The sequence below is a fragment of the Python bivittatus genome, unplaced genomic scaffold, assembly GCF_059951505.1.
Source record: "Python bivittatus isolate LINGU-HERP-01145 unplaced genomic scaffold, Pbiv_v1 ctg000160_np1212, whole genome shotgun sequence".
Classification (NCBI taxonomy): Eukaryota; Metazoa; Chordata; class Lepidosauria; order Squamata; family Pythonidae; genus Python; species Python bivittatus.
In genome coordinates, this window is record NW_028277076.1 from 3,583,345 (window position 1) to 3,694,211 (window position 110,867).

Sequence of the window (110,867 nt, forward strand, 5' to 3'; positions counted from 1 at the left end):
GCCATGTCACTATAGAGAACTCTTTGTGGCAGAAGCACTCTTGAGTTCCATCCAAACAAAATTGTGAAAAATAGGACTTTTGCTATTTTCTGCTTTTACAAAGCAGGAAAAAATTGCTGGAAAAAAAATCAGTAATGGTTACCAACCAACTGAAGTCATATTTCTGATTGATGAATTGCCAAGGCCACTCTCTTTTGCTTGAGAAAAGGCCTTTCTCAAGAGTGCTATTGATTTTTTTGGATGACCTTTGAGAGGTTCATCTTTTTAATTAGAAGAGAGATGGGGAATTCTAACTTCCTAAAAGGAAATGAAGAGAGGCCCCCACATTCATCTCCTCCCCCTTTTTCCATCCAAGTGGGATTCCACACAAGATTTATCTGTTCAGTTGGCTCAGATGTTGGCATCTCAGATATTTCTGAGCAGTGCAGGGGGTGGGGGCTGCTCAGTGGTAGAGGGTCTGCTTTGTATTTAAAATGTCTAAGGTTCAATCCTGGATATCTGGAAGCCTTGGAAAGATGCCACCAATCTATATAGGTCTGCCCATGGCCCTCCAGTAGTTGTTGAACTACAGTTCCCATCAGCACTAACTACAATATCTGAGGATGAAAAATGTAGGAAACCATCTCGCAACATCTGAAGGTCCATCTAGGCAACACTGAGATACATGCAACAAGAGTCTTCCTCTGTTGTAATGTAAATCACTTGGTTACTATAGTAAGCTTCTTCCTCTTCAGCTTCATTTCCTCACCTCTGTGAACCAGTTAAGAGGGAAAGGTTGGGTGCCAATAGAAAAAGCTAAAATAGAAGAAAAGAAGACGAGAATTAAAGCCACAGAAACTAGGAGGATGCAGAGAAAGTGGGTAGCCTTTCCCACCTGCCAGCTGTCTCCCAGAAGCTTGACATAAAATGATCTATCCACCTCTAATGGCATCACAATTGGTGCAGCGTTCCTGATTAGCTACTGTAGGATCATTCAGGGAGGGAAAGGGTACCACTGAAGCAGTCGTGGAGCTGAAAGTTTAGAGCTCATTCTTCTACTGTAGGTCCCTGAAGGAATGTCCACGGTGTTTTTGTTTTGCTTCGTTTGTAAACCAATTGGATATACTGAGGAATATAAAGTGGTGACCCTGCTTTCACTTTGTAAGGTCTGTCTGTCTGTCTGTCTCTCATCTTTTACAGCATGCAAGATAGACAAGCTTCAACTGAAAACCAGTGAAGAGGAGGAAAGTTTTCCATTCATTTAGAGACGGTCCCATCTCTAAACAAGAAGCATTCAATGGTCTTCCCCCCTCCCGCCCCTTCCTTTGGCAAAATCCACATTAGATGATCTCACCCTTGGCCAGTTTCCATTGCACATCAAAATGAGAACCAAAAAAAAAAAAAAAAAAAGCTAATTAATCATTAAAGGGCTTCCGCAAAACCTCATCTGCTAACAGAACATTTGGTGGCCATTTGCCTTTCTCTGCAGAAGGGCCTGAAAGCTGTTTTATTTCTCTCTCTGGCACACTTGTGAAATGGACAAACATGAGATCTACTGTTCCACTTCATTCGAGTCTCTTTTCCTTCATTGTTAACGTACTTATAAACAGGGGAAAGATTTCTCAGTCCAGCAAAATGGCCTGCATTCCCCTCCTAAGGTTGGGTTCTCTTTAGACTTTTTGAAAATTCACCGCGCCAGTTCCGTTGGGCACTTGACTGGCCTTGGGTTACATCACTGCTTTGCTTTATTACAGGATTAGGGTTAGGATGAGATTCTGGGTGCTTCTTCTAAAGGGCTCTACCTCTGGTGACCAAAATGTCTAGCTATTCTTCTTCTCTCCCTTCTCAACCAGGAGAACAAAACCGAAGTCTTGATAGTAGAACAAAGAAGGTATTTTCAAGAGACCATCCAGGTGTGTCTGACATGCATTTCCAGACACTGGGGGGGAGCAGAGAGAGGAGTGATCAACTCTATGGAAACAGCTGACATAACCATTGGCTCAGTTCCCTGTGGATTGACTGTTATTGTCTTTTCAGTTACCACAGTGATAATGAGCCCAATCCAATGGATTGTTAAAGGGGAAATGTATCCACCATAACCTTGCTTCAGGGAAGATATTGAGATGCACCAATTTACTTTTTCACAAGTAGGTTTCTAGCTGTAAAGATGACAGGTGGTTGCATGGGTGCGGGAGGGGAAAAGTCTGAAACTCATGATTCTTACGGCTGGGGTGGATTTTGTGATTCTGGATTACATATTTCTATCAAGTACCCTAGCCCACCCTTTCCAGTTTGTCAACTTGGTCCTGACACATCTTTGGATTTTGTGATGCAATCTGATATAAACTAGAGAAGGGGTTGGCTCAGCTCGAAATCTGGTGGGAATGAAATTGCAGCCAATCAACCCTTGCCTCATTTCATCCCTAGACGATTAAGTGGCTTGCTGTAGTTTCTTGTTAAAATAATCTGAATTTTCAGCATATTTGGATCATAAGGTAAAAAGAAAAACATAGCGGATGCCATGGTTGATCAGCAGTCCCTATTTTGGGATGTCTCCAGAGATCAGAGAAAACCCAAAAAACAGTGGTTTACCACTCCCGTACAAGCTGCAGTGGAGGAGGTCAGACATCCTTGTAGCTACAAGGCTACCCAAAGGAAATGATTGGGCTTATTGATTTAAGAGATGCCTTCAAAGAGGTTTGCCTGCAATCCTCGTCAATGCTAAGAAGGAGCCAGAGTCTTGATCTAGCCCACACAGAAGACTTCATTCTTCTCCCATGTTGCTGACTCACCAATTGCAACTCAAGGGGTTTAACCAATGAGAACTTTGATAGAGGGACTTTGAGTATCACAGAATCATTCAGCACATGTGCCTGGTGGTAGGGCTTCAATTGCATGGTTGCAACCATCTTCTTATTGATCTTATTTGATCTCCTGGGGATGCCCCGTCTCAGTCCACTGGGGAAAATGTCTGTTGGCTAATCACTTGGGATGCGGAACCCTCCCCAGCTCAGAGTTTCCCATTCAACTCCAAAGAGTACCAGCAGTTCTCCATTGGTAGGGCTCTCGAGATTAAATAGGATGGCAGTTGCAACACAAGGAGACCTATAAAGAGAAGAAGGCCTTGATGTCGCCCCCCATTTGTAGTCTATCTAAAGTTTTGGGGTAGCCCCAGTTTCTGTATCCCTGAAACAGCCACGTAAGCCTATGCACAAATGTTACACCAATCTGTGCCTTCTTTGGTCCTCTTTTCAGGTCACTGCATTTTATCTTTCTGTGCCCATCAGACCCTCTCATAGCTACCAGTGAAATTGCTCAGAAGTCCTTTCTTTCTGATTCTGCCTTTACAGACCTCAGCTCAGCTTGGATATTGGCACAGATCAGACATTTCAGGCCCATTAGCTCATCTGTTTAAATTCAAAAGCCCCAACAAATGTGATTAAAAAGCTGCTAACCTATAACTAGGGGTGGGGGAAGTTGTGGTTGGAGGCTTGGCATCCTGAGAGCAATCTTGGGGGAATGGGAGATTAGCTTCTAAGGCAGCTGAAAAGCTCACTGAGTTGTTACCGGCCATAGTTTCAAGCAATGACACTTTGGCACAAAAATGGCCATTTGATTGCCTCTTCCAAGTTTGGCCATTCCTCTAGAAGATGAAACTTTTTTTTTTCAGGCCGAAGGCCATACTTGAGTTTGAGTGATGTGCTCAAGCCTCACTCCAAAACGTAGGCTGGTCCAGTACATACAGAAGTGTCCAGAACCATAGCAAAAAAGGTGAAATGTGATCTTCATTGTAGCACTGATTTGAATGTAGTGAGCACAGTCACACCCAGTTTCACCCTGAATAGCTGAACCATCCAAGATCCAACTTGAACTGGAGTCTTTGCAAACCACAGAAAGGGGGTTAAAGGGCTATATGATTCTGGCATAAGGCATCTTCCTGTATTTCAGGAAGCGCGTGGATGTGAAAAAGCACAAAAAGACCTCACATTTTGTGTTTCAGCCCCCTGTCTTCAAGAAAGGTTAGATTTTTCAGATGTTCGTCCTTTCTTTGAAACAATGATCTTTACGTCAAGCGACCAGATCCACAGACATGAGCCGTGATGGCATAAACACACACGGCTGAGCTATGAATGTTATTAAGAGCTGCCGAGATTGCTGTGGAAACATCTCCATTCAGTCTGCTCTGCGCTGTTGGGCCAACATGTTCCTATAAAAGGATGTAATTTATTAGCTGGGATATTGAAAAATATGCGTGCTAGAATCCAGATCTTGCTTCACATTGTAGTTAATAAAATGACTTTGGTGCAATTGCGTCCGCAGCAATTACTTGGCTTCACCTTTGCACAGGCTCAAATTTCTACATTAAACACTTGAACAGACACACGTTTGAGAATTCATTGGGGGGAAAAGCATGTTCAGCTGCTTTCACTTACCTTCAGTGGAGTCAGCACATGGCCCAATGTAATTAGCTAGCCAATATTGCAGTGGCTGCTTGAACCTGGATAGTTTGTAATTACCGTTATGGCTAATCCAAAGGAGGTCTTTTCCAGGATATTAACATGCTAATGTAACAAAAGGGCTGCTTATAAATGCATGGGCACTGAAGCATGGCCAAGTGTACCCCAAACCCTTATATAAATTAAGCTTTTGTATGTAAATTTCACCCCAGACTTTGGGATTTGAGAGGAAAGGCAGAGATTTGCTCACTTGCAAAAGGTCTCAGTGGTGTTCTTCTCAACTCTACATGCATCCTTATTCTTCCTCCGTGACTCCCATGATCATATCTCAAATACACTAAGTCATTCTGATCTTCCGCCTATAAAAGGGAATGAAAGTCTATAAACAGTTTTATGATCTAGTGACTAAGTTCTACAATGCATGGGTCTTTGACAAAGAAAGGGTTGGAAAGGGGTATTGATGTGTCATGCATTCCATAACATTAAAATCATATAGGGCTGAAAGCTTGGCTGTTGGATAAATCCATTTTTTTCCTCCATGAGAACTTTGAAATGTGAATTCATTGAGCAATGCTTTGGGAAATGACATAGTGGCCTCATATGGCCTCATGATCATCCAGATATTCTATGACTGTCTCACATAGGAAACTTGGGGAGGGGAGAGGAGAGGAGAGGAGAGAAGAGAAGAGAAGAGAAGAGAAGAGAAGAGAAGAGAAGAGAAGAGAAGAGAAGAGAAGAGAAGAGAAGAGAAGAGAAGAGAAGAGAAGAGAAGAGAAATCAGGGCTCAGTTTTGAGGCTGAGTTGTGAAAGCAGGTGACAGATTATCCTTCTGGTGGTGATCAAGTGGCAGCAATAAATCTTAGTTCAGTTTTCTATAACCTTGACGTTTTCCAGTTGTGTGGACTTCAACTCCCATAATTCTCAGCAATGGCCAGGCGGTCAGTAGAACTCTGGTACTTAAGCTCCATTCATCTGGAGTTGGCTCAAGCTGGGAAAATGGAGTTTGTGAGTCTTATGAACATCTTACTGCTCCTATAAAGATGAACCCTACTTCATCACTGGAGCTTCTTCTCTCCTTGGACCAAGAAGCGAATTTTGAGAGGGCGGGCATAGAAAACATAGGCATTTAGAATCTTGCTTTTCTCCCCAGTCAGTAAATATACATTCCTGTATTTTAGCTGGGATTTCAGAAAGAATGTGTTTGGAGGGGACCAGGTTGGGAAGATTAGATATTACTTCCATTCAGCTCATTGAATTCTAGTTCAATTCTCTTCTAAGGACATTCCTCCATCTGCCTTTATTACAGCATGATACATACACTACAGCAGTTGCTGTGGGGGAAGTTAGTGGAAGAACTGCTACAAACACCATGTTCAGGTTCTGGAAGAAAGGCAGGATATAAATCTAGCAAACAAATTGTTTAAAATATGTCTCATCTTACAGATCATTATTACCCTCCGTTTCCTTCTTTAGATCGGAACAATATCTTTGAAGTCTCTGCTCATTCTTTCTGCTTGCTTCGTAATTTAAATCAAGAAATCTATTCCTGGAGAGATTCAAACTCAAGAAAATTCATTTTCCAGCTCTGATTTTTCATCAGTGTCAGGAATTCAATTTGCTCAGGCTGTGGCTGGAAAGAATATGTGTGTGTGTTTGCGTGTGTGTGTGTATGTATGTCCAGGTTTATGGGATTACGTCTGACATCACTTTGCAAGTTTGGGATAAGGTATCAAATTTGTCCATTTGCAGTCACTGGGAAGGAATTTGCTTTATTTACTTAGACTCAAGATATATATAAACAAAGTAGAAACTTACTGAACTTAGGGTTTTTCTAAAGAAGTATTATGTACTCTGGATGATAACCATTTTCCTGGGTCACAGAAAATGGTCCTCTTTAGGGATTCTGGTGAAATTTTCCCAATTAAAATCTTTTCCTGGATTTTTCTGGTTTTCATCTGAGTCTTCCTTCTGAAGTAAAACAGGTATATCATATTCTTCCTAAGAACAACATGAAGGCCAACTGTATCAGCCAAGTCTGAGTGAAATTAACTTGGAAGTGTGGCTGGATCTGATTTCAAACCATAACAGGATTGACTGTCTCAGGAAATGTGTGGTGAATGAATTCTTGGCCCTTGAGGATAGAGATGAGTAGAATGGAGAATCTCTTACAAATGTTGAAGGTCAGAAACAAACAAATATATGCAGGTGCACCCAAGGCTGGATAGATGTCATTTCTGAACCTGCCAGCTCTTGATAGCAACCACTTTGGTATGTAGGAAAGTGCCTTATGTTGACTCAGCTCAGGACTGTCTGCATCTGCAGTGGTCTTTAGATGTTGCTAAAGTACATCTCCCCAAGTTCCAGCTGGCCGGTGGTGACGAATGCTGAACATTGTTTGGCTCTGATCAGTAAATTAGATCAACCGGTAGTTCTCCAGATTTACAGAGAAGCCTACAGTACTTGTGCTCCAAATGCTAACAGATGTCTAACTTATAACCTGAAAGGAATGAATATTAAACTATCTTTCCAACATTGATCTTCATGTCACCAATGAACAGGACCTATTTTCCCTTCTCTTTTTCCTTGTCACTTTAGGTGGAGACAGGTTCAGCTTCAGTATTTGCTTCAAGGATTATTCCTTACAATGTTTTGTATACCACCCCAATTTTCTGATTCTGAGCAGTTGACAGCCTAAATAAAAAGGTAATATAAACGGGCAAATAGCAAACTAAACTAAACTCCTAAAATGGCAGCCCAGATCACCCGTAGCCTTCAAAAGTCTGCTGAAATGTTTCAGCAGCCTTGTAGAAGGCCAGCAGTGAAGACTGGGTGTATCTCTCAGGGCAGGATGTTCCAAAGCATTGGGGCTACCATGGGGAAAAGCAGCCTTTGGGCCCAGTACTTCTGAAAATATTGTTTTGACCCTGAGCTCTCTAAATCCCATCAAGTCTAAACTTCAGAGGATTATAGGGTCATGAAGAAAGAAGAAGTGTGTAAGCAGCTATTCCAAGTTCAAAACAGGATGTTCTGTCCTTGCCGGAATTGTTCTGACAACGTTCTGATGTTATCACAAATGCTCTGCATTTGGAACACTTTGCACACCTTTCAACTTTACTTATGAGTAGGACATTATTTTTTCAGGAGGATTTCTTTTTAACTTCTTTGGACAGGCACTTCTTTACTTCACAGCCAACTGAACTTCTATCTTCTGATGTTGGTGCTCTTTGGGAATGAATGGCAGAGGAGGGTCCTTCTCCTCTTCCTCTGCCTTCTTGTCATCCTCCTCCTCTTCCTCCCCTTCTCCTCCTCTTCCTTCCTCTTTCTTCTCTGCCAGAAATGAGACCAAAGGTCTGAACTGAGCACTTGCGGAGACCTTTTAGCTGAGAGTCATGACCCTCCGCATTATGTTTGCTCCTGATTTACAGCCGCCACTCATTGTTTAGCCAGTCATATTTACAAAACTTCTGGAGCTGTGAACATAAACCCAGGGTAGCTAATTGTAGGGGGACGCGGTGGCGCAGTGGCTTAATGACGCTGAAAGTTGCCGGCCAGAAATGGCTGACGCTTCGGCGGTTCGAGTCCAGCCTTCGCGCTAAACAGGGTGAAACAGCTCCTGTTTCCTCCCCAGTTCCTGTCAACGCAACAGGTCGAAAACTCACGTGAGTAGATAAATGGGTACTCTCACTCCGGTGGGAGGAAAAATGTTGGCGGCGCCTTGCAAAAAGGAGTTGGGAGCAGTTGCTGGTAAGCGCGAAAAACTGCGCGCGCCTGAAAAGGGTGCGAAGCAACGGAAACCCCGCCTCCTGCGCTCGCCAGCTGGGCTCTGCTCTAGGAAGGAGGCTCTGGCAAACCACTTCCGAAACAATTGCCTTGAAAACTGCAAGGACTCATCCAAGCAGTCACTGCAGGGTCAGTAATGACTGAGCGCAGACAAAAAAAAAAAGCTAATTTTATTAAAAAGATGTCCTATAAGGATATTGGTTTAAGCAGTCATACCAAGTGTTGGTCCTTGTTAGGGCCTGGTGAGCAACTTCTTAAGCAGCAGAAGAGGAAAGTTTAAAAATTGGAAAGGAGAGATCTAGCCAACAAATGTTCCCTTGTGACTTTGCCCCAGACAGAACTTTGGACAGAAAAGTGAATAGGTGTCGTGTCGATGAGAGGAGCCAACAAGCAAGCTACGTGTGAGTTGTCTGATGTATTACAGCAGCTATGTGGGACTGGGCCTCTGTTGTACCCTCCCATCCCTCTCTTCTCAGAATGTTGTGTTTAACTGAGTGTTACCTGACTTTGATGTTCTCCATGTGGCTTTGGCATTCTGTTGTTTATATGTCCTGACAAGGAGAAAACAGATCTGTTCAGCATCTTCTGCCTTTCTCTGCAGACACTTGAAAAGATAACATCACCAGTCACCTTCACTGTGGCTTTAAGGACCAGCCAGATAATTAACACTATGAAAGATGGCTAGTGTAGCTAATGTAGTAGTGGCCACTTCTTAGATTTAGACAGCCCTTGCCCTTTCCACCCCCAACCCTTCCAGATTGCAAGTCACTTTTTGTAACCAGCTAGGACCCAAGATGCAGACATGTCATGGAACAAATAAAAAGAATGTCAACCTCTGGCCTTCATCTGTACATGCTAAACCCTAAACCTGGGATAACAAAAGGCAGTGGCTGTATTCATATAACATGCTAAAACAAGTAGACCCTTTTATGGCTTAATGTGATGGTCTGATTCATATCACAGGCAAAAGCAATGACTAGGTTTCTACAGATTTCTGAATGATAATTTACTCAGCCCCCTTTAAACCAATCTCCCTCTTTGTCTAGATTAATGGGTTGATGGATAAACCAAGAATGGACTACATGTCTTTGAAATCTTGGGAGACAACAAAGACAATGCAGAAATTATGTTCTCCTGAACATTTTTCTCTCCTTTTCAAGCTGGTTTGTTTTTTAGAATGTGCTCAGATTCCATCTTTTTCTCCCAGGAACCTCATGGGATAACCTTCTCCAATATTATCCCCACTTTCACCTTGGTCTGACCAGTCCTAGCTGTCCCAGAGCTATTGAATGAGCCTCATGGCTGAGGATGGACTTAAATCTGTGTCTCTCCCATCCTAGTTCAATACCTGAACCACTACATTACATCTGCCAAGTTAAACAAGCTTCCTCGAAGTAACAGTTTTGCTTCAGACAAATAGAGCAGATATCAAGAAATCTCTTGGTGAACTTTCCAGTTCTGGATAACTCTCCCTCCACAACAGATTGCCTCCTGACCTGATATCATAGATCACATTCTCACCTTCAATGTACGTACGTCTAGCTTTGGTGCAATTGGAAAACTTTCGTCATACATTGTGGCCAAAGACGACAGAGACTTGCGGGGGGGAGGACGAAGCCCAGCTTGAGGAATTCAGATTTGAGCCTACTCACAGCTGAACTCCTTTTGCTGGCATCTCTTTTGCTTGGAAGAGAGAGCTCAGATTCTTGAGGAATGAGATCACCTGCCTCTTGCACTGAAAGATGATTTCAGGAAACTACTGAAGCTTCTGCTTCCATTGTGAGTCAGGGAATTCTTACAGTAGTCAATTGTGTGTCTCCAGTGTATTCCCTCAAACACGGACATGAGGAAGGTATTGGGGGAGGGGGGAGCAGTCAACTCAGTTTTGCAAGCCAGAGAATGCAAAAAAGCAAAGAGGCTTTTTCTCCTCAGAGAGCTGAGTGGTTGGGATCAACAATGATTCAGTTGTGGTCACATCAAAGATGTGTTGCAGTACATCTTGGCCAGACTGCGTGGATGTGGACCAGACCAAAGTTTAATTGAAAACATTTGAAAAGGGTGAAAGATTGCATTTACCAAATTGGGGTTGTGCATTTCTTAAGTGAATGATGGCAGAGGTGTTATCTGACCCCATACTGTTTGGAATGCCTCAATAACTTTAGCACAAGTGGGGCAACCGGAGTTCATGCCAAATGCTCTATGCTCAAGACTTTGGTATTATTTGCTGACTTCATGGCCTCTGGTGTTTGGTGGTTACTCACGTATTCTCACAGTGGTTCCAAAGCAAAGTAACATGTGAACTTACCATGATGTGCACACATGAACAGCAAAAGAGTGTTCATATCCCCATCTTCCCAGACTGGTTTAGGAATAGGGAACGTGATGTGCAAGAAAGAGCTGAGAGGTGCAGGGACGATGTGCTCTTACCCTTTCCATGAATGGGAAAGAGAAACAGCTACTTAGTGGGAAGGCGATATGTGTTCTCATGTATCATACAAATGACTCTATCTTCAGATCCCATCCATATAGCTGATTCACCCCTTTCCCCCCGCCAGTTTACTATATATGTTTGTTTAAAGGCATCATTTTCTGCCATGATTAGAGACCCCTCCCTTTTCTGTTTCAGTGTCTCTTGGAGTGTGTGTGTGTGGGTGCGTTTAGCTTACATGATTATTGGAGGTGCAGTGTTGCTGGTTTTTGGCTATACCCCTTTCCATCTCCTCGGAGACCCAGTCTTCCCAATTTAATGAGGTTCATGGCAGGAATTCCCTTGGGAATTAATGAATGCATGGGAAGGCCGGGAGATCACAGAGTGTTGGAGAGAGGATTGTGCAATGAAATCAGGACCTTCCCACACAACCCTTGGTCATCTTGCCTGCAAATAAGTGCAAGGAGACCACGCTCCATCCAAACTTTCTCTTCCTTTGAAATAAATTGGGGTAAAATGTAGAATTTCTCCACGTGGCACTCTTCTGGATGTGGTCACTCTATTCCAGTAAAGGGTTTCAATATTTGTTCTGAAGAAACAAATACCTTCTAGGATCATGACAAGGAATTGCTCCTTCCCTTCCCTTCCCTTCCCTTCCCTTCCCTTCCCTTCCCTTCCCTTCCCTTCCCTTCCCTTCCCTTCCCTTCCCTTCCCTTCCCTATAATATTGATTTCCACCCAGCAAATGAAGTTTTAACTTCTCCTTTTAATATGCATTTTTCCAACTGCTCTTTATTTATCTTCCAGATGTTGCATTTAGCTTTGCCTTGTTCAGTATCTTCTCTGTTCCTTGGAAGGAAAAATTCTCTGGCCTCAGCATCTTCCCTTCCCTTCCCTTCCCTTCCCTTCCCTTCCCTTCCCTTCCCTTCCCTTCCCTTCCCTTCCCTTCCCTTCCCTTCCCTTCCCTATTAGAGCTGTAACCCTAGGCTTGCATTATAAGAAAGCTTTCCTCCTTGGTCTTGCTGTGAGTTTCTTGAACGTGTCTGTTTAATTTAGTGGCAAGGTGTGAAGAATTTATCATTCATTTTTATGGACATGTTCAGGTTCACTAGATTGTCTGATTTATTTAAAACACCAGTAGACCTCTGACTGATGGTACAGCTACCTACCGCTTTTGATGATAGATTTCCAATCCACCAAAGCAGTAAATCAACAGCTTACACAGAAGATTATCAATAATTCGGAAAAGTTCTCCACAGAATGTGCTGCTGGCTTACCTCCACCTCCATGTTCTATAAATATATTTTGTTCTAATGCCAGATGTAATTCAGCCAGATCCAGAAATTCTTTATCTGAGCTTTGTTTGATTCCTTATTATGACAATAATACAAAGCTTTGAGACAAAACTCTAACCCAGCAAAGAAGAAAGGAACAAGGGGAAAGGAAGTCATGAGCATGGGATCTGAAATTATTTTGAAAGAAAAGGATACAAAAACAAAGGGAAAATCATATGACATCTAAAAAAAGAATGGGGAGATTAAAAGGAATAAAAGGAGGGGAAACATTAGCCCTAAAAATTATACCCATTGTCAAACATGTAGAAGACTATGCCAAGTCTGGAAATAGTACTAGATTAGTATAGAGGCCTGTGTTATAAACGGGAATTACAAACTGGCCTATGATAGATAGATAGATAGATAGATAGATAGATAGATAGATAGATAGATAGATAGATAGATAGATAGATAGATAGATCATATATGAGTCTGTGTGATTAAGAACTTTCTACAGATCAGGTTAGAATGTTTTGAACTATGATGTGTAACCGAAGCAAAGAAAATTCCATCACGCTTGCACTGGAATGAAAAGAAGAAGGCATTTCTGGCAACCCTTCCAAAAGCTGCCATGATTTCAGCAAATCCGTCAGTGAGTCATATTAACACAGGAACGTTGTATGTTGCCTTCTATGGAGACTTCTCCCTGGGCAACGCTGACTGGCAATCACTCTTTGCTAGGTAGGCATTTTTCAAAGGTTGAACCTGAAGCCTGCAAAGCAGGGTCTCTCTCTGAGCTATGAACCCTCTGCCTTTTTGCAGCAGGGCAGGAAAGTTGGAGGAGGCAGCTGGGAGGAATCCGCAGGCATTGGGACCAAGGGGACATCAGCCTGACAGTGTATCCTAGCAACAACAGGCACACCTGGAGGCCTGAGTAATAGCAGGTAAGACCTGATCAAATGCTGAAGGAAGGAGTGACGAAACGGAGGGATGTTTTGAAGGAATGGGAGATGGTCAGGAGAACCAAGGAGATACAGTTGAGAGTGGTGAATCTCAAAAGAATGATTTATCACTGACTCCTTTCTGAATCTCTAAGCTGGAGACCCTGCCCATCTTTGATTATACTCAATGCCTTGGGTATATATTTTCTATCCCTTCTCGGTGGGAGTTCATTTGATGGAGAGAGCCAACTGGTAAGTAAGTTTCTGGGGCTGGGTGTGGGAAATGGAATGGTTGACTGTATGACAGATGCATTATTCTTTAACTACTTTTCACCAAAGCATTTTTATTCTCAGGAACTTAAGAAGAGATATTAATTCAGACCAGATACAACAAAACCCATGATGCAGCATATTCCCAAGGAAACATGCATGTACACAAATATTTAACACCTTCATATCTTGCTTTTGCATGTGGATAAAAGCCACCTGGAGTCATTTTGTAGTGTCTGATGTGATACACTTTAAAGAGCTTTGCTATTTGACTTTGGAGATTTCTTAGAACCTGTTTGGAATCTATCTTCAGATTGAAGCACAGCCTTATTGAGGCCTTCAGACTGACACAAAGATTCAAAAGGTTCACATATCCCAATTTTTTTTCTGGACTTTGAATAGAAGAATTAAATCAACTTGATTTGATGCTTCTAACTGGGGTTGAACTGAACCGACCCAGCTTCTGAAATTCTGAATAAATCTGTGCGTCCTTATTATTTCATACTTCAGTGGGAAACTTTACATGAATTGAAGGAAACTCCAGATTAATGTGGAAAGGAGAAATCTGAGATTTGAAATCCTTGCAGTGGTAGCAGTATGGGACCAGGTGGACTATAGGCATAGTATATTTCTAGGGCTAAATAAATTCTGATGTTCTCTGCATGGACAATGAAGTAGCAATGATTTGTTTTGTTTTTTTAAAGAAGAAATAGCTGAAGAGTTAAAACTTACCATGACAGTTGGGTGCTTGCACTAAGTAAGGGATGGTTATCTCTTACCCCAGGTATCACTGTTATGCATGATCTGCCAGCGGAGATCATCTTGTACCCACGTACCATCTGGTTTCCCTCGTAATGCTGTGAATTTAAGGTGCATCTATGGCAGGTCACTGAGGGCCAGCCATGTTTTACACTAGCAGTCATCTTCCCCATAAGGTGCTGGAATAAAAGAAAAGTTGTGTTCCCACTGTGTACTTCAACTCAATGGGGGAGAGGGCATCTGCTATTACTTCAATGCTTCCCAGCTCTTCAAATAAGATGTCAACTTTCTCTCATGTCCAAAGACAATGCAAAAATCATTTTGTATGGAGGATTGTATGTCAAATCTCACCATTCCTTCTTCTTGTTTAGCCAAAGGGGCTCAGTGAAATATTTTGTTGTACCTTATTACACTTAGGTTTGCCTTGATGGACACATTGACTGATTCAAGCTTTTGACTGGATTTCATTACTAGAGTACCTGTCCCAGGTAATGAGATGGTCTGGCACTGCAGGCAAAGGAGAAGTTTTTGGTTTTTGGAATTTCTCCCTAACCCTTTCCTTTGAGGGTAGATAAACCGATGACAGCTTAATTCAGAGATGCCAAAACTTTCCCCTCATCCACCCATCTTCGCATTCATAACTTAGCCGATGGAGCAAGTTTGGGATATAATTTCACACGGATGCAATTGTGGGGCTCGAATCTCCTGGAAGAGAATTAGGATGGCAGCTGCCTTAAATTGGTGGGGAGAGGAATCAGCCACATAGAAAGTAATCCCATCTGCTTGGAGGTTTCCTTTGGTCCCCAGAGAAGACCAAGTAGGATATGAGTAGAGATGTGTATACTGCTATGGTGGAAATGTTGAAAGAAACACCAGCACTTATATCTTCCTGTGCTCTCTTTGCTGGCCAAGAGTAAGCTTACCAGCAGTGGCCTCTCACCATAATAAAAGTTACTGGAGAACCATGCATAATCCAGGAAAAGGAATCCATAGGAGATGGTATATTTCTGTTGAGTGATCAGGAAGTTTCCACTGTTCTTAATATGCCAAGTGTGTGTATATATGCTTCTTTCCAAGGATATCTTATTCCCATTCAAATTATTAGCAGCAAGTACAGGAGCTCTCAAAGGCATTTCTTTATATAACTTCCAACATGGCCGTGTATTTAAAATGTTTCGCCCTATGAAATGAATCCCCAAAATGCTGTAGCTAAAAATTAAATTAGGCCTCTGTTTTCCCTATGAGCAAAAATATTGAACTGATAATCCGTTTCTACATCTAGATTATTCAGAAGTCGTTCATAATGTACTTAAGGCTGTCTCTAGAAATCTGCTTGGGTAATATTGCCTAAATCACTCATCCGTGTATGCATCTGTGTCAGTGTATGCATATTTATGTTTGTACGTACGCACACATAGAAAGTAGACAGAAATGAGAAATACGTATCTGTCTCTTGTCCATGAATGTTCAACTCTTCTGTACATTCATGAAAAAGCATACAACATGGAAACCATGGTTAAGGCAAATTCTTAGCAAACCACTACCTCTAAGAGCTGAATTAGGCCCTATTGTTGAAGCAACACCTGTATATCACCGGAGCTCTCCCTGGTCCTGTAAGATGTGCTGCTTCTCTCCTATCAGAGATCCTGCCATTAAATGATTCTAGCTAATATGGGCTAAAATACGTCCTGCAGTTTCCCAACATTTTGGGAATAACACCCCTTATTGCTGGGGTGCTTTTTGAATCTCTTCTGGGCTTTTTTAGGAGGTATCTTCATACTTGCGAGGTGGTAGAAGGTAGACATCCCCTTCCCTCTGCAACTTGTCTGGATGTCTCATTATTATTATTATTATTATTATTATTATTATTATTATTGGAGGAAGGGTCCCCAGAGGATTTGTCTCCTTACTTCCCTTGAAACTTCATTGAAGCCCAGAAAGCAGGAAAGTCGCAGACTATCTGAGAGTTTATTAAACAAGGCCAAATAGACACTGACGCACATTCCTTATAAATAAAGGTATACAAGTAATCTCTTATGAGAATTTGATTCTCAGAAAATAGACTTAATCATTCCACTTCAATAATTTTCCAAGGGTAGTAACCCCCACCTACACACACAGACACATGCATAAATCATGAGCCCAAACTAGTCCTTTGCTAAGCTAATGACTCCAAGATGTGTTCATAAGATGGAAAGGAGAGCTGTACATAAAACTATCCACTGCCTCTGCTTTGAGAGTGAGCCCTTCGTTTGAACTGTGGGGCAGTTTAAAAAGTTTCTGGGTGGCTTATTATTATATTTTGATCTGTTGAAGGCTAGTTGAAGGAGTGCAAAGGCAACTGAGCTGCGTACAGAGGGCTGATTTCAAACAAGGACAGAGTGTGAGAGAAATTTGAAAGTAGAGGCCAAGGTTAACGATGGAACACAGAAAGTGGCTTTACCAATAGTCTATTAAACTCAGTATTATTGACCCTGACTATAGCAGCTGTCCTTGAGTTTTTCTCAGCCCTTCCTGAAGACCTGGGGGTGAAATCTGGGACCTTCTGCATGTAGATCATGTGATCTAAGCTATACCTCTGTGTTTGGAGGCCAGATACATCCAAATTAGCTGGAGATTGTCTTCTCCAATGTAACATTGAATTTCTTATCCAGGGGATAGGGACTATCTCAGGAACATCTTCAGAAAAAACATGAATTCTCATCTGTTTTAACTCAGTGCTACTTGGAACTTAGATAGGCCAGCAAATTGGGGTATTTGGACCTTACATTGGATGCAATTTGATGGAGCCTTGTGCCCAGAGAAAGGAAAGCAATTATTAGCAGCCAGGATGTCAAAACAGCCACACACAGCACTGTCCCAACTGCCCATCAATCAATGCTGAAGGAAGAGATTCATCCCATCCCAATATGTTAATTTATACCTTCAAAAGATGTCTTCTAACAATGCAGACAGCTAGCTTCCTGCTCAGGGATGTCTGAAAAGTACATTCCTTTTCACCAGCCCAGTCACAAACACTGAATTTGTATCTTTTCATCTTCCAAAGAGAAAAAGGTCCCGTTTGGTTCTGAAACTTCAGCATCCAAAATCCGGTTTGGTTCCACTACGCATCCAGAATGATGAAAGCACAGAGGCCATTTTAATATATTTTTACACTTTAAAGGTGCATTAATGAAATCCGGGTGAAGATTCAACTCAGTAGTTCGATCTCAAGCCGGTTTGCATTTCCAGATTGCCCTAACTTTCCAGTTTAGATTAGATTAAATTGGATGGGATGCAGCAGATCGATTCCAAACATGAAATGGATGTGATTTTCAGAATCAAAATACTGGTTCAAATCTAATACATTCGAAGATCCCAAGCACACCTATCCAGCTGCTTCTAGAAGCCAACAAGTCTTGTGAAGCCCTTTGAAGACTTTGCACAGATTCTGCTGTTAAGTCTGCCGAAATGGAAGTGTCTGTCCAGTGTTGTCTGAACTGAGAAGCTAAGCAGGGTCTGATGGATTAGCATTTGGAGGAGAAGCCACCAGAGAACCCCAGGGATGTAGCCTAGCCTGGGAGTTTGAAAAATCATCTCAGAACAAGGGAACCCACTTCTGCGTGTTCATTAAGAAGCAACATGAATGCTTTCATCAAGAGTTCAAGCATTGCTCAAAAGAGACTTTATCTTTTAACTGTTAGGTAGATGCATCGGAAGAATGCAAGAATTCCATCAAAGTGACGAAATGAATATCACAGCACCACAGTGCAAACTCCGCCCCTTTTGTAGGTACACACAGCATCACGATGGACATACAAGAGGGGCCGAGCTTGGGTTGGAGTGGCATGGTTGTTTTTTCATCATGTCAGTTCATAAGCTGAGTCCCTTGAGTGTGCCCAGTGTGGTCAAGTGACATATCATGACATCCTGAAGCATCTTCCTCCTCTTCCTCCTAACAGATTTCGTCTTAAGCTCAACATACTTCTCCACCAGGGCTGTCAAATAGCTACTCAATAAAAAGAGCGATTCTGCATCTCTTTTCACAATGCCTCAACCAGCAGGCAGGAAAATGCTGCTTGTCACAAACATGGAACAAGACAGAAAAGATGGGATGGAATTTTTGATCAGTAGGATAAACAAAAGAGGCATGGGGGAGGGAAAAAAGGACACATGTGTAACACATGTGGATAGTGGAGTTGATCGGAAGGTGTTGGCGTATCCCCGCAGCTGAGAAATCCTGCATGTCTTTGGTGGGAAGAAACGTAAATGTTCAAAACTTGAACTATGCTGTGTTCGGTGGAGAACCACCCACTGCTAAAACTCTGGGGGAAATCCTTCCTCCTCCCCCTTGAGTCATTTGCAAACTTGAAGTGACTTTCCTATTCGCACATGCCTCGGTGCAGCAGGAAAAAAAAAGGGGGAGGTGGTCATTCCTCCTTCTGGCCATAAACTACATGCAAATGCTCTTGGGTGTCTAGTCCTATATATATAAGCATGTGCCTGTGTAATTTCAGAGGGAAGCTGTGTCTTTAATTTACTGACAGTCTGTGCCTCAAAGGCATCCCATTACAGTGGAATGAGCTAAGAAGGATCTAGATTCAGCTATATAAACCAACAGAAGCTGGGAGCTTTAACTGCATTCGTGCTACTCCCAAACTCTCTCCTTTCTTGCTTCCTGACCTACAAGTATACCTAGATGGGGCAACTCAGCTGACTTAAAGAGCAACAAGAATCATAACATTCCATGGAGATTTGACCAAGTGGGAAGAACAAATAGATAAAGAAGGCAAGGAGGTAAATCTCTCTTTCTTCCTCCCTCTTTCCCCCTCCCTCCTCCTCCCACAAGGCTGTGAGTTTTGGGAGTGGGGAAAATGGGGATTATTCTGTACCAATGTTCCTTTTGAAAAACGGATCGGAATCATCGAAAACCTATGCGATTCAGGTTTCACTTTGGTGAGGTTTAAAGTCTGGGAGAGTCAGGGACACGTTATTCCAATTCTGTTTCGTTTTCTCATGTTGGATGGAATTAGACCTCGGTTGCCAGGTTGCTGCTGGGGATGCATGAATGAGCCACGGGATGAAAGGAAGAGCCACCCAAATTAATATAGCAAAGCAAACAGTGAGGGTTGGTGCTGAAATTAAGAGGGGGGATTGTGTGAGTCCATCCGGCTGTCCTGACTTGGGTGCCTTTCTCAGTCTTTTAGAAAGGGTGGTGATGTGATATCAGGGGAAGTTTAGCCCCCAAAGTGCCAGTCTGACTTGTTGTACAAAGTTGCCTTTCTGTAGCCACTTTCTGTCCTGTGCTTGGATGGACATCAGCTTCTTCTCAAAAGCGAAGAAAAAGCCCGTCCGCCTTGCAGACTGAGAAATTGGAACAGGCAACTCAGCCCATATCTTTCATTTTTCCTATTCTTTTTTCCAATTAAAACCAGAGGATGGTTTCTCACACAACTAAAACACATGCACACACACACACACACACACACACACACTTGCAAATGCAGAATAGGAACAAGCTGCTAGATCCTCTCTGAGCAGTGTGCCATTCCTGTGCTTTATTTGGTCCCACGTGTGCTTTTTTGCACCCTGACTGGTTGAATGGTTTGTCTGTGCAAATGTGACAAGGCAGGGGAGATGAGCTGAATGAAAAAAGAGCCAGCTCTGTAGCATTTGGCTTCGCTTCTAAACTCGCCTGACATGTGTTTTGTGCTTCTGTGGCAGATTGTGGATTGTATCTACAGAACATTTCCATTTCTTTCAAGGAACTTCTTACAATGTGACATTATATAGTCCAGCTTTGCAGTAAGGGTGTCTGATTCTGAGGATGTACAAATAAGCTCCCGCCAAATCCAATAGGGCTTGTTCTTGAGTAAACCTTTGTAGCCTTAAGTCTTTAATTTAGAGTGGACAAATGCAGTTCAATAGTCTTAGGTGTCATCCACTTTGGGAAAGGCCACCAGATTGTGCCTCTGTGAAGTTTGAAGGTTACTTGTTCTTGCAAATATGTCAGGAAAGATGAATGGATGTTTGGTAAGTCACTGCCTTTTGCTCTTCAGGGAATAAAAGGAATGCTAGGCATATTAAAGATCTTCTTAAAGATCCAAAATATGTATCCTTCTAGAAGTTATCTGATTACAACTCCCATCTGTCCCAGCCAACAGTCAAGGCTGATGGGATCAGGAATCCAACATCTGAAGGACTCCATTTTGGTCACCCTTCCTGATGGAAGAGTTTTGTAGCCTGTTCATTAGAATTCCCAATCGGAATAAGGTGGGAAGTTAGCTCCCCTTATTCTTACCTAAGTCTGCCAGCACAGAAACATAAGACTTACCTATTTCTGTATAATTCATATAGAGTGAGCTTGTCACTATTTCTTCAGTGGTTTCTGAGAATGCCTGAATAAAAATCTGCCATGAAGACAATTAAGTTGTAGCTCTGTTGCATTTTTTTTTTACTCAGAAATAACTCCCATTGAATATGAGTAGGCAAGTGGGGAGTGGAACTGTCAAGAAACTCTTAAATGTGGAAGGAAGTGAGGCTGCTACTTATTCTCCCATCCCTCCTTGATCAACTAAATCCTGATCTCTCCCTCCAAGACAGTTGCTGACATGGCTTCCGAAACCCTTTGTCTGAAGCGGGCAACTAGTAATTTATTTATGACGCACACTTAGATCCATCGGATGCCTTGAAAAACAAGGGGTTCTGTTTGCATTGGTGAAAATGCAGCCCTGAATGTTCTACTGTGCAACTAAGGAGTCGAGAGAGGAGTTCTGGAGCTGTCTTGCAATTGACCCACTGACTCTAAATACCCCCTAGAGATGACTAGCAGTGGCAGGATATAAGCATAAAAAGGAAGCAACCCTTCTATTCATTAGATGCGTTGAACAGAAGCACTGCATCTGTCCTCTGTTAGGATAACCCTAGTCTGACCCCAGTCAAATCTTAGGAGAAAGACCTGTAGGCATATATATGATGATCAAAACATCGTGTGTAGGCATTCTTCTTGTGATCCCCTAGAAACTAGGAGGCCATGAGTTCTAGTCCTTCCTTAGACACAGTAGCCAGCTGAGAGATTTGGGGCCAGTCACTCTCTCACACAGCCCGATCCACCTCACTTAGTTGCTGTTGGGAATATAGGAGGACGGAGCATTATGTATGCCATCTTGAGTTATAAAAAAAGAAAGGTAGGGTAGAAATCTAATAAATAAATAGTTAGGAACATGGATCAGTTTATAACATATATTTTGTAGAGCCCAGTGGCAAAGCCTGCCTTGTGTGTTGTGCCATATGAGAGGGTAAGTTGGGTGAATATGCATGTTTGATTAATCTTCCCACAATAACATGTGTACAGATTCTTCCTTACAGAAAATTAGAACATCATGGAGGTTAGGATAAACATCATTGCCATGCCAAAGTTTTGGTGGGCATAGACATAGAACAGCACTAGACGTAGCACAGGATGGTACAATCTAATGAAGACAATCTGTGAAGTATTAGGTTGGAAAGGGCTGAAAAAGACCACTCTGGGTCTAGAACCAGGATGAGGAATGTGTGATCCTTCAGATGTTTCAGAACTACAGCCCCCAGCATCCTTCATTATTATCCATAAGGAGGAGTTGAAGTTTAGCAATATTTGGAGGGCATCCAGAAGTCAATCACATCTGGCGTAAAGAATTTGTAGAATTGTCAGTAGAATTTGAAGCTCACTTCTAGAACTAAAAGTTCTTTCCTATACAGTTTGACCAGCATGATGGTTAACTAGCTTCCATGAACTTTCCGAGAAGGTTGAAGACATGGGAGAGAAATGAGAGGACAAAGCATAAAATTTAGGATCTGAGCTTCATCAGGAATTCTGGAGATGAATATGCACAAGAAATATAGCCAGAGGCAGGATTAATTTGAGCCAAGGGGTTGATTTTCCCCAGCCCCCTTCTTACTCTCCTCAAGATCAAATAGATTACCATATTTGGAGTCTGGAAGGAGTTTTTCTTACTTGCTGGAATTTTATTTATTTATTTATTTGTTAGTTCACTTTATATAGCTGCCTGCTTGACATACAACTCAGGGCAGCATACATCATCAATGAACAGCAACTGACTCTTTGGGGCGGGGGGGGGAGAACAACAAAACAGTGAACAAATAAAAACAAAACATGAAAACCTAAGGGCATAAAGTGCCAGAAAAAATTCATTCAAAGGGACCATATCACTCTCTATCCCAGTACCTGGGGAAAAGAACCAGATCTTTAATGCCTTTTAAAGGCAGGCAGGGTTGGGCCAACCAAATCTCAGGTAGGTAGGGGATGTTGTTCCAAAGAGCAACAGAGAAAGCACATCTCTTGGGTCCTGCCAGATGACATTGCTTAAGTGATGGCAGCCAGACCATGCTGACTCCCTCAGATTTTACTGGACAGGTAGAAATAATTCGAGATAGACAATCTCACATGTAATCCAGACCTGTGCTAGGAAGAGTTGCCTATCAAGTGCCTTTCAGTACCGCAGCTCCATTTCACTCATAGCTCTTGACAACAGACTTGATTTCATAGGATGGATGGAGATGGACTTGACTTCAGAGGATGGTTGGACCAAATGGGGACTGGGGACTTCCAACTCCACAGGATCTTATTTCAAAGTGGTCTCCCTCTTTCCACTTACAAATAATATGTACCAATTCTCCCTTCCAAAGTTGCTCTTGCCCTGAGACGAGGATTCTGTTTTTCCACCTCATTTCCTCAATTGGCCATTGTGCCAGACAACTGGTTTGAGATAGTGTTTTGAGCTATCTTTGTTCATGTGGGCAAAGCAATCATTCCTGGGGTAGCTTTCTTCTTATTCTTCTCTCCATCTTTCCATAGCCTCCTTGGCTGCACCTGCTTCCCACTTAGCGAAAGCCCCGGGGAAATTTCCATCCTGAGGACTTTCCTTGGGGTTGAGTGGAAGTGTGGGAGGTGTGCAGACCCCTGGAATTATTATTTCCTCCATCTTTCTACCTTCTGGTGTCCTCGGATGACAAATCTTGAGATTGAATAGAAATGTGGGAAGCCAAGGAGGCTGCAGACAGCTGGAGACATGGTTACTTAATGAGGGACAGGACACTCACCACCTTCCTTGGCCCCTTAAAATAAGTAAAAGGCAACCTATCTATGAGAACTCCACCTTTCTCTCTCTCTTTCTCTCTCCTCCACTTAAGGAGGGTTTTCTCTCTCCCTCCTTTTTTATGAGACTGCATGAGAAAAGGGGACAGGGACAAGGAACATGATTACATGTCCAGCACAGGACTACCTCCTGTAGTTCACAACACAAATGGAAAGGCACTATGAATCGAGGATGGGAAGACGGAGAACGATTCAGAGTGAGCAAGCAAAGAATCCCATTGAGGTAATCTTTGGGTTTCCCCTTGCCAACAGAAGAGATGGAGAAGGAAAGAGCCTTTTTTTTTTTAATGTATTCAAGGAAACTTTCAGTCTGGCTGCTGCATTTTCTTCCTCTCAGACACTCCTTGTCCAGGGTGAATTTGTTCCACATGTGGGAAAAATTAAACCCGGGCATCCGTCCAAGAAACGGTGAATCTGCCCCCACTTTCCCAAGTATGATGTAAATAAGCAGAGAGTGGGGCGTTCCTTTCCTTGACAAGGGGGTGTCTGTCTAGCTAATAGGATGCACAAGGAAAAACAGGCTCCCCCCTCCCTATTTGTCTTGTTAGAAATTGAAAGAAAGCTTGACATATCCTAAGCTGTTATGGGCAGTCCAACCCATCCATCTAATTAAGATTAAAATATACATTCTATTATGAAGAAACTCCACCTCTCTTTCTCATGAGAATGTTTCTTCCTTCATTAGAAAACCCTACGTAGCTTTTCTTAAAAGATAACACCCCCCTCCCGCCATAAAATCCAACTGGGGAAAAGAAATTTGAAATCCTCTGTGTGAATAGAGTTGAGTCGCTCCATGGCAGGTTCAGGTATATCCTGATGAAGTTTCATTTAAAGTTCAGCTCAAACCATCTGAACTTTCCATGTGGCAAAGGGCTATTAGCCAATATCTTTTGCGGTTAAGTTTATGAGGCCTGATTGGCAGGACACCATTATAAAGGCATATTTGCTGCAGCCATTCAGGAAGGAAGGAAGGAAGGAAGGACGGAAGGAAGGAAGGAAGGAAGGAAGGAAGGAAGGAAGGAAGGAAGGAAGGAAGGAAGGAAGGAAGGAAGGAAGGAAGGAAGGAAGGAAGGAAGACAGACAGACAGACAGACAGACAGACAGACAGACAGACAGACAGACATCATGGTAACATGGTGACATGGCAGTGACAAGAATTGTGCCCCTTCTGTGTGTTTCATTGAACAGATCTGTGGGGGGGAGGGAATAAACATTATGTGTGTTTGTAGCATCTGGGTCAAATTTCCTATCATGTCCTTGGGTCAGCATGTCAAAACAACCCTAGGCATTGTTGACCTTGGAAATAAATGTAATTGACAGTCAGGTCCTAAGCCCTGTAATTCATAGGGTTTTTATTTTTTTCCCCTATCCTGTATCTTTCCCCATGCATTCCTTTGTGAAGCATCGGTATCTAACCAGAGGTGCAATTCTGTTGCTCCTAAATACCTATTCAAGGTATTGGGCATAACACCAACAACAAAATGTTCCAGTACAGAAAAGCTCTTGTCATTTCACATTTCCAAAATTAAGAGTAGTGTTCAGGAAGAGTGCATCTGTAAATGCAAACAACTCTCCCTTTGTAACAGCAGGGTTGTCCTGCACACTTTTTCTCTGAATACGCTCCACCAAATTATTTATGGACAGCTGCTGTGTCTACTTGCCCATGCTATAAAACAGATCATTGTGAGGAAAATGCAAACTGTGGATTTGAGAGACAATCGAACTGTGATGGTCTTGGTACCTGCAGTGGACACAGAACGAACAAAAATGGGAATTGTATAGACAAAGGAGGTGCACTACTGTCACAGTAGTGTGAGAGTCCCACTCCTGAAAAACTCTCCTTTCCTCTTTAGTGAAAGAGTTTACCCACAAATAAGTGGAGAATGTTGAGAACGTTCAACCACAGTTTCTTGCCTTAGTCATGATATGCAGAATGGACCATTTCTCCTCCCTCTCATTTTTACCCACATCCTTTTTAAATATGAGCTGCCAACACACCCCTTCGCTACAATTTCTTGGCTAGTGATGCTCAAAGAATCCCATCTAGTCATCCCAGAGTGCTTCTCTGAATCCATTCCAACTTGTCAATTCACAAACAGGAGATACTGATCAAAATAAAATCTTTGATGCTGAGTAAGACGACGACCTGACTTCTGCTGCTGAGGTACTTAGGTACTTATTCATATATTGTCCAAACCATATTTTACATCAGCAGTTCTCTGAATCTAACCAATCTGGCTCAACCGATGTTAATGAGTAGGGCTTATAAATCCCCCCCTTAGTTTGATTTCTTCCAACTTAGTTGCTCTCATTTCTTCATTTTTAAGAGGAGTGGAAGAAATAAAAGACACTGTTGCTAAGAGTATGTAGAACAGCTGTTACTTGGGTAGAAGAGTCTTCTTCCCTGTTGGTTCCTTCAAGAATTCGAGATCATAATTCCTCATCACCCTATAAATCCTGGGATCAGGAATGATGGATACTATAAGCTATCATATCTGGAAAGCTCTATTTTGAGGGAGATTGGATCCAGGATATATCTCTGATATCTGTTTTTTAAAAGCCTCTGAATTCTAAAACATGACAACCTGACACCATATGTTTCTGTACAGTCTAGATTTAATGTGAAGCTTAAGGATTGAATACAAATATATATTACCTGTAATTATTAAAGGGATCTCTTTTTTGTGAATTAGATAGTTGCATTTAGTTTATTTTAATCACTATAATATGTTTAGGTTTTCTTTCTTTCCTCTCAGTGCTGGTTTTTTTTAAAAAAAAATTCACCCATAAATACATTTTTAAAAAAGAGGTTTTATGAGTTTAATTTCTGGCTCATTTTTTTTTTCCTAGCATCAGTGTATGTGCAGAAAGGGTAAGGCACCATACAATACCATCCCTTTTTGTTGGTTCATTTCATCACTGGATACCTCAGGATATATTTTGAACTGTTAATAATGTATTAGATGGTTATATGATCCATCCCAGCAGGGAGCAACTACTGGCTGATCCTGTCTGGGTTCAGAAGATAAATGTGATCAGGCCTGGTTTGTTCTCATCTGGGAAAGCGCCAGAAAATTGCAGGAAAAGTAAAATATTGCCCTGACTGCAGGCAACACACTTCCTTCCTCTTTGTAAGACATTATGAGCTTGAGGGAGAGTTCACCTTTATAAAATGCAATCTGAGTTTTTGGAGTAGAATAGAGCTGTTAATGGAGTAGGGAAACCATCATGTGGGGCTTTCTCCCCATCTTGTCTTCCCTAAATCTAACTCCCTTTATGCTCTTTTTTTTAAAAAAATCTTCTACCCCTGCTTCTCTTTCTGAGAGAATACAATCTGGCTTAGATATGGTACTACTGAGACTGAGTTTGCCCCAGTGTAATTTGGTGATTTTCTCACATTTTGTGGGATAGAAGGAAATAAGACCTTTCTGTTCCTCAGAGAAATGGCTGAATTTCCATTCCTCCTTCAAAAAAGAAGGTAAGATCTTGATTTCACAATATCTGACAGAAGTAGGTCAGTCAGCCATCAAACTGTGACGCCTGAGGGAGATACTAACATGAAGCCATTTAGGAAATATCTCAGTGGCCTCATGATAGCTGGAAAAAAAAGAGTGCCCTTTCAAATTTTAAATATGTTAAGACCAAGGACAGAGGAGATTTGAGTAGTGATGGGGATTATTTAGCCAGAAGAGAAATTTCTCTTGAGGAGAACTTTATTCAGACCTCTTGGAAACATATAATAGGGGAGGGAGTACATTTCATGCAATAGATATCTAAAAGCATCATCTCAGGTGCCAGATGGTGCTTTGGGGAGAAATAGACTAATTTGCAACAACTCTACTCAACTCTATTTTGCACTGAACATTGGGCAGTACAACAGCATTTCCTTGTTGAACGCTTCTAACTGAATACCAAAGTGTGTTAATTATTCTCTTGAGTTGCAATTAAGTGAAGGAGGACTTCATTGTCTGGGCAGCCTGCCAAAGGATCCCTCACTTATGTTATTTTTCAAGGGAAACAGGAGTATAGAATGAGGGTGGATTTCCATGAGCGGCAGAAACAGTGACAGAGCTCCAACAATGAATCCACCAGGTCAGGTGGCCGATGGGAGCAAGAAAGCTGGAGAAATGATGATGCTAGACCACTCTGATATCTAGTTTTAAGGAAGGCAGGAAGTTATTTAGATGCTATTTTATTTGAAATGGCCTCCCTTCCACTTACAAACTTACCATCCACATTATCACTTCCGTCCTCTAGTTTTTATCTATTCATAGATTAATAACAATAGACAAATAAATTAATTCCATGTTTTGGGACTAAAATAATAAGACTCCTTTATTATAGTGACTGTTCCATAACATTGGATGGATGAAAAGTAATAAATAAATGAAGAGGGGGAAACCATATGGCATTACTTTAAAGCAGTGTTCCTCAACCTTGGCGACTTTAAGACGTGTGGACTTCAACTCCCAGAGTTCCCCAGACAGCCTGACTGGCTGGGGAATTCTGGGAGTTGAAGTCCACACATCTTAAAGCCACCAAGGTTGAGGAACACATCTTTAAAGGACCTATTATACAGTGCTGTTGATCGTGTGAGATAGACCCAGAAGATGGATACTAAAGACCATTTCTACATTGAAAGGTTGACATGAGTTCACCATTCAGATACCAGAAGAGCTATTGGGTAGAGAAAGGCTCACATGTTATAGAAAGTTAGATATTTGTGGAACATTAGAATAAACTTCTTCATGGCCAAGACTGGTCAAGATGGTACCATAATTTAGAAATTTAGGGGCTCCCCTTTTCTGGAGGTCTGTAAAGAGTGGACAGCCATCTTCTGGGGGTGCTGTAGCTGCTGATGTCCTATAGGGAGTAGGTGAGTGGAATAGATGGCCTCCACCAGGTTACATGCTTTGAATTTAGAAAAATCAAAGAAAAAATCTAGCCCCACCTTCTCTCCGCTGTGCAAACTCTGAAGGCAGAAACTTTCATGCTTTCGTTGGAAGAGTGTATCCTTTTCCTTCTCTATGTGAGTTTTTGGGGTTTTTTGGCATGCTTTCCACTAGAGAAAATTCAGTGTTTTCCTCTTTGTGTGTGTGTGTATGTGCCTACCCCACCTCACTCAGAATGTTTATTTCCATGTACATTTTCCCATTCCTTTATGCAGTTGTATGCCTGTTCTGAGAACACTGCAACACTGTTAACAGCTCTGAAAGAAGTTGGCATCTTGGTGTGCATGTGTGTTTCTGGGGCATTATTTGGCAGATCCGAAATAGGCATTCTCGGGGTTTTAGGGGTCCCCCCTCCCAAAAAAGGTCTGCAGTTTCATATGATGCATTAGGAATTGTGTTAGTTTTTCTGGGGTGCAACAAGCAACTCCCCACCCCACCTCTTCTACTATACAATATACAACTCCAGGTCATGGTATAACCTAATAAATGCATTCACACAACAAAATAAGTTCCTTCTCCTTCTCCTTTTAGTGCTTTATGCAAACCCAGCCAATTTGATTAGTTTATGACTTAATGTTAAGTAATGATCATGCAACTTATTTCTCCATGCCTGTAACATTGGGATAAAAACATTATTCCTGACATCCTTCTAATCAAGTCCTGGAAACTGTTTTAGGACCATCCTGTGAATTGTATAGAATGAAAAAAATTCTCCAAGTGGTCATGGATGCAATCACACTACTTACTTCCCACTTTTTTAACATATAAAATAAAAACCTGCTAGATTCACATTATTATTGGCCAGTATCCATCCCATTTCCCCCTTTCAGGATTGCCAAATATAGGCCTTATATCTGTAATTAATCGAGACTTTTTCCATTTCTCTTTGGCTGCAAACTGCAGACAGTGTCTCTATTGACCCTATAAAGAAGCCAAATGAGTTTTATACAGTGGAACAGCCATTCAATAACAAAGAAGGTTTAATAGATTTAAAAAAAAAAAAAAAAATCTTTTCCAGAAAGGGCTATTCTGAATTGAAGCTTAAGTATTTTTGGCAAAACCCTGAAAGATCCTGGAAATGAACAGCAGCCTTATGTTTAAATTTTACATTCATTGCTCTGATTTATTTGAGGGAGGAGATGGAGTGAAAGAATTACAAGCTCTGTAAGTATGTAACAGAGGCCCTAACAGCTTTGGCCTGATCCACTGTGAAGTCATTGCAAATAAAAAAAAGTGAGTTCCCAACCATGTGTAACTTGGCAGTAGGACTTTCTGAAAGCGAAAGTTTTCAAAGTCATTGATATTTGCCAGCAAGACATATGTCTTCTCTAAAGAAGCTGGGGTGGGGGATAGGGAACCATGGGAATCTACACAGAGGGTTATGGTGCTAGCAATGCTGATTTGGATCTCCTTCCTGAGCCATGTGCAAAGTTCATGGGGAGAACATAGGCGCTCTCTGCCTGTTTCAGGTGACTAGATGACGGTGGGGAAACCCTGGAAGGCCAGTCAGCATGTAAATCTGCTATAACAGTTATGGTGTTTGTCCAGAACCAGAAATAACCAGCTTCTGCCACAGAACCCATGCTGGGCTGAGAAAGACTGAGCCACGGCTATAAGATTGGCGGAGAAATATTAGATCAGCTGCTCTAAGTTCTTGGAATAAATGGTTGTAACCATTCATCTCAACTTGATGAGACATATGTTCTCAGTCTGAAAACGTTCAATGTTCCTGGGTTAAGAAGATCTTGAAGAGAATCAGCTGAGCTTAAGATCTACCATCAATGAGCCCTGATTGGGGGAAAAAAAAAATTCTGGAAGTGTTCAGCATTCCATGCTGAGTTTCCATAGAGTAGCCAGCAAGAGCAGAACATAAATTTCAATTAAAAAGTCATCTCTCTCTTACTTTCCAGGAGTCATTTCCAGTGGCCTATTGCCCCAGCTCCATTTCCATTTTTAGATTTTCAATCTGTGGCTTTTGTCTAAAGCAAGATCTATCTGGTGCCTTTTGGGGGAAGCTCCTAGAAACAGCAATGAAATGAGAGAGATTATCTGGATGAGGAAGAAAAAACTGTGCGTCTCCATGCTTTATTTGTGTTTTGGAAAAAAAAAATCAATCCATTATTGTAAAATCACAATAAAAGCTTTATTTAGATTATTGGGGGGGGGGGTAGGAACTGTGCCACAAAAGAGAAAGAAATTGTTTTATGATATCCCAGTTTCAATACTACACTGGGGCTGGCACAGGATGCAACCTCCTTCTTCCAGCCAGGGCCTGATTTTCCAGCTTTTGGACATCAAATTAGTTCACCCATCATTTGTTTGCTATCATTTCCTGGTTCCACAGCTGAAAGTTCTGGTGATGACTTGGACTCAACCTACCAAAGAAAAATGCTTTTTCCAACTCTTTCATTACAATCTTGGAGGTTGTGTCATAATGCAAACAGATCGCTTCCCGATTCATCTCTGATCCCTTCCTGCAGGTCAGCACGGTGTTGTGGTATTGATTTCACAGCAAATTAACTGACTCCATGTAATTTTAATTGTTGCAGGACCAAAAGCAGAGGCAGACCTGAAGCTCATTGTCGCATCTGAGTGGGATCTCTTCTTTTAAACATAAAGCAGCCCTTTGTCTATAAAGAGTGCTCTGAAGGAACTGAAGCTCAATATGGGTCTCTCTATGTGGGCCGTGGCCTTGGTGACCATCTTTTTGTTCCATCAAGATGCTAGTGGTGGACTCATCAAGAGAATTATTCGGCAGAAGAGGGAAACAGGGATCAATGTGACATTGCCAGAGGATAACCAACCTGTGGTCTTCAACCATGTCTACAATATTAATGTCCCAGTAGGCTCCCTTTGCTCTGTGGACTTAGACCCCTCCAGTGGTGACTCAGAACTCAAGTTTCCATCTGAGCCAGGCAAGCACTATCAGGAGCATACATTGAATGAAGAAAATCAGATTGTTTTCACTCATCGGATAAATATCCCACGACGAGCTTGTGGTTGTGCAGCGGCCCCTGACATCAAGGAACTACTCAACAGACTTGAGGAACTAGAAGGACTGGTATCTTCTCTGCAGGAACAGTGCAGTAGTGGTTCAGGTTGCTGCTCCAGTGGTCAAACAGTGGAAGGTAAGTCAGGGAAACCCGAAGCAAGGTGGAATGGAATAGAATGAAGGAACTAGAATTCCCAAACAGGAGTATTTTCCACTTAAACCCCATTGTAGACCCCATTTTGTTCATGTCTAAGTTGTATTTAAACTGCCTCCCTGAAACTCTCATTATCTTCAAGGATGAAACGTAAGTAAGTAATATGCAGAGCAACCGCTGTTTTGCTGCCACAAGACACTTAAAACCAGCTGACTTTCAGTAAGTTCCTGTGCTGCTAGGGATGCGAAAATTTTCTCCAGTGACATTTCAGTCATGAGCTTAAAGGAACTATTGACATACAAGAAGTGGCATTTAAAAAGCATGGAAAGATTGTCCAGGGCAGCTAATGTAGTTTGAAAATCTCTGTGGTATCTTCACTGGTACATTATTTTGTGTGCATTTGATAGCTAATATATATATATATATTTCTAGATGTTGAATTCTTTATACATTTTGTACACTGAATTCAACAATAGGCACTTGGGCAATTATTCAGAACTATATTATATATATATATATATTATATATAATAAAATGAACATATTGTTTAGCTTCAGACAGGCAAATTTGTTATAGCCAGAGGGCTGCACTCGATTATTAAAGTTTTTTAAGAGGAAGAAACCAAATACCATAGTGATGTGATAATACCATTACAGAGGCATGGTGAACGTCTAAAAAAGTTTTTAAAGTAAAGTAGATCAAATTTGTCTATTGCTTAATATCATGTATTTCTTATTTTGCCCCAAATGTCCCCGTATCATTGCTATCTTTACAATTTGCCACCAAGGCTATGAAAAGGGGAGTTTTTCTCCTTCTTTCATATCATTATGCCCAGCCCCACATATCCACTGCATTCCTTACAGAGATGAATAAAGGTTTTCTTGATTTCCTGACCAAGAACCATAGAATGAGAGGTAGGTCTTATAGGTTGTATGTGGCCTATTGACCAACCATCTCCTATAGGATTTGGTGATGCCCACAAGGCAAAGGATGTAAAAAATGAAAGCTGTGAGGCAGGTCTAGAACACATTGTTTCAGGACCTTGGACAGCACTACAGGTATTGGTCTGGAGGTTCCTGACTGACGTTCAGTACCATGGCTAGCAATTTTGCAACTAAGGTTCTAAGCAAACTGCCATATGTGGCCCCCCAAACTTGCTTCTTTTGGGCCCCAGTTGATTGCCCTGCTGAAATATGGTAGCAAACCAAGACACTGTAGAAAGAGGCGGGGGGTCATATTTAAGTCCTCTGGATTGGCTTCACTCACCTAAAAAATCAAATACGACCAATTTAAAAAAAAACCTCTAGGGTTTCAATAAGTTCTCCATGGCTGCATTGTCTTATGGAAAAGAACTTCACTAATAGTACATTGATATTTGCATCCGTAGTGTGCTCGTATTTCTTTCCCTTCATTGTTATTGTCATTACATTTATATTCTGCCTTTCCTTTTGGAGCTCAAGGCCATTTTCACAGGGATGTCTATTTTAATCCCACAACAATAATCCTAAAACAGAGTTATGAATTGGCCCAAAGTCACCCAGGTGTGCTCCATAGTTGAATGGGGACTTGGACTTTGGTGTCCCAGGTCAAGTTGAATTCTTCATCCGCTTCAGTACAATGATAATCATTTGCATTTTGAGGGTCCAATTTTTCAGTTACGAAATAAAATGCTAAGAATTCTCTGTGTAATTAGACAAATCTATCAGTTTTACTTTCTCACACTTTGGCGGGGGTGGGGACAATCTCCAGTTATTTCTTACCTGTTTATGGTGGAATTTCTAATTTAGTAAGGCCCGTGTAAAAAAATTAATTTCACCCATAATTTTCTGTGCCCAGCTATCATTCTCTGTTGTGCTGAGTTTGTGCACATTTACTAATGTGATTTGTACCTTATGAAAAGCCTTATAGGGAAATAAATGGTTCACCTGGTTATAAATACAAGAAGGGGGTGGGTGGATAGCAAATGCTCAGTGCATTGTTACAAGTTTCCTAATATTTTTGAGATGGGAATCTGTAAGACATTTTAGTGTAAACCTTCATAGAGCATTATGGCTTGTAAAAACAATGACACCCATTATATATCCCCTAGAACAAGGGGGGGAAACACAGAATCTTGATCCCACCCACTTCCCAGCTTCATCCCCATCTGCTGGGCCACCAGCCTCCCCAAAACATAAAATCTAGCCCCAGAAGACAAGAAATTCCTCACTTGAGTCTGTGTGGGGAAAAAAGTGTCCTTCCAGTTCAGCTCAGTTCCTTGTGATTCCATAGAGACTTCCAGGTGGTTTTATTGGTAAAAATAGTCTTCTATCTCCTTCTTCCAATAGTTTTTTTTTTTTTTCAACTTTCTAATCTAGCGCATAGCCCAAGGATTCCCTGGTGATCTCCTGTCCAAGAATAAGCCAGATCTAGCCCTGCTTTCTCAGCCCAGTGAAGGATGGCCAGATGTTGCCCCCTGCTGAGATGGCTATATAACAGGTTTAATTGTCATATTTAATAATCCCATTTTCTGGGTTTGCAAACATCATTGAATTATAATCTAGTTTAAAAGGCTGGGTTTGCCCCACAAATAGTCAGCATTAACACTAGCCAACATAGCTGTATAAAGTTGGTTAGGCAATTGTTGGGTCTTTCCCTGAGCTGATCAATGACGCATGTTCTCAGGAAGATGGAGTACAAAGGCCACTGGAAAATCGAAACAGAGGAAAGGGTCGTTCTTTGACCCACACATTCTTTGGCACTCTTTGGAGATAACATGCTTCCCTGCTTTATTCGGACAGGTCCCGTTGATGCTACCCCCTACTGCAGTGGACGAGGCAACTACAGCAATGATATCTGTGGCTGCATCTGTGAACGCGGCTGGAAAGGACCAAATTGCTCCGAACCAGAATGCCCACAGAACTGCAATGACAGGGGCCAGTGCATCAATGGCCAGTGTGTCTGTGATTATGGTTACACTGGCAATGATTGTGGGGAGCTGGCATGTCCTGGGGATTGCAACGATCAAGGCAAATGTGTCGATGGGAAATGTGTGTGCTTTGATGGTTATGCTGGGGATGACTGCAGCCTTGAGGTCTGTTTGGTGCCCTGCAGTGAGCATGGGAAGTGTGTGAATGGGCAATGTATCTGCATGGATGGTTTCACTGGGGTGGACTGCAGCCAATCCCTTTGCCTTAACAACTGCAATAATCGGGGGCGCTGTGTAGAAGAAGAGTGTGTGTGTGATGAAGGCTACACCGGTGAAGACTGTGGTGAGCTCATTTGCCCCAATGATTGCTATGACCGGGGTCGTTGCATCAATGGCACCTGCTACTGTGAAACTGGGTTCACTGGTGAGGACTGTGGGGACCTGTCCTGTCCAAATGATTGTCACCATAATGGTAGCTGTGAGAATGGTGTGTGTGTGTGCAATGAAGGGTTCACTGGAGATGACTGCTCTTTACGGAGGTGTCCCAATGATTGTCACAAACAGGGACGCTGCATTGATGGGCAATGTTTGTGCAATGAAGGTTTCATGGGGCCAGACTGTGGGGAAGTGAGGTGTCTCAATGACTGCCACAATCAGGGGCAGTGTGTGAATGGCCAGTGTGTGTGTGATGAAGCTTTCATGGGGGAGGACTGTAGTGAACTAAGATGCCCCAAAGACTGCAATAACCATGGCCGGTGTGTTCATGGGAAATGTGAATGTGATGAAGGTTACATGGGGGAGGATTGTGGAGATCTAAAATGCCTCCATGACTGTCACAATCAGGGCCGGTGCATCAATGGGCAATGTATATGTGATGAAGGCTTTGTGGGTGAGGATTGTGGCAAGCGCAGGTGTCCCAATGATTGCCACAATCGGGGCAAATGTGTTGATGGCCAGTGTGTATGTGATGAAGCTTTCACTGGGGTTGATTGCAATGAACTGCGGTGCCCCAATGACTGTAATGGCCATGGACGCTGCATTGATGGGCAATGTGTATGTGATGAAGGCTACACAGCTGAAGACTGTTCTGAACAGACTTGTCCCCAGGACTGCAACCAACGTGGCCGCTGTGTCAATGGGGTCTGTGAATGCAACGAAGGCTTCCTTGGTGAGGATTGTGGGGAACTAGCTTGCATCAACAACTGCAACAACCAAGGCCGTTGTGTGAATGGACAGTGTGTATGCGATGAGGGATTCACCGGCGTGGACTGTGGCCAAAGGAAATGCCCCGACGACTGCAACAATAGAGGACAATGCATTGACGGGGTGTGTCTGTGTGATGAAGGATATCAAGGCCCTGCCTGTGGTGAACAGTCCTGCCCCAACAACTGCAATGATCTTGGTCGCTGTGTAGATGGGCGATGTGTCTGTGAAGAAGGCTACGTAGGTGCCGACTGTTCAGATGGTAAGTTTACTGAATCACAGAGTTGAAAGGGGGCATTGAGAATCTTGAGGCTAATCCCTTGTGTAGATCCTATCATCTTCACCCAATATGTTGATACTGGCTTGAGAATAATGTGAGTTGTAGACAAATGCATGACATTGGGGATAAGAAGACTCTTCAAAAATATAACTCTCCATCTGTAGCTCCAACTGGTATATTTCATGATTTTGCTGGATATGTAGATCAGTCTTTCATAAGACAAAGTGGGGTTGTAGTTCTACAAAAGCATGTCCTTTGCTTCTTGGATTTCTTAGATTATTTCTTCTTCTTCTTCTTCTTCTTCTTCTTCTTCTTCTTCTTCTTCTTCTTCTTCTTCTTCTTCTTCTTCTTCTTCTTCTTCTTCTTCTTCTTCTCAATAGTATCCCCTCCTAAGGATTTGATGGTTACTGAAGTGACAGATAAGACCATAAACTTGGAATGGGCGAACGAATATGCAGTCAATGAATATCTCATCACCTACATTCCGACTAGCGTTGGTGGCTTAGAATTGCAGTTCCGGGTGCCTGGAAACAAAACATCAGCCACCATCCGGGAGCTGGAACCTGGTGTGGAATATTTCATCCGTGTTTTTGCCATCCTGAAGAACAAAAAAAGCATCCCGATTAATGCCCGGATTGCTACTTGTAAGTACTTTATTTATTTATTTATTTATTTATTTTTATTTATTTATTATTAAATTTAGATGCTGCCTCATCTCCCCCAGGGATGACTTTAAAGGCCAAACAAGTCTTTTTTGCTGTTCAATGAGCTATATTTATGGAAAAAAACATACTGCATCAGTTAGCCTATAAGTTTTTGTGTAGCCTGAGGTAGCTGGTGATAGAAGAGATTGAACAGCTCAAAAATTGACATCCAATACATGCTATGCTTAAACTGTCTCCGAGTTTTGGTCATAGTTCCTGTTGACCATCTTCTCATAATTTCATTTAACCATGGTTTACCAAATTACCCCCATTATGAATGGGTGAAAAAAAAAATCATTCAGATCTGTGCTGAAATAATGCTCTTTCCTTCTGCCTGTGCTTTTCAGATTTGCCTGCCCCAGATGGCTTGAAGTTCAAATTAATTAAAGAGACTTCTGTGGACGTTGAGTGGGACCCCTTGGATTTCCCATTCCATGGGTGGGAGATTATCTTTAGAAGCATGGTAAGAAGGATTCTGCCTAGAAAGCTTGCACTGTGGTCCTGCTTTCCCTTCTTCCTACTTTCCTACTTTCACATTTCAATGGTTTGCATTGCAGAAAGAGGAAGATAACGGGGCTATCAGAAGCAGTCTGAAGAGTCCTCAGACATCATACCTGCAACAAGGCCTTGCACCAGGACAGCAGTATAATGTATCTCTTATTATCTTGAAGAACCAAACCAGAGGACCTGCTGTGTCAAGAATCGTAACCACAAGTAAGTAGCCATTGAAGGATGTCAACCAAGCAAAGATAGTGAGAAAAAACATAGCTCCATCTTTTGCCTGTAGTGTCTGTCAGAGATAATCACTGCATCTGTCACTTGAAGGCTTTTAATCATATCAAGGAGGATTCTCCTGTTTTTAGAATGATTAAGAGTATCAGGGCATGGCATAATGGATCTTTTTCTAGGAAGGGACCAATCAGTTCCTGATTTGGATGGAGATTGTTGATCAAATCTGATTCAACAATTTACATCCATTCCGAAATGAACTTGATTGGACATTTCAGTTCAAAGCATTGCATTGGGACAATTCAAATTTTTTTTAATTGATTCAGGAGAACACTTTTGGGCATGCGTGACAGACCTTCCCATCAATTCAGAGTCATCCCATTCAATTCTGCAAGTCTGATATTCTGATCCCGTCTGGAGCAACAATTCAGTTCAGAGATGCAATCAAATTGGCTTGAAATTTGCAGAGCCCTCATTTTCTTTGTATTTTATAGATAGGACAATGTATAATTTGGGGAAGAAAACCGTTTATTAACTATTGAAAAGGGAAGAGAAGAAAACATGGAAAAATGTAAAGTAGGGTTCTCCAAAGTGGTTGCTATTGACCCCCAAGGGTCAATGAGACTATCCAAGGGGTTGTCGTTATTCATAGTACTGTTAGTTAAAGTAGTATTTATTAAATTATTTTCATATAATAAATGTTTGTATTCAGATACATTAAATCCTTGCCTTGTCCTTTTTTTAAAAAAAAATTTTCTGTGCCAGGACTAGATGCCCCCAGCCAGATCGAAGCAAAGGATGTTACAGACACTACTGTACTCATTACATGGTTCAGACCCTTAGCTGAGATTGATGGAGTTGAGCTGACTTATGGGCCCAAGGATACCCCAGGGGATCGCACGTCCATTGACCTCGCAGAAGATGAAAGCCAGTATTCCATTGGAAATCTGAAGCCACACACTGAATATGAAGTGACACTAGTGTCTCGGCGTGGAATTATGGAAAGTGACTCCGTCACTGAAACATTTGTCACAGGTATGAAATGTTTTTTATTTTGCTGTGTTTTTAAGTGTGTTACTACTCTGTTCCAATTCTCTGGTTTTCAAACTCCCTATCCTTGGAGAACTACCTTGATTATTTATATGGTTGACTATTAAAAACCTGCTTTAGAAACCTGGCACTTTGTGGATCATTCTGGGTCATTTTAGGGAGTGTATTTAGTTAAGTTTTCTGGATATTACGTTTCTTTACATGATCTGCAATTAATTCTTGCTTCAGTTATTTCTACGGATGCTCCCAATCTGATATTAGGGGACAAGAGCATTCAGGAAGTCCATACCAACTTTTAAAACTGATAGCTGATATAGTGATATAGTTTTCTGCCATATGGAAACATAGGTGTTGTAGAGAGTAAGGAAGATGACTTTGATGGAGATACGCAAGCTCCATTGTCTAGGCAACAAGAGGTAAAACATTTTCTTAAGTCCAGAATGTCCAGATAACGTTTGGAAGAGGCTCAGGCAGACACTGCCTTGATTCACTGGAGTATAAGAGGAGGTCCGGCACAACCAGACTTGCAAGGTTCTATTATTATAGCCAGCCTCAATAAAAGTAGTTTTAGCATTCCTGTGGAGCTTATTTTGTGGTCTGGTCTGCCAAGTGGGGCTGACAGGTATTCATCTGTGTTCCTAATTTTTGTTAACAGAGAACATTAGATTTCTTTTTCTCTTTCTCCCCAGATCTGGATGCTCCCCAAGATCTGAAACGCATCTCTCAGACAGACCGCACCATCACTCTGGAATGGAAAAACAGTCAAGCAATGCCAGATGTTTATAGAATCAAATATGCCCCCCTCTCTGGTGGAGATCATGCTGAGGTCACAGTGCCCAGAAGCACCCAGGCTACATCCAAAGTTACACTCTCTGGTAGGATGCTGGAAGGCTCTGAAGTTGTTGCCCAACTGACGCCAATCTAAATTCATTCATGATATTGAGGGCAGGCAGTTGAGTGGTATTTCTTTGATCACATGATAGAAGGTTCCTGTATCAACCTGTCCATTCAATGAGATCAGAAGGAGTTTCTGTCCCTTTCTTTCTGGGAGAAGGGTTAATTTACCCACCACCACACAGGGCCTTCTCTGGGGTGGTGCTTGCTTTTTGGAATAACCTCCCAAGAGAGATACAGCTGTCATGGGCATTATGCTCTCTTTGGGGCCAGGTTAAAACCTTATTTTCATAAACACGTATAGTTACTTCTCCTGTTTTAAATTTATTTTAAATCCAGGCGATACTAGACTTTAGCATCTTGTTCTGGTGCATTTTTGTATTCTTGTATTTAATTACATTGTTAATATTGGAACTCACTCAAATGATGTCAGCAAATTTGAAGATGGAATGAATATGAATGAATGATGGTTTATTAGTAGCAATATTAATAATTACCAACTCTTTAAGGCCTGAGACCCGGAACAGAATACGGCATTGGAGTAACTTCAGTGAAAGAGGACAAAGAGAGCGTTCCTTCCACCATCAATGCTGGAACTGGTAAGCAAGTATTATTCTTCATTACACAAGGAGGAAGGGAGGGAGGAACCCCCTGTGAAGGATTCTGAGGCTGGTTTAACAAGCTACAATAGACTTTGGACTGTAGGCACAGAAAAGAATATTAGACTGCAATACAGGGATCAATGGTTGGCTAACAGGATGGTTTTCCTTTGCTTAACCAGTGCAGGCATTAATGCTAAGAACCTGGCCTTGAGATGTCTAAGCTTCCACTTCCCAACCTAACACATTGGTACCACTGTTTATAAGGTGGAGAACATGTTCTCCAGACCTAAATTCAAACATAGTTCCTTACAGTCTTTATCTGCTGTATAGAATGGGGAATATCGATGACGGATCCTCATCCCAAGGTCTAAGCAAGAAAGGTAGTTTCCAAAGTGGGGTTCTTTCAGTAGGGCTTGAAGATAATTAAATGTGCATTTATCCTCTTTCTCTGCTCTGGTTAATGTCTGTTCTCAAGTCTTGGCAGAAGGAGCAAAGATCAGTTTGCTCCACAGCTGTGTGGGCAAATGAATGATGGCTCTATGTTTTTCATTAAGGTTATCCAAAGAGCCCCCCTCCTTTTTTTTTTCTTTGATATAATTCACAGAACTGGCCCAGAGGTTCCAACTCAGATTGAAAGATAACTTTCTGACTGGTCAAAAGATAATTATAGGGGAAACTGCATTAGACTCTTCAAAGAAGTGAGCCAAACCAATGAAGCTGGTGGAAACACAGAGAGAAAGAGGGAGGTCTTGATAGAGCTGCATTTCTGAGCCAGAGTTAAGCCTGAACATGCAGTTTAGTCCACCCAGCGTCCTTTTCCCTGACATCAGCTTTTTTCTAATTTGGCATAGAGCGGGAAGGGAAAGAGGGAATTGGGACAAGAACAGGACATGCATTTCTAGCTCATCTCCTTCCCACTTAAGACAGCCTCTAACAGTATGTTGGGTTGGGCTAAATGCCACTGGTTCAGTTGCGGCTAACCATTGACTGTCCATTTTGAGCCATGGGCTTTCATCTGCTCGCTTACCGCTGCATCTTACGTAAAGAAACATGTTCCCCATGGTGCGTATGATCGGGAACCAAATTAAAGGATCTCTCTGGGTTTCCTGATGGATTTCTTTTTCCTGGGCAACCTGTTCCATTACACTGCCATAAAGCCAAAAAGCAACTTTCTTCTCACACACAGATCTGGATAGCCCCAAGGATTTGGAGATCACTGACCCTACGGAAACTGCTTTTACTTTACGCTGGAAACGACCCCTGGCCAAAATTGATCGTTACCGCCTTATTTACGTAACCCCGCTGGGGAAGAAGAATGAAATTGAGATTCCAGCAGAGAGCACATCTCACATCCTCAGGTCGCTAGAGGCTGGAACAAAATACACCATCACCCTTGTGGCTGAAAAAGGCAGGCACAAGAGTAAGCCTACTAGTGTTACTGGTTCTACAGGTATGTGAGAAGGTTTATCCCCAGCCATATCTGCTGACCGATCTGTTAATCACCTACTTTTCTTGTCTGCCACTGTGGGGAATTTGTCTACTCTAGGTGCATTAAGGAGTAGGGAGATACCTTCCCAAGCATTCTTCCTCAACCTTGGCCTCCTCCAGATGGGTAAACTTCTACATCCATATTTCCCCTTGCAGAGAATTCTAGCAGTTGAAGTCCCAAACATCTGGTCGGGGGAATCCTATTGAAAAAAAGTGATTTTCTAAAGGGGGATATCTCCATTGCAACGCCTTTCATGCTAATTCATCTTGCAAGCCAATTCTAGAAAGCAACTTTCTAAGTATTCTGCCACCTCCTAATCATTTTGTGTACATTTTTTTAGATTTGTCAAATCGAAACACGTAATGAAGTGGGGAACAATCCTGCTGTAAAGGGCTGGCTTCAAACGTCATTTTTAGTTTCAGAAATACCTCTAGCTATCTTATCGTTCTCATGGGCACTTTTAGAAAATAAAATAGAAAAGTGAGCAATATCCAGGGCTTGGAGATGAACCAGCCTGTCCATGAGAAGGACAGACTAAGATAAGATGTTGGGGAACAATAGTTCTAGGAGGAAGAGAAGAGTCATGTTAGTCTCTGGTAGCCCCAAAACAGGATGAGACTAGTAGCCCCTTTTCAGACTAACATTTTTTTTATTTAAAAGGCATAAGATTTTGGGAACTGTACCTCATTTCATCTGATGCCTTGTCCCTTCCTCATCCCAATTCAAATCCTACATCAGTTTAACCGCTCCATGCCTGTAACGAAGCTCAGAAAAGCTTGTGTCTCTCAATAAACATTGTTAGTCTGAAAAAGGACTACCAGTCTGCTTCCAATCCTGGCTGAGAAAGTAGAGCCAAACTACCATAAAACTGCAAGTTAAAAAAAAAAAAGACTTCTTTTTTGGGGGGAAATCAACAACATTCTGAGCTAATCATGTAACAGTCCATTGTTTGGGACATAAAATGTCAGAATCACCTGATTCTAGTTATAATCTACATGAGATAGCAAAGCTATGCAGAAGAAAAAAATCTGCTACTCCAGGACCTTAGTTCCAGTTTTAGTAGTCTGCGTAGTTGAAGGGGAAAGAACATCAAAATTTCACTCTGTACAATTTACGAGCTGTGTGTTAACATGCAAATTAACATCTAGCCATTAATTCCTTCCCCCTCACATCCTTTATGTTATATGTTTTAGCAAACTACGTATATACATAAGTACTGTATGTCTGTAAAAAGTGATCATTTGAATGGGTGCATTAGAGGAACCCCCCACATTCACATCTGGTTTCTGGAACTGAGTAACTAACCCAAAACTGAGTAATACTCATTTCTCCCCCTTGAAAATTAGCATATACACCACACCCAAACTAAACCTAGGTTTTTAGTCCAGGCGTCCAGGTCCACTCTGTGTGATACAAACCATCAAGAAAGAAGCGTTTCCTTTGATGATTTTCCCAGACCAAAATCCAAAATGGCATATTCCATAAAATCTAGATGAAAGAAAGATTCGGGTACGTGGAGAAAGCTTGTAGCCAAGGGAGGTGCTTGGGGAAGAAAACATATGAGCCATTATAACCACACACATAGATGGCTGTCAGAGGGCGATACGTGTTCCTTATTTTCCATCTCTTTTTCACTCCAAGCGTGTCCCTTTTAGGTGAGGAAGATCCAGGTTATTTTTTAAAACATGCGTGAACTTTTAAAAAGCTTGCCTACTTTCTAGAAGGAAAAAGAAAGCAGAAGGCAGACGTTAGCCTATCCTACAGAGAGTTCTAATGTTTACAGAAGCATCCACTTCTCCACAAAAAAAACGACGCTAATGTTGGGGGCTAGCTGCAGAAGAACTGACTTCTATTTCCTTTACACAGTCAAGGACCTCAGCTGACTATTTTCTTTTTCCTATGAAGCAAAGAGCTTGACAAAGAAGAAAAAATATTTCCCACTTTTGTTCCCACTTGGGAAGCTGAGATGCACTTAGGAGCTAGTAGCCAACAGCTATGAAAATAGTCTATACCAGTGTTTCTCAACCTTGGCAATGTGTGGACTTCAACTCGCAGAATTCCACACATCTTAAAGTTGCCAAGGTTGAGAAACATTGGTCTACACCCATAAGAGCAAGTAATGCATTTAAATCACCTTCAGTTAATACATGGGGCAGAATGGGACAGAATGGAACTTGTAGAACTTCTCCTTCTCCTTCTCCTTCTCCTTCTCCTTCTCCTTCTCCTTCTCCTTCTCCTTCTCCTTCTCCTTCTCCTTCTCCTTCTCCTTCTCCTCCTCCTCCTCCTCCCCTTCCCCATATCTCTTCTCCTTCTCCTTCTCCTTCTCCTTCTCCTTCTCCTTCTCCTTCTCCTTCTCCTTCTCCTTCCCCTTCCCCATATCTCTTCTCCTTCTCCTTCTCCTTCTCCTTCTCCTTCTCCTTCTCCTTCTCCTTCTCCTTCTCCTTCTCCTTCTCCTTCTCCTCCTTATTATTATTATTATTATTATTATTATTATTATTATTATTACTATTTTGCCAAAGCAAAACACCGCATCCTTTTGGTCTGAAGAGAACTCTATTGTGCACTTTCCCCCAAATTGCTTGGCCCAGCTTTTTCATTGAGGAGAGAAACCAGTAGAACGAAGCTCAAGTTCAGCCAACTGCCAGCATTTTTCTGCTTTCTTTCCTCATAATATTTCTTACTGCCAAGCTTAGTGTGTGGGATTGGGCAGGAATCCCTGATGGCTTTCAGACCTTCAGTATGGATGATGTGCACCATATATAGAAATATCAGGGAGGGTGCTTTACTGAGACTGAAGTATAATAAATAGAGGAATTCCAGTTGAGGAGGGCATGTTTATAACTCTGCATCTGTGGTCTATCCCAGAAGCTCTCAACGGCAGTCTTTATTTATTTGTATTAATCTACCTGCTATGTTTGGCTGCCAACCACATGTCTCAGTTCTCCTCATTCTCGTATTTATGAGATTTCTCTCCTGTTCTTCAAGAGAGTCAGACTACATGACTGCTTGGTTTCGGTAGTGCTGTTGAGAGCACAGGTTACAGGGAACCAAGGTGCCAAGCTACATCTTCCTCTCGAAACTGAGAAATGCTTTGGCTAGCTGAGGATCAATTCTCCCATCTTCCCTAACATCTCAGTCATCAGAAGGATGCTATTCCAGTCATATGGTCAACAGAACAAGAATTTTAAAATAACATGGTTACCTTTTGCAGCAGCAAGCTAGCCAAAAAATCCAGGAACAATCACATTCATCACAAGCCCACCGGACCAATCTCTCTGCTCCTAGAAACAGGAATCTCAGCTAATTTTGTTGCTAAGATTCATGGTTCCTTGGTCTCTCTCCAGCTGTGTGCTTAGGAGATAACTGGATTACATGCATTTCTTTTGAAATCCAGGCGTTTTTCCACAGAGGTTGCATTATGCTCCTTTCCCTGAATGTTGTCAGCTCCAGTTTGGTCTTCTGCAAACAGAAAGACCGGTCCTACCATTAGATAAAGGAAGCTGTACATGCTAGAAGATAGCAGCAAGGAGGAGATAGCTATATGCCAAACAGCCTATCCTGGGTCTCCTAGGTTAACCTGCTGCTCTGTCCAGATACTGTCCTAACAGCTGGATTAAATAAAGAGGTAATTGCTGCTCTATCTGACTTTTCTAGATAGAACAGGAAGAACCCCTAGACTTAAGATAAAAGAATTTTCTGGCTAGATCTGTGCAGTAAGGGATTGACCAGACATGCAATGGGGGAAAAAAAGGTGATTGTGCTTCCAAGAAAAATCCCAGGGGTATCATGCATATTAAAGGTTTGTCCATCCCTCATTGAACTTGCTCATTATAACAATACTATAATCATTTGGAAAAAGCAAGCATTGAATGGTTAACAACTGCCCAAAAGCAGTGGTGAAACCCCCTAAAAGATCTCACAAAGTGTAATGAGGGCTTGTAAAAACAGCTTTGGCAGAAGCCAAGTCTCCCAATTGCTTTACTGGTGCTGCAACTTAATATCAGGGTTATGTTTGCTTTCTCAGCCATGTTGCCAAGGAGTCATGGGGAAATCTGATGCTCGGTGCTCTCTTTGAGAGCAAATGTACATGGCCTTGTGTTTGGGTAACTGGAAGAGAGATGTGTTTATAAATAGGCAAGCAGAGCTCATTCTCAAGAGTACCATGGTGCTTTGCCAGTCCTTGGTTACTTGGATCGTTAAGAATTGATTATCCAGTTGGCTTCTTTGTTCTTATTTAGAAGAGGAACCTGAGCTGGGGAATTTATCAATCACAAAAGTCCACTGGGACGGATTCTACCTCACCTGGACAGCCGCAGACGGGGCCTATGAGACTTTTGTCATACAGGTGCGGGAGTCCAACCAGCCAGAAGATACACGGAATCTCACCCTTCTAGGGACACAGCGGTCCATAGATCTTGCCGGCCTCTTGCCAAATACTCTTTACACAATCACCCTCTATGGGATAACTCGGGGCTACCAAACAAAACCCATCTTTGTTGAATCCACCACAGGTACTCTTCTCACGTTTATTCTTCCAACTCAAGCTCCTTCTTTGCTTTATTCATTCTTTTTCAGAAAAATCGACATCCATTTTCAATCCTGCACCAGATTTTCCTCTGCCCCCTCCTTTAGCACTCAGCAAATTTCCTGCAGCTTGAATGTTGCATCTTATGGTAATTTTTGGCAACGAGCAAAAGCTTGCTGGGGGGCAGAGAAGCGGTATCAATTGATATGTGACTTGCTCCCTTGAAGAGGAGGAAGTGGAACAGAAAGAAAAGGAAAATCATGGGGTGTATGTCCTAGGTATTTTCATTTGAAGAGGGTTGTCTATGGAGGAAAAATAATGGCTTCTAACCTGAAAGTTCTCATCTTGAATCTATAAAGACTGAGCTCAAAGTCATCCTCCTTTTTATTTGTTCAATTAATTTTATTTAGAACCAGCTTCCATGGCCACCTATATGCTTTTTGCTTGGCTCCACCTATCCTCCATATTAACAGTTCTATGGGTTCAATAGCTTAAAAGATGGTGACCCACACGGACCATTCAGCTTCATCGCTGAATGAGGAGTTGAATTTAATTCCACTACTTCATGTTGCCTTTCCTTGATTTCTTATTTTAGAATTGTCATTAAAAGAAATGGAGAGGCAGTTTGGTGTAGTGGTTAAGGCGTCAGGCTAGAAACTGGGGGACCATGAGTTCTAGTCCTGCCTGAGGCACAAAACCAGCTGGGTGATCTTGTGCCAGTCAGACTCTCTCAGCCCTAAGAAGCCCAAACCATTTCTGAAATCTTGCCAAGAAAACTGCAGGGACTTGTCCAGGTGGTCTCCAGGAGTCAACATAGACTCAAAGGCCCCAAAACTAAAAAAATAAAAAGTTTGCCATTCAGATGTTTTTTAATATAATTTCTTTCTTGCTTCTAACCATTGAGCATGCTAGCCTGAGCTTAAAGCTTCAACCCTAGTTATCTCTGCAATTAACTTGATGGTTCTGCTTTCCATCCCACTTTTTTTGTTATTCATTTCTGAGACACTCTTGCGACATTAACATGCAGCACTAATCCTAGGATGCAGATAAAAGATTTCACATCAAGAAGCAACATTCCCTCCTTCCTGCTATACACTATTCTGACTTCTTCTTCTGCCTTCTTTCCTCTTTGAGAAGAAACCAGGAAATGGTGCTTCTGCTGCAGTGCTCCAGTGCTGAAATGCTGCTTCTAGTAACCACTGCTTTGTCCTCAGCTTGCCTCTTTCTGCTTGAGAGTCCATCTACATTTGCATTTTCCACTTGGGCACTCCTTAAAAACACAGGTTGCCATCCCCCATCTTACCACAATGACCCTTGGAATTATCCAACTTTTCCTTCTTTCCAACCCCAAGAAAGGAGATCTGCCTACATCAGCCCTCCACCTTTTTTTCCTTCTTCTTATTCTTCTTAATGTGTATTTAAGCTTGGCATTGGCAGTTTTGGTTTGCCTTTGCTTCAATGCTTGCTTGAGGTCATCTCTCACCATGCAAACGGGGATGTTGACATTAAACAGAAGTTTTACAGGTATCAAGCTCTGATTAAAATCACTGTAAATGTTGTTTGTTTTCCCAGCGACAAAACCAGAAGTTGGAAACCTTACCATTTGGGGCATCACCCCAGAAAGCTTCAACCTCTCCTGGACGACCACTAAAGGAGACTTCGAGATCTTTACCTTTGAAATTATTGATTCTAACAGGTTGCTGGAGCCCATGGAATACAACATTTCAGGCAATTTAAGGACTGCTCGTATCTCAGGGCTGTCCCCTCAAACCAATTTCATTATCTACCTCTACGGAGTCACTCGTGGCCTCCGTACTCAGGCGTTAAGCGCAACTGCTACAACAGGTACATTATGATCCTCATATGTTAACATGCATTTTCTTAATTTTCAATCTTCTTTTGCAGCCTTGCCACCCCATGTTTCCTTCTTCTCCTTGAACAAGCTGTTGCTTTCTGATCTAGACCTTCTCACAACAGCTCCTAGCATGGATTTCCATGCAGACTTGAAAAAGTAGCTGTTTTTTTCCGGCTTAAGCTTTGGAAAATGAGAAAACGTAACTGGCAAATGTTATTCATTCCTTCTGATCCATATTGGCAACTTCAGGAGATGTGTGTATGAGTTTTATGATAATATAAAAGCTAGTTAGCTTCCAGAAAGTCTATTTTTAGCTGCGATTGGTTGAGTTTTCAAGTTACCCACTAATGGTTGGTTTTTCTGAGGTGGTCAGTGTGGTGCTGGACTATCTCATTTTGAACTAACTGGAAGGGCTCACATTATAAAATACTACCCTCCACACAAACAGAAATGCAGTTACATCACTGCACATGGACATCTATTATGTTAGGAAAAAGCTTGAGAAACACTTTTTTCCCCAAATAGCTTTCTCTCTGCAATAAGCACTTCAGTACACTTAAAAACATTTAATGGAATTCTGCTTCCAAACACCCTCATTGTTCAGATTTATACCTTTCCTTTTCTCCAGAAGCTCAAAGCTCCTCTGTTTTCTCCCCATGAAGACACTTTTGAGTTAGGATGAGTTAGTGTCTCAGGGAGTTTCCATGAGGATAACTTCTACTGAGGTTTCCTTACTCTGAATTGACACTTAACATCACTCTGATGGTCTTCCCTGTAGATGTAGATGTAGATGTAGATGTAGATGTAGATGTAGATGTAGATGTAGAAAACCCTACTCTGGGTTTTCCCCAAAACATTTCTCCCCACAGTCTAATGTACCCAACTTTTGAAATGTTTACTCAATGTTTATTCCTATTTGTATGAATCAAGGGTGTGGGTGTGGATATATGTTCCTTCTTCCTTGTAAACTCTGCATTTCTCCTTAGCAAACTGTTTCTGCTGTGGGAAACCCATTTTGCCCTTTTCTCATAGACAATAATAACACCAATACCCAGTTTGTGGTCTCTCAGCTGCACACTGTTCCTGAGGGCATGTGAAGATTTGTTCTCTCTAATATAAGTTCAGGTGTAATTATAATGTTCAGTCTCATGGCCGGGTGGATGGGCAAACTCAACAGACCTTGCCAATTCCAACTTTCAGAAGTGTATCATCACCATCACTTGCTTTTTCAGTGATTCCTTTTGCTTTATAATCTAGTCTTCTAAGACCATCTCTTCTAGTTCCTGTTCTCTTGGGGAATTCAGAAATCTAGGAACCTGAGCGAGCGTATAAGGCAAGATAACAGAATCACGATGCTTGCGTTCCCACAATTAGGGCAGTTTGATGAATGGAGCTTTTGTCCTTTTACAAATGGACATGTTTCAATCAACATACAATTCGATTTTTTTCTGTGTGCATATTTAGATACATATATCTAGAAGTGTTATGTGCAACATAATGCCTAGGAAAATATATGTATCAATACTTGTTCTACTTGGCATCTCTGAGGAACATGCCTGGACCTGATTCACAGCATCCATTCTACTTCTATCTTGATTTTCTTTTCTCGTTGCCTGCCTTGGTTTTCCTCATCATGAAGTCTGGCTCTCCCGGTGATCTTGACTTTCTAGGAAATGGTTCTTTGCATGTGATGGTCTCTCTGCTTTGTGTAAGAACCAAAGATCTGCTCCAAAGTGTAGAAGAACGTTGCATTTTCAATGTTGCAGTGCATCAAGCAAAAACTTGCATGCATCTTCCAAGCATCTTCTCTGTCTGAACTCTCTGCATATATTTGGATACTAGATCAGTATCCAGAACAGAAAAACCAAATCTATCTCTTCCTTAAGACTTCTACTGTTGCCTTGTAAACTATCAGTGGATTGTGACACAAGTTCAGAGGGATTCCGGACAATTTTGTGGTCATCGGTATCTCTGGGAGATTTTCTCATATCCAGCTGCATGTAAGAACCTTTGAGACCCAAGGATTATGCCTGATCTGAATGCAAAAGCATGCTTTGAACAAAGCTGTAAGGAGTATGAATACTGAGAAAGCAACGTTCAAACTGCATGTAAGTCTGATGGAAACATAAATTTTATCTATCCACTATGTGTTCTTTCACTTTTAAGGAACCTAGCCATCTCGCTGAACTCATGCTTCCATAGATTTTGAACATTACAGCAGGAAACCTTTACCGGCTGGCCCTGCTTGTCACTTTCTGACAACTTGAATACAGTTCTCGCATGAGTCCTTAACGGAGGCCACTCCAGCATTCTTCACCCAAAACAGGCACGTCTTTTTGTAATGCTAAACCTTTCTTACACTGGTCTCCTTCTCCTTCCCCAAGTCAAATGCCTGACCTTAGGAAAGGAAAAGGACTATCTCCATGAGTAAACCAAGCATCTGGAGGTCACCATGAAATCGTGTTTGGATTCTGGCATAATAAGCCATGAAACCACTCCGTTTCAATCCTAACCCAACGCTGCCTACATGATTGGTGATCACAGCCCAGCAGCACATCAAAGAGTGACTTGTCACAATTGTATAGGGCACTTCCTTCATCAACTTGCCAGCCAGATCTCCACCAATAATGGTTGTCTTTTCCCCCTTTATGTCCCTTCTCTCTTCAGAGCTAAAGCTACAGCTGGGCACATTCACACTCACAAATGCTAATTTCAACGAGTTCTCCTGGACTACAAGAGAGGAAGCTTTTGCACACTTGACAGTCAATGTTAGAGATACTCACCTACCTCAGAAGCCTCTGAAGTTGGCAGTCTCAGAGGAGGTTCACGACACCCTCATCTCAGGCATGGTAGATTATATGGATTATGAGGTTAACATTCAGGGCACAACTACAGATGGGGACCACGGGGATCCCCTCCTCTCTTTGATGCTGACAGGTATCCTTGCAAAAATAATGGGTGGTTTGGTTTTGTTCCATTTTTTGCATGAGTCCCCCCGCCCTTTCCCAAATGAAAGGATTGATAAGAACTTACAAGAAAGAACTTATCATAAAATCTTAGCACTTATTCTTTCGACCAACCAGCAGTGTTGAATTGTCTATTGTTAAAAGCAGGAGTTGCCATTAGTATGCATACAGTGATTTATTTCAAACATAAATGCCTCCATGGATGTCTTCAAGCAACCCTACAAAGGAACCCAATTCTAAAATCGGGCCACTTTGTGAATGGCGTATTAGCAGCAGCGTCTTATTGGTCACTCTCATTTGTACTGATTGTAAGCTCTTCAGATTGAGGTTTTACCTCCTTCCATTTTCAGCAGGGCGAAGGTACAATTCCTTGCAGAATTCTGCTGAGAGAGAATGCAGAAAGCCCAATTCAAAGTCCACTGAGAATTATCAACCCCACGCATGTCTACTCAAAAGACCAGATGCACCCGGGTTTAATACTCAGACCATTCTGCATTAGGCATGCAACTGAAGGTATTTCTAGAATCCACAGAGATCCTCCTTGATTTGAATGTTGGCTAGTCCCCTTGCTTCAGCCAGCCACCACCCAGTCTTACACACACACAACTGTGAAAAAACCTCTTACATTCACTGAAAACTAATGCTATAGGACTGCTCTGCTAAGTGACAAACTTAGATCTATTTGCCCATTTTTTTCCCCCGTATCCTGCTTTTCTACTAAAAAGCAGTCCATCAGATTTCCACCCACTTACTCTGATTTGGAACCCCCCAGATGAACTGGGACTTGAAATCCTAGAATTCCTTGAACAGGAATTCTAGGCATTAACAATCCCAACACAATAGAAGCAAATATGTGTAGCTCAGGGTTGAACTGTGGAGTATTTGGAGTTCTCTGAGCTCGGTTGTTTTCTTGCAAACATCTCATTACCCAGCTAGATAATGTTTTCAATGCACTGAAGATGTTACCTGGCCAGGTAATGAAATGTTTGAAGAAAACAGCCAAGCTCAGAGAACCCCAAGGACTCCACAATCCCAGCACATTTGAAGGGCATCAGGCTGCTATACTGAGATTAATGATCCTGGAACTTCATAGTAGCATTTGCAATATATGCTTACTCTGGCCACCAAATTAGCCCATTTGGGGATTTACGTAATATATTGAACCATAAGCTGGCCAAAGGTCTGGGTTAACACAACATGCTAAGCTACCCAAACGTAGCCAAGAGTAACATGAACAAAACTTTGTGTACAGCCACTACACAAAACTCCTAATTATAGTCAGCGGGCTTGATGGAGGCTGTAGTGTGCTATTCCCATACTCGGTGAGCCACAAAGATAGCAAGGGACATTCATGCATGCCCAGTAAATGATCTTTTCATAGCTAATCCCACAGCATATTATTATTTTTATTTATCCCTTCTTTTTGGGAGACCTGTGGTTTGTATCAAATGGCACACACGACTCTGTCTAACTCAGCACTTCTTACCCCCCTTCCCTTTTTGCAGAAGCATTGCCCCCACTGGAAAACCTCACAGTTTCCAGCATTAATCCGCATGGGTTTACAGTGTCCTGGATGGCATCAGAGAATGCCTTTGACAGCTTTCTGGTCATCGTGGTGGATTCTGGCAAACTGCTAGATCCCCAGGAATTCCTTCTTTCTGGAGGCCAGCGCCAGTTAACCCTTAGAGGTCTCATAACAGGCATTGGGTATGAAGTCCTTCTTTTCGGCTTTCTCCATGGCCGCCAAACAAGACCCTTAAGCATTGTTGCCTTAACAGGTATTTTTTTTTAAAAAAAAAATGAAACTGGAATGCTCTTCCTTTCTCTCCCATTGCCTTCCTTCTCTGGAAGGTCTTTCATGTCCTCTCCGTTCACCATGCAACCATGGCTTCCTTCATCCACCACTTACTGACCCTTTCACTAACATATCTCCTTTATCATCTCTTTCTCTATTTCCTTCCTGTCTCTCAATGGACCAACATTTAAAAGAACAACAGAATGTGGAGATGCATCAAATGATTCAGGTATCTTTGCCATCCTAACAAAAGAGTAAAATCATATTTTATCATTCCTGAAATTTAATATATTTATCTCTCAACTCTGTCTTTGAAGAAACAATTTCTAGAAAAAGAAGATGGTATAATCCAGAACGATCAAGCTGATGTTTAGGTTAGCTCCTAGACTTCTATACCATTGCATTAGATAGCTGGCCAAACATGAAAAGCAGAGACGTGCTTCCAAAATTCAGTACTCCATCTTTCAAACAACCTTGAGATCCATCGTCATGTGATCTTAATTTAGCATTATTGTTTTAAATATAAAACAAGCTCACTATCATCTAAAGCTGAGCATGACTCAAAAGGAGACTTTACTTCTGGGGGCAGCCTTTGATTGACCTTGTTCCAAAGGAGGATTTACTTTTGGAAAGCTTTAGTTTACTTCATTATACCATCTCAGTCTGTCTAGTTTAGCACTGTCTTCTCTGATCTACAACAACTCTTCTATCATGTGGCATTCCCAAGCAACTTAGAGGCTGAAGATGGGACCTCAAATGCTTCACCACAGAGCCTCAATCCTATAGTTTATTCTGACCATCCTACTTAAAATTAGGCACTGTACACGTTAAGAAGCTCCATCAAGACATTAATGATCAATCATCATGGGTTTACGTACCATCCTTCGATTCCAGTTGGAGCTTTATTGGATTGGAGGTGTATCCTAGCTGAGGGTGCATATATGCATTTATTGCTTTCTCAAGCACAAGGACCAAAATCCACACTTTCAGAGATGGTTGGCATTTCCAAAACTCTGCAGAACACGGTGCATTGCGCAAGGAAATTGGAGCAAACATATGCATCTTAAGGCAATGTATGCCCTCATATGCATATCCTTAGGAAAAACAGCATGCAACAATCATACACCTGAAGAAAAATGGTGGGTGGGGATATATTAGGAAATATGACCTGGTTTTGATCTTGGTGTTGGCATGCACATCAAATTCCTAAAGTGGGAAATTGCACCACAGCAAAATTGACACAGGAATATACTCTAGCTCAGACTACAGTCTAAGCCAGGTAAGAATTTGCACCTTCAAGATAGTGCCCAACTTGGAATATAGTTGACTGTTGTGAGTTTGGCAAATGCACATTGTGTACCAGGTTGTTCTGATTTGGGTGCCCCGGGTAACTTAGTTGTATAAAGTCAAGCAACAGAAGCTTACCTGGAAAATGAACTTCCAGTGGCATCGCTCGTGGTTTTCTACAAGAAACTGGCTCCCCTCGCCAAAAATAAATGAATAAATAAATAAATAACAGCAAAAATATAAGTGACTCCGATGAAAGACAGAGAATGAATGAGCATCACTCTTACTACCAGCATGTTTAATTTTGCATGGTAGGGGAAAGTGTGGTTTTATATATCAGTGCAACTTTGGATTCTATGAAGATTGGCCATGCCACCTACGTCTTTGGTTTGGAATGTATCTTTCTATTAATCACTGAATGCCTTTTCCTCCCCACTTTGAAATAGCAGAGCGTTTATTTCCATCCCTTTGGACTTGCGGTCGGAATGTTCACTTCTTAAGCTAACTTGAGCTAGAGTCTATTGGATTTTTTTTACTTTTAAAAAAGGACATTAAAACCCTTCTTTGCAATTTCAGAAGCAGAACCTGAAGTGGACCATCTTTTGGTGTCAGACGCTACCCCAGATGGTTTCCGTCTGTCTTGGACAGCAGACGATGGAGCCTTTGACAGTTTTGTTCTTAAAATCAGGGATTCCAACAGGCTTTTAGACCCTCTGGAGTTAATCATACCAGGTCATCAACGCACCCAAGATATAAAAGGGCTGAAAGAAGGCACCGAATATTATGTAGATATCTATGGAGTTATCAATGGACGGCGTTCCCAGCCTGTAAATTCAATTGCTATGACAGGTATCTTGGTCTGCCTCTAGCTTGCCAAAGAAAACAACCACACAGTTTGTCCACATGCATGCATATGTGTGTGTCTGTGTTTGCATTTGTGTGTGTGTGTGTGTGTGTTGTATATATTTTTCCAACCAATAACGTTGAGCACAATCCTCAGATCAGCTCTCATATGCAGGCCCATTGAAAACAATGATAAACACAGACTCATAGGATTGTGGAGTGTTAGCTGGGCCCCCCTTTTGGGGGGGGCAAATTGTCCTACTCTCTGGTTCAGGAGAATCTATTTTTCACACCCAACTCCTCTAAACTTCACTCTATGTGTGCTATGTTTAGATAGTCAAAACAGCACTACCCACAAACTGGAAGACCTGGCATGTCTCCCATTGTTTTCAACAAGACTTCTGTGTAGGAAACTCTGTTGTATTGTGCTCATGGTGACTGATAATCCAACTGCTGCAGATTTCTTCTTTCTAAGGTCCCTTTACTTCTCTCTCTCTCTCTCTCTCTCTCTCTCTGACTCTTGACTGAACTAATCCTTCTTAGTCTTCTATATTTCAATTTTTTTCTAACATCATTTCCTTTTTTTCCATCCTACAGAATATGAGTGCCAAACAGGATCCTTGTACAGCCCAAGTGGCATACATAGAAACGCTAGTTTAGGAGAACCTCCGGGAATAACTTAGGGGAAAATCCACCCACCCTCCCAAAGAGTGTGTTTATTATGACTGAAATCAGTGGTCTTGGAAAGCTTATTTCCTGTAGAGGTGGGAAATAGAAATTTTGGAGATGGAATAGGGAGAGGTTGGAATCTTGATAGTTTTGTGCATATCCAACTTGTTCTTTAAAGGTCATAAATGAGTTTGAAATCTGAATTATAGAATGGTATGCTGGGGATTTCAGACCTGCTAAGACTTTTAAAAGAAACTGCAATGCAGGGTCTATAATCTGTAATAAGAGGCAATGTAAATGGACACAGATTATTCCTCCCTGTCTCAATTTCCCTCTTGCCTTGCAAAACATAAAAAGTAACTCTTGATTTGGAGGAGAGGAAATTTAAGGTATAGAAGATAAGGGGGTGCATAAGAGGAGCTGTGTTTTTTCTCAGGTCCAATCCTCAACATCAAGGTGAATCTTTGTTCGGGTCTTAACCCTTCAAACTGCATACTCGATGCTCCACAGGGTGTCCCTATTCTTATCAAGAGAAAGAGTCTTGTTGCTGCTGAGTGAAGGTGAAAGATCCACAATTCTTTGAATGCTGAATCTGAATTCCCAGATGCCCTCTTCATTGGCCACAATGGCTGGAACTACTGGAAATTATAGTTGTGCCGTTTCTGGAAGATTGTGGGTTCCCCATTCTGCCATGAACAACTAAAAAAATATACAAATAAATGCCAGATTGGTATCTGGTCCCCTTATGTAAAATAACCCTATAATTTTAGTTAGTTGTCTTGTCTTCCACATAGGAGAGGAAAACATTAAGCTGTCTCTAGTTATGCAACATCTCCTTCTTCCCTGTCCTGTCCCCCCATCCCCCCCATCTCAACTCATAGAAAATGTATAGCAAGACTTCTTAGAAACCCCTGTTTTTCATTGTCTTATTCCCCAATGACAAAGTCTTAGCTGGCCTTTTCCAGAGAAGATTTAGGAGCCCAAAAATCAGTCTAAGATTGAATTGATAATAGAACAAAGCCCATCAATATTCTTGACAAATAGATCAGATAAGGAAACACATAACTCCCAGGAGAGAGAAACATAATTAGCTTTTTAATTTAGTGCCTTCTGGCTGCCTAAGACTTCCCCCCGCCCCACTTCTTTGATAGTAAAAAATGCTTTGTGAAGTCGAAGTAGGAAGATGGGACTGGATTTTATTGTGTACAAAACTTACCAAAGATAAACTTTTATTCTCATAAAAGCATGGAAAGATGGCAAGAAGGAAGAAAAAGCTGAGCTACCAAATAACTCCCTCCCCGCAGAGACATTTCTTTGCTATTACAGATATGGATATACCAGATGTGAAGTTTGCAGAGGTGCATCACAGCAGACAGACCAATAATAGCATCATCTTTTGAAGTTCATCTTCAAAAATGTTATCCTTGACAGCTTGATTTCAGCAGATAATTAAGAGAAGGCAGTTCTGAAGAACAAGTTTGGAACTTGTTCGTTTGGATGTAGGTTTTTCAGACTTATTCTTCCTGATGAATTTTTGAGTAATCAAGACATTAACATTTGAAGGCAAATATCTCCAAATCAAGGATTTTACATCTTGATCTTCCTCTCTGTCTCTCTGTCTGTCAAACCCCTTCAATAACTTTCATCTTTGGGGATGTTGAAAGAAAATCACAATTTGCATTTAGAAGCAGACACGTTAAGACAGTTCCACCTCTGCCCAAACTTTTAATCACGCTTTATATGGCACACTCACTGACTTTTAATGTGGTTTCTGATGTTTGGGTCTCATTTGCTAATGGGCATTCTCTGGGTCAGCAGTTATTTCACAAACAGATTTTTAAAAAGAAAAAGAAATGGTTGCTTACACTGGACACTCTTCTAAGAAAAGGCTGAGTATAAACTCTGGAATGTCAGATTTCTGGGACTTTCTGGGAACTTTTTTGTTGTTGCTGTTCCTTGCATATTTCCCTTTGCAAACTGTTTAAACCTTGCTTTAAAAGGTGTAAGCTTGACTACCTTTGATCTGCATGTGATTTTTATCCAGAACTAAAATAAATTAAATAGTCATGCACTTTTAAAGAAAAAGGAGACCACCCCATTCACAAAGTAGAGAGATTCAACTCTATCACATTTTAACAAAGTGTGTGTGTGTGTGTATTTATGCATTCAGTTACTTGAAGCCATGAATCCCTGTTCTTTAACCTGAAAAGATAGTAGAATAGCTTACAGAACGACAAATACAGGCTACTCCTGCTCTCTGATTTATAGTCTGATAAGAAGCAACATGAATGGAAAAAAATGATGAAGGGTAGAAGATATCTAAAAATATCCAAGCACCATATTTTTAAAATTTCTGAATTCCTAAAATGTACAGTCATGATGATTAAGCTCCCTATGTACTTGGGGGGAGGGGGGTGACATAATGTCCAAAACAGAGATTATTCATTGTCCGAAATAGAGATTTTTCATTTATGCAGCGTTTATTTTGCTATTTTCCCTGCCAAAAGGTTTAATATCAAAATTAAAAGCTTGGCAGTCAAGAGAATTGTTTGCAAGCAGCAACAAAGGCCTTTTTTTTTTATGAAACTTTCCATTCTAGTCATAACACTGGCTCAAATCTTCACTGTAGCTCCGTCTCCCAAGACATTATCTGTGAGTTTTCCCCAGCCCACCAAGTTGCTGAAAGTGTGCATTAACTTCTTCTCTTTGTTTCTATTCCTGTCACTCTCTGTAAACAGCCGTGGGATCACCAAAGGAAATTGCTTTCTCAGAAATAACTGAAAATTCAGCGGTGGTGAGTTGGAAGGCTCCACTGACCCGGGTCAACAGCTTCCGAATTTCCTACGCTCCAGAAACTGGAGGTGAGAAACAGGGTTGGCTCCCTACATTGGCTGATCATAGATCCTAGTTTGAAGCATACGTTGGTTAAACCAAATACAGAATGCATTACATTAAAGGAAGCGGCTTGTAAAAAGTTAAAACCTTAAGGAATGCTGTGTACAAGAAAGTGTGTATGATTGTCAAAGGCACAACATACTGGAAAAATGTCTTGGCAAACAGATCTTGGGGGGGACGTATTTGCCACCTGTGTGAATTGAGAAAAATGCATTCCAGCATTTTTGAATGACGGTGGTGGTTGGTTCTGTTCTGTTTTGTTTTTTAAGAAGGAAGCTTACACACAACTGAAAGAATGAGAAATTTAAGGCAAAAATCTCTGTGAAAGCCCAGACTGACAGTTCTGTTCATCTTCCGTTCCAGATGGCCCTAAATCTGTGACAGTTGATGGAAGCAAAAATAGAATCAAGCTAGTAGAGCTGGTCCCTGGGATCCAATATATTGTCACTGTTGTTGCTGTCAAAGGGTTTGAAGAAAGTGATCCCATCTCCGGATCTCTGATTACAGGTATGTACAGGGAGGAAATTACTGTGGTTTATCTACCAAGAGGTAGGGAATTTTTACAAAGCAAAAGAGGTCCAGAAAAAACAAAAAAAAAGTCCAAGATAAGATCAGCATGAAATGTCTTTGAATTCACCTCTAGATAAGATTTAAATCTCAGCTGGATCAGAGTTGCCTATACTTTGAAGAATGACACAATTAGCCTGATTATTGAATTAACTGAACGTATGGGTTTGTACTTATCGAGAAAATCTACCTATGTGGTTGCTAAGAGTCGACAGCAACTGGATGGCACATAACCAATCAATCAATGGGTTTACACTATGCATTGAATCGTGATCTAATCAAAGGGTTGGGTGCAGACAACACGTAAGCGACAGAACAAAACAAAGCTCTAACCAAGTTTAAAACCAAGCTTAGGGTGTTGTGTGAACACAATTGCTAGATTTGTAACTGATCTGGTATTGGGTTGAAGACAAGCAGAAAAACACAGCACTCATGGGGTTCATCTGCTTGACTGTCCACTCTCAGAAAGTAACCCCTGTGCAAATGGGTTGAAATGAAAAGAGTTGAACTTCTTACATGTCTATCCATTTGCACAAGGGTTACTTTCTGAGAGTGGACAGCCAAGCAGATGTGGAATGGTTTAAGTAATGAGTTAAGCTGGTCCCTTGGCAATGAGGTAATAATTCAATTCATTGCCAAACCGATTCCGCCTGAACCAGACACAATTTCGCCAGTTTTAATGCAAAGTATGACAGCTCCTTTGATTAAGCACCAAGGAGGCTGAGAGATGATGAAAAATCGCCACTGGTTTTATGCCTTCTGTGCAACCCTTCCCACGCCATCTCCAATCTCTGTTTTGTTTTCTCCAAGAAATGGCTTGGGCTTGGAAAGACAAACAGGGGAGCTGTCAACAAAGACAGATTGATGCATTCAGGCTGAACTCTTTAAGCCAGAGGCCTCTCTTTACGATGGAATATAATCCATGCTGCTTTGTTTCAACATGTTTTTTAAAGCCACCCGTCCATTGTGGCCTCCTATTCCAGTGGAACTCTTTATTCCTGTATTTTTGACTTGGGCTGCATGCCCACACACTTCCTCCTCTTAAACTTCACACATTCGGGGGCAGCCAAGAGAAATTGGAGGGTTTAGGTGGGTCTCTCTATCTTCTTTAGTGGAAATTTGGCCACTGTCAATTGGATGGCAATCAAATGAATCAGCCGCATGCAACATAGTTGATCAACTAATCATTTCAGCTTATTCTGGACAAAGAAAGTGAAGATTAGACTTGGAGTATGCCTCAGAAGAATTCTCTGTTAATTTGTCTATCTTCTTATAAATGATTTTCAGAAAGCTTCATGCATCTGAAAGGCAGGATTGATTCCCAGATGTTTTCAAAGCAAGTACGGTTCTATGCCTATATCCAGATTTATAATTGCCAGGGTTTTACAAAGCCGCTCTCAAATTAAAAACGGATATATTAAGAAAAATGCGTGTCCCAGAATGCATATATTAGGGAAAATATTTGAGGGAAAAAAATTGTATTTAGTGGAAAATGCTTGCAAAAACACACGGACAGAAAATCCATACGTCCAAGATAAATGTGCCTATTAAAAACTTCTACAAACTGGTGTTAAAATGGGTCAAACGTGCCCTAATTTGGGCAAGGGAAAAAAGGAATAAATCTGAAATTCAACATTCACCCCACCTTGTCTCCAGTAAGCCTTCAGAAGATGGCAACTTTAATGCACTTGTAGTGGGAAGGCTTGCCAATTTAATCAACAAAAGTAGAACTGGATGATTTATTTAGCCTACGCTCTGCCTCATGCTGTCTTCCAAACTCCTGCTCTTGTACTGGGCTCCTATGTTTCTTTCCCCTCCACCCCAAACTTGAGGCCAAAAACAAAGAATGGCAGTGGGAGATTTAGATTAGAAAATGGTAGACAGGATTAAGTTGCCCTTCCTCTAAATCAAAGCAACAATATAGGTACAATATAGAGAATCTTATTTAACAGCAGGTCATATGTATTGGTCATCTCACAGTGGCAATGAGTGCACCACTGGGAGACTTGAAAGAACTGGTTAGGGATAGACTGTCATGGAGAAAATCTACCTACTTGGCCGCTAGGAGTTGAAAATGACTTGATGACACTTAATCAATCATTCATATCGGCCATATTGGCCCCAGAGTTCTGCATATCTCTAGGACTTTATTTATTGACGATATTTGTCCAACCCACCAAAGAATATGTGCATTGGGGTCAGAACTGGCAGCCATGTGCTCAACCCGGAAGCTGTTATTTATTGTAATAATATTGCTCGGTCTCTCTTTCTAGAATTGGATAGTCCATCTGGGCTGAGGGTAGTGAACATCACAGATTCCAAAGCCTTAGCTGTTTGGCAACCAGCCCTCGCTGCAGTGGATGAATACCTGATTTCCTACATTGCAGAGGGAGGTAAGTTCTGGTTCCTCTGGAGCAAGGCTATGGCTATTCCCAGTTGCCCAGCGACTCTGTGAAGCAGTCCTGGGAATGGGGTATCCAGTGAAAACTGAGGATCAGATCAAATCAGGTAACTTTATTATAGCCATAATGCCAGAAAACAATGATATAAAGCTGAAAAAGTAAGTGAATATAAATATGCATATATAAGTTAATATAAATATGCATACATATATGGACTTTGTCAGCATCCACAACCACACCAAAATGCTTGCCTCTTAGAATAAGCAAAGCAGGAGGAACAATTCACGCTTCGCTCAGTTATCACAGATTTATCCTTCTTGGTCATTTAGAGACAGAAGTGATGCAGAGGGTGTCCGGCAACACAGTGGAGTACAATCTCCTTGGCCTTCGACCAGCGACTGAATATACCCTCGGGATCCAAGCCATCAAAGGCCTACAGAAAAGCAGGACCCTTTCTACCAAATTCACTACAGGTAACCTGACTGGTCTTTGTCCCACTTACTAACTTCCAGAGATCCCTGTGGTTGGATCAAGTTATGATATCTAATCCAGTTTTCCATGTCCCACATTAGCTTCCTATTCAGGAAGCTCCCAGACAAGTAAAGAAAGATATAAATGGAATGCAGACACTTTCAGGAAGCCAAAAAGCTCCAGGTCTTCTGATGGAAACTTCCTAGACAGTCTGCAAAACTCACCGTTTCATTAGGAAGAAAGTATTACAAGAAGATTGCAGTATGGGGTCAGGCATTGTCTTCTACTTTAGAACCTCTCATCAATTTGGAGGGCTTTCAAAGTAGCAAGACCCTAGCACGTTAGCAAAACTGCAAGGAAGTAACACTTGCCACAGCATCTCTATTTCACCAAATCTTGATGAAACATTTCCAGCTAGATTAGTACTGATGGCATTCCATCGATCTGACTCCTGTATTCCATCTCACCATATTAGGTCTTGATGCTCCAAAAGCCCTGACTGCTTCTGATGTCCAGTTTGAAACAGCCCTGCTCACGTGGAAGCCACCCCAGGCCTCTGTCACAGGCTACCTCCTGATCTATGAATCCGCTGATGGCAAAGTCAAGGTAAGGGTTTAGACCCAGAATTGGTCCTCTGTTTACATGCGGAAGGATTCCTGATCTATCTCCAGCATTTAAAGGACCTTTTCCTTACTCTTCCTCTTCCCAGTGGCTAGACTGGGAAGTAGAATAAAAACAGGCTGCAAGAAGCCAATGACACTTCCATAACACTGCCACGAAAAGCTGCATAGATGCAATCAATGGAAGTTGAACTCAGCTCAAGGGCATCTTTATTTTGGAAGGACTTGTAAGAGGTTACAGTCTGCTGGAAAACAGTCCATCTGTTGATTCAACGCAGTCATCTTCGTAGGGGTGCATCTATGTATTTGATTAGCTTCAAACATGCCATGCTTCTAAGTGACTATATCAGGCACACCAGAGGCATTTTAGACACGGTATCTGCATGTGAAATTTTTGAACCAGCACTGTTCCAGTTCCAAAACTGGGCGTGAAGCAAAGCTGGGAGAAAATTACAACCCTGATTTCATCAGTGTTTGAAACTGTTTTCTTAAAGTAGTATGAATTATTTAGCAAGGGTGTCCAACTGCAGTCTTTCATGGCCTTCTATTTTCAATTCTCTTGCAGGAAGTGGTCCTGGGGCCTGAGTCCACCTCTTACAGCCTGGTGGACCTGAGCTCATCCACTCAATACAAGGCAAAGCTGCAGGCATTGCACCAAACGCTAAAGAGCAACTTTATCCAAACCATGTTCACCACAAGTAAGGGAGACGTATTTCCAAAGAAGCGCTTATCCATATTCCCCTCAATGTAGTTACAGGGGTGGCTGCATGGGGAACGTGCAGAGCTTCCAGTAGAGGTCAACTCTGTTTGACCATATCCTTTTGCGGTGTAAATTGAAAACCGAAAAGGAAGAAAAGAGATAAAAAATGATGAAATGAAATGAAATTGCTTTTTCACAAAGCACTGACAGGATATGAAGAAGAGGGATGTGGGGGGGTGGGGGTTATAGGGACCATGATTTTGTGGCCGTAGGAGATAGAGACAGACATTATGCAATGCAATTCCTCTCATTTCCCCATTGGGACAGACCTGGAACGATAGAGCGTTGTTTGCAAAAAGACAACGAAGCATAACACAATCTTGCAAAAGGCCAGAGGGTGCTTGGAGAAGAGTCAAAGAAACCAGAATAGTTGGGAGAGACAGAATACCATTCCACACCCACACATTGGACTGCAGCCCCCATGTCTAGCTTTCTAAAAAAAAAAAAATTAAAAACCCTCACACCCTAACAGTATTAATCCCCCCCCCCCAAAAAAAAAAGTGTGAAGGGAGCAGAGCCGCATTCAGGAGGAAAAGGAGATCATGGTGATGATAATGGTGGTGATGGTGATGATGATGACGGTGCAGATTTGCATCTTTGCAACATGTCCTGACCTTCCTTCCCTTCTTTGCAGCTGGACTTCTCTACCCTTACCCCAAAGACTGCTCCCAAGCCCTGCTGAATGGAGAAACTGCTTCTGGACTCTATTCAATTTATTTCAACGGCAATCAGTCTCAGCCCGCTGAAGTGTATTGCGACATGACTTCTGATGGAGGCGGATGGATTGTACATATTTCTCTTTTTGCCTTTTCTTCCCTTCTTAACGTTCCTGTGCGTGGAGAGCCTAAGAAATGCCAGAAGCTTCTCCCATGCTTCAGAGGAACTCCTGCTATTCTTTAGTTGCTCTAAATGCGGTGTATGAAACCTGCATAGTAGAGTGTTTATGTAGGACTGGGTTTTCTGCTCACCACTGGGCTGGGAGGGTTGACTCTGGAAAGCTGACCAATAAATTTCGGGGTGCTTTGCCCCTGTTTCCCATGCAAACAAGGCTTAGCCTCACTACCTAGTGAAACTATGTACCTAATTTGTAAGAGCACTCTCAGCGCTCTACTTGCCAGCAGTTTGGAACAGTCCCCTTAGCAACCTGGCCAGTGAACCTGTCAGTGCCTGGCACCTGTTTTCCATGCAAAAAGGTCTTTGTTCACTTTTCGGCATCGTGAATTAGAAATGCTGGAAATTATTCCTTTCTGCATGACCAGGGAGCTGCCCCCATTCAGCATGGAAGAGGATGGGGGATGCAGAACCTTTTTTCCAGATGTGGTCAGACTCCAACTCCTATCATCTCCGATCATTGTGGTCAATACTCAGTGATGATGGGTTTTATAGTCCCACAATATAAAGCTTTCTATCCCTAGAGAGACCATATGAAGTGATGAGTTAACTCCATTCATAATGGGTTCTTTTCATGACCAGTTCCAAGTAAGCTTTCTATAGGGTTGAAAGGAGATTTAGCATGGGGGAGGTCTTCTTCTGATCCACAGTATCTCCAGTTAAAGGAAAGTGTCTTGGGTGTCTTTCCCAATCACCCACAAGGCTTTAGAGGGCAAATCATGTTAAGGAAGGATAAGTAACTTGTGCTTGCCAGTGTCCTGTTCAGAAATGACAATCCTCTAAAATGACCATGCTTTCATTGGCATTTCCCCAGGTGTTTTTGAGAAGGCAGAATGGCAAAGTAGACTTCTACCAGAATTGGAGAACTTATGAGAATGGTTTTGGAGATCCCAACAATGAATTCTGGCTAGGTAGGTGGTTACAAAGTTTATTTAGTTAACCAAGATTCATTGGTTCCTCTAAATGAATGTACAGCACTTCAGACTGCTGAGCACTTCACTAGAAGGGTAACATCCAGTATGATTTTCCACCATGGTGTCACTTTCCCAAGCCTTACTTTGTGCTAGGTTAATGATGTTATCCAGATATGTTTCCAAAGTCACATTGCCAGCCTTTTCAGTTGAGGGTGGGGCTGTTTCACTGATCTCTGACCTATGGCTGTGCAGACTAGAATCCATAACACATAAAGTTGAAAACATTGGCGGGCCCCTTATAAACTGCGAAAAAGTTCCGTTGGTCTGTCTGAACCAGCTTCGATGAAGATCAATGGACAGAGATGCAACGTTTGTTAAATGTTATGCACTTAAACACAAAAATTATTCCATGGTTTTTCATGCATTTCATCGGTGGAAGTAGGGAAAGTCAGTCCATTCGGATGTAGATTTTGCATTTTTTTTAAAAACTGTCTGATATTTGAATGTTTGAATTGAACGTGTTTTCCTAAAACCCTTTCAGCATTATGGCTGAAGACAAGAGACGTAAAGATGACTAGCAGACAATCCACCCATTTATTGGATTGCTCTTTGTCTTTGCAGGGCTGGAGAAGCTTCACAAAATCACCTCCCAAGGCCAGTATGAGTTGAGGGTGGACCTGCGTGATCACGGAGAGACTGCTTATGCGCTCTACGATAAGTTTACTGTGGGCGATGCCAGGACGCGCTATCGGATGAAAGTAGATGGTTACAGTGGCACTGCAGGTAGATCAGTTTGTTAATTTTGTGAAAAGAAGGATTAGCAGCTACGTACTTCTCTCTCTTGTTCTGAAAATAATCACCCTAATTGTATGACTCTTGTCATTTATACCCTGCCTTTTCTCAAACGTCGGCTAATTATTAAGAATTGCACTATGGATGATCAATAATGAATTTTATGAACAATTAATAATGAGAGAGTAGCAAGTGTAAATAATGAACATTTCTAATTTGCAATTCAATTCACAATCAATTTGATTCAAATTGTCCCATCAGTTTCATTTAAACAGTAAATTCCAATGATCAAATCCATTCAATGGAAGTTTGGAGAAACGTCCACTGGTTCTCTGAATCAATTCAAAGTGCCCCATTTGATCTGAGACCTCTCAGATTAATTTGGCAAACCAATTGAAAGGGACGGTTCATTTCCTTTGGATTTAAGCTTCGTCGCCTTAAGGGTTATCCTTTGGGGAATGGTCTTTCTTCCTCTCCCACCAGCAAAGACTCAAGTGTGTCAAGAATGATTGAAGGACTTCTCCCATCTCCTCTTTCCATCACATAGGTGATTCCATGACTTACCACAATGGACGAGCCTTCTCAACCTTTGACAAGGACAATGACTCAGCCATCACAAACTGTGCCTTATCATACAAAGGGGCATTCTGGTACAAAAACTGTCATCGAGTCAACCTTATGGGTCGGTATGGGGACAACAGCCATAGCCAGGTAAACCTGATTACATCCATTACTTTTATTATGTAATTCAGCCATTTTTTACATAGTTGTCCTGGAACAAGTTCTTAAAGTGGTTGCCAAACTCAATATTAACATATCTGTCCATGTGGTAGAGTGGGGAAGCATTGTTTTGGGGGTGATAAAATAAAGGGAGCCCCCCTACTGGAGACAAATTCATACTTCATGAATCAATGAATGAGTTAGGGTGCAAATATTCTTTGCTTTTTGCCACCCTTCTGTGTACTGTAATTCTCTGCTCCAAAAATATGTACCAAGAAACAAAGACATTTAAGGAAGCTGCTTCCTGAAAGGGAATATATTAATGAGCATTGTATACAAGCTTGGGGAAATGAGTGTCAAAATGTATATAAATATGCTGGACGCTGGTTTCCCACCATGCTCCTGTTGTACAGAGTGCAGCAATACTCCCAGGAAATCTTGCCCAGGAAAAAATACACATCAGCATGAGAGATTTACAGAATGCAATGTCCATATCTTGTTCTCCAAAGAAATCCAGCCAGAAAATATATACTATCTGGTGCTTATTGATAAAAATGCAAAACTCCATAAAATACAAGTTTCATACAAAATATAGGAAAAAACACTTCTTCTCGTGTATTTTAGCATCCAAGACTTATCTCCTATACAAGCTTAACAAAGTCTCTAGCCAAAAACTCTCAGGGAAGAGGTACACTACCTGGTTATTAGTTACAACTACATAACCCATAAAACTAACTACATGGTGGCTAAAATTCTACTGAGAGGCTGGGCATATAGTCCTCCCGTTATATTGCCACTCCTTGAGTAACTAGCATACACACGCCAATAGGTGGCAGTAAATAGCAGTATACGTGCTAACACACAAATCACACGGTTTCTCTAGACTAAACATTGTTGTGAAGATAATGAGATGAACTTCTTCCCATGAGAAACTCCTGACAGCTCCTAGTCTGTCCTACCATCACTTCCCCTCACTTCATCATTTGTATTTTGCAGGGAGTCAACTGGTTCCACTGGAAAGGACATGAACACTCCATTCAGTTTGCAGAGATGAAGATCAGGCCCTACAGTTTTAGGAATTTTGAAGGAAGGCGGAAGAGGGCATAAAGGATCTCCTCTGGAACTGGCAGAGAAAACAGAACAAAAAGGGTGGAAAGATAGCATTTCTCCCTCAGAAAATTGAGAAGGGAGATTGGCGATGAAGCTGGGAATGTGTACCAAAGCATCAGTGTTGTTTGAGCTTATGTAGGCTCCTTTGACCAGTTTCTATTTTTTGTGGGGTGGGGTGGGTGGTAGGGGTGGGGAAGCCTTATTCAAAACGTAGCATGCTCAGTGGAGCATTTTTTCTTGTCCATAGCTGGCTTTCTTTGCACCAAAGAAGACAATCTCGGGAGGGGGGGAAGGGGGGATATATTTCTATACAGGCCTTTTTTTTCCCAATGGGCTTTTGTTGACTTGAATCTTTTGTTGGTGGCTCAGAGGAACTGAAGCTGAGGCTGGGGAAATGGAAGGACTTCCTTTTTTTTCTTTTCTTTTTCCTTGTTTAGCAAACCAGCCACATATGTTTTGACACAAACAGACAAAAAAATCATTTGCATGTCCATTGCAAACCATTTGCTCACCCTCTGGAATCTCTCGTCAACCTATATCTATCTATCCATCCATCCATCCATTTCTCAGTATCATGAAGGAAAGTGGGTGTGGAAGTAAACAGTTCAGCCTAAAAATTAATATTATTAATATAAATGAAAAAGGAAGATTATAATAATAAGCTAAATTTGTGTCATTTTTTTTTAAATAGAAGCCCATGCTTTCTGAAACACAGCAGGACGGTGTCTGATTGTAATTTTTTTTTTAATAAATAAATAAAAGCACAAGTTTACTTTTACAGAAATTTCTTGTTTTTTCCCCCAGTGCTGTACTCCTTGTGTGCAAAGCCATTGTGCCTGAATGTGAGTGCAATTGTATGTTTGTGTGTGTGTATGTCAAATGGATGCAGATCAGGTTTGATTCAAAATCGCTGATTTCACTTAGAATGTCAAGTTGATCCAATCTAAATCCATCTGATTTATTCAAGCCAATTGAGTTGATTCAGATGTCTGAATGAAATCACCAAATCAAGTTGAGCAGTTCAGATCAGTTACTCATCCTCATGGAGAAAAGGGTCAGAAAGCCTGTATGACTGGGAGATTCATCTGAAGTATCGATGGATCAATTATCCAGTTCAGATTTGGGGTCATCTTCTAGATCTATTTGAGAGGTCTGCAAAGAAATCATTCAGTAGTAGAATACATACAGCTCCTGTCTAGAGATTTTTCCAGTTTGAATTCCTAGCAGGAGAACTTAAGATGTTGCTGATCAAGGTACACACATTGCTTGGAGTGATTGTCTATGGTCTTCACCTGATGAAGCAGCTTCAGATCTTTTGCTGGAAATCAACCAAAACCTTGCTGGACATGCCCTGCCTTCCAACCCTTTTGAGCAACTCACTGTACTGATCTCCAGCACGGATCGCCTATGACTGTATATATACAAAAGCGATTCTTCCTGGTTCTCTGGCTGTGTGGCTGTCCATGAAATGGGCCATTTATTCCCAAGAGAGTTTTTACACTTCCCTTTAAACACACACACCTGTGCACACACATAGAGCAACAGCTGGGGAGTGGCTTCTTCTACTTCTGTGATTTTTCTTTCTTTCTTTCTTTAATTCGCCTGCCTGATTAAACAGGACAAAGAAAAGGGGGTGGGGTGGGAGAAAGAAAGAGAAGAAAAAGCAGCTGTTGTTTTTTTTAACTTACTGGAAGAAGTTGGGCTATTTCCAACAATCAGAGTTTTCTTTGTCTTTCTCTCTGCCTTGTCAACACTTCTTTTTAACAGGAGGTGGCAGTCAAGCCCCACTTTAGTGGACAAAGAAAGGAGGCAAGCAGCACGCTCAGCCTCCACCAAGTCTTCTTTGGCTTCTTGGAGCTCTCTAAAAACTGTAGCCTTCCTTGTAGGCAATGGTATGGCACAGGTTTCCCAGACTTCAACTCATAGGCTGAAACAAACTCTTTTTCTTTTCTTTTTTTCATTCGTTCAGTTGTGTCCGATTCTCAGAAACTGCTCAGAAATCCCTGCAGTTTGCTTGGCAAGGTTTTTCAGAAGGGGTTTGCCCTTGACTCCTTCCTAGGGCTGAGAGAAAGTGACTGGCCCAAGGCCACCCAGCTGGCTTTGTGCCTAAGGCAGGACTAGAACTCCCAGTCTCCTGGTTTCTAGCTTGATGCCTTAACCCCTACACCAAACTGGCTCTCTACCCTTGCTGAAATCTTATAGACCTATCTGGGGAAGAACAATGAAACTGGGTGAAACTGTAATGGATACAGTTAACCATTATGAAAACTAAGGGTGAGCTGATTTAAACCACAAGACGCTGGGCAGGAAGGAGGGGAAAGTAGGCTATATACAAGAAGAAGACTCATGAATCATCTGAATTACTAGCACCCTTGGGAATATGAAATACAACCTATGGAGGAAAGCATTAAGAAGTTGCAGAATGAAGGATAACTTAAGCCATCTTTTCCCAGGAGTGCTGGGACTACTGTGAGACTAGGCTGAAGCTGCAGAGATGAAGCAGGCAGGTAAGCAGAGAGGACAGGAAACTTGTCTATGAGATCCCTTGGGGAGGTAGATAAGGAGGAAGCAAGTCATTAAGGAAACAAAGGACCTGAACCAGACAAAAGAAGTTGGGCCTGAGCACATGGAAACCCTCAACCCAATCCCATCAACTTGTAAATCAACCAAGCAAGGACTTTTGGGGATAAAAGGAGTCCCAAAGCCTGCCGGCTCTGAGTCATCTGAGTCATCTTTGGATCCAGACGTGGTGGTGACTTCCATCCCTCTAGCTAGTGCCTGGCAGCCTAGTTGGGAAGGACGTGCCTAAGTGTGGATGAGCATGTGTGTGTGTGTGTGTGTGTATGTGAAAGAGCAAATGTATCTTGCAACCAGTAAAGTTTTGCTGTTACTTTAAATTCACTGGGTCTCCGTGTATTCCAAAGAACCTCTTGTGCCTCAGTGTTCAGTTGGAAGTGATTTGTGTGCCTCCCTAATTATTTCCCGGCTGTTGACCAGGGCTGCGTGTCTTGTCTGCTCCAGCCGCACCTATTTGGAAAACCCAGGTAGAAAGCAAGGGGGCTGACAAGATCCACGTGCCTCAACAGGCTGTGAGAGTGTGAGTGAGTGACCGTAAGCTGAACCTGGGAGCAGCGTGTGTAACACTACAACACCAAGAGTATGCAATTTAGGACTAGGGTATGAAAGTTTGGAGTACAGAGGCTATTCTCATCCTTTGAGTGGGGTGCTAGGGAGGATTACAGCAAGAGCATGAGCAGAATCTGGGGTAAAACTAAAGAGACTATAATGTATTTTATCTCTTATTAAATAAGTGTCCCATGGCTATAAAGGTAGAGGTTTCATCAATCTAATGAAGAAATAAATATTTCATCATTTTTCCCTTCTGTCACATTAGCGTTTACAATTTGTTGACAACTCTGAAACCGGCGTCCAATGTTTTCCTGGCTAGCAGCTTCAGATTGGATTGCTCTGATCAAGGCTGCAGAATTGTTCAGGGAATTGTAAGAGTTGAAGCTGATGAGATGGGAATCTTTGTTTTTCATGCCAAAGAAAGCCACTTTGTAAAGAAGGGCTGGATGGCGGGAACCGTTAAGGTCAGAAAGCAAGCAGCTACACAGCCATTGAATCAAAAGGATAGACTACAGTAGTGGGAGTCAACTGAAAGCCAGCGTGGTGTACAAATTACCACCTTGGAGTAGGACGAAGGAGACCCCACATCAGCCATGGATGCTCACCAAGTGATTCCAAACTAGTCATTATTTCACAGTCCAACTCGATGTTCGGGTGCTGAAAAGAGAGGATGGAATACAACAGATAGGAAGAGATTAATCAATTTAACTTTCTCATTATCTCATGGGGAACCTTTGACCTTCATTAGTCAGACTCAGTTGCAAGCTGTCAGATGACATTTTACAGTTTACTTCTGCATCAAGGCCCCTTTTTTAAAAAAGAAGTGACATAATTAGCTATTCAAAGAGCTTTGCTGGAAATTGTAAACCCTTCAGGAACTGATGAATCAGTAAGGATAAATTCATGCACAGGTCTTGCACAAATAGTTGTACCTTCCAATTTTCCAGAAGCTTTCTTTCCTTCCGCATGAATCTTCTACTGTAGTCTATCATAGTCTACCGCATTGTGAAATTCTACTAAGCCTTTCTACCCTATTCTCATGACAATTTAAGATTCTGAAATTACTTTTGATGGTTGTTTTGAGTACAAGATACTTTGTTTTCTGCTTTTCCCAATTTCAGACATGGCCAGATATTTCTTCATAACTCTGAAGCTTCTCTGGCTGCTCCATTTCCTAATATAAATATAAACAAACAATCCTATAAGAAGAGTTTTCTTGTGGGATCTACTAATGGGATAAGTTAAAAGAAGCCAGGGAAGATGCAGATCCCTGAAGATATGATTTCCTCTTCCACCTGTTTCTAATCCTCTGCAGATTCCCTGGGTGCTCCCACTTCCCTATCTCAAAAAGTCCCCCAGGAAGATTTCTCTCCTGCTTATTTTTCTTGGGATTGAATGGAAGTGGCAGAAGCCAGGGAGACTCACTGAGCTGCTCTCACTTGGGTTTGAATTGGCCAGGACAGACAACAGCCTCGCTGCAATTCAAACACAGTGCTTTCACCCAAGCCAGTTCACACCTTATCAAAACAACAATGGAGGCACTTTTAAACTAAGTCAGGTCAGGACCTAAAGGATGAGCGTGCATAAGATGGTTTGACTTTGGTTTGACTGTGGAGTTATTTTGGTGTAGCTTAATATTCCTAGGATGCATCACCAATCTCCAAAACGGTTTAAAAAAAAAAAAAACCAATGTTGTGCTGCTGTTGATTTGTTTCCCAGAGGCACTTTGTCCTTAAAAATCTAAACAAAATTGGCAAATGTGTTTGGTCCCAGCCCCCCCGGTGAAATCACTTCATTACCGGACAGTCATATCCGGCTGTTCCGAAAGCCGGAAACTAAGTTGCAAATGTCCATCATTTCCTTTCCAAGAAGAGATTAAGGGAACTGGGCGTGTTTGGCCTGAGAAAGAAAGATCAAGGGGTATCACCCAGAAGAAAGCCTCTGTTGTTGCAAAGGACATGGCTTGACATAATGGATTTCTTACAGAAAAGCTGATTGCACTTGGCTGTTAACTTCCTGTCAGAGAGCTGACAGCATTAAAATCAATGAGTCTTTGACAACTTCCTTGTTGGACATGTGGAAGTGTTCAGGTGGAAGCTAGACAGTTACTTGTCAGAGATGCTTTGCTGGGGATCCCTGAACGGAGCAGAGAGTTAAACTCAACCTCTTCCAACCTTAGGATTTTATGATCTCCATTCACAGGAGTTGGTTCTGGAAGCTTAGATAACAATGGATTGTGTGTTATTCCTCAAGAATGGGTTTTTCATGGAACATTGGACCTCATCTCTCAGGGTGCTCCAGGAACTTCAACAACTTTGTAGTTGAAGGACAACAACACTGGACCATGGTTGCCCAAGTAGATGTGTAGCAATGCCCATATGCATATGCTGGATGAATGCACAATTGGTAGGAGAAATGACACTTCAGAAATATTCCATTGTAGTCAAAGAACTGCCCCTTGGAGGGCTTGGCGTCATTAACCAGAGCTACCAGGATGCTGAGTCTGGTTTCTGAAAATTCCAGAATTTGAGTGGTCTGCTTTTTTTCACAGTTGCTTCCACTCTGCCAACTATCAGCTGCTTTCCATGGTTTTCCTAGAACCCCTTTAAAATGATCTCTATTATCTACCCTGTTAGCAAATGCAGTTTCTAGTCAGGTTCCTCCACTTTTTGAAGCATGATCCCCTGGGCACTTTAGTGACACCCTTGCTGTAAACAAGAAAGAGGACTCTCTGTTTCCATCTCCCACTGAAGACTGCAGGAAGACGCTGGGCAGAAGGATCTCCCAACCCCACTTCCAGGTCAATTCAGAGCTAGAGCCACACACTAAACTAGGATAAAATGTAGTTGGGTTGTTGGTGGTTCAGCATGTTGTAGAAATCCATCCATGGCCTTACAATGTTGAGTGGACCAGGACACCACATTAAGCTAGACCATGATGTTTTTGCTTGGCACTGCATGTTATGTGAGCAGAGGCACTGTATTTTGTCAATCCAGGTAAGTTTCAGGGGTCTGCCAACTCAGTTCCCATGTGTGCAGAGGGGAAAAGCCGATCAACTTCGTCACTGTTTTCTGTGGTTTTTGACACATTCTCGTCAGGTGTACCCTTAAATAGTAATTTTTGCAGAACAGCGATAATGAAATCGACAAGCCTGAATAGCTGAGCTCAGTGCAAAGCAAACCAACCATATTGAGTTGGGGGAGAACATCGCTCACTTTCCTGGTGAAGGAGATGTGTGTTGAGGGAACTCCTTCCTTCCATGCAGAAAAAAGATTGCTGAGTTTCCAGTCCCTTACAAAGTTTAATGAAGTGGGGAGCAAGCCTGTCAGCATCTCTCAGCACTGTTGGCAGCCTTAGAGATTCAGGATATGAGAGAGAAAGAGAGAGAGAGAGAGAGAGGACATAATAAATCATATGACTGCTTGTTGATTTCTTCACAGATTATGATGTATTTCAGCTCTTCAGCCCCAAAGAGGATTGCATCAATAAATAACAAAAACAAGTTGGTGCTCTGTAACCAAGTTGCATTTTGGTGGGCCATGCACAGGTCTAAAAATAAGGCATGATTCAGCCTTCTCTGAGAATCTGCTTTTCTTGAGGAACAAAAGGGAATTTGTTCAGCTGGCCGCATGGCTACCCCTTTCATTCTCTGCATGAGAAAAAGAAAAAAAAAAGGAAATTTGGAGGCGTAATGCGAATCAGGAAGCTACCAACTAAGGGTAATTTATTCTATCCAAATGTAACAGAAGGCTGCAGGAATCTGCTAAGCTGGGAGCCAGAAAAATTAACAACATCGGCATGGTTATTGTTGTATGCTGTTATCTGGTATCAGATGCTCGATGGGCTTTACCAAATTTTATTTTGCTGGAATCCTCCACTGGCAACTCAGTTACTCATTCTATTCTTGGAAGCCGTAACTGACTTCTTTTCCACCATCTGCTCTGCACTGGCAAGGAATTACATCCTTGTTACAACAGGACATGAGTAGGATTTTTCTTGGTACCAGAAATATACAGTCAAAGGTGTTGGGGAGGGGGTCTGTAGGGCAAAACACAGAGGAGCCATTTTTCAAGTGGATTGCTAGAAAGGGGGCTAAGATGCATGGATTGGCCATTCAACCCTCTGATCCAAACATACCTTTCTTCATTGCCTTTCTGATTTAGGGAGCAGTTGGGATAAAAAGTGACCTATGCCAAGGATGAAAGTATTTTTAGACTTTCCTCTAGAAAGTCTGTTCCCATCATCATCATCATCATCATCATCATCATCATCATCATCATCATGTTTATTTCGGTCATTGACCAATAAGAATAGATACAATAAAACAGACAACAATATTACCCCTTTCATCAATAACTACTAGCAACCATTTGTGGGCCAAGCTTACACATTATGTAGCAAAATTTTGCAACTTTTAAAGAAATAGATCTGTCTTGATTATTTAACAAATAATGCAAGTAAAAATTATCGGAATGCCCGGGGAATTTAAATAAAAGAGGGGTAATCAGCTGAAAGCAAATGTCCCTATAATAGTGACAATACAAAAGAACATGGACTGTGGTTTCAATGGCCCCTGTACCACAGGGGCAATATTTAATATTATAAGGGATTTTCCTGTATTTTCCTTCTAAAACAGCTGTAGGGAGAGCGTTAAATCGAGCTAAGGATAAAGCTCTCCTGAATTTTGGGACTGTAATATGATACAAGTATGAGACTGGTTTGCTCACTAGAATTTGGTTATTTGCAATTATATTGTGGGTAAAAACAGCAGTTTCTGCTTGGCCTTCTGTATCTAAGATCCTTTGCCTTAGTAGTGACCTGGCTCGGTCAAACTCTAAAGTCAAAATGGCATCACTGGAAAACCCATAGAGACTAAGTCTGTTCCCTGTTTTGCTGATTGCGAGTCGCTGAACCTGAGGAGGACACCAAACAGGTAGAAGGTTGTATACAAAGTCTGTGTAATGGTCTTTTGATTTATGTATTTATATTTATGAAGAATTTTCTTATAATAGAAGACAGATAGAAAGAAGAAAAGAAAGGAAAATGAAAAAGTGCAAGAAAAGAAAAGAAAACTAAAGTTAAGAAATAGGTAAATGACTTCCAACCTCGTTTTCTACAGATAGTTGCGATCCTATTGTCCTTCCTCCACAAAGTGTGTGTAATGTTCTTGATTTGTTTTCTTCTTCTTTTCTTGTTTTTCATTCAGTTTATAGAGGTCAGGATGTGCGCCACTTGGAGTTGTGGGCAACTGGAGTGGCCCATAAGCCCAGAAAAAAAAATTAATTCCTTAATTATACTGAGAACGCTATACCTGGGTAGCAACTGAGCTTCTAGAGTCACTTCCTCACTTCCATGCATTCCACTCAATTCAGGAAAGCAAGAGAAACAGGTCACAAATGTAACCCTCCTCTGAAAACTGTCAAAATAAAATTAAACAAAAACACCTAAACTGGCCTACTGACATGTGCAGTACAGATGTGCAGTTTTGACTAGGCATAATATACTAAGGCTGTGAAATTCAGGGTAATTCCTAGAGAGTAGTGAAGAGATACAGTCCACTCTAACCCTTTGCTGGCATCTAGAAGAACAGGTCGTCTAACTTTGGCCAAAATCCCCTACACAGAGTAGAAAAAAGAAATAAAATAAAAAATAAAGAAATAGTAAACTGGATTGTTTAAATGTATATGGATCATCAGTGCAGCCTTGGCTAACATCCCACATTAAGAGGAAAAATATTACATGGCTATTTAAAATCTGACTTTTTCAAAGAAGGTTATTTACAAGAATCAACAAGGCTTTCAGAGTAGGACTTGGTGTGCTCCATTGATTCAGAGCTATTGAAGTCAGCCCATACTAAAGTCAGCCCATAAATCTTCTCCCCACACACACCCATACACCCACACATTCGTTTCTCTTCATTCCTATGGGTACTTAACAGCAACTTTATTCATTAACCTGAAACATCAGTTATTAAAGGATAAACTGCCTAACAGCAGTTAATTGTGATTAATGGACTGCTGCATAGAACAGGTTGCCTCTCCCCCCCCCCCGTGGCACAGTTCAAATAAGAAGGGACAGAAATCAGGAATTAATCATTCTAGATGTGCAATCTCTACCATTATGGGGTAACTATTGTGGTTTTCCCATCTGTTACACTCAGCTGTCTTGTGAGGGCTTTAAAGCATGGCTCTGTCTCAGCAGAAGACTTTCCATGATTGGAAACGATTCCTGAGTATGACGTGTCCCAGCATTTATGCAATGCTCCTCTTCAAGTACCAGGCAATCATCCAGACATGCGGCAGTTCACGTACAGTCCAGAATATATGAACCAGGATTATTTTCACAAGTCTGGCTTGTTGCTCAGAATGAGGGGGCTGGCTTTTAATCTTTTGTCTTTAAATCTTCAGTCATGTGGCTGTTGACAGAATAGGCAGAGCTCTGTAGTGGTTGGCTCAAGAAGGAGATGAGTGTGTTCAAAACTAAACATGAATAGGTCTAAAAAAGTCACATTTTAATTAAATGCCACCCACCTTCTTCATAAACCGAGTTCACCACCATTACCTCATTTTTTTCCAGCTTTAAGGTCACTAAGATTGGCTTCAATCTTCTTACCGAACACTGGGAGCAGCAGAGGAATCAGAGAGTCCTAGAATTATGGAGTTGGAAGGATCGTTTACTCCAACTCTCTGCCATGTGCCAGAAGACCAAGGAACCATCCTCAAGAGGCCTCTGTCCAGCCTCTTCTTGAAAACCTCCAGAGATGGAGAACACACCACCTCCATAGGTAAACTTTTTCATTGTTGATTTCAGCTCTTCAGGGTAGACCAGGTCAGGAAACGGACACTGCAAAAACTACAAGAACATTACTTTATTGTTGTAGGCTATAATTACAGAATCTTGAAAGTCTGCCAAATGTTTCCTTTTCCCCTTTTTATACCATATAGACTCAAGGTGGAGTTCCTTTCTCATGCTCCTCCCTTTTCCAGAACTGTTTTACGTTCTCTTTTATCATTTTTTAATGGTTCTATTAATAGTTCTTGCATTCCTTCATCAGCTTTTTCTCCATATTCCTCTAGTTGTAGAGATCTTACTGTCAGGATGGGGGGTTTTCCCCCTTATAGTTCAACAAAATTTTGGTAACTGCAACTTCTACCCATTATTTCCAGTCCTAGTTTTGGGGCATCTTTCCTATGCTACCCTTTTCTGTACTTGAACATGGTTATCACAGCTCCCCTCAATTCAGATGAATGGATACATTTCTCCAGATGAACATCCCAAGTTCCTTCAGTCTGTCCTCATAGGGCATGTCTGCAAGTCCCTGTTTTATCTTTGCTGAATTTCTCTCTCTGAACCTGTTTTAATCAGTCAGTATCCCCAGAATCATACAGAGTAGTCAGTGTAGGCTCATCAGTGGAGAATAAAGGGGAATCAGTTCTTCACATCTCTTTGACATGAAGCTTCTTCTGATGCTATCCAGAACTCCACCAGCAGCAAAAAGAGCACGGAGGTGCCACATAGAATGTGGACCCAAATCCAGTTGTTGTGGTTTTATTTAATGTGGATTAAAATCAAAATGTTTTGGACTCAAGTGTGAACCTCCACTATGTCCAACCTGTAACAATATTTTTGCCAAATTGCATGGATGGGAAATTTCAATTCAGAACCACCAGATGGCTTCATAACCTTACCTTTGAGAAATGAGCAACTGGAAGCATTCAGTTTCCCAAGTATCTAAGAATCCAAGGCCAACACGGGCTGAAAGTAACCCTTATTTCCAATCTGAGTTATTGTCTGTTATGAGACTTCTGGTGAATTGAGATTAACAACTGTCAAGGCCTTTGGCATCCGACCCTTTTTGCTGATCTGAAAAAGCATCATTTCATCACAAAGTTCTAATGTTACCCATTTTCAATGGGATGATTTGCCATTCATATGTAGCATTACAACTAAGAGGGAATGGGTTCCAGCATCTCCCGGTTCTTTGATTTTTCTTCGGTTTGTTATTCCCTGAAATCCACACCTTGTGAATTTAATGGAGCTCATTAAGATAGGTAGGACTTTGGTCATACATCATATAGAAAAGCCAGTTTCGTGTAGAGGTTAACAACCAGGCTAGAAACCAGGAGACTGTGATTTCTAGTCCTGCCTTAGGTATGAAGCCAGCTGAATGACTTTGCGCTCAGCTTTTTCTCACCCCTAGGAAGAAGAAGGCAAGGGCAAAACACTTCCAAAACTCTTGCCAAGAAAACTGCATGGCCTGATCCAAGTATTTGCCAGGAATCAACACTGAATCATAGGAACCAACAACAGAAAATAAGTAGGGTTTTTTTTAAATAACAATTTCCTGCAGGAGGTGAGACAATAGAAACTTCTAGTACAGTGTGATTAAATCATGAACATGCCAGCTCAAAAGACAACATTGAAAGTTGTTTTGATTGCAGTGGTATTAAAGTGCATTCAATAAATAAATCTATAAATAGCTCAATAAATAAAGATATGGCAAACACAAAAAAAGTCTTTGAGGCATTGGTATGCATCATCCAGGACTCAGAGACTATTTCAGGCTACAGGTCCCAAAGCACTATACAACCCCCCCCCCCAAAAAAAGTCAACAGTAGCAAGACTTGAGTCATAATCTTGTAAAATCATAGGACAAGGTTCTCATGTTTTTGCCCTCTGCATGCTTAGAATGCAAATGAACTGAAGGGATGAACTTTGCGAGTTTCTATGAAATGCACTAAATGGATTTGAATTAAACAGACTTCTAGTTTGGGGCACAAAATATATCCCATTTGCCGAGCTGGCAGTATATCATCCCTGAAACTGAGACTCAAAAAGTAACTGGCAAGACTAGAGTAAATAAAGAGTAAATAAAGTAAATAAAGGGAAATACCCCAGCTACTTGCTCAGACACATTGATCTAAAAACAAATAAACAGACTTGCAACCAAAAAAACCCAAAACCCAAACATGGAAGAAAAACAAATAAACAGAGATTACAAGGAAACATCTACTTATCAAGCAAAAACAGAAAGCTACCTTCACTGCTCCAGCACTGGAGGAAGGGATGAGAAGAATATTACAACTACATCTTTGCTGAGCTTGATGATGGGGAAGTCATTGTGAAACCGTGCAAGCAAATGTGCTCTGAGCATGAAAAAGATGAATCACAATGGCCATTTCATTTTGTGTACAGAAAGTATCAAGAGAGGCTAGGAAGAGTTGTAGGGGGCAAAGAGTAAATGAGCAGCTGTCTATGGTCAGTAACATTTTCTCAGGAAGCCAGGACTAAGACTAAGACAACTTCTAGCCTGCCTGATGTTCAGATCTTGACAGCCTGCACCAACCCTTGGGGATAATGGAAGTTGTAGTCCAGCAATCCAGAAAGGCTGGTGTAATGGTATGGGGCAATGGCCTTGGGAGACAGGGTGAAGAGACACAGTCAAGGCAATGGTCAGATAAAAGGCAACTTAGCTCACAGCAGGAATGTGAGGGAGGCAAGAGGCTCAGAAGGGATCCTCCCTAGTTTCCTGGGTTGTAAAGGGAATTGGTGGCAGGGGGCGGGGAGGGGGGAGAAATGAACTTTCATGCTTGCAAGATTCTGTTAATGTAACCTTTCAATAAAGTTAGAGCTAGTACTTCTGGGTGTGCTTCTTGTCTGGACTACCTCATAAGGCTGGCATCAGTCTTGCAAGTCTGAAAGTGCATCACTCCTCTGTTCCCTTTACAGCCCAAGAAACTAGGGAGGATCCCTTCTGAGCCTCTTTCCCCACCCATTATGCAGCTGCAGGCTATGCTGTCTCTTACCTGACCATTCCCTAGGCAGTGTCTCTTCACCCCGTCTCCAAAGGTCTTTCCCACGTATCATTACAGCTGGCATTCTTCCACTGAGGAAGTAATTAGCAATGCAATAATATCTGTCCCACAGCCATTTCTCCTGTAAGTTGGAAGTATCTCTCCCCATGTTTATATCAGTTCCAAACCCTGATCTTCTCTTGAAAGTGAGAGCAGGGAAGCTGACACACAGGTTCTGCTTTTCACTGTACTGCAAATGTACATTTCTTGGAAGCATTTTCTCCCCAGCTAGAAAGCCCAGTGTGTTCCATTCAAATCAGTTAAGGAGGAGGAGGAGGAGGAGGAGGAGGGGGAGGGGGAAGGGGAGGGGGAAGGGGAGGGGAAGGAAAAGGAAAAGGAAAAGGAAAAGGAAAAGGAGAAGGGGAAGGGGAAGGGGAAGGGGAAGGGAAGGGGTAGGAGGAAGGGAAGGGGAAGGAAGGGGAAGGGGAAGGAGGAGGAAAAGGGGAAGGGGAAGGAAGGGGAAGGGAAGGGGAAGGAGGAGAAGGAGAAGAAGGAGAAGGAAAAGGAGAAGGGGAAGGGAAGGAGGAGGAAAGGAAGGGGAAGGGGAAGGGGAAGGGAAGGGAAGGAAGGGAAGGAGGAGAAGGAGAAGAAGGAGAAGGGAATGGAAGGGAAGGAGGATGGAATGTAATGGAATGGAAGGAAGGAAGGAAGGAAGGGAGAAGGAGAAGAAGGAGAAGGAAAGAAGGAAGGAAGGAAGGAAGGGAAGGAATGGAAGGAAGGAAGGAGAAGAAGGAGAAGGAGAAGGAGAAGGGGAAGGGGAAGGGGAAGGAGAAGGAGAAGGGGAAGGGGAAGGGGAAGGGGAAGGGGAAGGAGGAGAAGGAGAAGAAGGAGAAGGAAGGGGAAGGAGAAGGGGAAGGGGAAGGGGAAGGGGAAGGGGAGGGGAGGGGAAGGAGGAGAAGGAGAAGGAGAAGGAAAAGGAGAAGGGGAAGGGGAAGGGAAGGGAAGGGGAAGGGGAAGGGGAAGGGAAGGGAAGGGGAAGGGGAAGGAGAAGGAGAAGGAGAAGGGGAACGGGGAGGGGGAGGGGAAGGAGAAGGAGAAGGAGAAGGGGAAGGGGAAGGGGAAGGGGAAGGAGAAGGAGAAGGAGAAGGAGAAGGAGAAGGAGAAGGAGAAGGAGAAGGAGAAGGAGAAACCCTAATTGGAACTGCCAAGCTTGAGTCAGAACAGGAAGGACAAGCCAAAACTGGCCACACAACAGTAGTTTCCAATTGGCCTGTTCTGTTTATTTGCTGAAAGCAATTCAGCAGCTAGTTTAGATTATAGATTTAGATTATACATGCCAGCTGACAGGTTTGAATCAGTTTCATTTTGCCAAATCTTGATGTAATTGCAGCTTCCTCTTTGGGGCAGGATTGCATTTGTCACTTTATGCCAAAACCTGTCCCACCTTTCCTCAGAACATTTTTTCCATGCAAGATTAGTTTCTGCTTGAACCCTACTTCACCCACCATCTGCTTTCTATTGCCTGCACTTTCGACTTTATTCATTCATTCGTTATTTTTATTAAGAATGATCTGTCAATAAGGATGTATGTATTAATTATTAATTCCTGTTCATTCTTAATTCACAGCCAGATGCCTGCCAATTTTCTTTGAATGGTGTTTTTTATTTATTTTTGAGCTCTTCCTTTGAGTCTTAAAATGGCTAGAGGTGCCTCCTCCTCCTCCTCCTCCTCCTCCTCCTCCTCCTCCTCCTCCTCCTCCTCCTCCTTCTTCTTCTTTTCTGTTACACATTTCTCCATCACATTGTGACGTCTCTGGCTGTCTGCCCTTCCTGATCTTAAAGAAAGTGTTGTAAGAAAAGTTTCTTTACATCATATTGGGATTTAGTAAAAGTGGGAAAGCCGGGAATCTGCATTGCATACCATCAAATATAGGACACTCATCAAGGCTCTCAGCCAAGAGGACTGCATTCATTTTCTCCTCTCTTCTTTGGGTGGACAAAGAAACCTGAAACTGGCCAGATGTGACCAGACAGGAAGACCACTAGAGGGCAGAAAAGGGATATAATTTTCTGTGCTATACTGCCATCTATTGGCTATCTAGAAGTTTACAACTCCTGAGAATACTGTGGACCATCAGGAAAACAAAGATATACTGTACATTATCAAACCAATGAACCTAGAGTTCTCACTTGAGGCACTGGCCCAAACTATCCTACTTCAGTCCCAGGATGTGAAGACCCAGCTCTCTAGAGAAGGCTCAAATGATGGGAAAGGTGGAAGGAAAGAGAAGAAGAGGATGACCAGCAGCAAGGTGGAGGGACTCAGTTACAGTGGCGATGGGGGCACCATTAGAAGACCTGAAGGATCATCTTGGAGAAGATCTGTCTACATAACCACTAAGAATTGACGTCAACTTGATGGCACATAATTATTATTGGTTTTTTTTTTTAAAAAAAGAGTTTTACAGGTTAGATAAGATTAATTCTGATGTTGTGATTTAACTGCCAGCAAATTTGTCCCGGCCAACAATAACATAACCTTTGTCCCAGAATGGTCCTAAGAGTTGTTTGCTCGAACTGACCAAGCTGATGCATTTGTGCGTGGTTAGTTTATAGTTCAGTAAACTGCATGAACCCAGAAAATGTGTAAAATTGGTTACAGGGTTAAGTATGTATACTTAACAAGGTTAAACGTATAATTCAGCCACTTAATTACGTTTTGTCAGTCTTCCTTACTGCTTTCGTTTGGCCTCTGTGGGTCCTGGAAACTGTTTCCAGTTTCCACCAATTAAACAATATTTTTGTTTGTTTTGTTTTACATACATTAAAGAATACAAAGGAAAGGTGCTGACAAGAAAAAACAAAACGTAATAATACAACAATAACACAGGATGTAAAGAAATTGAGGATTCAGAAGCTTGCCTACCAGAACGGCTGGGAACTATTTCTTATCAAATTGGCTCAGTCAAAAATCCACATTATTGCTTTATTTCTATTATGAAAGTGGTGTGGGGAAAATATGTTTTGAAGCCAGCATGAGCCAACCAAGGAAAGCTGACCTGGGTTAGGGACCAAGACCTGGGGAGGACTTTCAGAAACACATGGCTGCAATTGTTCCTTAGCCTGCTCCTAGTTTGGAAAGTAACGAGTGAGTCAAAAAGAGTGTCAAGCAAACATTTTGGCCAGGAGGTTACTTGATTCTCAGAGGGACAGTCCCTTGTAACAAGGGAGAATCAGAGCTGAGCCAGGACCTTTGAAATAGAAAGGTCACACTTGGCTCAGTGGGGGGGGGGGGGGAATCAGTACTGATAAACTAGTGGCTAATCATTTCATTTTGTCCTTTCAGAGCCTTTTGCTCTTCCAATCAAAGAGAATCTCTGTAGCTCAGGGTTGAACTGCGGAGTCTTTGGTGCTCTCTGAGCTTGGTGGTTGCAGTTGTCTCATCATCCAACTGGGGAACATCATCAATGTTACCTAGTTGGGTAATGAAACGTTTGCTAGCCAGCCACCAAGCTCAGAGAGCACTGAGGACTCCACCATTTGCTCTTTTTTGTCATAGATTGCTTGGCCACCTTATCTATGATCCTTATTGTAGTCAGTGGCATCGATGGGCATTGATAACAAAGATCTAGCAGAATAAACAGGAGCACATCCTCCCAATCTAGCATAGTTAGCTCAGCCTTATTTTCTTTTGGGAAAACCAGTTTGGTGCAGTGGTTAAAGGCACTAGGTGAGACACCAGGTGTAATGGGATGTGGGAATGACCTTGGGAGTCAGGAGGAAGGGTCACAGACTAGGCAATGGCCAAATAAGAGACAGCTGAGCCCACAGAAAGAATAGGGGACATGGCAAATGTCTCAGAAGGGAGCCTTCCTAGTTTCTTGGGCTGTAAAGGCAACAGGGGAGAAATGTACTTTCAGATTTGCAAAATTCTATTAGTGTAAACTTACAATAAAGTTAGAGCTAGTACTTCTGGGTGTGCTTCTTGTCTGGACTACCTCATAAGGCTGACATCAGGTTTGCAAGTCTCCCCTTGCCTTTACAGTCCAAGAAACTAGGGAGGGTCCCTTCTGAGATGCTTCCCACACCCCTGTTCCTTCTGCAGATTCAGCTGCGTCTTATCTGACCGTTGCATAGTCTGCGGCCCTTCCACCTGTCTCCCAAGGTCATTCCCACAGACCATTACACCGGGAGTCCATGAGTTCTAGTCCTGCCTTAGGTACAAAGCCAGCTGGATGACTTGAGCCAGTTCCTCTCTCTCAACCCCAGGATGAAGGTGACAATAGCAAAGCACTTCCGAAAATCTTGCCAGGAAAACTGCAGGGACTTGTCCCCTGGCCAGGAGTCAAGACTGACTTGAAGACACAAATACATGTGCGTGCGCGCACACACACACACATAATGAAGCAGAAATGCTACACATTAACATTGTTAAAGGGGGGGGGGGGAGGAAAGACAGCCAAGATGACAAAATTCAGAATACTTAATTACAGCCCCTGTTCCAGTTCAGCTTTATGGCATGCCCCAGATTTCATGTTCCCCTTGTTCTTCTGCATTCCCATTTCCAGAAATGGAAGTCTCCAGAAGCATGTGAACATTTGGTGTGTGTTTTCTTAAACTTTAACAGCTTTTGAGGTACAGTCCTGAGGATATGTCGGATGATCAGTCATCACAATATATGGTTCTTTTTCTTCAAATTTTATGATTTCCTGTATTTTGATGTAATCTGTTCCAGAATTGTTCAGGAATCAGATGGCCTCCAAATCTAAATAAATAAACAATGACAACAAACTACAGATTAGGTGGATTGCTATTGCTTCCTTCCAGCCAGGCTAATCACCATGTGCTTATCTTCCACACTACATTTACTTATAAGCCTATCAGCTAAAGGGCGCCAGTGCTATATTCCTATTATGCTAATCTCGGCTGGTCTTCACCTTGCTGATTTTGTGTGAGTGCAAGGGCTAGCACATGACAGGCCCGATCCTCTGATTATTTTGTGGTTCGATGTATTGTGAGTTCACTGACAACCTTCTGTTCTGTCGTGCGAATCAAGTTTTCTGGGTCTGTTAGAGTTGTAGGGATGTTATCAGAGTGGATCAAGCTGAAATTTTCTGAAATGTGGGGAGGCTTTTTTAAAAACTGAAAACATGGAGTTGACTGATTATGGTTCCACTCACAGTGTCCTTGACATCCTCTGTTGCCCCAAACCAAGCTGGTGAAATCAACATCAATCAAACCAACAAACAGCATGCTTACACATGGTAAATTGAACCATGATTGAATTAACCCGACATCCTGGACTGTCAACTAACCACAAAGGCTGGCTTTAGACAACCACTACACTAAAATACACTTTGCCAGTTGTGTATCATAACATCACAACTCTCTGTTGTAGAGTCCATATTTTCTATGTTGGGGCTCACTCTGAGCAGCCAAGAGGGAAATATACAGACTGCCTCACTTTTTCCAGCACCCCATGCCCTTGGTAACCCCATGCCTGGTGACGAAATCTAGAGGAGGAGTAAACCTATATGCTGTTGGCCCTTGTTTTGGCTGGGCCCAAGGAAAGTATTGGCCAACCACAGAATCTGAATCCTGCTTCTAAAAATATCCGCTTCCCCTTTTGTCTGCTGCTCCTTTTCCCCCTCGTTGCTCACTGTGTGAAAAGAGGACAACAGGTGTTTGCTCTTTGGACTGGCAACATCCCAGTTTCAGTTCATGACAAGAAGGATGGAACATGAGCAGGGCTAGTTGCATCATTGGGCAATGCCGGAACTCTGCGCAAGTTCCAACTGGTGGGACTTACAGCATGTCTGTGGAGTAGCTCAAGAACCCCATGGGGTGAATCACAGACCTTTTCCACAAGTGTGGCTTCGGTTGAAACCCACTCAGATGCTTAAAGACAAGCCTTTGTGGCACAAGGGGAGGATTCCCTGTGCCCCTCTGAAACCTGACAAAGGTTTTAGAGGAAGTGGAAACTGAAACTTCTCCACACTGCCCTCGGTATTTGTCTCTTTGCTCTTTTCTTTTCACTCAACTTCCCTTCCTTTCCTTCTTTATGCATTCACTCTTTCTTTCTCTCTCTTTTCTTATTCTTCTATTTGCTCTTTTTCCCTTCTTTCTCTATTTTTTACTCTTCCTCTTCTTTCTTATTCTCCCCTCTACCATCACTTCCTTTCCTCTTCTTCCTTTTCCTCTCCTTTTTTTACTTTCCTTGTATTTCTCTCTTTCTCTTTACTCCATCCTTTCATTCATCCACATATATTTCCTTCTCTCCTTTTCTTCACTCAACCTTTCTTTCTCTCTTTCTTTTACATTCCTTGCCTTCTGTTTTTGGTCAATTATTCTTTCAGCTTTGTAGTGTAACCCAAATCACATTTATCTTGGGAGAATGCTCAACTCTTGTTTAGTGATGTCTATTGTTTGGTAAATTTGCATAGGGTTAAAAGGCAGAATTAGAACTAAAGCCCCTCACTTTCAGTGGGCTTCTTTTCTTAGCACAGGATTACTACTCCCTCTGGCTTTTGGTCAGTCATCTTGATTTTGGTCCATGTGACAATTGCAGTGTTCTGGGTTTGCCCAGCCTGAATTTATAAACATGTCAGAAGTCTTCAAATAACAGTATATCAACTCTGACTTGGAAGTAAGTCCCAGGAATTCAGTTGGCAAATTGTTTTGCAGAGACTGCTTCATCTACTTAATTATATCAAGTCCATTCATTCATTCATTCATTCATGTGTGTGTATCTATGTCTATGTCTATGTCTATGTCTATGTCTATGTCTATGTCTATGTCTATGTCTATGTCTATGTCTATGTCTATGTCTATGTCTATATCTTGTCTCATCCATGTATGGTTTGTTCCAGTAGCCCACTTATCGTCAGATTGTCCTGGTTCCCCAGCATCTGACGTGGACCTTGTTAATCTGGATGATGTCCAAGCCAGTATGATCCTCTTAGTTCATGTCACTCTCATATTTGAGGTAGGCAGGTGAAGCGTTAGGGGGTCTTTGCCCAAGGCCCCCTACTGGTAAGGTAGGTACCAGCCAGGATTTGAACCCGGTAGAGGACCCGAGATTGAGAAAGACACAGACCACCTGGAGGAGTGAGAAGGAAATTTATATATAGATAGAGACAGAGATAGATAGAGATAGATATTACAATTAATTTATTTGGTAGATATTTGAAGGGTACTTTCCTGCCTATCAAATAAATGAAATAATAGGTAAGCACCTGAACAAAAAATTGAGTTTCTCTTTGAATTTCTTCTCTTTATAAACAGCCCATATGGACCAAAAAAAAAAAGTAAAGTGAGTTTGCACAGTTAGAGGAAATAAGCAGTCTTATTCTGAAATGGAATGTTCTTTTTTTTCATAGCTTCACAAATGAAGAAGAGGACAGGACCATCAATGGTCAACTGAAGATATACAATATATAGCTCAGTATCGTCCAAGAACCCAGCAGCACTGGCATTTGTATTAGTTAATATAAACTATGTATACTAAGCCTGTCATCGTGCCAACCTTGCAAACAACATATGGGAATATTTCCTCTGGCCATTTTCCCAATCAGACAGATCAACAATTCCATTTGTTCCATTACTCCCAAACTTTGCTACTTGCTTGCTTCCTTCCTGTGAGCAGAAAGCTCCCCTCTCTATTGGGTCCTGAGCATTTGATTTTCCCAGGTGTTGATAGCCTCCACCTTGATCAGGCATGCTTTTCTTTTACAGTATCTGGACTACCTGAAGTTGAATCTCCACACATTCATAACAAAAGCAGAGAGACACTTGAGATGAATTAGACTCCAAGTAACTATGCCAGTACAGCTGTGTCATTTTCTTGGCAACAGTATGAAAGTGTTTTCCTGCTGCTTTGCTCTGCTTCCAGCAATAGATTTCTAGTGTTTTCCCATCCAAAAGGCTAACTAGCCAGGGTTGGCCAGATGCTGTCATCTGCTGAGACGAAAGATGTTTCCCTTGAGCTGAGCTCAAACCTGGGTGCCTTCATGGAGCCCATCCATGGAGTTTTCTCAACAGCATTATGGAAGTGACTTGCCCTTGCTTTCTTCTGGAGTATTTTTTCCACTATCCAGTCTTGCCTAGAGGCCTGCAAGGACCACATCCAACCTTTCCACAGGCCTCTTGTGGCCTGGAGCTTAGTTTGCACAGAGACCACCAGATCTCTACGATGTTTCTCATCAACTCTTAGAGCGCCACGCTCCTGAAGCAGCTTGTAAATTGGCTTCTTCTGCCCTTAGCAACTTTCCTTAGCATGAAGAATGATGTTATGTCATCTATCTAGTGGTAAGAAGGAGCTCTCACTGAGGAAACGTAATCCACTGACATCAGATCGTTCAAAGTAGTCTGAGAAAGGAGGAGCTGGCTAGCTCCCAACCTTCTGTTACAGAACACTTTTTTCCCCAGAATTGTCTTTCACTATGAAATCCAATCCCTTTTTTTGCTTCCAAATCCACCTTGAGGTGCCCATGCTGGCTTAAAAATGTGGGTGCTGTAGTTAAAAGTCATCTACTGCACGCCGTGCTCGGAAGACTACCCTAAAAGACCTTTCATACTAGGGCGGATTTTAGAGCAGATTTTTCTCCTGTCCTGGTCACTGTCCAAATTTATGAGACAGTTACAATTCCCATAATCAACCTGCCTGTAGTCCTGCTTTCTGGAGCTGAGCCAACTCAGCTGGGTAAATAGGGATATTACATCACCCTTTCACTCAAGCTGATTCAGCTGGCATGAAGCTCCCTTAAACTTGCTTTAGGTTAGAGAACTTTCACTAAAAAACCACAAACACTTACTGCAGGTCACAACTGATTCGTCTTTTTCAATATGGTGTTAAGTTCAAATACCAGATGTTTCTCTTTCCCCTCTCACTTTGCCCCAAGCTTTGAATATGTTCTCCTAAAACCAATACAACCATCTAAAAGAAACTGTGCTGGACACAAGAGTGAAAGTAACCTGTTCATACTTTACACTGATCCATCAACTAACTAGATAGAAAAAAATTATTAGCTTTTTTTTAAAAAATGATCGTCATAGATCAAAAGACCAACTAATTAAGCAGACTGGGTTCACACAATATATACTAATCATGCACCCAATAAAAAAATAAATAAAAAGCCTAGCCCACATTAATACTTACCAAGTTTATCATGTTGTGTGAAAGCAGCTTCTAGGTTAATTATTGACCTAGTTAAGTGGGTTTGCCATGGAGGGCCTTCTCCTCCATACATTTCCCATTTTTGAAACCATTGCAATTGGCGTCCATCCCAACGTTTTGTGATAGCAAATTCCACAGTAGCATAAAACTGTAGAGCTTCCTCAAATACGTTTGAGTCTAGCTGGGTCATCTCCAAAAGGGTTGTGTGCCCAGAATTGAGCAGGGCATTGCTTTAGAACTATTGGAAAGAAAGGATATTTGGGGGGGGGGGAATCCAAGCCAGAAGAAATAATAATAATTGAATACCAGTTTAAGAATGAGTTCCGTTCCCAAGGTTTGTCCTTAAGTTGAATTTGTATGTAAGCCAGAACAGTATTAATGTATAATACTGCATGAGTAATATTGTGTAATGAAATCAAACCATTGTGTATTTAAGTTTAATCATTGTGTATTTAACTTGAATTTTGCTACAATAGGCTTCCTTCTTATCTATGGGCCATCCATAAACCGGGCATTCTTAACCTGGGGACTACCTATACTGGCTTTTGCATGAGGTCTGGTTCAAAGAGGTAAAGGGTGGTCTCTGATGTAGGAATTACCAAATTCTGGCTATGTTAATGCCAATAATAGTAGAGTTTTAGTCCATTTTACTATTATTTTCCATAGATTAGAAAGTAACAATGTTGCAACTTGACAGCTGTGCAATTACACAACAGTTATTATGTAAATTGTCTGGCGGGCATTCTGTGACTCAGACATTTTAAAATGCAAACTCCCCCATATAAACTCTCCTTTTAAAAATAACCCTTCCTATCAGTATGTAACCTGTAGTGCACTTTCATTGTACAAGTACTGTACTTGCAAGAGCCTACATACACCCTGCTTTGTTTGCCTCAGAGAAGAGAAACGAAGAGGAAGAGGAAGAGGAAGAGGAAGAGGAAGAGGAAGAGGAAGAGGGAGGGAGGGAGGGAGGGAGGGAGGGAGGGAGGAAGGAAGGAAGGAAGGAAGGAAGGAAAGAAAGAAAGAAAGAAAGAAAGAAAGAAAGAAAGAAAGAAAGAAAGAAAGAAAGAAAGAAAGAAAGAAAGAAAGATCATCAGGTTGTCACTCTTAATGGAGAAGGATGCAGGAAACACAGGGAGATGCAGATCACTGGAGAGAAGTTTGTACAATTAAAAACAAGGGTGCCACACTCCTTGGTATCCCCAGCCAAAATAATTTCACTGACATTTTCTTCTCCCTTCGGGGAAAAGGAAACAACTCAAAACAATTAAGTTATTCATTTCTCACCCAGAAAGAATGTGTTCCATGAATCCAACTCCAGGAATAGCAACATAACAGAAGTAGAAAAGAGGCCTTTTCCTCCAAGCAAATTGAAGTGCTCCCCACCACTCCTTGACATGAAATTTGCAAACCACATTGCCAATCCTGTTTCTATGGCCTCTGTTTCCAGTATTTGATGAAGCCATGACTTCTTTCTGAAATAATGAGTGACAAAGCCAAGCAGATTTTTACACATCTTGAGGCTGACCTTGGACAGTGCCAGAAGAACTGGAAATGTTCATTTAACATGGGCATAGCTAAGGACAACTTAAGCTGTCTCAATCATGCATTGAGGGATGAGATGAAGACAAGTCATGGAGACAAGGCAGAAGAAAGGGCTTGTAGGGCCATGTTTGGGCTCTGATATAATGCAAATGGGATGAATCCTTCAAAAGCCCCACATTCTACATTACAAGGAAATCCAAAGGATCTAAAAAACTCAACAGCACTAAAATATTATGTTATAAAAAAAGGAAAGAATTCTTTATTCTTTCCTTTTTCTCAGTCCTGGGGGCTTTCCTTGCACCCATCCTTGAGTGAACAAAAAGCTATTCTAATATGAGAATTCCCCCCCCCCATTGCTTATCCTTTTCTTGCTTCTATTCTTAATTACTCCAGTCTCCTGACTTGCCTCCAAGTTCTCAGCTCACAAAACCTAACAGACTTTGCACTCTTGCATAATGATGGAATGAGGGGGAAAACACTACTCTAAGGTACACCTAAGGACAAACTGTCTATTTCACTCAAGGACTAGATAAGGACAATATCACGGAGACACACCAGAAAAAAAATGTTGGCAAGGTATGTTTATACCATGGTTAAATGCAAGCAGAACATGCCCTAGATTGTCTAGATTGTTCCCTATACAAAGTCACTTAGCAACTAAAGTATTTGATTATTGGCTGAAGATCTTATTTGTGGACCTAGATAGATTACCCAAGCTATATTTTGAACAGCAAACCCTTCATATGTCCTCTTGCACTTCAGCTGCCCAATGTTCAAATACCATCTCACAATATGGATTCTCTGTCCAATTCTACTTGTTTTGAACAAATAGATTCCATGGTAAGATATGGGAGGTTCCATGAAAATCCATTCAAAGAAAGATTGTGTCAAGTCCACGATGTCCAACTCTCAGTTCTGAAGAATTATCACACAACCAGGCTTGGGTCAGATAAATACTTCTTTATTAAGAGGTACATGTAGCTTGTAACCAGAACATTGCTAAAACTAACGCCTTGGGTAAACCTCCCTCTATTTATCCCCCCTCCCCTTATTGCCTGGCGTCCTGACTACTCTTCACCTGTTGTTGACCTCTCTCCTTCCTCCCTGAGCTTCTTCCGGGCTCTTTGGGCCCCAGCTGCCTGGCCGGCAATCAAGCCAGTCTAAATTGCCCATATATGGTTAAGTTGCTTCCCAACTCCCCTTACAACCATTAACAGCCACCCCCCCTCCTTAGTTACAAGTGGCAGAAACAAATCAATCCAACTCCCAACGAATGCAATACAATGGAAAACAACAAGAGTTGATGCAGGTTCTGACAGATTGTGTATATATGGTGGACCAGCTGTTGAAGACATCACATATAACCTGTTTCATTGCAAACTATATTCTGCCGAAAGGACCATTTACTCAGATCCTTACTTAAAAACTAAAAAATATTGGGACAATATACCTGTTCTTCTTGCAGGGAACAAACCTATCTATCACTAGCAAGACTGCAATCTTTATATCAAAGGCCATGTTGAAGAGAATAGTCTACCTAGAACAGATTGGGGTCAACTGTGGAGATTAAGGTTTATTATGAATATGTCCTACCGTTTTCTCTGTCTTAGTTTTATAGCTTTTTGATGTGGTCAGAGGACTAATCAATAACGTTTACTATTATTATTGTTGTGTCTAGATTGTACAATTGGCAAATCAATCACAGGGCACCGTACATGATTTTCATGATTGAAAATGTTGCCCGCTCATAATTTAACTGGAGAAAGGCAACCCCCCTGGTTCCATCAAGTCAGGTTGAATAATCAGTCAAGGAATGAAGGACAAAAATAGCCTGTCCCACCCAATCACACAGAGAGGGCATGCTTCGGACCCCCTCAGTAAAGGAACTCCGATTAGCGGGGTCCAGAAGGCGGGCCTTCTCTGCGGTAGCCCCCGCTCTTTGGAACATTCTGCCCCCAGAGGTGCAATTGGCCCCCTCACTCCTGGCCTTCCAAAGGGCCTTGAAGACCTGGTTCTGCCACTTGTGGGAGAGGGGTGGGGAGGGGATACCTCAAGCAGGGGGATGGCTAGCCCCATAGTGGCCAGCTGTCCTCAGCCCGATTTTCCATCTTCTTGGATTTTCCTTTTTTAGTACTGCTTTTAAATTTTAGATGTATTATGTGTTTTAGATATATTTATAGTTTTCATGTTTTTTGTAAGTCGCCCAGAGTCCCCTATTGTGGGGGAGATGAGTGGGGGAGAAATCCAACAAATAAAAATAAATTAAAAAAGAATGTGCCCTATTATTAGCCGCAACTCAGAAGCACATGTGGCAAATGAGTGTCTTTCTTCTCTTGCAAAACATTCTTCTGGGCTGAGGAAAATTAACCAGAAAACATACATAAATTAGAAACATGTCAGCAGCGGTATGGGTAGCAAATACTTTGCACATGGAGGCTTGAAGATCTGTGCTGTAGTTGGGAATGAAAAGTTCAGTGGTGTCAGATACACTGTCAGCTCCTATTCTTAGAATCTCTTATTAACCTTAATAATTAATTCATCTTAATTAATTAATCTTAAAGCCCTCTTAGACTGCAGGGCTGAAAGACGGTCCTCTCTGCTCTATTATGAAGTCAGTGAAACCATTGCAACATAGTTCTTTGTGACAATTATTTTTTTAAGTATTATCTCTGGCATCTCCAGATAGATTAAAAGAAGGCTGATCCAATAACTTCTAAGGCAGCTTCCTCTAGTGTTTCCATGATAGTTACTGCTGAAAAGATTAGTCAACCATCATGTAATATGTCTCTTCATTCCCACTGGAGCTTCCTCCCGCTTCTAAAATTAAGAGCTGATACTGCTGTTTCATGCTCACCTCTTAGCAGATTCTCTCCTGAGTTTTGCAATTCTGCCTGAGGCTAGAATCATGGTAATACATGCATCTGGGCTTTCTGAAGGGCTGAGAAGGTTGCAATAATCCTTAAACTCATATTTAAGAATTCCAGAAGAACCTTGCTGAATCCATACCGAAGGCCTACTTCACCCAGCATTTTCCTTCCCATGTCAGCTGATGAAGAGAAGGAAGAGAAAATATTACAAAGCTCATCATTCTGAAGAGCAAGTGATAAAAATGGTGCACTCTCTTGCCTGCTTTTGTCATCAAAATCACCACGGATGGAAAGGGGAGGTCAGAAAAATTACAGGACTACCAGCAGCTTCGATCCATCCAATAAGATCAAGAAGGATGGCCTCTCTCCAGGCCGTTTCTCTTAGAACTTGCCACTTTCAGGAGATATCCAGCTTTCTCAGTGGCAACCTACTTTCTCTGGAACAGCGGACCTCCCGAGATCAGATCAGCTCCTTTCCTGTTTAGTTTCAGGAAAGCCATTAAAGCTTGGCTTTTTAAGAGAACCCTGGGAATGATATTGCTATGAGTAGGGAGCCTCCGTCATGAATTTTAGTTTGCTGCTTGACTGTGTCTTGATTGCCAATGTTTTTGTTGCTTTTGAAATTGTATCTCTAAGTGGTTATATTGTTTACCTTGATTTTTTAAGTTTCTTATCACAAGAGGGGAATGTAGGTTGCTCAGAGTCCTTTTGGGTTTTAGCAGTGTATAAGCCCTAGTAAATAGGGGGACGCGGTGGCGCAGTGGCTTAATGACGCTGAAAGTTGCTGGCCAGAAATGGCTGACGCTTCGGCGGTTCGAGTCCAGCCTTCGCGTTAAACAGGGTGAGCTCCTGTTTCCTCCCCAGTTCCTGTCAACCCAACAGGTCGAAAACTCACGTGAGTAGATAAATGGGGACTCTCACTCCGGTGGGAGGAAAAATGTTGGCGGCGCCTTGCAAAAAGGAGTTGGGAGCAGTTGCCGGTAAGCGCGAAAAACCTCACGCGCCTGAAAAGGGTGCGAAGCAATGGAAACCCCGCCTCCTGCGCACACCAGCTGGGCTCTGCTCTAGGAAGGAGGCTCTGGCAAACCACTTCCGAAACAATTGCCTTGAAAACTGCAAGGACTCGTCCAGGCAGTCACTGCAGGGTCAGTAATGACTGAGCGCAGACAAAAAAAAAGAAAGCCCTAGTAAATAAAGAGATGAATATATAAATATCTTAATGGTTGGGGCCCACAGACTCTGATATAGGGTACAATAGGAGCTTTGGGTTGGATGTTTCTTGATAAATGGAGATCTTGCTTGATTGGGCATAGCTATGAGGACCTAGGAAAGATGACATTCCCCATAAAAGAATAACGAATGTGTCAGGCATGTGCCAGTGGGAATATGGAAGAGACAAGGAAGGAGAAGGTTCTGGGGATCTAATGCGGCTACATGGAACAATGCTGGCTGAGGTCAGAGCATTGGTCCACTTCATCCAGTTTTCTCCAGTGACTAATAGAAAATGTTCTACTGGGAGATTTGAAAAAAGAGGTCTGCATTCCAAGTACCATATTATTTCAGGAGGCAGGGAACAGGTCTAGTCACTTCCAAGTGCAGGCCAAATAGTTTTAAGCACCCTTGACACCTATAATTTAGCTATCATAGAGCAGTTATGATAGATGGATGGATGGATAGATAGATAGATAGATAGATAGATAGATAGATAGATAGATAGATAGATAGATGGATGGATGGATGGATGGATGGATGGATGGATGGATGGATGGATGGATGGATGGATAGAAGACATGGATGGATGGAAAGAGAGAGAGATGACATATCCATGTCCAATAGATAGATCATAGATGGATGGATGGATGGATGGATGGATGGATGGATGGATGGATGGATGGATGGTAGGTATGTGTATTTGTTGAATGCAAACCATTATAAAAAGATATGCTTTTCAATCCAGCAACTAAACCCATGGAAAAATTGGTTTCCTATGCATATACATTGTGAAAGAATCCATTGAGAGACAAAGTTCTAAAATTCACCAGTTGAGGGACAACTGAAAATCATCATCATCATCATCATCATCATCATCATCATTGACCCAGGTGGACATCCAAGTGGCTCAAGTGGACATGACATTCATTTTGTGAGACCGATCAATACAATACTTTTTTCCATGGAAGTAGCACTCCTGAGAAAACTCAGCCAGCCTTAGAACCATGAAGAGAGGAGAAAGGGAAAGTTTGCCTCTTTCCTCTTTGTGCCGTCCACCTGATTCCATCTTGAAATGTAGATGCCACCAATCAACTCTACAGAGCCATGCACAGCACAATGTGAGTTAAACAATGGAATCATCTGGCCCCAGATATGCAAATGGACACCTAGATAGAAGGTTTCTGAAAGAGGGATTACATGAATTCATAGAAGGGAGAAGTATCAATGGGTAGGGGACATTTCCTGCCTCCAGAATCATAGGGAACATCTCTTAAATATCAGCTACTGGGAAAGATAATCATTTGACTGTCCAGGTTGGAGAATGTTGGATTTCCTTGTCTTCTCATGCACACATACATTCCTTTATTACAGTCACTGACCTGAAAGCAATAATCAACAGTGGGTGGAGGCTGCACTAAGAGGGACCTTGGGGCAGGATGTGCAGTAAGGCTTTTGGTGTGTGTTTGCCAGCATCAGCAGACAGGTCTAGCTGGAGATGTTTCCAGCCTGGGGAGCATGGGGGACAGGGCACATATGTGGTGGCAGGAACCTTCACACCTCAAATGCACTGACCTCCAGCAGAGAATGATGACTCAAGGCAAGGGGATAAGGAACCTGGACAGCGGAAACGGGGTATCTTTGGGACATGAATGCGATCAATCCAGGCTCTGCTCTGCACCCAGGCTTCTGTCAAGCAAGATCACTCCAGCAGATTTATGTTCACCTAACTGTCAGCAGCTGAGGTGGCCAATAGGACTGCCTGCCTAACTGCTCAATCTGCGGTCTGCCCTGGAGGCTGGGGACTGGAAGGTAGAAACAGAACGAGGCCAGCAGATGGCTCCAATGGTTCCCAGCTAGCTGGGGAGAGGTGAAGGGTGGGGGTGGGGGTGGGGGCATGGGATGGAGGATATGTGATAATGCAACCCACAACAGCCAGGAGCACCTAGTGCTACTGACTGCTCACGAGCAGGATCAGCTTTGTGAGTGCTGTCCTTTATCGTTCAGGGTGGAGTGTGAGGCTGGAGGGGTTGAGATGAAAGGGGCAAGAACTGACAATTGCATCAAAGTAGGGATGAGCAGAGGGAAATACGACAGGAACTGAGGACAGGTGGTTCACAGGGGAAGTGATGATGGTGTTTGAGATTGATCCCACCTACCAGCCCCCTGTATTCAGCCCCAGTACTCGGTCACTAGACCCTCAATGGGCCTGTGGCTCTGGATGCTGCTGCTAAATGCCAGATTGATGTGCAATAAGGCCTCCAGAGACTGGGACAAGACATCAGCTGCATAACGTGGTCAGCTATGAGTCAAGATACACAGTTCAGTAGCTTCATGTAAATATCAGAAAGAAGGGATGAGAGTGTTGAACTTTGGGCTTCACCTCTCCCCTTCTGACAACATTAGCTGGAAATGGTGATGGAAAAAGGAGGAGAACTACTACAAAACCATGCCCCCCCTTAAAGCTCCTCAAAAAACTAGGGGCCCCATGGGATCAATGAATAGGGAGAGGTCGCAGGGGAACAATCTGATCCAAAGCCCACATCATGCACCCATTTCAGGCAGAGACTAAGGCATTAGTCAAACTGCCTACCAGATTGTGCAGAAGCTTACAAAGGATTGTTTTTTTTAGACCACAACGTTATGCATCACTTTTTCCCAAGAGTCATCCCTGTTGAACTTAGCAGTATTTGCTTTTGGGTAGAACTAGTAGTATTGTGTTAAAGAGGGGAAATCTTTCCCAAATCTTTATCGCAAGATAATCACATATGATTAATTACACTTAGAGCACATGTCTGCAATGTATAATTCTCATTTTTCCCATCGCCAATGTTATGTTTCCATCTGTATTAACTTCCCGTCTGACTAAGCATTTCATTCCCTGCAGGAATTAGCTCACGAAACCGGTGACTTTTACTTTATGTCCAGGAAAAGCATCATGCTATTGTTACTCGCAAATAAAAATAGCACTTTTATGTTGGAAATTCATATTTGCAGTCAGCTTCAGGGTCCTGGTGCGTACTATTTGCATTCCATCCAAACAGTGGAATATTTTCTAGTGTCATTGTCCAGAATGTGTAAGTGTAAATGCCCTCACTGAATTCAGTACCCCATACTCTTAGAATAGTATGTTCAAGAGTTGTCTGGCAAACATATCATTTAAAATCAGAGGTGCACAGCCTAGTTCTTCAATAGTGTTAGATGTAGCCTCCAAAAGTTGCTACTGAACTGTACTTTTTAATGAGACAGGAGAGGGAAATTTTTAAATCCATGATGTGTACATAAACCTATTATCTCGATTTACTTCTAATTATACCCATTGTCGTCGTTGTTGCTGCTGCTGGAACAGAGCTGAAGGCCAAGTCTTATGGAAAGTTCCATAAAGTGGAGCTATCTAAGAGAGGCCTGACTTTTAGCCCCTACCCCACAAACCTCCCAAAGAGAAAGGGGCAGGAGGAATTTCAAGAGGTCTTCTTGAGATGACTGGACCAGAAGGGCAGTTTTTGTGCTGGCAAAGCCTTACATGATATATCCTAGTGCTCCAGTGAAACCACCTCTTTCAAGATGTCACTCTCAGTTCATGCCTTTGCTGGTGGATGACAAAGCATATGAATGGTGGTGACGTCTGTGTAGATGTGCATTTCTCCATCCCTTCCAGTCTTCCTAGCTGCTTCCTCTTCTTAAAAAGAGAGACAATCCATGTGCCCAAGTGCAGATTTAGTCATTGCACTTGCACATAGCTGACTGGAATGAATGTTGCTTAGATACTTTGGGGTGACTTAATGTGCTCTGTCAACCTAGCCCATCTGCTCACTTTATGGCTCAATGTATTTTGTGCGGCCAGGAAAAGGATGGATTTGGTGGCAGGATATGTTTGTAGAGGAATGCAGCTCTCAGATATCCGCCTTAAGATACGCTAGGACTTGTTTATAGCTTTTATACTTTTCTGAAACGTTGGTGCCAATGTTTGGAAGAAGTGCACCACCTAGAGTCACTTTTCATCTTAAATAAGATGAATAAATACATACATACATACACCAGTGTTTAAAACATCGGGCAAATACTCATAAGGACTCATATATTCAAGCTGAATTAAGAGGGAGGCCCAGAGGGACCATCACTCACAACTGAGAGTCCTTAAGTCCAGGAAAAACCAGGCAAAACTAGAGAATCATCTGCTTCTTCGGCCTCCTTCAGTCCTCAGTGGATGTCAGGTTCAGCCCAAAGAACTCCACGAGACAATGCAAATACAGTTCTGTTGCGTTTATTAGCTTCCACCTCAAGACAGAAATCTCCCCAGACTGAACCCAAGTTCCCAAGCCAGCCAGCCAGCCAGCCACAACACTGTGAATTCCTTCGGGAGGTGCCAGCCTCATCTTCTTGAACTTCCCACGCTCCTGTTGGGGGCTAAGAACACGTTTATCCCTCTGAGCCTGGCCTTCATAAGTCCATTCCATCACAGTGGAGTGCAGACAGGTGCATAACTGTATTGTTAGAATTATTTCCTACCAGTTTGTTTCTGAGCTGGGATCAAAGAGACAACAGGCAGTTGCATGAAATTAAGTTCCTTATTTTTTACCCCAGAGCAAAAGCGATGACAGCAAGTTGTTCGGGGGGTGGCTGCACTGGACCCCCTCCTTTTGGCACAATGTATCCATTTCATTCAGCCCCTCCTTTAGAGTACCACCCCTTACTCAGTCACCCATTTCCCACCTGTGAGAAGGCAGGGAGAAGTGAGGGCCTCAAACGAACCATGTTTGCTAGGGGAGAGCGCTGTGCACCATGGGGCAGCCTTGGGGGGGCGGCAGGAGGGAGGATGGGCAGAAGGCACACTCGCACCAGAGTGGAGAGGGGCGGCAGGAGGGAGGAAAGACTGCAGGCAAGAGGCACGTTCGCACCAGAGTGGAGAGAAACGGCAGGGGGCGGCTGTCGGGTCAAGTGGGGATTGGAATGTGTATTGCGCTGATTGAGTGGAATGTCTGCGGTTTTGCGGTTAATTAGCGGCGCTCCGGGGCGGTAAAAAAGGTGAGATTGTGAGCCAAGCCCTCGTAGGAGGGGGAGGACAGATAGGGGGTATAAAAACCTGTCAGACCTTGCTTCGGGGTTCCTCCATTGCTGCGGGAGGGACCCACCTTTGCAAACGTGCCCAATAAAAACTTCTGTCTACTGGACAACCGAACCCGTGTCTGTCGTTTTCTGACAAAATTGGCGAGCCAGCCAGGAGTCCTCGACGTGGACCGGACTGTGGGGAACCGGTGAGTAATCGGCCGTAACACCCTGTTGAGGTGTCTCCCGTTTTCCCCGAAGTCGGGTCCGGGACGGGACTCCAATCGCCAGTCAGACAGAAGTAAAGAGGAAGTCGGCCGACGAGGGGACCTCTGGGAGGTCTGGTGAGTACAACCTACCCATAATCTCGGGGAGATTAGCGTGGTTACGAGGCGTTGGACGCCGCAAGGGGACAGAAGAGTCTGGGACCTTCTGTAAGGTGGGAAACGTAGTCAGGAAGGATGGGTAAGGCGCAGAGTAAGAGTGTAAGGCCAGGGGCCAGTGGGAAAAACGCAGTAGGGGGAATCCCCACGGATTCTCCATTAGGACAATTGTTGCAACAGTGGGAGACACCCTGGTTGTGTCCATTCACCAGGGGTCTGGAAAAACCGACCATGATAACTTTGTGCACTAAAGAATGGCCAAAATATCCACTAGTGGACCCCGAATTCCCCTACCATTGGGATACTCTTGGAATCCCCAGTAATTACTGGGTGACCCAACTAAAAAACTACATTGTAGAACATAAAATGTTAACACAGGAACTCTATGTAGAAGTCTGGTTCCATGTTCATTGGGAGGGGCCTCGACCCAAGTTAGCCAAAATTTTTGTCCAAAAAGAACAGGAGGATGAGTAGGAGGACCTCTGGCTGACTAGACCTCAATGGGGGCCGCCACCTCCTCCTCCTCCTCCTCCTACCGCTCCCCCTCCGGCGCCCCCACCCTATCCCGGGCTGCGGAAAGAGCTGGACCAGCTGAACCAAGACATTCAGAACTTGCCCTTTATTCTAAGTTCGGCCAGTGCCTTCCCCGTCCTGGAGGTCCTGAACGGAACGAACGCACAGGAGGTGGCTGTCACCAGTTACTTAACGGTTCCCATCAAACCCAGTGAGTTGTGGGGGAAAAAAAAAAAAAGAGAGACCCTCCCTCGTATGCAAGAGAACGCCCATACCGCCGCCGAACAATTGGAACTTTTTCTCGGCCCGGTGGAATACTCCTGGGGGAACTGAATTACATTTTAGCCCACCTCTATACGCCAGAAGAGAGGGGCCAGATTCGGCGAGCTGCGCTCGGGGCTTGGGAGCGAAGGAATGCAAATGTCCCAAATGCCCCGGCCGCAGATACTAAATTCCCTCTGGCAGACCCAAATTGGGATCCCAATAATGCTGAACATCGGGAGAACATGAGAGGAGTTTCCCCCTGTACGACTAGGGGGGTCATGGTTCCCCAACCGGGACCCACGGGGAACCCTTGGTAAACATCACGGTGGGTCCCACCGGCGAGGAACGGCAGTTCCTCGTGGATACCGGAGCCTCTCGAACATCGTTGTGCCAACCGATCCCAGGGATTGCGAAATCCCGGGGCACGTCAGTATCGGTGATGGGGGTGGGAGGCTCTCCGGTCAAGGCAGACGTACTGGAGGGAGTGAGACTGGAGTGGAATGGGAAGGAGGTAACTGCAGATGTGTTACTGATCCCACAGGCGAGAGTGAACTTGCTGGGAAGGGATCTAATGGGTAGTCTAGTAGTGGAGTTGTGGAATGTGGAACAGGCAGAAAGGATGTGTTTGTTGCGAGAGGCGGATGTGGAGGTTGTGAACCCTGAGGTATGGGCAGGGGAGGGGGGGCGGGTCGGTTTCGCATCGCCCCAATTAGCATCCCCTTGAAACCAGGGGTGACAGGTTTGCAGCAAGCCCAAGACCCGCTGTCCCGGGATGGGAGGCGTGGGCTGAAGCAACAACTGAGATGGACGGTGCTGCCCCAGGGGTACACCGAGAGCCCCCTCTTGTTTGGACAGGCATTGGAAGAGAAACTCCAGGGGTTCCGGGCCCCTGGGGGTTCTCGGGTGCTGCAGTATGTGGATGATTTGTTGGTGTCTGGAGAGAAGGAAGTAAAGGTGAGAGAAGATTCAGTGGCTTTATTGAACTGGTTGGCTGAGGAAGGATTGAAGGTGTCAAAAGGGAAGGTCCAATTTGTGGAAAGGGAGGTCAAGTATTTAGGACATGTACTCCGGAAGGGCGAGAAGTTGATTGATCCTTCTCGGATACAGGGGATAATGCAGTTGAAGCCCCCTCATACTAAAACAGAGGTGCGGCGGTTTCTGGGTCTAGTAGGATATTGCCGGCTATGGATAGATGAGTACATGAGCAAGGCTCAGTTTCTGTATGAGAAGTTGAAAGGATCATCTGACAGGGTAGAATGGACAGACAGGGACACAGAGAAGTGGGGAGAATTACGAAGGAGCCTGGTGACGACCCCGGCTCTGGCTCTAACGAACCTGGCCCTCCCCTTTCACCTGTACGTCACAGCCCATGGGGGAACCGCCATTGGAGTGCTGACTCAGAGACGGGCTGGGAAATATCAACCAGTGGCCTTCCTGAGCAAAGCCCTAGAACCAGTGGTGAGGGGATGGCCGACTTGTGTGCAGGCAGTGGCTGCCGCTGCTGTGCTAGTGACAGAAGGGAAAAACTCACTTTTGGGAGCCCCGTGATTGTCCATTCACCCCATCAGATCTTAAGTGTGCTTAGTCAGCAGGCGGCTGCTTGGATGACAGAAGGGAGGATGTTGAAATATGAGACAGTTCTCCGGATAAGTCCTGATGTGGTGGTAGGAAGAGACAGGAATTTGAACCCAGCGGAGTTTCTTGCGGGGGAGCGGAAAGAATGGGAGCCGGCGGAGCACGAGTGCTCCACCCTGTTGCAGCTGCAAACAAAGACCCGGGAGGACCTGCAGGAGGTCCCGCTGGAGGAGGGTGAGGTCTGGTTTGTGGATGGGTCTAGCCGAGTAGAGCAGGGACAAAGGAAGTCAGGGTACGCGATAGTGACTGCGGAGGGAGAGACAATAGAGAAGGGGGCACTACCAGCGGACTGGTCGGCTCAGCTGTGTGAAGTGCACGCTTTGAAACGGGCACTAGAGTTGGGAAAGGGAGTGTCCCTCACCGTCTACACAGACTCGCGATACGCCTGGGGAGTAGTGCACACTTTCGGGAAAATTTGGCTGGAACAGGGTTTACTCACAGCTGCTGGAAAGGGAAGGTTGCAGGGAGGAAGCAGGTCATTGGGTTACAATTGAGGGGACCCCAGTAGTGAGCCGTGCTGACATGAGGGGGATGGTGGAGAAACTGCACGAAGGGTCTCACGGGGGGTGCAGGCTTTGGTAGACACTGTAAAGCTGTGGTACTGGAGCCTGGGGGTTCGATGGGAACTCCACACCCCTTGGCATCCTGACTCCAGTGGGAAAGTGGGAAGGGCCAACGGGGTGTTGAAGCAACATCTCACCAAACTGGGATTGGAAACAGGGCTACCTTGGACAAAGACACTTCCGGTTGCCCTGCTTCGAATGCGGACAGCCCCTCGCAAGGATGTGGGGGTCTCCCCATTCGAGCTGATGATGGGAAGACCATTCCTGGCTCCAATGGGAGAGCCTATCCCCGAGCTAAAGGATGCCTTCCTGAGAAAGTATCTCTTGGTACTGTCACAATCTCTCTTGTCTCTAAGAAAACAGGGACTTTGTCAGAAAACGACAGACACGGGTTCGGTTGTCCAGTAGACAGAAGTTTTTATTGGGCACGTTTGCAAAGGTGGGTCCCTCCCGCAGCAATGGAGGAACCCCGAAGCAAGGTCTGACAGGTTTTTATACCCCCTATCTGTCCTCCCCCTCCTACGAGGGCTTGGCTCACAATCTCACCTTTTTTACCGCCCCGGAGCGCCGCTAATTAACCGCAAAACCGCAGACATTCCACTCAATCAGCGCAATACACATTCCAATCCCCACTTGACCCGACAGCCGCCCCCTGCCGCCCCTCTCCACTCTGGTGCGAGTGTGCCTTCTGCCCATCCTCCCTCCTGCCGCCCCCCCAAGGCTGCCCCATGGTGCACAGCGCTCTCCCCTAGCAAACATGGTTCGTTTGAGGCCCTCACTTCTCCCTGCCTTCTCACACCACCTCAGCATCATTCTATATTCCTTCTTTTCCAGGCCCCTTGACCGTTAACTAAACACCTTTTCCCTGGGAAAAATTGTCCTTGGAATGTACATCTTATCTTGTCTCTATGGGGACAGCTTCTCATCTATCAAGGTGAATGAAAAAAGCCTCCAAGCTTACAAACTTGAAGAAGGGAACAAGATTCAGAAATCCTTAACAAATGTCTAAATGTTTCAATACTAAATATAAAATATATGCGTATATCATTTTATAAAATCTTCTATCAGTATTTTACAGGTGTTGGAACTACTCTTACACTGAAATGTTAACTCAGCTTCTGGCTCTTAGCTCTCCAAACTCCTAATGGTGGTTTTTTCTGACAGACCTGCTTTACTTGTTTTCCTGGAGAACCTAAGGTCCTCAGTCAGACCAGGGAAACCTAAGGGATATAATCCTGGAAATCTCCCAGCACCCATCATTGTAGGCCATAATGTAACTAGAAGCTATAATTCAGCAATGACTGGACGCCATGTGAATAAAGACTGGAGAAAGGAATTTGAAGTGGAGGGTGGCCAAGGGAGTCACAGGAAGGGCTACTGAGAGGTTTTGTGGTGGGAACTTTCAGAAACTTCAATATTTCTATACACAGAGAAGAAATGTGTGTTTCCAAGAAAAAATTCTCATCTCAGCTTGTGCTGGAGTTTCTGAAAGGTTTTCTTTCAGCTTCATCTAACCAAAAAAGGACATAACTTACTCTTCTAAGTCTCTCTTCACAATTTCATTATAGACCAGGATGTCCTTATCCTTCTATTTGAAGGGCCAATGATCCTCCAAAAACACACAGGGCAAAACAATCACAGCAATTTCCAGATCACCTGGAAAGCACGAGAGCTTAGAAGGGATCTATTTAATCTCATTCCAGGTCCTCAGCTTGGGCAACTTGTGTTTCATACATGCACAACTCCCAGAAATAATGCTCAAAATTTTATAAAAGGGCCACACACCCAGGTACATTTTTCCAAGAATGCACTAAAGCATAAATATGTTTCCTGTTCAGAAGAGGGCACCTTTCAGCCCAAGGGTCAAATGAGTTTCGAGATCATTGCATACCATGGCATAACAGATACTGGTGCTTAACTCCTTTAAAATAGATCAACTCCAGAGAAACATTATGGAATCAGTTGTACTGCTCAGGAAGCAAACCATTGTGGTTGCAAAATAAGCGGTGTGCTACTTCCAACAGGTCTTAAGCCCACTAGGATCTTGCTGGCATTGTGTTGCCTGAATTCAGCAGCAGAAAGGTTCCCAAATTCTCAAGTTCTTCAGGATGGTTCTGAAAGACTATTAACTTGAAATGTGTTTCCTTGGCTTTTTTTTAACCTGGTCTAATTTAGAGCTACCAGCAGATTAGCCACTGGAAATCCCCCCCTTTTTTTTTTGGCAAGGCAGAAACATCTATAAACTGGACAGACAGGTTGTTATTGTGAATCTCAAAAACAATTCTTAGAAACAGATGCTTTCTGCCCAACTGAAAAGACAAAATATTTTTAAAAATCAACAAATACCCCAAAACCATTAGTATGTCCTTGTCTAGACCAAGGAAATATTTTTGATGGTATGAGCACATTTGGAACCTGGAGAGATGATCTGGGGAGCGTGTGTATTTTCCAAAATTTCGGTCCCAAGTGTCTAGAAACACATAGATTACATCCTTAGGATCAGAACTGATGTTGTGATGTCATTTGGGATTCAGAAGGTATGGTGACCATGGGAGAACTGTCAATTCACAAATGGCCAGCAAGGTTAGTAATGAAGACATTCTTTCCCACAAGTTATCTTGACATCCTTCTAGATTTCCAGGGTATTCCTTAGTCTGATTCCAGCTTATATTCATACTTTTGTAGGCAGATGGCCCCCCTTCCCAGCAAAGCCATTTATTGTAGCCATCCTGTTTACTTTTTAAGAACACCTATGGATATATTGGATGCCCAAAATCATTTTTGAAAATCAACGTGATGCTGAAGGTTGGCATTTTATTGACCTGAGGAAGGAAGGTGATGGAAATGATAAGAAGGAAGAAAAGGAGGAATGAGATGGGAATGGGAATGGGAATGGGAATGGGAATGAGGAAGGAAGGAAGGAAGGAAGGAAGGAAGGAAGGAAGGAAGGAAGGAAGGAAGGAAGGAAGGAAGGAAGGATAGCAAGAGGAAGGAAGGAAGGAAGGAAGGAAGGAAGGAAGGAAGGAAGGAAGGAAGGAAGGAAGGAAGGAAGGAAGGAAGGAAGGAAGGAAGGAAGGAAGGATAGCAAGAGGAAGGAAGGAAGGAAGGAAGGAAGGATAGCAAGAGGAAGGAAGGAAGGAAGGAAGGAAGGAAGGAAGGAAGGAAGGAAGGAAGGAAGGAAGGAAGGAAGGAAGGAAGGATAGCAAGAGGAAGGAAGGAAGGAAGGAAGGAAGGAAGGAAGGAAGGAAGGAAGGAAGGAAGGAAGGAAGGAAGGAAGGAAGGAAGGAAGGAAGGACAATCTATGAAAAACAGCATAAATTGGAGTAGGGAGCCAAGAAGGCACAGCCACGCTACTGATCACTAGCCTAAATCACCAGCCTCTTGTTGCAAGAACCGTCCTGGGCGAAGCTAGAGTAAGGAGAGTTGTTGGAACATCTAGCCAGCTGGTGTGACTCTCATCTTCTGGAAATTTGTGGAGAACAGGATCTGAGTCAACTTCAGCAGAAGTCTTGAACTGTTTGCCTCTTCTTTCACCTGCTGATTTGTAGTAGGATAGCAGCCGCACTGGACAACATGCTAAATTTGGCCAGTTTTATCTTTTTGTGTGAATAATGACGTGTATTGTGCAAACCCAAGATAATTCATTCATTGCTTTATGACTGAGTGGAGTGTGCAAAGGCAGAAAATGGGTTAATCAGTAACCACGTTAGGTGTGTTGTGTGCATGCAGTCAAGCGATGACCGTAACCCATAATGCGAGATCCCTGTTCTGCAACCTGTGAAAGTGCCAGATTCAATCTCACTACGAAAGCCACCCACCCCAATTGAAAAAAACAAGAGAGCTGTTTTCATTGAGTCCAGGGATCAAGAACCTGTCACCCTCCTCTACCTGGGGTAATCAGAGGAGAGGTGCAGTTTTCCAGATCTTGTCATGCAGTTTTAAATCCCACCCAGAGAGAAATGTGTATTACAGCCATAAAACCACAAACTAGTCAGTCTCATTTTAGCCTAATTTAGCCTGTCCCACACATCCAACCAAGATATTAGTATCACTAGGGAAATGAAAGACTGTTTATTCAGTCAATAGCCCACAAATGTATCACTAGGTGTGTACTGGAAAATTTCTAAGAAGCCATAAATGCTATATATCATCAGAGCTTTGTACCATTTTAATTGCCAACACAAAATACTTCTTTTCCTAGCAAAATGCCAAGGACCGTGAGAAATTCCTTTCAATAGTTACTTGCATGTTAATGCCCATTTTGTACAGTTCCGAATGAACTGCAGGTGCACGTGGGCTGGAAGCAAATGCCGCAATACAATTGAAGTCCTAGTAAACCATGGTTTGTTGAAGCCATGTGGTTTTTCTTCTCAGTATGTTTGCCCTTTCTTGTTATAATTTTTTCTATTTTTTTTCCCCCTATTTCTTTAATTTTATTTATATGGCTGCCCAACTCAAACGTATGACTCTTGGGTGACTAACAGAGAATAAAAACACAATTAAAGCATCATTAAAATAAATAGATAGATAGATAGATAGATAGATAGATAGATAGATAGATAGATAGATAGATAGATAGATAGATAGCAAATGTAGGAGCCGAGATGAAATCCTGTCTGCGCTGGTCTTTGGCAGAAATATTGGGATACTCAGAATAAATTGATTGACTTTTTGCAGGGAGCAAACTTGTAAAGTGCTAGGAGGACCGTGTCTTTTATATCAAAGACCATTCAGAAGAGAACGGACCTCTTAGAACAGATTGGGGTTGACTGCAGGGGTGATGATAGATTATGACTGCATTCTACTTTTTTGTTTTTATAGCTTCTTGACATGGTCAAACGACTACTTAATAAACTAATGGAATCTGAATCTGCCAGCCTTTCGTTGTAATACAGTATAAAGTTATCTGACAGTTTACAACGGAAGTGCCAAGGATGGGCACCAGGGTAGAACGCTGAGATGGAGCAATTAATGGCAAATGTCTACTTTGGGGCTGGCAATCAGTGTCCTTCTGGATTATTCTGATTCCATCTTTCACCTCTTGAGACTATTCACTTGTAAAGCTCTAGTCCAAAAATATTTGGAGGATATGTTGGCACCTACCCTGGGTATATACCATCAGTTTTGGGGTGAGTTTACATGGCATCCTCTGCTAAAATGGGGTTTTAAAGCTGGCATAGGATATTAACCAGGATTTTGTACAATTTTTGTAAGAGGTTATAAAAGTAAAATACATAATCCTTTCTGGAAGATTAAATGAAATGGCTCAGACTGCTAAATCATGTAATTACAAGAAGTAAAATACTAAAATATGTAGATAGTTCCAAAACAGAAAACCCGTATGCTACAAAACATAGGGAAGTTGGTCTCTTGGTGAAGTCTAAAAATCAGGAGAATATTTTCCTGCATAAAGCAATGCCAACTGGAAGAGAAAGCTCTACAATGTGTTGCTCAGGTAATCTTGAATAATTTGCTGGCATGGAGAATTTCCTGTTTGTGTCCTGCCAGTATTGATTGCATAACTTGCCTTGCTATACCTGGAGAGCTCTCTCAAACACCTGCAGCCTGATTGTAGCTAAATCTTAATAGCGCCAGGGCCAGAAAGACTTTGGACAAAAGGCTGCACTAGCATGGGTCATTCTGAATTCTGGCTTTTCCAGAAAGAGGAAAACTTATCAAGCAGGATTATGGCAGCCAGGGAGTCATGAAAAGTGAAGTTTAAGCCAAAATTAGAGGCAGCAAATGTTGACCCTGGATTCCAGAGGGTATCATCCCATTTGCAATAGAATAAGGTATATACTTAGGATTCTGGACTGGATACAGATAGTCCTTGTTTAGCGACCACAATGGGGACCAGCAACTCAGTCATTAAGCAAAGTGGTTGCTAAGGGAAACTGCGACTGTGCTCCTGATCTTGCTTCGGTTTTCCTTTGCTTTACAGACTTGCCAAGGTCGTAAATGCGAGGATTCGTTGTAAAGTGACTTTTTCATCACCATCGTAACTGCAAATGGTCACTAAATGAGGTGGTTGCTAAATGAGGGTTACCTGTAATAACTAAGGGCTTTAAGTTATTACATGCATATACCAGAGCCATATAACATCTGGGAGATAGATTGACTTGAAAGAGTTTTAGGGCAGCACAGACTCCAAAAAGGTCATATATTAAAAGAATAAAACCTGGTCAATATTACTATCGTGGTTTGTTTCATTCTCTTTGTGTAAACCCAGACTTGTTAGACTGCAACTTAGTTTGACATATGAACTTGGTAAGCTGTATATTCAATATCTTATGGTAAACAATTTGTGATGTGTGCAATGCATAAACTCAGTGCCCATGAGTGCAAAAATAGCTACCGCTGAATTTAAGAGAAACAAGGATTTAAGCGATAAAGAGACAGACAGACAGATAAGCAGAGATATACAGAGAGATAGAAACAGAGAGAGATAATTACTTTAGGAAGTATAAAGGGATATACTTATTACCTAAAGAAATAAGTGATCCTTTCTTCCTTCCTTTATTGGTGATGGGTTACCTGAAGTTCACAAAAAGAAACCCGAACGCAGCTATCACTGGATCCAATTCAAACCAGTGTTTATGATCTTTCCGAGATACCTTATTGCCTGTGGTGGAAAAGAAGAAAACACAGAAGTGGTAAATATTTATAAATTTAATCCTGCCACGACAGATGAAGCCCAGCATGATTTTACTCCTGTTACAAGAAACGGCGCAGTAGCTCAACAAACAGCCATCTCACCTTAATAAACCAATTTAACCATAAACCAATCCAATCTTTCATTATCATCATATTACAAGAAAAGGGAAACGACAGGCCACAACAACCTAAGGGCTCCACTTTCTCGGTTCATTGTTTTTCTGCGTTTCTTTTTAAGGAAGTGACATTGCTGGTAGCAAGACTGCTTGGATGGGAGGGGAGAGCGGGTTGGGATGGGGAAGGAGACTGACAGGAGGGGAGGAAGATGTGATTCGTTGTTTTTTCTTCCCACCTGTTACTTATTATTTATTATTTATTTATTTTCAAGAAGTATAACGCCACCCAACTCAGATAGTGTGACTGGGCGGTGCTCAGCATGAAGTCATCATCACCTTGGGATAGGAATAGTGAATGGATGGAAACTGGCTACAGAAAATAGCTTGCAGATGACCTAGGAATGCTTCCAAATTCACGTCTGTCATGCTGTTCTGGCCTTCCAGTAAAAAAAATACTCAGTAAGTATTGCTCACAACAGCTGTCAAGCAGCTGATTCAATTTGTCGGTTGCTACCTATAACAGAGTAGAATGGAGATCAGCCAGGCATTCCATCCTGTCTAATGGTAGGACTGGCCCTGATGTAAGAATAGAGTGCGAAGTCATCACTTTGGGGATAGTTCAGCCCCAAATACACACCCCTTCCAAAAAGAGACCTACTATATAGCTGTAGCCCAGTTCACTTGAAATTAACACACCCAGGGGATCCAGAGATTGAATACAACTACCAGTTGTAGCTACAGGAACTCCTTGATGCTTCATAAATGCCCTATGAAGGATTTGGCAACAGAAACTAAAGCAGGATGTAATCCATAGTTTTATTTGGAAGAGGGCCTTTTTGCCTGGGGAGGCGGGAGGAGGAAAAAAGCTGCTTAAAAAAATGGGCGAACATAAGGGGCATTTTGACACATCAT

The 110,867-nt window shown here is 42.4% G+C and overlaps 1 protein-coding gene across 5 annotated transcripts; it reads left to right on the forward strand.

The window, feature by feature from the left end:
- The first annotated feature begins 12,692 nt into the window (after positions 1–12,692).
- Positions 12,693–67,807, forward strand: TNC (tenascin C). 5 transcript variants are annotated; one of them, XM_088146952.1, is made up of 26 exons: positions 18,350–18,663; positions 30,525–31,103; positions 33,902–35,494; positions 35,893–36,156; positions 36,564–36,679; positions 36,774–36,930; positions 37,711–37,980; positions 38,685–38,870; positions 39,399–39,488; positions 40,678–40,941; positions 45,219–45,491; positions 47,078–47,350; positions 50,028–50,204; positions 51,832–52,104; positions 53,985–54,257; positions 57,659–57,781; positions 58,179–58,322; positions 60,656–60,775; positions 61,114–61,257; positions 61,731–61,861; positions 62,441–62,573; positions 63,270–63,421; positions 64,341–64,437; positions 65,062–65,223; positions 65,780–65,943; positions 66,949–67,807. In XM_088146952.1, exons 2-26 carry the CDS (start codon positions 30,641–30,643, stop codon positions 67,057–67,059), a joined length of 6,153 nt encoding a protein of 2,050 aa, XP_088003078.1. In that variant the 5' UTR covers positions 18,350–18,663; positions 30,525–30,640; the 3' UTR covers positions 67,060–67,807. The 5 variants fall into 5 exon arrangements, with proteins under 5 accessions (XP_088003075.1, XP_088003078.1, XP_088003074.1 ...); XM_088146949.1 differs by lacking the exons at positions 18,350–18,663; positions 50,028–50,204; positions 51,832–52,104 and adding an exon at positions 12,693–12,861; XM_088146948.1 differs by lacking the exons at positions 50,028–50,204; positions 51,832–52,104 and having other exon boundaries at positions 18,367–18,663.
- The last annotated feature ends 43,060 nt before the right edge of the window (positions 67,808–110,867 follow it).

Excerpts from the sequence above, each read along its gene's own strand:
- TNC (XM_088146952.1), top strand. The coding sequence starts at position 30,641 with ATGGGTCTCTCTATGTGGGCCGTGGCCTTGGTGACCATCTTTTTGTTC. Across the intron at positions 35,495-35,892 it reads AGGTGCCGACTGTTCAGATG|TATCCCCTCCTAAGGATTTG; the intron begins GTAAGTTTACTG and ends TCTTCTCAATAG. Across the intron at positions 36,157-36,563 it reads TAATGCCCGGATTGCTACTT|ATTTGCCTGCCCCAGATGGC; the intron begins GTAAGTACTTTA and ends TGTGCTTTTCAG.